Source organism: Eublepharis macularius, chromosome 9 (assembly GCF_028583425.1).
Source record: "Eublepharis macularius isolate TG4126 chromosome 9, MPM_Emac_v1.0, whole genome shotgun sequence".
NCBI lineage: Eukaryota > Metazoa > Chordata > Lepidosauria > Squamata > Eublepharidae > Eublepharis > Eublepharis macularius.
Genome location: NC_072798.1, coordinates 2988320 through 3120924, shown reverse-complemented (window position 1 = coordinate 3120924; position 132605 = coordinate 2988320). Strand labels below are relative to the sequence as shown.

The 132605-nt window shown below is 50.4% G+C and overlaps 2 protein-coding genes, 41 non-coding genes and 4 pseudogenes across 43 annotated transcripts; all 47 read left to right on the top strand.

Moving 5' to 3' along the window:
* Positions 1–53770: 53770 nt before the first annotated feature.
* On the top strand, positions 53771–53898 carry LOC129336382 (U2 spliceosomal RNA; annotated as a pseudogene).
* A 410-nt stretch (positions 53899–54308) lies between these two features.
* LOC129336376 (U2 spliceosomal RNA) lies at positions 54309–54499 on the top strand. Its single transcript, XR_008597704.1, has one exon. It is a non-coding gene; the product is annotated as a U2 spliceosomal RNA (small nuclear RNA).
* Positions 54500–54907: 408 nt separating this feature from the next.
* On the top strand, positions 54908–55098 carry LOC129336377 (U2 spliceosomal RNA). Its single transcript, XR_008597705.1, has one exon. It is a non-coding gene; the product is annotated as a U2 spliceosomal RNA (small nuclear RNA).
* Positions 55099–55501: 403 nt separating this feature from the next.
* LOC129336342 (U2 spliceosomal RNA) lies at positions 55502–55692 on the top strand. Its single transcript, XR_008597672.1, has one exon. It is a non-coding gene; the product is annotated as a U2 spliceosomal RNA (small nuclear RNA).
* A 409-nt stretch (positions 55693–56101) lies between these two features.
* On the top strand, positions 56102–56292 carry LOC129336341 (U2 spliceosomal RNA). Its single transcript, XR_008597671.1, has one exon. It is a non-coding gene; the product is annotated as a U2 spliceosomal RNA (small nuclear RNA).
* Positions 56293–56695: 403 nt separating this feature from the next.
* Positions 56696–56820, top strand: LOC129336379 (U2 spliceosomal RNA; annotated as a pseudogene).
* Positions 56821–56844: 24 nt separating this feature from the next.
* Positions 56845–56960, top strand: LOC129336380 (U2 spliceosomal RNA; annotated as a pseudogene).
* Positions 56961–61989: 5029 nt separating this feature from the next.
* LOC129336378 (U2 spliceosomal RNA) lies at positions 61990–62161 on the top strand (annotated as a pseudogene).
* A 409-nt stretch (positions 62162–62570) lies between these two features.
* Positions 62571–62761, top strand: LOC129336340 (U2 spliceosomal RNA). The gene has a single exon (XR_008597670.1). It is a non-coding gene; the product is annotated as a U2 spliceosomal RNA (small nuclear RNA).
* Positions 62762–63164: 403 nt separating this feature from the next.
* On the top strand, positions 63165–63355 carry LOC129336339 (U2 spliceosomal RNA). The gene has a single exon (XR_008597669.1). It is a non-coding gene; the product is annotated as a U2 spliceosomal RNA (small nuclear RNA).
* Positions 63356–63758: 403 nt separating this feature from the next.
* On the top strand, positions 63759–63949 carry LOC129336336 (U2 spliceosomal RNA). The gene has a single exon (XR_008597666.1). It is a non-coding gene; the product is annotated as a U2 spliceosomal RNA (small nuclear RNA).
* A 410-nt stretch (positions 63950–64359) lies between these two features.
* On the top strand, positions 64360–64550 carry LOC129336338 (U2 spliceosomal RNA). The gene has a single exon (XR_008597668.1). It is a non-coding gene; the product is annotated as a U2 spliceosomal RNA (small nuclear RNA).
* Positions 64551–64953: 403 nt separating this feature from the next.
* On the top strand, positions 64954–65144 carry LOC129336335 (U2 spliceosomal RNA). The gene has a single exon (XR_008597665.1). It is a non-coding gene; the product is annotated as a U2 spliceosomal RNA (small nuclear RNA).
* Positions 65145–65553: 409 nt separating this feature from the next.
* LOC129336337 (U2 spliceosomal RNA) lies at positions 65554–65744 on the top strand. The gene has a single exon (XR_008597667.1). It is a non-coding gene; the product is annotated as a U2 spliceosomal RNA (small nuclear RNA).
* A 403-nt stretch (positions 65745–66147) lies between these two features.
* LOC129336375 (U2 spliceosomal RNA) lies at positions 66148–66338 on the top strand. The gene has a single exon (XR_008597703.1). It is a non-coding gene; the product is annotated as a U2 spliceosomal RNA (small nuclear RNA).
* A 403-nt stretch (positions 66339–66741) lies between these two features.
* Positions 66742–66932, top strand: LOC129336374 (U2 spliceosomal RNA). Its single transcript, XR_008597702.1, has one exon. It is a non-coding gene; the product is annotated as a U2 spliceosomal RNA (small nuclear RNA).
* Positions 66933–67335: 403 nt separating this feature from the next.
* LOC129336373 (U2 spliceosomal RNA) lies at positions 67336–67526 on the top strand. Its single transcript, XR_008597701.1, has one exon. It is a non-coding gene; the product is annotated as a U2 spliceosomal RNA (small nuclear RNA).
* A 403-nt stretch (positions 67527–67929) lies between these two features.
* Positions 67930–68120, top strand: LOC129336372 (U2 spliceosomal RNA). The gene has a single exon (XR_008597700.1). It is a non-coding gene; the product is annotated as a U2 spliceosomal RNA (small nuclear RNA).
* A 403-nt stretch (positions 68121–68523) lies between these two features.
* On the top strand, positions 68524–68714 carry LOC129336371 (U2 spliceosomal RNA). Its single transcript, XR_008597699.1, has one exon. It is a non-coding gene; the product is annotated as a U2 spliceosomal RNA (small nuclear RNA).
* Positions 68715–69117: 403 nt separating this feature from the next.
* Positions 69118–69308, top strand: LOC129336370 (U2 spliceosomal RNA). Its single transcript, XR_008597698.1, has one exon. It is a non-coding gene; the product is annotated as a U2 spliceosomal RNA (small nuclear RNA).
* Positions 69309–69710: 402 nt separating this feature from the next.
* Positions 69711–69901, top strand: LOC129336369 (U2 spliceosomal RNA). The gene has a single exon (XR_008597697.1). It is a non-coding gene; the product is annotated as a U2 spliceosomal RNA (small nuclear RNA).
* A 403-nt stretch (positions 69902–70304) lies between these two features.
* Positions 70305–70495, top strand: LOC129336368 (U2 spliceosomal RNA). The gene has a single exon (XR_008597696.1). It is a non-coding gene; the product is annotated as a U2 spliceosomal RNA (small nuclear RNA).
* A 404-nt stretch (positions 70496–70899) lies between these two features.
* On the top strand, positions 70900–71090 carry LOC129336367 (U2 spliceosomal RNA). The gene has a single exon (XR_008597695.1). It is a non-coding gene; the product is annotated as a U2 spliceosomal RNA (small nuclear RNA).
* Positions 71091–71493: 403 nt separating this feature from the next.
* Positions 71494–71684, top strand: LOC129336366 (U2 spliceosomal RNA). Its single transcript, XR_008597694.1, has one exon. It is a non-coding gene; the product is annotated as a U2 spliceosomal RNA (small nuclear RNA).
* A 404-nt stretch (positions 71685–72088) lies between these two features.
* On the top strand, positions 72089–72279 carry LOC129336365 (U2 spliceosomal RNA). The gene has a single exon (XR_008597693.1). It is a non-coding gene; the product is annotated as a U2 spliceosomal RNA (small nuclear RNA).
* A 403-nt stretch (positions 72280–72682) lies between these two features.
* Positions 72683–72873, top strand: LOC129336364 (U2 spliceosomal RNA). Its single transcript, XR_008597692.1, has one exon. It is a non-coding gene; the product is annotated as a U2 spliceosomal RNA (small nuclear RNA).
* Positions 72874–73276: 403 nt separating this feature from the next.
* Positions 73277–73467, top strand: LOC129336363 (U2 spliceosomal RNA). The gene has a single exon (XR_008597691.1). It is a non-coding gene; the product is annotated as a U2 spliceosomal RNA (small nuclear RNA).
* Positions 73468–73870: 403 nt separating this feature from the next.
* LOC129336361 (U2 spliceosomal RNA) lies at positions 73871–74061 on the top strand. The gene has a single exon (XR_008597690.1). It is a non-coding gene; the product is annotated as a U2 spliceosomal RNA (small nuclear RNA).
* Positions 74062–74465: 404 nt separating this feature from the next.
* LOC129336360 (U2 spliceosomal RNA) lies at positions 74466–74656 on the top strand. The gene has a single exon (XR_008597689.1). It is a non-coding gene; the product is annotated as a U2 spliceosomal RNA (small nuclear RNA).
* A 403-nt stretch (positions 74657–75059) lies between these two features.
* On the top strand, positions 75060–75250 carry LOC129336359 (U2 spliceosomal RNA). The gene has a single exon (XR_008597688.1). It is a non-coding gene; the product is annotated as a U2 spliceosomal RNA (small nuclear RNA).
* A 403-nt stretch (positions 75251–75653) lies between these two features.
* LOC129336358 (U2 spliceosomal RNA) lies at positions 75654–75844 on the top strand. The gene has a single exon (XR_008597687.1). It is a non-coding gene; the product is annotated as a U2 spliceosomal RNA (small nuclear RNA).
* A 404-nt stretch (positions 75845–76248) lies between these two features.
* LOC129336357 (U2 spliceosomal RNA) lies at positions 76249–76439 on the top strand. The gene has a single exon (XR_008597686.1). It is a non-coding gene; the product is annotated as a U2 spliceosomal RNA (small nuclear RNA).
* A 404-nt stretch (positions 76440–76843) lies between these two features.
* On the top strand, positions 76844–77034 carry LOC129336356 (U2 spliceosomal RNA). Its single transcript, XR_008597685.1, has one exon. It is a non-coding gene; the product is annotated as a U2 spliceosomal RNA (small nuclear RNA).
* A 404-nt stretch (positions 77035–77438) lies between these two features.
* LOC129336355 (U2 spliceosomal RNA) lies at positions 77439–77629 on the top strand. The gene has a single exon (XR_008597684.1). It is a non-coding gene; the product is annotated as a U2 spliceosomal RNA (small nuclear RNA).
* Positions 77630–78033: 404 nt separating this feature from the next.
* LOC129336354 (U2 spliceosomal RNA) lies at positions 78034–78224 on the top strand. Its single transcript, XR_008597683.1, has one exon. It is a non-coding gene; the product is annotated as a U2 spliceosomal RNA (small nuclear RNA).
* Positions 78225–78628: 404 nt separating this feature from the next.
* LOC129336353 (U2 spliceosomal RNA) lies at positions 78629–78819 on the top strand. The gene has a single exon (XR_008597682.1). It is a non-coding gene; the product is annotated as a U2 spliceosomal RNA (small nuclear RNA).
* Positions 78820–79223: 404 nt separating this feature from the next.
* On the top strand, positions 79224–79414 carry LOC129336352 (U2 spliceosomal RNA). The gene has a single exon (XR_008597681.1). It is a non-coding gene; the product is annotated as a U2 spliceosomal RNA (small nuclear RNA).
* A 404-nt stretch (positions 79415–79818) lies between these two features.
* LOC129336351 (U2 spliceosomal RNA) lies at positions 79819–80009 on the top strand. Its single transcript, XR_008597680.1, has one exon. It is a non-coding gene; the product is annotated as a U2 spliceosomal RNA (small nuclear RNA).
* Positions 80010–80413: 404 nt separating this feature from the next.
* LOC129336350 (U2 spliceosomal RNA) lies at positions 80414–80604 on the top strand. Its single transcript, XR_008597679.1, has one exon. It is a non-coding gene; the product is annotated as a U2 spliceosomal RNA (small nuclear RNA).
* Positions 80605–81007: 403 nt separating this feature from the next.
* Positions 81008–81198, top strand: LOC129336349 (U2 spliceosomal RNA). Its single transcript, XR_008597678.1, has one exon. It is a non-coding gene; the product is annotated as a U2 spliceosomal RNA (small nuclear RNA).
* A 404-nt stretch (positions 81199–81602) lies between these two features.
* LOC129336348 (U2 spliceosomal RNA) lies at positions 81603–81793 on the top strand. Its single transcript, XR_008597677.1, has one exon. It is a non-coding gene; the product is annotated as a U2 spliceosomal RNA (small nuclear RNA).
* A 404-nt stretch (positions 81794–82197) lies between these two features.
* Positions 82198–82388, top strand: LOC129336347 (U2 spliceosomal RNA). The gene has a single exon (XR_008597676.1). It is a non-coding gene; the product is annotated as a U2 spliceosomal RNA (small nuclear RNA).
* A 403-nt stretch (positions 82389–82791) lies between these two features.
* On the top strand, positions 82792–82982 carry LOC129336345 (U2 spliceosomal RNA). Its single transcript, XR_008597675.1, has one exon. It is a non-coding gene; the product is annotated as a U2 spliceosomal RNA (small nuclear RNA).
* A 404-nt stretch (positions 82983–83386) lies between these two features.
* Positions 83387–83577, top strand: LOC129336344 (U2 spliceosomal RNA). Its single transcript, XR_008597674.1, has one exon. It is a non-coding gene; the product is annotated as a U2 spliceosomal RNA (small nuclear RNA).
* Positions 83578–83980: 403 nt separating this feature from the next.
* On the top strand, positions 83981–84171 carry LOC129336343 (U2 spliceosomal RNA). The gene has a single exon (XR_008597673.1). It is a non-coding gene; the product is annotated as a U2 spliceosomal RNA (small nuclear RNA).
* Positions 84172–85845: 1674 nt separating this feature from the next.
* On the top strand, positions 85846–90079 carry ATP6V1F (ATPase H+ transporting V1 subunit F). The gene is made up of 2 exons (XM_054988734.1): positions 85846–86053; positions 89423–90079. The coding sequence occupies exons 1-2, from the start codon at positions 85896–85898 to the stop codon at positions 89622–89624; spliced, it is 360 nt and encodes a 119-aa protein (XP_054844709.1). The 5' UTR covers positions 85846–85895; the 3' UTR covers positions 89625–90079.
* A 2836-nt stretch (positions 90080–92915) lies between these two features.
* ATP6V1FNB (ATP6V1F neighbor) lies at positions 92916–93621 on the top strand. Its single transcript, XM_054988040.1, has 2 exons — positions 92916–93369; positions 93512–93621. Exons 1-2 carry the CDS (start codon positions 92916–92918, stop codon positions 93619–93621), a joined length of 564 nt encoding a protein of 187 aa, XP_054844015.1.
* Positions 93622–132605: the final 38984 nt, after the last annotated feature.

The window sequence follows — 132605 nt, the reverse complement described above, 5'->3', positions numbered from 1 at the left end:
GAAACTGTCCTCATTGATCTACTCTCCCTAATGTACATTGGTTGAATTTAATTTTAGTCTCAAAAACTGTCCCAACGGAATGTTGTTAATAAGCTATCTTGGATGGCTCGATTCGTACCACAGGTATGAGTTTTGATCCGTAGGCTTTTTGAAAGGTCTAACCCCCAGTGTACCAGATACTTGTTTAAATACTGTAACATCAAGATAGTTGATTCTTTCAGTACTCATGTCCCAAGTGTATTGTATATTGGGATCTAAGGAGTTGAGCCAATTCCCCAATTCTTCTGCCACGTCCCTATTCTTCACTATCACAAAAAGGTCATCAATATACCTCTTATACATAATAATGCTGGCATAATGAGGGTTCGCTTGGTCATTAAGAATAGAAGCCTCCTCCATGTTTGCCATATATAAATTGGCTATGCTTGGGGCTGCGGAACAGCCCATTGCCACCCCACTGATCTGAAAGTAGAATTTCCTATATCTAAAATAGTTCTTCTCCATAATTAAGTCAAGTAAGGCCATCAAAAAATGGTTCGGTGGGCTTTGTGGGCTGCGGGAACTAAGCGTATTTTCAATCACCCTCCTGGCTTCATCCTGTGGTATAGAGTGAGGCTACATCTAAAGCCATCAGGACCGCCTCCTCTGAAATTGACAAGCCCTCTATAGTCCATATGAAGTGTGTTATATCTTTAAGGTAAGCGGGAGTGTTCTGTACTAAGGGCTGTATATTATCCAGGAATTGCGAAAGGGGTTCTAGCAGTGAATTGTTGCCCGATATTATAGGTCTTCCTTTCGGTGGCCGATCCGCCTTATGTATTTTGGGTAACACGTAAAAGGTAGGGACTTTATAGTCCTCCTTTAGAAACACCTTATGTAGTGTAGGCAAAATTTCCCCCATCAGAAAGGCTTCATCCACCACTGTTTTTATTAAATACGCTGTATGCGAGCTTGTGTCCTCCATGAGTTCTCGATAATTCCTCCTATCATTCAACTGCCTATATACCTCGGCTTCATAATCCTCAATATTCCATATGACCACCCCGCCACCCTTATCTGCAGGTTTAATCACTATACTGGAGTCATTGGCAAGGTCTCTTAAAGCTGTCCTCTCCTCTTTCGTAATGTTACACCATCCTTTCTTATACGTGGTTTCTAATGTCTCTATTTCTTGGATGACAATTCTCTCTAATGTTTCTATGCTAGCATTGGATAATGAAGGTACAAAGGTGGACTGTGTTTTGGGAAACAATTTCTGACTCTCTTGTACAGTGTTATCTCCAAAAAGACTCTTTAATTTCAATAATCTAGTTAGTTTGTAAATATCCATTCTAGTTTGTAGGGGGGAATACAGTGGTGTAGGTACGAAACTCAACTCCCTGTTCAACACACACTCTTCTGTCTGGCTCAATGTTGTATTAGACAAATTAAAGATCAAAATTTCCGTCTTCCCCTTCAATTGGATGGGGGACGTTGTTCCCGGGCAATATCTTAAAAAGGCTTCCTTGGCTGAGGTGCAAATCTGCTATGCAATTCCCTTCTCGTGGCTCCCTCCTCCCCAGAAGTCTCCAGTTCGGAGGGTTCCGATGTATCTGACTCTGCCTGAGGTGCAGGACGTCGACTGTGTGGGGCTTTTTTGCACTTTGGACCCTCCCACCATTGATAAACTCGCCCTGTGGCATAATCCCGAGAGTCCTGTTCATGTTTGTATACTTTCACTTCTGATTTTATTCTTGAATTCGATGAGACTTTTATCTAAATCCTGCATCATTCTGAGATTCATCCTCCGCAGTAACAGCTTTTAAGGACTTGGTTACTTTCTCAATTTCTACCGTAACGGGAGGCTAACTCAACCTTGGAAGCTTTCATGATAAGTAACATCAAATCCAAAGAACATTTATTCAAAATGGCCATCCACTGTTTCTTGAATTCCTCATCGTCCTTAAACGAGTTTTGTACTTGTTTCTGGGTATTAGTCTGGCCTTGTCAATTTGTTTCCTCACCTCATTTGGTGGGTACTGTAGCCCCAAAAATGCTTGTTGTAAAGCTCTTTGAGTGGGAGTCCCGATCAAGAGCATTGGAGCAGATATGATTGTAACGTAAGGCTTGGCTGTAGATAATCGACTGAGTGGTGTGTTTTGGGTGGTAGCTGGAAGCATGTAGATATGAGTATTGGTTGGTGGGTTTCTGGTATAAGGTTGTCTTTATCTGTCTATTATGTAGTTGTACAGTGGTGTCCAGGAAGTGTACCTGTTGTGTAGAGTGGTCCAGGCTCAGGTTGATGGTGGGGTGAAAGTTGTTGAAGTCCTAGTGAAATCTCTCGAGGGCTTCCTTCCCATGGGTCCAAATGATGAAGATGTTGTACAGGAATGGTTTTAGTGGATGGGAGCTGAGGAAGCATTGCTCCAAGTTTGCCATGAATATATTAGCATACTGTGGTGCCATGCGTGTGCCCATGCCTGTGCTGTTGACCTATAGATATAGGTTGTCACCAAATTTGAGATAATTGTGAATAAGCATGAATTGGCAAAGTTCAGTGGCAAGGTGTGCTGTGGTTTGTCTGGGATAATATTCTTGATGGCTTGCAGTCCATATGCATGTTGGATGTTGGTGGACAGAGCCTCAGCATCCATAGTTGCTAGGATGGTGTCATCCGGTAGATTGACTATGGACTATTTTCCTGAGAAAGTCAGTGGCGTCCCATAAATAGCTGGGTGTGCTGGTGGCATAGGGCCTGAGGATATAGTTCATATATCCTGAGACTCCAACTGTGATAGTGCCAATTCCTGAAACAATGGGGCATCCTGGGTTACCTGGTTTGTGGATTTTGGGTAGTAGGTATAATGTTCCTGGCCGTGGTTCCTGGGGTGCGTCCATATGGATATGTTTTTGTATGCCCACAATGTCTTTAATGTTTTATTGAGTTCTCTTTTGTATTCTTCTGTAGAATCAGAAGATATTAATTTATAGAGTTTTCTCTCTGCTTCCTGTATGTAGTTATGTTTGTCCATGATTACGGCTGCCCCTCCTTTGTCACCTTCCTAGATGATGATAAGAGAAATATTTTTGAGGCTGTTTATGGCATCTTTCTGCTGAGATTCTGCTTTAAGTGATGTTGATTGTCAGTTACATCAGCGGAAGCATTTAGTGTAAAAGTCTGCAACAAGGAGTGTTTGTTAGGCAGTAACCACTTTTTAGACCAGGCAAAATAGGCAAGCAAAAAATAATAAAGACTTGCTATTACTGATGACAAACTGGCTAAAATACTTCAAGCTGGCTATCTTGCATCTCTGAGTTGGCTGTTTGGTGGCAGTTCTTACCCAAAGGCTTCAAGAAAAGAGTCCATTTCCATGCCAGGCAATTCTCAACATCTTGGTGGTAAAGATGATGGAAGCAAAGCCCCTCTCTCACATGCTGATAGACAGATACTGACTCGAGAGGTTTCACAGTGCAGGCAGACAGCCATTTTGAGGCCTAGCTTTGTCAGGCCATCAGCCAAGAGCCAATCAGCCCTTGGATACTTAATTGGCAATGCTAGCATGAGAAAATATGGGAGTAGGGATTGAAGCTGCAACCCACCAGCCTTCCCAAGGCCACTTCTCTTGAGAAGGGCCGAGCCTTGCAGGTATATCTCATTAGCAAGTCAACACATTTTTTCCCCAAAGCAAGCCCAAAGGAGGCCTTGAGTCAATGCTTCCAAGCTCTCAAACCTACAGAGCATGCGGGGAAGAATTTTGTTGGCATATCTACAATACCCAAGGCAGTTGTTCCATGCCAGTGGATGGAAGCTGCCACCATCACCATTGGCTTCCCCCACTACACAGACAGGTGACCCCAGTGGTGGTGGGGGGCCTCAGACCCCTTCCATTGCAGCTTGCCCTGGACTCAGGCTGATCAGCATATGGAGGGTCTGCTCCATCCACACTGCATCCGATGTTGGGTCTCCACTGTCCATTGAAGATCAGTCGAGGCTACAAAGAGAGAAATACTGGACATTCTTCCTGAAAGGTTTCCTGCTAATTTGTGTCCTCAAAAGGACAGGCAAATAGGAAAAAGTATAGTTCAAATGTAGCTGAGCTGCCCTTAGCAGTGATCACTTCAAGAAGTGATTTCAGCAAGGCAGCGTCTCCAGGTGGATCACCAAACAAGGAAAGAGCATCAGAGATCTACTTAAATACAGACATGCCACCTTATTAAACTGATAAGAACAGATTGGCTTTTATTTAGAGAAAGTTTGATATACAAGTAAAGGAAGAATATAACAATACAGAGCAACCTTATCCTTATCCGGGTATCGCAGGAGCATGCAAGACTTCTTAGAGTGAATCAAACCGTGGTTTAAAGAGAAATACTGCAGCAATAGATAGGGAAAGACCAGCGGAGATCTACTCAGATGCAGCTTAATGGGGGACATGCTGAACTCACCCTTGAGGGAGCCGGTAAGGCTGATGCCCAGGCCAGGTCCTTGCTGGAAGGGTCTCTTCTGAGCCTCTTTCAGGCCATGGTGTGAAGTTCCTCCTTGCCGATGGTCTTCACGGTGGGGTCAGGGCAGGTCAAGGCAAAAGGCCTAGGGCCCCAACCAGGAGACCATGGATGGACACACTTCGTATCTTCTTCGTCTCAGAGTGTCTGCTAGGGGAGCATACTTTGGGTGCTTGCTCTCCTTGGCTTCATCCATGTCGGCATTCCCGTTTTCAAAAGGGATGGTGGTGTCGACCCTAGTGATCTTCGCCTCATCACAGATGACAATGTCTGGCCTTAGCTGGCTCCCTGTTTCTGGCACCATTTGGTTCAGAGAAATGGTACCCTTGGAGGCTGGGATGGCCTTGGCCAGTCGTTGCATCACAGCATTGTGGTGGAGCTACTGGCAGTGTCCCAAGTTGTGCTCCACGTAGATGTTTTGGGACCGCCGTATGGTGTCAGACACCATAAGCCTGTGCATCAGCTTGGCATAGTGGCTTCCGATGCCACAGGCTCAAAGTATTGGTTTGTTCTTCGGGTCCCAGCTACCTAGCGCCTTGACCAGGAGGGCATGGACAGACACCTCGTATCCTCTTTGTCTTAGGGCATCCACCAGGGGAGCGTACTTTTGGTGCTTGTGCTCCCTAGCTTCATCCGTGGCAGCCTTTTGGTTTTCGAAGGGGATGATGATCTTCTTCTTTGTCTCATCACGGATGATGATGTCTGGCTTTAGCTGGCTCCTTGTTTCTGGCACTACTCGGTTGAGGGAGTGGTGCCCTTGAAGGTCAGGAGGGCCTTGGTCAGTTGCTGCATAACGGTGTCATGGTGGAGCTTCCAGGCGGTGGAGTGAGGGCGGCAGCTGCAGAGCACATGGGGCAGCATTTCGTTGGGGTGCCCACAGCACCGGCAGCACTTATCCCTGTTTCCAAACTTGATGTCTCCATTGAGGGGGACGACATTGAGCCTGGCTTGATGGATGAAGCACCAATCAGCGAAGCGGTGTCATAGTACAGCCTGAGCTTGACGAGTCCTCAGAGGAGGAGGAGCTGGAACATCTGACACTTGCTGACAGCCTTGCTCCTCCTGAGGAGGAGCAGCCTGCCTCCCAGCAGCCGACCACAACTGAACGGTCAGATGCTGAATCCCAGCCAGAAGCTCCCCTTCCCCACCCAGAGCCACCAGCCCAGATACAGCCAGCTTCCTTATCCCCTCCAACATCTCCAGACTATCGAGAGCAACGTCGGCGTAGCAGGGACAGAAGAGACTTATAGACCCGACGTCAATCTGCACGCCTCTGGGCTCTGAACAGGCCAGCCTTCTCAGAGGAAGGAGAGGCTTCAGAGGAGGAGACTTGAAGCAGCTGTGCGAGCTGACCGAATGCTCTCAGAGTATAAAAGCCAGAGGGAGGGCTCCTTTCAGCGTGGCTTCAACAAGTTCTCTAAGCTGCTACTGTACTGCCTGTGTTTGCTCCTTGGAACTGTCTCTCTGACCTCCGACCCGGCCTGTCCTCGACTACTCCCTTGATTTACGGACTTTGCACATTCCTCGCCTTGCCAGCTGGACCTTGTTACCTGTCAGCAGCACTCTGCAGACTCGGCAGCCACTGGAGGCAGGACAAGCGGGTGAAGTCCCCCCCGGACCAGAAAGTGATTGCTGGCATCTCACTGGGAGGTGATCTCGAACACCTTACCCTGGTCTGGCTTCCATCGCAGGTCGTTGGCATATTTCTCCCTGATGGTGTCCCTCAGGTGGTGTTCCAGGGATTGTCTCTGCCTAGCAGAGATCAGGGCCAGTTCTGGAGAATTGCTGTGAAGAAGGGCCACCACTGAAGCGTAGTCCTGTTGGTTCCAGGCCTGCTGGCAACCGATTTGCTTGTTCAGGTGACGAATGGCGTTCCTGGCATGGGTCCATGGGGATGCAAAGTCTCCGCCATCTTAGCCAAACTCATCCGCCAGAGAACCACTGAGGTAGGTGGCCAGGTCCTCTCCAGAGGGATCCCTTCCCTGTTACCAGAACTGCTATTTTATGGGGAAATTAGCACGCAGTCTGGGTTAAATTAGTGCGGATCTTAACCAACTATACCAGAGTCCATCTTCCAGATTACTCATGCAATAAAGAGGCAATCGCTAGTAAGTATAAAACATGTTTACTAGAACTGTTGCGTATGCTTGCAATACCACATACAAGCAAAGTACATACAAGAGCTAAGAAACAAAGAGTAGGAAAATAGAACCGTTTGCATTAGCAGGGAATCCACTTGAGATCGAAGAAGCAGGGTGATACGTACCTGGTCACGGTGAGAAGCAGAGAAGCAGCAGCGAAGCGGGGCGATATCTAACGCCTGCACTAGACATGCAGAGTTGATGGTCGGGGTTCAAGAGAGCCTCATGGCAGGGAAAGCCTGCTTAAGTACCCAAAAATGTACCCTGAATCGAGGGCCTTCCATGTGGTTTTCAGCAGGGGAAACAAAGGCTCAGTGGGTCTACAAATATCACTAATGGGCCACTTTAGGGTCTGAATATATGATTGTGACACCTCGGGAAGAGGGGACAAAGGGGGGGAGGGGAGTGCCGGGCGGGTTGATTGAATCTGCCAGGAGGCTGGAGTTGTCTTGACGGCATCTGCCTTGGAATGCGGTAGTTGTATTGAGAGGCGTCCATTAGGTGTTCTGGGCAGCCGGCACGTAGCTTCCGTTCTGGGCCGGCTTCCAGCGATATGCATAGCAGGGCGAGGCTGGGCGCTGTGGACGTGACAGGAGCCAGGTCTTGCGATGGCAGCCTCAGAGTAAGCCGTCCATGTTGGTTCTTTGCTGCCTGGGAGCATGGCTTCTTCCTTGGTACGTCTCGTGGACTGGCTAGCAGGCTGCCTAGTGGCGAGGGCAGACCCAGTCACCGTCCTGCAAGGGGCTCTCCATGGGAACTGACCAGGGGGTGCCTGGCCAGGCTCGTGGAGGGTCCCTCCGGCTGGCACTGTACTGCTAGTGACATGGCTCTGGGCCCAGGTGAGGTAGGTGTCCAAGGAGGCAGGAAACAGGCATAGGTGACATAGTCCATAAAAGCAGAGAGAATATGAAACAGGCATGGGTAATGCTGCCTCTAGCAGAGTCTCTGGTGGAGCTTCAAACCAGCAAGGCAGGAAGTTGGCATAGTACAGAGTGGGCTTCATAACAAGGGGAGGGCGGGGGGGGGGTCCCTGGCAACATCCCAGCCATTTCTGGGCCATGGTCTGAAATTCTTCTTTGGTGACAGTTTATGGTAGGGTTGGGGCAGGTCAGGAGGCGGAAGGCGTGGGTCACCACCGCGATGTCACAAAGGTCCCCCATCTTTGGTGTTCCGGCCCCTCCCTGGCACTGGGGCTTGGAAAGGGTGTTGTTGATGGCCTGCTTGGGGAGGTCCAGCCACTTCTTCAGCGGGGTTGCCATGTAGCAATTGGCCCTGTTCAGGGGTACCTTTGCGACGGCTGAACTCCTAAGGACAAAGGAGATCCGTGGGAGCAAGACGTTGACCACTTCAACCTTTTGCCAGGGGGCGAGCAGCCAAGTGTCAATTTCCCCAGCATCCCTTACGATGGCCCGGAAGGTGTGGGTCACCACTGCAATGTCACAGAGGTGCCCCATTGGCTTACTGGCGCTGGGGCATGCAAAGGATGTCATTGGTGGTCACTGAGGGAGGTTCAGCCCCTTCTTCGGCAGGGCCACTATGGAGAAGTTGACTCCTATGCAGGGGCATCTTGTTGATAGCTGATCCCTTAAGGACGAAGGAGATTCATGAGAGTAGGAAGGTATTGACCGTGTCGATCTTTTGCCAGGGGATCAGCAGTGAGGCATCGATGGTCCAGCACCCTGCATGATGGCCTGGATAATGGCTTCGAGAGTCTGTTCCGCCTGGAACCCTGTGGGGTCCCCAGGGACTGGTAGCTGTCACTATTGGCTAGGTGTAGCATGGAGTGGCTCTGGATGGAGACGCTGGATGGCAGGACCCTGGACGTTGAGGGTCCTGGCCATGTGCAGGGAGGCACACTTCCTGATGCTGAAGCACAGGCCCATCCAATTGGCAATGGCGGAGGTGGTTTTTGGCAACCAGCACCAGCTCACCTGCGTAGGCTATGAGCCTGAATTCTCCCAGTCCAGTGGGGATCCCCGAGTGCCTGTCGCTCTCCCCGTCAGCCAGGTGGGGCATGGGCTGGCCCTGGATGGCGACAAAGGAGGGAAGGACTCGGTCTTTGAGGCTCCCATCCACGTGCAGGGAGGCGCACTTCCTGGGGTTGAAGCACAGGCCCATCCAGTCGGCGGCGTCGGAGGCGGTGTCGAGCATCCGCTGGAGCTCCCCCGGGCCCTCTGCTACCAGCACCAGGTCGTCTTGCGTAGGCGAGGGCGCTGATCTTCTGGCCGTGGAGCTTGAGGCCACCGGGACCGGCGGCGATGTGGCGGAGGAGGGGCTCCATGGCCAGGTTGAAGATGATGGGGCTCAGGGGGCAGCCCTGCTTCACTCCCCGGCGGATTGGGATCTCGGTTGTTTCGCCTTCGGTAGTCCTCACTGTGGTGGTGCAGCCATGGTAGAGTTCCCGCAGGAGGCCCAGGAAGTCCTCAGGCATGCCCATCTCGGCCAGCGTGTCGAAGATGTGGTGGTGCGGCAGGGACCCGAAGGCATTGGTGAGGTCCAGCCAGGCCAGCGCGCACCGTCGCCTCGAGTGACGGGCTGTGTCGAGCACAGTCTGGACCAGGAAGTTGTGCTCGTAGCAGCCCTCGCAGGACATGAAGCCCTTCTGTTGTGTGCTGATGAGGCTGCCCAACTGGGCCCAGTCGCTGATGCGGGTGGCGATGACACTGGCGTACATCTTGTAGACGGTGCTGCACAGAGAGATGGGTCGCCAGTTGCTGGGGTCGGCAGGGTCTCCTTTCTTCAGGGCCAGGACCGTCATCGCCTTCTTCAAGGGTGATGGGGTGCGGCAGAAGCGCTTGTAGCCATTGAAGATGGCAGTGAGCACGTGGCAGTGTGGATCACGGCGCTTCAGGAGGCTGTAGCGGATTCCATCCTTCCCAGGAGCGGTGTTCTTGGTGCGGCGGAGCCTGGCCTCGACCTCCTCGGTGGTAAAGTTGCGCATGAGGTCTACGTATGCATCGGCAACGGGTAGAGGCGGGAGGTTGTCAGGGCGGTCAGCCTCACGGGCATCCTCCTGGTCGAAGAGGCTGGCGAAGAAGCGGTGGAGCTCTTCACCAGGGATGGTGCAGAAGGGGGAGGGGCCCTCAAGAACCTCACGCACAGCCTTGGCTCTATTCGTCCGATAGAGCTTCTGGATGCGGGATGCGGCCATGGGGTCATAGCTGCGTGCTGGGTTCCGCCTCCTGCCTCCGCCTCTGCGGGCAGGACGGCAGGGTGCTGGGGCAGCGTTGGGAGCAGCCTAAGCGTGCCTGCCTCCTGGTGCCCGCGGCAATCCAGCTTCTTCCGAGAGCTGTGCGGTGAACTCTCGGATGGCCAGCTCGAGGTCCTCGAAGGTGACGCCCCCCCCATACGCTACATCCATCTGGCCTGTCACTCCGTCGGTGCCTTGCTGTCTTCCTGGCTCTCAGGGACTGGATGCTGAGGCTGGGCAGGAGACGATGGTGCCGTTGCCTGGGCTGGTGGAGCAGGAGGACGATGGGCCGGAGGTGTTGGCGCTGGCGGTGTGGGAGCTACTGGCGATTCTGTCCAGGCGGGAGTTGGGAGCGTGGGATGTTGAGGCGACGCTGGACGTGGAGAGGGTGCTGGCGGAGTTGGCTGTGCTGCAGAAGGCCTGGCGGCGGAGGTGGGAGGCGACTCTCCCCCAGCCTGGGAGTTGTGTGGTGGGGTCGCAGGGGTTGCTTTCGTCTTTCGCCGCCTCTTGGGGTGCTCTCTTGGTCTGGCCACCGAAGGGGAGCTGGTAGATGCTGCGGCTGCCACGGGCGGGTCCTGCTGGAGCGGTGCAGCCGTGTCGCTGGGAAGGGCTGGGGCGGTGGAGGGAGGCGTGGAGGGTGTGCTCAATTGCAAGATCTGGCGCAGCGCAAAGTGGTTGGCCTCTTCCAGGGCTTCGTCCACCGGCTGGGACACGGCGGAGGGCAGGGGGAGGGCCCCCGGCCTCATGTTGCAGGAGCGGTAGTGGCGGACGACATCACCGAGGACTCTGAAGGAGGCCTTGCAACTGTGGCAGAGGTAGAACACCTCTCGCGCATGTATCTGCTTGAAGTGCCTAGCAAGCCCCTGCGGGGACAGGTACTTGCGGTAGAGGTGACAAGGCTCGCAGCCATAGGGGCCTTCCTGTGGATACGTGACCCACATGGGGCTGGGAGCCGGCCTTGAGGCCAGGACCCTGGTCCTTGAGGCTCCTGGCCATGTGCAGGGAGGCATACTTCCTGACGCTGAAGCACAGGCCCATCCAATTGGCAGTGGTGGAGGTGGTTTTTGGCAACCAGCACCAGGTCAGCTGCGTAGGCTATGAGCCTGAATTCTCCCAGTCCAGTGGCGGTCCCCAAGTGCTTGTAGCTCTCCCCGTCGGCCAGGTTGGGCATGGGCTGGCCCTGGATGGCGACGAAGGAGGGAAGGACTCGGTCTTTGAGGCTCCCGTCCACGTGCAGGGAGGCGCACTTCCTGGGGTTGAAGCGGAGCCCCATCCAGTCGGCAGCGTCGGAGGCGGTGTCGAGCATCCACTGGAGCTCCCCCAGGCCCTCGGCTACCAGCACCAGGTCGTCTGCGTAGGCGAGGGCGCTGATCTTCTGGCCGTGGAGCTTGAGGCCACCGGGACCGGCGGCGATGTGGCGGAGGAGGGGCTCCATGGCCAGGTTGAAGATGATGGGGCTCAGGAGGCAGCCCTGCTTCACTCCATGGAGGATTGGGATCTCTGGGGTTTCGCCTTCTGTGGTTCTCACGGTGGTGGTGCAGCCATTGTAGAGTTCACGCAGGAGGCCCAGGAAGTCCTCTATCATTCCCATCTTGGCCAGTGTGCCAAAGATGTGGCTGTGTGGCACGGACCCAGAGGCATTGTTGAGATCCAGCCAGGCCAGCGCACGGTTGCCTTGAGCAGCAGGCTATGTCAAGCACGGACTGGACAGGGAAGTTATGCTCATAGCAGCTCTTGCAGGACATGAAACCTTTTTGATTGGTGCTGATGGCGCTGCCTAGCAGGCCCAGTCAGTGATGCAGCTGGCGTACAGCTTACAGGTCTATGTACGTATTGGCAAGGGGCAGGGGTGGGAGGTTGTCAGGGCAGCCAGCCTCACATGCATCCACCTGATTGAAGAGGCTGGAGAAGAAGCGATGGTGTTCTTCACCGGGTATGGAGCAGAGAGGGGCCCTCAAGGACCTCATGCAGAGACTTGGCTCTATTAGCGTGATAGCTTCTGGATGTGGGATGCAGTCGTGGGATCATAGCCATGTTCTGTGTTACAGAGGTTGATTTAAAATCTGCACGATCACCCCAGCTTGCATCACTATATGCAAATAGTGCTTCATTTGTGTTTGCACTCAGAACCAATTTATAATCAATAGTACCTTTCAAATATCTTAGTACTCTTTTTGCTGCTTTCCATTCTTTCCTATAAGGATTAGCATTTTTCTGGCAGAGCCAGTTCACTGCTACATTTATATCAGGACGTGTCCATCCTGCAATATACAATAATGATCCCACCAGAGATTGATATAACACCTTATGTGGAAACACCTCATCATCTGGCTCTTTGCAGTAACTGGTTGTCATAGGAGTTTCAACACTGTGTGCCTCAGACATGTTGTATTTCACCAACATCTGTTCAACTTTGTCTTTTTGACATAGTTCATACCATCTATTTTTATTTTTAAACACTTGTACACCTAGATACTGCTGAATAGGTCCTAGATGTTTTATTTTGAACAGATCCTGGAATAGTGTCAATGAACCAATTTAATTCAGATTCTGAATAATAAAAAAAACAGACTTCATCTACATAAACCAACAACTTACATATTTTCCCATGTATGTTGACTTCATAGAGACATGGATCAGCTACACATTGTTTAAATCCATGTTGTCTTAATGCATCTGTTGAGCGCACATTTCACGCATGAGCACTCTGCTTCAATCCATACAAGGCTTTCCTCAGTTTTAATACCTGTTGTGGCTTGCCACACAGAAACCCAGCTATTTGTACCATGTACAATTCCTCAGTAATGTTTGCATGTAAGTAGGCAGTGTGAAAATCAAAGTGGTCAATTTTCATACCCTTTTTGGCTGCCACAGTTAGCACTGCCTTGATAGTTTCTGTCCTAACAGTTGGTGCAAAAGACTCATGGTAATCTTGCCCTCCAATTTGTGCCAAACCTCTTGCCACAAGACGCGCCTTACATTGCTTTCCACCATCAGGTTTATTTTTTAAAGTGAACAGCCATCTGCAACCAAGTGCTTTTTTTCCTTCAGGCAGTTCAGTTACAGTAAATACCTCATTGTTCATTAGAGACTCATATTCCACCTCCATAGCTTTCAACGAGCTATGTTTTTCATCTGCATCTAGAGTTAACACTTCCTCATAACTCTCAGGTATTCTAACCATGTTAGCAGAAGGAGAATATCTTTGAGGCGGCACACCCTTGTTAATCCTTGTAGATACTCTGGGTGCAGGTACTGGACTTTGCCCACTATCAGAGGTTGATTGTACAGGTGTCTGAACCTCTTGTTTAATCTCTACCTTACATTCTGCATCAGCAGATAGTGGCACCATTACAGTTTGAGGTAGATCATTTGCATGTATCCTTTGCCAATTCATATCTTCACAAAACTGTGCAGAGCGACTGTAGCTCAATATGTTCTCACCATTGGCAAACCTGTATGCTTTCATCCCTGGTTGATACCCCAAGAATGTCAGTTTACGCGATCTGGCACCTCCTTTCCTCCTTTTCCCTAGAGGAATGTTTACCCAGGCCTTTGTTCCAAACACCCTTAGATGGTTCAGACTTGGATCTCTACCATACAACACTCTGTAAGGAACATCATCAATTGCCTGAGTCCATATTCTGTTTATTATGTAACACGCTGCTCTTGCAGCTTCTGCCCAGAATGTCATGGGTAACACAGCATCAGTTAACATTGAATGCATCATTATTTGTATCAGCCCCGCCCTCCTCTCTGCAATTCCATTTTCAGCGGGCGAGGAAACATTGGCAATCCTATGCTCTATGCCATTTTTGGTAAACCATTGTGCCAACTGTCTGGACGTATATTCACCACCCATATCTGTCTGGAACGCTTGTATCTGGCTCTGAAATTGTTTCTCTACCCTTTTAGCCCATATCTTAATTGTTTTACACACCTCAGATTTGTGTACCAAAGGATAGCACCACATAAATCTACTAGCGTCATCCACCAGAAGTAACAGGTACCTTCGTTTTGAATGGCTGTTGGGAAAAGGCCCAATTACATCAGAATGGATTAAACTCAGTGGTTTGTCAGTAACCCTTTGACTCTTTTTGGCAACAGGGACTGCTTGAGACTTACATTGCTTACAGATATCACAATCTAAAAATACCTTACAGTCAGATACTTTTTCATTAATCTTATATTCTAGATGTTTGGTGGATTGCTTATATGAGCCCTGAGGAAGTTTTCCTATGAAGTTGCAAAGTAGCCAGCCCCTTGTCAAGTCATCGGGGTCCTACCCTTGACACATTGGTTCCACCTAGCAAGAGAAAACATACAAGAGATCAATAATAGTGTGGTTTCACCTACCTGTGTTTTCCGGACTTTCTCTTTTTCTACCATGCACCTGCGAAGAAAAAAAGGAACAAGAAAAGATTTAAAAGGTAAAGAAAAGACAATTGACGATACCTTTATTTATGCTTGTACATCTTTTGCACATGTATCACATCATCTTCTAACAGACAGGGGGAGTGTGGCAGAAAAGTTTCCAGCGGTAGAAGGTTGCTGCCAGCATGTGGTAGCATGCATCAGAGCACTTCAGGAGGCTGTAATGGATGCCATCTTTCCCAGGGCAGTATTTTTTGTTTATTGATTTATATTTCTAGTCCACTGTCCCCCGAAGTGGGCTCAGAGCGGAGTACAACAAATATAAAACAGCATAACAATTTAGTTTAAGATCAATTAAAACCATCAATAAACGAGCGATTTCTAAAAGATAGTGGTGCAGTCTCACGATGAATCCTCAGTGGTGAAATCTCTCTCAAAGCCTGTATGCATGTCGACCGTCAGCAGGGAAAGGAAGTTGTCAGGGTGCCTGGCCTCATGCATGTTGTCCTGGTCAAAGATGCCAGGGAAGAAGACGTGGAGTTCCTCACTGGGCTCTCGAGGACCTCAGACACATCCTTAGCTCTAGTAGCATGATAGAACTTCTGGATGCATGACGCGGGTTGTAGCTGCGTCCTGCAGTTCTGTCTCCTGCCACTGCAGGCAGAGTATCAGGGCAACGCAGAGCGTAGCATGGGCATTCCTGCCTCCCCATACCCTTGACCATCCAGCTTCTTCTGAGAGCTCCACTGTGAACTCCTGGATGGCCAGTTCAAGATCTTCAAATGGTCCTCCCCTCCATACTCACCATCCACCTTGTCTGCCACAGAGTATTTATTTATTTATATAAAAAATTGTATACTCCCTCTCCCATGATTGAGGACTAAAGCAGTTTACACCATTAAAAACTTTAAAAAAATAAATATTATCTATTAAAATGAAGAACCTCACTATGATTAAGGGACCCCACAAATACAATCAATAGTAAGTGGCAAAGATTCTATGATTCCGTGATAAGGCACGGCTGGTTAAAACCCTACTGAAACAATTCCGCCTTGCATGCCCTGTGGAACCTAAGTAGGTCCTGCAGGGCACACATGTTGTCAGACATGAGCTTTATTGTTGGACATGAGTTCATCCCTTTCCTGGCTGTTGGGAATGGTCTCTGAGAGCTGGGCAGGTGGTGATGTTGGTGCTGGCAGGGCAGCTGATATTGGCTGGGCAGGTGGTATCAGCAGTGCAGGCTGTGCTGGTGGTAGTGATGGCTGATCTGGGAGTTGCTGTACAGGGGTAGACCTGGTGGAGGTGGGCTTGGGAGGTGATGGTCTTCCAAGCTGAGCCTGCCTTGGCCCTCTGTTGCCTCTTGGGGTTGCCTTTGGTCTTTGAGTTAATCAAAACATGGTTTAAGGAGAATTACTGCAGCATGCAGTCCAAGCCTGGCACAGGGTGAGAGAATTTAGGGTCCATAAGGTAATAGTCTAACTTGTTGGGCTTAGGGCAAAAGCCCTGGCCCTGCCATGTGGGTATCTGATGGTCCATGGCCAGTCTTCCTTGCTGCCAGACATGGGTCTGGGCATTGGGGAAATCTTAGCTGGGTGCAAGGGGTCCTCCCCGGGTGGTCATGGTGGGGTCACTGGCTATTTGGGCCAGGTCGCATCTGGGTTCAGGAGTCCAAGAGGGACAATGATGCAAAGTCGGGGTGAAAGAGCGGGCCGGGGCCTAGTCTCATCTTTTGTCTCTCTTGGCTTGTCCGCTCCAGTGATTGGGTCCCCCTCCTCAAGGGCAAGAGGGGGTAAAGCGTGGGCTTACCCCTCTTGGCGTAGCAGGGAGAGCCCATGGTATTGGTGGCTCCCGGCTGCTGGCATAGGAGGGTGAACTGGTTTGGAGGCCTCTTCCCTCTGGGTTTAGAGGAGCAGGCTGATGGTAACTCCCATTTGGTGGGGCAGGAGGGAGAGCCAGGAAGGAGACTTCTCCCCTCTGAGATTAGAGGAGCAGGCCGAAGGTAGCTTCACTCCACTGAAGTTAGTGGCACCTCCTCATACTGGCATAGTACTCCTAGGAGCCTAGGCCAAGGTTCAGTCATGGCAACGTTGCAGAGGGTAATTAGAGTCCAGTCCAAAAGTCACGGGTTCCAGAATGCGGATATGCCAAGTCTAATCAAGGGCCAAAGGTCCAAGTCCAGTCCAAGGTCAGGGGTTCCAGCAAAGGCAATAGTCAGGTCCAGCCCAGACGTCAAAGTTCCAGAAGACCGCTAACGGTGAGGTCAGTGGAGCAGTCCTCAAGCGTACTTGTTGCATCCACAAACTGCTGTTTCTCCAGGCTCAGCCTTGACGAGCTAAACAACTAGCCAAAATACAAAACTACATTTAACAATATGTTCTTATACAGGCAAATAACTGTCATGAAGGACAAGACCTCATCAGATGGGAAGCAGTGTATAGGAACAAAGTGTTATATTGTTAAAAAGGACTATAGGATGCAGAATTAATCACATTGTTGAACTTACCTGTTGTACTTAACTTATATTGTAGCATTGGTTGAACTATATATGTTATTGGGGGCTCTCACCGTAGTGAACTGAGTGGTGGAGTCAGTATTATTCAATAATTGTATCTATTACCATGCACTTATAATTATTGCACCTTATAAAACTATATCATTGACTGTTATTGGATATTTGTTTGAATCTCCTTGGAGCGGCGCTCCCCTGTAGTTTTGAGAGCTAAACAACCAGCCAATTACTTGGCAGTCCTCCTAAAAGTACTCATCTAGTTCAGTAGTTGACAGCTGACGCCGGCTCATGAGTCTAGCACTCCTCCTGCTCTCCTGCCACTCTATGCATCTCTGACAGCATCGGCAAGGGTGTGGGGGAGCTGGGTGGGTTGGGGGTGGCCTCTGACATTACCTGCTTTAGAGCTGAGCTGTTGGCGTTGACTCTGCCTCAGCTGGGGACTGTGAGTCCTGATCAGTTGGTAGCCTGATCTTTTGTTCTCTTCCTGGCTCTGGGTCAGCTGCAACCGGTTGTTTAATTACTGGCTGAGAGCTAGCTGCAGGTAGCTCTTCATCTGAAGACTCCTCGTCGTTGCTGGGCTCAGACTGACTCATGAATGATAGCCCCTCTGGAAATGAGGAGCAGGCCAGTATTCCAGTTCCCCCTCCCTTCTGGGTTAGGAGAGTGAGCCAGTTGTGGCTCCCCCTTCTAGAATTTAGTGTCCATAAGGTAATAGTCTAACTTGTTGGGCTTAGAGAAAAGCCCTGGTCCTGCCATGTGGCAGGACCAGGGGCAGGAGGGCAAGCAAGTTCCTCATACCGGCAGTGACCCCAAAAGTGTTCTGTGTAGATGTCTTGAGACTACCCAGTGATGTCACTTTAAGCCAGCACATTAGTTTGGCGTAGTGCTTCCTTATGCCATAAATTCACAGTAAAGACCCCTTCTTGGGGTTCCCACCCCCTGGAGCTCTGACAGGAAGGGCATGGAGCACACTTTGCATTCCCTTTATCTGTGCACATATGCCAGGGCGCATGTTTTTGATGTTTGTGTTCCCTGGCTGTTTCCATGGTGGCCTTCCAGTTCTCGAAGGGGTTGGTGATGGCCACCATGATGATTTTCTGCTTTGCCTCATTGCGGATGATGATGTCCAGCCTCAGCTGGCTTCCTGTCTCTGGCACCACTCGGTTTAGGGAGATGGTGCCTTGAGAGGCAGGGATGGCATTGTCCAGCCGCTGCATTTTTGCATTGTGTCAGAGATTCCAAGCTGTTCAGTGGGGAAGGCAACTGCAGTGCACATGGGGCAGGGTCTCATTGGAGGTGGTCCCAGCGCTGAAAGTGCTTGTCCCAGCTCCCAAACGTGGCTGCTCCACTATGTTAGCATACTGTGGTGCCATCCATGTGCCCGTGCCTGTGCCGTTGACCTGTAGATATAGGTTGTCACCAAATTTGGAGTAATTGTGAGTAAGCACGAAGTGGCAAAGTTCAGCGGCAAGGTGTGCTGCGGTTTTGTCCGGGATAATAATCCTGATGGCTTGCAGTCCCATCCGTATGTGGGATGTTGGTGTACAGAGCCTCAGCATCCGTAGTTGCTAGGATGGTGTTGTCTGGTAGATTGTCAATGGACTGTATTTTCCTGAGAAAGTCAGTGGTATCCCGTAAATAGCTGGGTGTGCTGGTGGCATAGAGCCTGAGGATAGAATCCGTATCTCCTGAGACTCCTACTGTGATAGTGTCAATTTCTGAAACAATGGGGCATCCTGGGTTACCTGGTTTCTGGATTTTGGGTAGGAGGTAGAATGTTCCTGGGGTATGTCCATATGGATACATTCTTCTATGTACATGGAGAGTGTCTTTAATGTTTGAGTTCTCTTTTATATTTCTTGGTAGGGTCAGAAGGTAGTGTTTTATAGAACGTTGTGTTGGAGAGTTGTCTCTCTGCTTCCTGTATGTAGTTATGTTTGTCCATGATGACGACTGCGCCTCCTTTGTCAGCTTCCTTGATTATGATGCCAGAGTTATTTTTGAACCACAAAAAAGAGAAGCACCTCCAATCCAAAACGCTTGATACCTCAGTGGACAAACCGCACTTGGAGGAAAAGCAGTAAACAACAACAATAACAAGAATCAGTACATACAATTATAAAGTGTATTCCAGTGCAAAGTGTCTAGTGCTTCTAATGAATAATTCAAAGTTCCTAATAAATGTTCATATAAATAATTCAAAGTATCCAATAGATATTCATATAAATACAATCAGTGCAGAATGGTATCAAAACTGAGTTGGCCGTATACAAAAGTAGAAGGCAGTCTCTTTAGCATTCAATAAACCTCTTCTAGCTATCCATGAATACTGCTGTCAGTAAATAGATGTTCAGATTATGATAACACTCCACGGGTAACACTTCCAATGACTCACTCGTGGTGCTTGTATATTCTTCAATCGATTAAACCAATCAAAGGAAAAGGGGACACAAGGACCAATTCTCCTGCTTGGATGAAGTAAGTTCTCGAGTGAGAGTTAATGAATTCTTTTTCTTTCAGATGAAGACCATATCAGTGGAGGAAGAATCCAGAGAAGACTGTAGTCACACTAAAGTAAATATTTTCTAGGAAACTTGCAGGAGTTCAAACATTCCAAATAACAACTTAATTTGATTATAAGTGGAAGTCACACAGATGGTGACGGTCCCAAAGGACCCTATGAGCCCAACAAGTGGCCGGTTAGATATTCAGACTTGTTTCATAAGAAATACATCGTCGGGGCTGATAATAAGGCATCCACCAATGAGGTGAAAATAAATACAAGTAACTCTTGTATAAGTACAATGAAGCCAACTGTAACCAATATAAATATATGTATACAGAGTAACAAAACTGCTTACCACAAGACGATTTAATGATAGCACTTAACACATTCACTTGGCATTACCTTATGGCCAACAGAACTCATCCTCCCCCACAGAGCAATTTAAATAACTCACTAAAGCATACCGAGGGAAAGTTAAAGGGATAGCAGGTAATTAAACCAAATGTGTTTTACAAAAAACAAGAGTAATTCACATCATTGTTTAAACCTCTGGGATATAAGGTATTTAGAGAATTGATCCAATAAACTTCCTTTTGAAGCAATTCTTGTTTTGTATTGTTTTGAGAACTCCTATTAGCCACATACGATACTGTATACTGAAATGCTAATTGTCTGGGGTGGAAATTCACGAAGTGCTCCACCAACGGGGCTTCAACCACTCTGTTTTTGATCCTAGAAAGGTGCTCAAGGATACGTGTTCTTACTGGTCGAAAGGTGCTCACCACATATAACTTCTTACAACTGCAAATGATTAAGTACACCACCCCTGCTGTCTGGCATGTAGAAAAATGCTGTAGTTTGATGGGTGTTGCTCTGTTGATGAGACATACTGAAGCTCCCGATATTACTAAGGGGCAAACCTTGCAATGGCCACAAGCAAAATAGCCGTTTGTTTTGTCTCTAACCACAGACGGGGTTTTCTGGTCTGAGTGTATAATGACGTCTCTTACGCTTCTTCTTGTTCTGAGACTGATGGTTGTTGGTCTCTCACAACTAAATGCTAATGTCTTTGAATTATACCTTTAATGTCCCATGATAGGGGGGTGTAATCTAGAGCCCACTTCACTCTGTGTTCATAATCTCGATCTTTTTGTAAAAACAAATCAGAGTGGGCTTTCAGGTTAGATATTCAGACTTGTTTCATAAGAAATACATCGTCGGGGCTGATAATAAGGCATCCACCAATGAGGTGAAAATAAATACAAGTAACTCTTGTATAAGTACAATGAAGCCAACTGTAACCAATATAAATATATGTATACAGAGTAACAAAACTGCTTACCACAAGACGATTTAATGATAGCACTTAACACATTCACTTGGCATTACCTTATGGCCAACAGAACTCATCCTCCCCCACAGAGCAATTTAAATAACTCACTAAAGCATACCGAGGGAAAGTTAAAGGGATAGCAGGTAATTAAACCAAATGTGTTTTACAAAAAACAAGAGTAATTCACATCATTGTTTAAACCTCTGGGATATAAGGTATTTAGAGAATTGATCCAATAAACTTCCTTTTGAAGCAATTCTTGTTTTGTATTGTTTTGAGAACTCCTATTAGCCACATACGATACTGTATACTGAAATGCTAATTGTCTGGGGTGGAAATTCACGAAGTGCTCCACCAACGGGGCTTCAACCACTCTGTTTTTGATCCTAGAAAGGTGCTCAAGGATACGTGTTCTTACTGGTCGAAAGGTGCTCACCACATATAACTTCTTACAACTGCAAATGATTAAGTACACCACCCCTGCTGTCTGGCATGTAGAAAAATGCTGTAGTTTGATGGGTGTTGCTCTGTTGATGAGACATACTGAAGCTCCCGATATTACTAAGGGGCAAACCTTGCAATGGCCACAAGCAAAATAGCCGTTTGTTTTGTCTCTAACCACAGACGGGGTTTTCTGGTCTGAGTGTATAATGACGTCTCTTACGCTTCTTCTTGTTCTGAGACTGATGGTTGTTGGTCTCTCACAACTAAATGCTAATGTCTTTGAATTATACCTTTAATGTCCCATGATAGGGGGGTGTAATCTAGAGCCCACTTCACTCTGTGTTCATAATCTCGATCTTTTTGTAAAAACAAATCAGAGTGGGCTTTCAGGTTGGCTCTTGCTCTAGATAATAAGTGTAAAGGGTAGCCTCTTTCCTGAAATGCCCTCTGTAACACTTTGCACTCTCATGTAATCCTCAACTGAAGTTGAATTCTGCTTTAATCTGAGTAGTTGCCTATAGGGGATATTATCTCTGAGGTGTCTCGGATGGTAAGACTGATACATTAAATAATCATTCTTATCTGTGGGCTTTTGAAAAGGTCTAACTGCAATCCTATTGGTATTGGTTTGATATATAACTATATCCAGAAAGCTGATTTGATTAAAATCTGAATGGATGGTAAACCTTACGTGTTCATCTAATTGGTTGATCCACTCCCCAAGGCTGTTCACGTACTCACTACCCTCTGTTAGGACAAACAATGAAATGATAATACATGCTAATCCTATTGTAAAAAGGATTATTGCTCTGATTGTAAATAAACATCCTTTCCAAATTGGCCATGTATAGGTTTGCTATGCTAGGGGCTGCAGTGCAGCCCATAGCAACTCCTTTCGTTTGATAATAAAATTGATTGAGAAATCTTAAGTAATTTTTCTCCAAAATTAATTCCAATAATTGAAGAAGGAATGGCGTGCTAGGGACCTGATTGTCTCAATCGTACAGGGCTTGCTCTACCATTGCCCTTGCTCCCTCATGAGGGATTGACGTGTATAAAGAAGACACGTCTAGTGTAATAAAAACATGGTTTAAATTTAGTGAAAATCCCTCTACTTTAGACATAAATGAACCAGTGTCTTTAATGTAAGCTGGTTTTTAAGTTACAGCCGATTGTAAAAAGAGATCCAGATAGACTGCCAGCGGCTCTAAGACAGACCCACACCCTGATACAATGGGTCTGTCAGATGGGGGGATATCCTCCCTTATGCACCTTTGGTAGAATATAAAAGACCGGTATGCGGGGAGTAGTATTCATTTTTTTTTAATAAAATTTTTATTGGATTAGAATCATTTAGTTTGACATTACAATCAATTCCCCCATTTCCCGATTTCTAACCCCCTCCCTTTCCCCCCTTTTTATAGACTTCCAACAGTTTTCCAACCCTTTGTCCCTTTTCCCTTACTCATTTTAAACTCTTCTATCTAACAAATATATATACTTTCCCTTTATTCTAAGCAATAATTCTTTAACTATTTTTAATACTCTATACCCTATCTTTAAGTCCCTTCTTCCATATTAGACAAACAATTTGTCCCATTTTTCATGATTTCAAATATTTCTATAAACCTTAGACCACATAAACCATACATTCATATAAGTCAACCAATTTAACTTATAGTCTATATATTACTTTTTCTGAATATCTTAACTTCATTCTACTTTGGTTATATTTAGTTATGTTATTATTTTTATTCTGCTTTGATCTATATAACTATCATCAAAAGTTACCAATCCATTTGACCCATATATATCTTCAGGTATACTTATTCAATTTAATACATTATACAATTTTTACCAAAAGTAATATTGGTTAGTCAGTCCTTATAATTAATTATTTTCTATCAATATTCTGTATATTGTTCTATATATCATAATCTAACAAAGTATCTGCTAGAAATTCTCATTTGCCTCTCCACCCCCCGGTAAAGTCACCCCCTTCTGCATTTTATCATGTTTCAATAGTTCTCAAACTGCCACAGTTCTCCTCCCACCTCCCATTTCTTCACCAAATATTGTTTCAGCTTCTCCCAGTCTGTGTTGAACTGTCCTGGGTCAAGGTTTCTCAATTTTCTTGTCATTTTGACCATTTCCGCCATGTACAGCAATTTGTAAATCCAATCCTCGATAGTTGGCACTTCTTGTACTTTCCATTTTTGCGCATACAAAAGTCTAGCCGCTGCTGTCATGTAAAATAACAATGTCCTGTGTTGAGCTGGAATGTCCTCCATTCCCAAGTTCAGTAGCAGGAGTTCTGGGTTCTTATTAATTTGAAATTGTAAAATCTCACTTATTACTCTTATTATTTCCCCCCAGTACTGCCTAGCTACTTCACACGTCCACCACATATGATACAGGGAACCCTCATGTTTTTTACATTTCCAGCATTTGTTAGAAGTGTTCAGATTCCCTAGCGCAATCTTCTTTGGTGTCATGTACCAACGATAAATCATTTTGTAAATGTTCTCTTTAATGTTAATACACGTCGTAATCTTCAATGTATTCTTCCACAAGTATTCCCATGCCTCCATTGTTATTTCTTTATTGAAATTTATGGCCCACTTCACCATTTGTACTTTAACTATTTCGTCTTCAGTATACCATTTCAACAGTACTTGATCTACCTTAGAAATTTCCTTCTTGTCCTCTTTTAAAAGTGTCTGCTCTAGTTCCGAATTCTCTGTTCTTATGCCTCCCTTTGCACAATCCGAATTATAGAGATCTCTGATCTGTCTGTACTGAAACCAATCATAGTTTGGTGATAACTCGTCCTGTGTCTTTATTTTAAGTTTAGAAGATTCTATTCGGGTTATCTCCTTATATGTTAAACACTGTTGCTCAGTATCGACAGCTCTCGGATCTATTACCTCATATGGAACCACCCATAGGGGGGTTCCTTCTTGTAAATAGTCTCTGTACTTCTTCCAAGTTGCATATAGGCTTCTCCGTATGTAATGATGCAAGAACATAGAGTTCGCTTTTACTTTATCATACCATAGATATGCATGCCATCCAAATATTTTTTTATATCCTTCTAGGGCCAATAATTTCTTATTCTTCAGCATTATCCAGTCTTTCAACCACACTAGGCAGATTGCATCATAGTAAAGTCTTAGATTGGGCAGTTGCATTCCGCCTCTTTCTTTTGCATCTTGTAAAACGGGGAGTAGTATTCATTAAAGCCTCATAGCTATTATCTGTAATGTCCCCCATAGCTAAAGCTTCAGTTAATACAATTTTTATGAAGCTGGCAATGTGCATAGTGGGATCCTGTGAGATGGGTTGGTAGCTAGTGGTATCTTGTAGTTGGCAATTAACTTCAGCCACGTATGTCTCAGTGTCTAGTAACAATTCCTCCACCCTTATCTGGAGGCTTAATTATAATATCAGGATCTTGATCAAGATTTTTAAGGGCTAGCCATTCCTCCTTAGAGAGATTGTGTCAGACTTTACATGGCTTTTTTTCAATTAAGCTGATGTCATGTAGGACTGCACGTTCGAAAGTCTCAGTCATGGGATCTGTTATGTTGGGGATGAAGGTGAATTTACATTTTAACAAACTGTTCTCTTGTTCACTCATATTCCAATCACCAAAAAAATTTCGAAGCTTTATCTGTCTTATGAGTTTAAACAGGTCTATGCGGGTTTGCAATGAATGATAAATAGGCGTAGGGACAAAGCCTAAACTTTTATTTGGGATGTCAATTTCTAAATCAGTCAAGGAGTGAAAGGAGAAGTTAAATACTAAATTCTCTGTTTTCCTCTTGTGAAGGGTCAACTGGGTCCCTTTCCTAAAAAAGATCTACGTGGTTCAGTGGTGATAGACCTATTATGTAGATTGCGGGTACTGGGACCCTTAACCCCAGATGTTTCATAGTCGGAACCATCAGTGGTCTCGAGGCCTGATAGGTGTTCTAAAGGTCTAGCCCACGAGACTCATTTTTGTGTGGCGGTGTCTGCTTGGTCCCACCAAGAGTACATTAGCATTCCATTTCCATTAGCATAGTCACAACTGTCTCTCTTAAATTTTTTAATCTTAACTTTGTTGGTTTTAGTCTCAAACTCCTTAACTATATGAAACCATAATTGTAAACCCTATTGAGTACTTACAATGATTAAAAATACAGTACAATTCAATTTGCAATACATGGGACAAATACTTAGGGGGGAATAAATATACCAATGAATGGATAAATACAATAGTAATAAATAGCGATTATATAAATAGCAATAAATAGTTACAAACTTTAAAATAGTTCATGCTATTTAAAGAGGTCTAATTTAATTTAGGATCTATGCATAATTTATTTAAAAACCTATACCCCATAAAAGCATTGTCCCCCCTGTAAGGGGTGTTGTACGGTGCTCAAAGTATATTTCACCCTAGGGTATGAATATGACCGATCCTACAAGGGCATTTAGTCTAATTTCATAAAAAAGAGGAATAATCCAATTCATTATTAAGACCACGAGGACACATAGTTTGAAGGCGGAAAATCCATCGTGCCTCTGCCTGTAGCAAAAAACGGTTTGCATAGCCCGGCTTATCTATTATTTCCAAGACCAAAAACTTTAATTCCTTCTCATTTTTGTGATAAACCCTAAAGTGCTGTGTAGATTACCAGTTCTAATTTTTGAAAGGTGCTCCTGAATTCTAAGTCGGAGTGGCCGCGACGTGCAGCCCACATATAGCAAATTGCATTTACACTGAACGAGATATACCACATTGGCAGTAGAGCAAGTCGAAAAACCTTTAGAGAACAGGGGAATGCCTCGGACAGGGTGGGTGATGGTTTTGAGATCTATGCTCAGTGGGCATACACTGCAATGGCCACATGGGAAATGACCCCGTGGAACATTGCTAACGACGCCCCGATCTTTTAGATCTGAATGTACCAGAACATCTTTCAGGCTCTTTGTTTTTCTGAACCCAATTTGTGGGGGAACTGCACATCCTGGGATGTCTAATAGAATGTGCCAATTTCTCCTAATGATCTCTGAAATTTTCCCGGAAAGGGGGGAGAAATCTAAAGCCCACAAAATCCCACCATCTGTACGGGTTTTACGTTCCTTATATGTTAATAGATCCCTGCGGGGAATCGACTCCACTCTATGTTGGGCTTGTTTAATTACCTGCTCGGGGTAGCCCCGTGATTTAAAAGCCCAGCTCACATTTTTGGCTTCCATGAGGTAATCCGTGTATTTTGTAGCTATACTATTGGTCGTCCGGGGGGTGGGTGGACATTTTTGTGAATTTTGGGGAGACAGTAAAAAACGGGGACTCGTGGATCATGATTTAGCAAGTCCCGATGTAAGTTCTGACTAATGTAACTGTTCCCTAAAGCCTCATCCACAACAATTTTAATGATCCTGCCAATCTCGGCTGTGGGATCATGGTCTATCGGGCAATAGTAATTTCTATCAGCTAATTGACGTAATGCCTCATTTCTATAGACCTCCCTATCCAACAAAACTATAACACCTCCTTTATCGGCTGGTTTTAAGATCACATTAGAGTCCTTCTTTAAATTGTCCAACGCACTTTTCTCTGACTTAGTCAAATTCTGCCAAGTTCTATAAGGCTTACTTTCTAATGCTGTTACCTCTCTAAGGACAAGTCTTTCGAATGTCTCAATCTGAATATCAGAGACCTTAGGTATAAAAGTGGATCTGTGCTTCAAACCAGTATTAATGACACCTCCAGTTGTATTGCCAAATAATTTTTTTAATTTCAATTGTCGAAATAACTTAAACAGGTCAATACGAGTATCAAACGGACTATATTTTGGAGACGGCACAAAACCCAGTCCTCTATTCAATACCTTATGTTCCATTGCCGTAAGTTCTTTGGAGGATAGATTAAACACTAAGTCTTGTGTCTCCCTCTCCTCGAGAGGCGGCCCCTCCCCAAAAAAGATCTCCTAGGTTGCATGGGGGGAACTGTACGATTACGGAGGGCACGCCCTCCCTCATCACCAGATAATTCCGTGTCCGAGGGGTCCGTGGTGTCAAATTCGACTCCCCCTGTAGTAGAAGGAGCCCAAATGACCTGCTTTTTAGGCATTTATTGTTTCCAATTATAAATGTTGCCTGTATCATAGTCATGCTTGTCTTGATTCAGTTTTTTTAATTTCAATTCCTTGAGCCTCAGTTCACAGTCTTTAATAACCCTATTCACCTCATTTAACCTGGTGGTAAAGTCCTCATCGATGTAAGTGGTCTTTAAATTCTCCTTAAGGGATTCAATCTCTGTCCCTACTTCATCTTTTTCTTGGGCAATTCGTTCTATCAATAACAACATCAAATCAAATGAGCATTTATTGAGGATTGATGCCCAACGTTTTTTAAAGATCTCATCGTCCTTGTACATTCCAGGGGGCTTATGCATCTGCAGCCCCCGTGGGATCATATTCTCTTTACTATATTCAATTAATGATGCGGCATGAAGTGTTAATTTAGTCTGTTTGGTTAATTGGTCGGTCAAAAGATCCCAATCCTGGGTTGGGGGGGGCCCTACTGTCTGATAGGGAGGGAACTATGGATAATATTCTTGCTCTTTCGTCGTTGGAAAGGTTTATTTTTAGACATAATTGGCCTGAAGAAAGAGAAACTCTCTGAAACGAGTGAAGAATCGAGGCTGGCACGGCTCATTGCCTAAATTATTGACTCGGGAGCCTAATTTATGAATTTGTTGATCTTGGAAACCGCTGACGATGCTGCTACTATTTTCCGTCAACACCTTGACGCTATGCAACCATCAAGCAGTGCAATCTTGTGTTGGAATTGTCTTTAAACTTATTTGTGCGAACTTATCTGATAACTTATGTTTATGATATACACATCACTTGCTTATTCACTAATAATATAATTCGCACGGTTCATAAATTTGGTGTCTATTGCTCTTTTGGCGCACTTCCTCGAGCCTCCTTCGGCTCTCTCTTGTTTTGTTACTTCCAATATGCAGCCGGATGGGTATATTGCCAGCGTCATTCTCAATTCCCGTTTCATATTGCCACGTGTTCACCGGCCATATTCTAAAATAAAGACCATAATAAGTATACAAAATTGTTTGCTTCCTCCTTTGTTGTTGACTATATACATATGTACTTACAAATCATGTAAAACATTGGTCACACCAAGTATAGTTGCTCGACACCAGAATCTACTCAGATGGAACAATGCCGTATGTATGCCTCTGCACACGTTGCTATTTAACCCTTACAATTGCTTAAAGGCACACGTTGCTATTTAACCCTTACAATTGCTTAAAGGCACAGCATTCCCAACCAGTAACAACTAAAACAGAATTAATTGCAAAAATACAGAATTAATTACAAAAAGCAAGAAAAATCCAGTTCATTATTTAAGCCATTTGGAGACAAGCTGTTCAGTCTAAAAAGACATTGGGACTCTAGTTGTAAAAGCCTCCGTGTCACATCTCCTTGTACATTAGGTTCTAACACTCCCAGTACTGATACTTTAAATTCTTTAATGGAATGTTGTCTCTCTACAAAATGCTCCACTAAGGGGGCTTCCATTATTTTGTTTTTAATCCGGGAGATGTGCTCTTGTACCCTAACTTTTAATGGACGTGTGGTACTGCCAACATAAATCAATGGGCAACAACATTGGATGATATATATCACATTTGTTGTTTTGCAAGTGGAAAAGCTCCAAGAAAATAACGGCTTCCCCGATACTGGGTTTCTTATTTCAGCGGGGCTCACCATCGGTTGGCATATATTACAGTTGCCACATTGAAAATGGCCCATAGGTAATGTTTTACGGGTGTCTGCATCCTTAAATTCAGAGGAAACCAAATGATCTTTTAAGTTTCTAGTCCTCCGATAACCAATAGCAGGGGCTGTTTCACAACCCTTAATTGTACTGACTAAATGCCAGTGCTATTATTTTGCTAATAGATGAGGCCAGAGGTGTAAAGTCTAAACCCCATTTAATCCTGCTATCCAATGCCCTATTTTTAGGGGTAAATAAGTCACGGCAACGTGTAATAGTCGCCCATTTTTTCGCTGCTGTTATTGCTGACCTAGGGTATCCTCTATGAGCAAAGGAAAAATCCAAAGCTCTACTACTCCATTGGAAATCCCCATCCTGAGTCAAATTATGTTTTAACCTAAGGTATTGCCCAATAGGGATGTTTCTTTTCTTTTTTTAAAATTTTTTTTATTGGATTAGATGTCATTAAATGTACATTACAATCAGTTTCCTTTAATTTTTCCAAATCTAACCCCCTCCCTTTCCCCCCCTTTTGTTGACTTCCAACAGTTTTCCAACCCCTTGTCCCTTTTCCCTAAAAAAACTTTCACTTTCTTCTAAGCTTATCTATATAACACAGTGCTCCTTCTGTCTTCCTACTTGCTTTAACAACTAAATAATACATAACTAAATAATACATTCTTGGCATATTTTCTTTTGATAATAATCATTTAGCTAATTTTGGTACTCTATACTCTATCTTATAATCTCATCTTCAATATGGGACAAACAATTTATCCCTCATTTAGCATAATTTTAAATACTTCTATAAACAGTACATTCAATATAAGTCAACCAATTTAACTTATACTCTATATATTACTTTTTCAACATATCTTATCTTCATACTGTTTTAATTATATAATTATATTATTCTTTCATTATGCAACTATCCACCAAAACTAGTCAACCAATTTGACCCATATATACCTCCAAACCAATTCAATCATTTTAATACATAATCTATACATTAGTATATATTTTCCCACCTTACTTAAATTCCTTCATTGCAATTATAAAATTATCTCCATTATACAATTATTGCCAGAAATGAAATTAATTAGTTTCTATCCTTATAATTAGTTAATTTCTATCATTATAATTCTTGTAATAACACCTATAATACTTAATGCTATATATAATAGTCTAATAAAATAGTTGCTTAGAAATTCTCATTTACCTCTCCACCCCCTGGTAAAGTCACCTCCCTCTACTTTTATTGTATTTCAGTAATTTTCAAACTGCCACAGTTCTCCTCCCACCTCCCATTTCTTCACTAAATATTGTTTCAGCTTCTCCCAATCCATGTTGAACTGTCCTGGATCAAGGTCTCTCAGTTTCCTTGACATTTTGTCCATTTCCGCCATGTACAGCAATTTGTAAATCCAGTCCTCGATAGTTGGCACTTCTTGCACTTTCCACTTTTGCGCGTACAAAAGTCTAGCCGCTGCTGTCATGTAAAATAGCAATGTCCTATATTGTGCTGGAATGTCCTCCATTCCCAAGTTCAGTAGCAGGAGTTCTGGGTTCTTATTAATTTGAAATTGTAAAATCTCGCTTATTACTCTTATTATTTCCCCCCAGTACTGCCTAGCTACCTCACAAGTCCACCACATATGATACAAAGATCCCTCATGCTTTTTACATTTCCAGCATTTATTAGACGTGTTCAAATTCCCTAGCGCAATTTTCTTTGGTGTCATATACCAACGATAAATCATTTTGTAGACATTCTCTTTAATATTGGTGCATGTCGTGATCTTCACTGTATTCTTCCACAAGTATTCCCACGCCTCCATTGTTATTTCTTTATTAAAGTTTATAGCCCACTTCACCATTTGCACTTTAACTGTTTCATCTTCAGTATACCATTTCAGCAGCACTTTATATACCTTAGAGATTTCCTTTTTATCCTCTTGTAAAAGTGCCTGTTCTAATTCCGAATTCTCCATTCTTATCCCTCCCTTCACACAGGGATGTTTCTTTTTAAATGACTTGGGTGGGAGGAGGAGAAATGTAAATAGGAACACTGGTCAATAACTTTCTTAAAGGGGCGAACACCCAGCATAGTGTCAGTTCGTTTAAAGATAGTAACATCAAGGAAATTGACACATTGTACGGAGCCCTGCCATGTGAACTTAATATTGATGTTTATATCATTCATCCAAGACATCATAGAAGCAGCTTGTTCCTCGTTCCTGGGAATCAATATGATGTCATCAATGTATCTCTTATCACTACATGACTGGAAAAAGGATTATCATCTGAGTTGAGAATGAACTCCTCCTCTAACTGGGACATGAACAGATTAGCGATGCTGGGGGCAGTGGCACATCCCGTCACTACCCCCTTGATTTGATAATAGTATTGGCTTCTAAACTTAAAGTAATTATGTTCTAAGATAATATCTAATAGACTCAAAAGAAAATGGGTAGATGGACATTGTATAGATCTCCTATAGAGTGCCGCCTCCACTTCCTCCCTAGCGCCATTGTGGGGGATTGATGTATAAAGGGAACTAACATCCAGGGTCATGAGAAATGCTGTCACAGGAACTGTAAGTGACTCAGTCATGTTAATGAGAGTCATTGTATCCTTAAGATAGGCCTGCATTTGTATGACTAGTGGTTGAAGATGGTAATTCAAAAATACTGCCAACGGTTCTGAAACAAAACTTGTGCCCGAAACTATCGGTCTCTGGGGGGCGGGCAACCCCCCTTGTGAATTTTTGGTAAGGTGTAAAATACCGGGGTGCGAGGAGACTTATTAATGAGAGCATTATGTGTTCGCTGGTCTATATCCTGAGCTATTAGGTTTTCATTTAGAACTACTTTGATAATATTCTGTATGTCTCAAGGGGTTCGTTGGAATAGGTCTATAATCTCCTTGATTCCCTAACCGCTGTTCTATTTCTTGTATGTAATGTGACACGTCCTGAATCACAATTCCTCCCCCTTTGTCTGCAGACTTAATCATAACAATACTGTGGTTATTTTTAAGGGCATTAATGGCTTCCCAGTCAGATTTGTTTAGATTGTGACAAATCCGTGTTGGTTTGGATTCCTGTATTTCTATGTCCCTAAGTATCACATGCTCAAACGACTCAATTAGTGGATCCACCACTTGAGGAGTGAATGTAGTTTTATACTTAATGCTCCTAGCTGCTGATGTCTCCTGCCAGTCACCAAAACTCTTTTTAAGTTTAATAAATCTGATTAACTTAAATAGGTCAATTCTAGTTCTAAAGGTATTGTACCCAGAAGTGGGCACAAAGCCGCGCCCCGGACTGCATGATGTCATCACATGATGACATCATCACACCGTAACGATGGGGCCATTGGCCAACGGGTGGCTGGGGCTGTGTGAGGAGGCCGCCCCAGCCGCCCCAGCCAAATGCTGTCCCCGGCCCGCAGCTGCTGCGCTCGCCCAGGGGCGTGTGGCAGCGGCACAGGGCTGGCCCGCGGTGGTGCGAGGCAGGCACGCCAGGTCCGTGGCACGCACCTCCACCTGGCACCCCTCCGGCACCCCCTCTGGCCCTGCGGCCCCCGCGGCCCCCATCTCACCACGTCAATGGTGGTGCCGGCCCTGGTTCCAGCTCAGCAAGAACGACTTCAGAAGGTGATTTCAGCAAGGCAGCAGCATGCCCTGAGGTACCCTGCCATGGAGCCTCTTCAGGTAGTGGCTGGGATGTGGCCTGGTGAGTGCGTGTTGCTGGCCCCCCATCATGCGATGGGTGGGGTGGCTGGTCACTCCACAAGTGACGGGCCCTGCAAAGTAGCTGCCTGGCATCCCCTGGGGGGGGGAGCCTTCCGTATTGGTGCCACACCTGGTGGGATCTTGGAGAGGGGCATCCCCTGGCCCAGATTCTCCCCCATGAGGACCTCCGGGGAGGTCCTGCAAAGTAGACACCTGGCACCCCCTCGGGAGGAGCCCTTCAGACTGGAGCACTCTTGGAGATGGGCATTCCCCCATGGAGAATTCTGTAGAGGCCTCTGCTGGGGCCTCTCGCCTGCTAGGGCAGGGCTTGATCCCAGTGGGAGGGTCCCTTTGGCTCCTCTGTGGCAGCCCGGCTTGGGATCAGGCTGATCAGCATATGGAGGGTCTCCTCCTTCTGTGCCGCTTCCAATGCTGGGTCTTTGTTCTCCACTGAAGATCAGGTCAATGATCTAGAGGGAAAAACCGGGAGCTCTTCCAGGGTTGGTCGCTCATCAGTGTCTTTAAAAGGACAGGCAAGTTATGAGAAAGTTTCAGCTCAGAGGAACCAGCTTGAGAGTGATTGCTTTCAAAAGTGGTTTCAGCTGCAGTGGATAGGAAAAGACCAGCGAAGATCTGTCCAAATATAGCCAATGGGGGTTACGCCACTCTAGTAAGCTGATAAGAATAGGTTGACTTTTATTGCGGTTGTTGGGAAATCTGGGTAGGGCCAGGGCTAGGGCAAGTGTTCTGTTGCCCACAGTAGGCATCATCTCTTAGTGCTTGGGACATCGGCAGTGAAGCCTTTACTAATAATATGACTCAATGTAACACCATGATTATAATTTCCTAAGGCTATTTAGATATATGTACAGTGCAAGGTGACTAAATACATGTTACAGTAATAAATATTCATAACATTCGTACAAAAGTTAGTTCATTCCATAAATGCATATCAATCGTGAAAGTACAATTCGTATGTAAATAGCATCGGCTGTCTGTAGAGACAATGAAAAGTTAATGTCCAATAAATCATTGATTAATAAATTTTATTATATTATATTACCTAGCAGTAAACACCGACTCTATTTAAAATCTCTCTGCTAATTTCCAAATACACTTCAAACAGAGACTCACTGAGCAAACAGCCATGTGTTACACCCTACTTGATCAGTGACTTAATAAAGACCCCACACTTAGAAATAGCATGTGGCTTAAAGGTACAGTACATTTAAACTATATCTACACAGGACCTTATGAGTAACATTTACAAAACTTATCTCTGCAATTGTTTGTACAAAAAACAAGACAAATTTAAATCATTGTTCAATCCAGCTGGTATAGGGCTACCTAGGTCTGACAGGTTGTAAAATTGGGTAAATATATGGGTGGCTGATTATTCCCCCTTGGAACTATGTTTCCTGACATTGATAGTGGGCAAGCCCAACAATGCCCACAGGGAAAATGTCCAACGGGTAACGTTGATGCCTTGTGACCTTTAAAATCTGAGTGTATGATCAGGTTCTTGAGGCTGTGAGTACGTTTAAACCTGATAGTAGGTGGAATCTCATATCACTGAATCTTCTTTATCAAATGCCAGTGTTTGTTCACAATATTTTTGATCTTCCGGGCAAGGGGCATATATTCTACAACAACTCACTCCGATCTACAGCTTCCACCCTATCCCAAGCTCTTGATAAAATACGGTCTGAGTAGCCCCTCTCTCTAAATGCCCGATACATGGCCTTGCTCTCCCAGAGGTAATCCCCTCTCTTAGAGGAGTTTCTCTTAAGTCTGAGGAACTGGCTGTATGGGATGTTATTCTGAAGGTGCCTCGGATGATAGGAATTATATTCCAGATAGGAGTTCCTATCTGTTGATTTCTTGTAGAGTCTCACATTTACCTTATTGCAGGTATTGCGATACACCTGCTTACTCTCTGCTTGCCAAGTGTATTTAATGTTTGGATCTCTTGTGTTCATCCAATCCCCAAAGCCCTGGATCGAATCTGGTCCCTTGCAGATGACAAACAAGTAATCAGTAAAGCTTTTGAATAAATAAATCTTATTAAAAATGGATTTATATCTCTGTTCAATACATGTAGTTCCTCTAGTCGCACCGTAAAAAGGTTTGCAGCATTCGGGGCTGTGGTGCAGCCCATGGTGACTCCCTTGACTTGATCGTAAAATTGATCTTTGAACCTAAAGTAGTTTTTTTCCAATATTAGGTCTAATAATTGTAGCAGGAATGGGGTTGCACCACCATCTATGTGTCGTCATGTGGGATGGAGGTGTATAGGGACAAGACATCCAGAGTCCGATGGGGGTCTAGGGGCATATCTTCCGCCATTGTAATAAAAGAACCTCTGTCCTTCTTGTATGTGGGAGTATTGGTGACTGCTGGCTGGAGGAAGGTGTCTAAATATACCACCAGGGGCTCAGGGATCAAGTTGCTCCCTGGCACTATTGGCCTACCTGGGGGAGGACCGATGTTCTTATGAACTTTAGGCAGAATACAGAACACTGATATTCTAGGTGTTTGATTGATTAAAGCCTGAAGGATGGCTTCTGGGATGTCCCCTCCAAGTAAAGCCGCATCTAGGACCATCTTTATTAGACCCTCAATGCTGGCAGTGGTTGGTAACTGTCTCTCTCCCCCAGCCGCTATTCCACATGGGAATCTATGATCACAATTCCATTTCCTTTGTCCACATGCTTAATGACAATAGAAGAGTCTCTATCCAAACTTTTTAAGTCTTCCTTTTCCCATATGGTCATATTATACCAAATCCTCCTATCCTGCTTTTCTAATTCTGTTATGTCCCTGATTACCACCTGGTCAAATGTATCTATGTGAGCATCAATCACTTGTGGCACAAAGGTGGACTTCCATCTAAACCTGATTATATCACTGGGAATCCTGGGCTGTGCACCCCAAAATTTCCGAAGTTTGATCTGCTTCATTAATTTAAATGTCAATCCGCGTCTGTAGGAACCTATAGGATGGAGTTGGGATGAAACTTAATCCTTTGTTGAGAAGGCCATACTCTACTGGTAAGGGAGCGGGAGGATAAATTAAATATATCTTTTGTCTTCCCTTGAGATCTTATTGGCCCGAACCTCTGCCTAAAAAAGAATTTCTAGAACAATGCATCTATTTCTCAAATTCCTGATGTTAGATCCCTCATCCCCTGAAGTGTCTATGTCTGAGGGTTCCACGGTCTCTAAATCTGAGACGCGTTCTATAGGTCTGGCTCAGGAAATTTTCTTGCAACTAGAGTTCTCTTGTTGGTCCCACCAGAAATAGACTTTTCTGCTAGAATAATTCCTGCTGAGTAGAGTACACCTTGCGGGCAGTTCCAGTTCTTTTAGATCACTGACTAATGCCTGTGTAAACAATGTCAGACTTTCACAATATCCCATGGGAGAGCCAGTGTGGTGTAGTGGTTAAGAGCACGGGACTCTAATCTGGAGAGCCGGGTTTGATTCCCCACTCCTCCACGAAGCCAGCTGGGTGACCTTGGGCGAGTTACAGTTCTCTCAGAGCTCTCTCAGCCCCACCCACCTCACAGGGTGATTGTTGTGGGGTAATAATAACACTTTGTAAACCACTCTGAGTGGGCATTAAGTTGTCCTGAAGGGCAGTATATAAATCGAATGTTATTATTATTGTTATTATGTCCAAGTGAAAGTCTGACCCTCTTAAGTAAAAGCAAACAGAAATTGACTTTCTGGATCTATTCCCACCGTGAAAAAGGTCGAAGCGATATCAATGACCGAGAACTGTTCTCAGGAATGCTGGATAAGGTAGTGGCGGGATTTGGCACAATATTGTATCTGGGCTGAACAATGTTATTGATGGCTCTTAGATCTTGTACAAATCAGTAAACAGGGCAGCCATATTAATCGAACTGCCCTTCTTTTCTCACCGGGAGGATGGTGTGTATTGCAAGCAGAGCCCTGGGAGAGGATTGGTCAAGACTCTCTGCTCTAATAGAGTCAATTACCGGGCGGATTCCTTCGATTTGGTTTTGGCTTAACCTATACTGTGGGACCCGTGGCAGACAGGTTCCCGGTTTTAAAGCAATAGAAACTGGCTCTGCCTCCCTCTCTGGCCCCACCTCGTGCTGGTGTTTAGTCCATAGTGTAGGTGGGATGTGTTCTAATCCCTCGAGTTCTGATTTTGGTGGGAGTGGTTTAACTGGTTCCGTGGCCATCAACATGATCAGGTTGGTACTGGGAGTCCTTGCACCCTGTGGGGTAGGTATAACTGAACTTTTCCAAATTGCACGCTAGCCCCAAATTTAGACAGCAAATCACGTCCTAATAAATTCACTGGGGTAGTTGGTGATAATAGCACTTTATGCATTGTGTTAGCTGTGCCTAGACAAATTTCAATCTCCCCCAAAACCCCACAGTTGGAATAGTTGGACCCTCCGGTATCAAGTCAGTTTCATCTAGTCTTATGGTGGTATAGGTCACTCCGGAATCCACAAGACACAAGTGGGTTTTTCCTGCGACAGTCAGTTCTACCATAGGCTCTCGTGAAACGAGGGACCCCTCATGACTCACAGGACACTCCAGAGCAGTTAATTGTCAGTAGGACCCATCCCATGGGTTCCCCATTTGCATTTGCGGCTGTGGCCCCCCCCAGACACCCTGTGGTGCTCCCTGAAAGATCCAGGGCTTTGGCTGTGGTGGTATGAATGGATTTGTCTGTGGCTGAGGTGGTACATGTGGGCGAGCCTGTGGATTTAGATGTTGCTGCTGCTGAAGAAATGGAGAACTAAGGCGCAGGCTAGGGGTGCAGGCTTGGGGGCAATATTCCCCCAAGAGACTGGGGGCACCTGTGATGGCACTTAATTATTCTGAGGATTTCGGTACATGTCCTGGCGTAGTGTCCCTGCAGCCCACAAATAAAACAGACTACTGGGTGTGGACCTGCTGGGTAAGATTGTGCTGGGTAGGATATCACCTGTGTATGGGGCCGAAACCTTGAAAATAGTCATGTCTTAAAGCAGATTCAACCAATGAGGGCGTAACACCAATTATCAGTTGCTACCCTGGGAAATTCATAAGAAATAAAACATGCTAGTACACCAGCATGTTGCCTTTCTCAAGCATGTGAGACCGATCTTACTCATGAGCCGGTTCTAAAACTAACCTGTCTCATAGCAACATGTTTCTCAGGCTCAGCTACCCCATCCTGACAAAAAGACTACATTTGAAGCACATAGTGTTCAAAAAACCATGTTCCTCCAAATTATAGTCTCAAAAAAAAATGCATAGCCCGCTGCTTGCATGGTTTGAAAAACAAAATAGAAGCACAGCATCATAAAACAAATTAAAAGGTAGTAGTGAACCCAAGGGGGTCAGAAAAATGATGGGCTAAAGGGGCTATCATGGAGTTGGCCCATATGTTGCTTAAAGAATTACATAAATGTATAAATGTATAATTAATGGTGTAATGGTGTAATGTTGATTGAATTTAAATGTTTTAAATTGTTTTTATGGAAATGTGATATTTCTTGTGGCTTTTAAATGACGTGATCTGCCCTGAGCCTGCTCGCAGGGAGGGCAGAATAAAAATCTAAAATAATAAATAAATAAAATGTATGTATGTTAGAAATGTAGTTTGTTGGTATATTAGAGGTGGCAATTGAATATTCTTCCTGTGAAAAAAATGTAAAATGGTTGAATAAAAAAGTTTTTCAGTTGCTGAGTCCTCCTGGTACAGTCTTGCTTAAGAGAGACGAGATACACAGCTGGTCTTTGTGGCTTGGACATCAGTTGTAATTCCTGGAGAATGTTGGGCCCAGTATAGAAGCTGGCAAGCCTAACAATGCAACCCTAAACAGAGTTACGCCAGTCTAAGCCCACTGAAATCAATGAGCTTAGACTGGTGTAACTCTGTTTAGGATTGCACTGTTAGTCGCAGCTGAACAACACCTTTGGGGTATGTGGATCCTTACCACCCAGGATTAGTGCCAAAGCTCACAGCCTTACAGACGTTCCTGCAAACAGGAAAAGAAAGTGTCCGCAAAGGGTAGGGGACCAAAGGCAAATAATGAAACCCCTGAGCCAGTTGAAGAAGCTCTCTTGGCTGTTTAACACACCAAGGAAAAGGAACAAATCCATCTGTCGAAGGCTTTCACGGCCGGAGAACGATGGTTGTTGTGGATTTTCCGGGCTGTATTGCCGCGGTCTTGGCATTGTAGTTCCTGACGTTTCGCCAGCAGCTGTGGCTGGCATCTTCAGAGGTGTAGCACCAAAAGACAGAGATCTTACAGGATGACTCAGCCCAAACCCACCTTCCTGAGTAGATATAAATTGCCTGCCAACATCTTCTCCACACCATGACACTGAGAGATCTCTGTCTTTCGGTGCTACACCTCTGAAGATGCCAGCCACAGCTGCTGGCGAAACGTCAGGAACTACAATGCCATGACCACAGCTATACAGCCTGGAAAATCCACAACAACCAAATCCATCTGGTCTCCAGAAAGCAGCCCTTACCTCATGGTGCTGAGATCACAAAGGGGGAAACCATAGACAATTAAAATCAAGGTAACTGGTGATTTTTAAATGCTTGCAACTCCAAATAATTTCCATCTCTAGGAAATGTGTAGATCAAGGGTTCAGCGGTTTGTATTTTATTGACATTTCCTTTTATCTTTGCTCAGTCTGTTGTGTTTCCCCAGGCTGTGTGTGCTGCATATTTTCATACTGAACTTCTTGAAGTGCTGCCAGTCTGGTCTCAGACCCATATTAAAGCCCCTGTTCAGTCCATGCTTATCCATAGCTGAAGGGGAGGGGTAGCTAGCGATTAATCCTGCTCCCCTACAGAGTCCAACTGAGAGCTAAGCTACAAGTGACTTTTTTCACGTTGAGAACACTTGATCGTTTTCGCAAGTTTTCCTGGGAACTGGAAGTCCCAGTGTCCTTCCCCTCTCTGTTAGAATCGCTGCCTGAAGAGCCAGAGAAAGCTGGCTGCAAATCATTCCTCCAGTCACAAGCCTGCTTTCAATGATCGTTTGGGGGCGGGCAGCTGCTACTTTCTCTCTGGGCCTCCTGCTCCCGGGGAGCTGCTCTGGAGAAAGCCACCGTGTCGGTGAAGCTCCAGCCACAGCGACAGCGGAAGAATCTGCTGCTGCTCTAACATGCCCTTCCCTTGCTCCTGAGCTCCTGGAGAAAAACTGGAATGAGGGCATACACAAAACAGAATGAACACACTTTATCACTCACAATATGGCCTAGTCTACAGTGTTTTCCATCCAAGAGAGACATTTGTGGACATTGTCAACTGCGGGTCTGTCAGTGCCTCTCATGATTCATTTCTGTTTCTGAGGTGGGACATATTTCATATCCCTGTTTTTCAGGCCTGTCAGACTCCCCTCATGGTATAGCCTGCCTGTTAAAGGTATTTCCTCCTGGTTTCACTTACCTTATAAAAAATTACAAGCACAGTTTAGGTTTATTTCCAGCACTGAATGACCTTCCCAGAATGATCAGTGTTCCAGGCCTTACTCAACAATATTGGTTGCTAAAATAATTTCTTAATAAACTGCCATTTTTCTGGTTATTCCTCAGGAACAGAAGAACTTAATTCAAGCGATTCCAAGACACTGGTATGGGGCTCGACTTCTAGATGAGTAAAGAATATGTTTTAATTTTTCATAAAAGCTTTGTGTGTTTTGTGCTCAGTATTCCACCCTCCGAATTATCTATGTTTGAAAGTTTACTATTGAAAACGGTACTTGGGCATCTAGAGGAATTGGCAACAAACTGTATCTTACTTGGGGCATCTTGTTTTTTAAAGACATGTATTTATGGTTTCGTGTCTACCATTCAGGCTATTCTGGTCTCATCTGTCAATGCATAAAAAAGAATGTATTGTCGAAGGCTTTCACGGCCGGAGAACGACTCACAGTGTGACACTGAGAGATCTCTGTCTTTTGGTGCTACACCTCTGAAGATGCCAGCCACAGCTGCTGGCGAAACGTCAGGAACTACAATGCCAAGACCACGGCAATACAGCCCGGAAAATCCACAACAACCATCATAAAGAAGAAACTTGGGCAAAACAAACACTTTACCACCTGAACGACCACTGATGTCATGCCCTTTGAAGGTAGGACTTGCCACCAGGAGTGGGTTGACAGGTTCAGTAGCCTCCACAAGGGTCTCCATGTTCTGACCAAGCATGCAGAAAAATATCATGAGTCAAGAGACACGAAATGGCCTCTTTCCTAAAACCACTTACTCTGGGCAGCTCGAGAACAGTTTCCTATCAGTCACTCAGAAGTGATTGGGTGTGTTGATGGAAGGGCCATCTAGCCATGCCTGAGCCATCCCAGAGAAGCTATTATGTTCCCAGGGTGGAGTAAGCTGCAACCCAGTGATGAACAGAAATTGCATTGGAGACCGGAACATTTAACAACGATAGAAAAGTGGTGTCAGGATGAATAGCCAGTGCTGTTGCAGGGGACCTGGGGAACACTATCTAGTGATAAGTGTGCCTAAGGTGGTTTCCACACACATTGGATAATGCACTTTCAATACACTTCAGCAATCCTTTGGAAGTGGATTTTTAGTTTCACACACAAAAACCCAGTTCCAAATGATCACTGAAGAGCATTAAAAGTGCATTATCCAACATGTAAGGAGCCCCGTGGCGCAGAGTGGTAAGCTGCAGTACTGCAGCCCAAGCTCTGTTCATGACCTGAGTTTGATCCTGGCGGAAACTGGGTTCAGGTAGCCAGGTTCAAGGTTGACTCAGCCTTCCATCCTTCCGAGGTTGGTAAAATGAGTACCTAGTTTCCTGGGGGTAAAGTGTAGATGACTGGGAAAGGCAATGGCAAGCCACTCCATAAAAAATCTGCCAAGAAAATGTCATGATGCGACATCCCCCCATGGGTCAGTAAAGACTCAATGCTTGCACAGGGGGACTACCTTTACCTTTACCTTTATCCAACGTGTATGGAAGCAGTCTAATACACAAATTAATAAACTAGGCAATTAAAAAGAACCATTTTTAAATAAAACAATGTTAAACGTTAAAAATCAGGACGGTAAATGGTAATAAATACATAATTCCCAGAAACGACAATTCCAGGTAAGAAAGAGAAGCACATAAAGCAAGCAAAGTTACAATGCAAATGCTACAGTAAGCATGTTGTTTCCAGTAAGGAGTCAGTTGTTCATAATGTTCATTAGTGTATAGTCCAAAGTGCAGAGAAGGGGGAAGACCTGGTCTGCTTCTAGGGGTGTCTGACTAGGGTCATTCCCCCAAGTGCAGCCCCCAGCTGGGGGTCCAGGCCATAGGGAGTTTTTCCTCTGGGTTCAGGAAGTCCTCATAGGATGGTCCCAGTGGAAGTCCCTGAGGCATCCAGCGTCTGCATTGGTCCAGGATCTTTTCGGCACGCAAGAAGTAGCATAAATCCTGAAAATGGCAGATATGTGTGAAAAACAGGGGATGTATCGGAAGAGGATAAAACAGGTAAGTCTAGTATGTACTTAATTTATCTAGTTTCAATCACAGATAGTCCAAAGGTGTTGCTGACCAAATATCCAGGGATGGAGTGCAGGCTGAGACTGCTTAGTTTGAAGGAATCAGGTACCACGATCTTCAGGCCATTGCTGAGTTATCTGTTCCAGAGGGTACCTTGGGACTTTCCAGAGGTGAGCCAGCATGCACCTGGAGCTCACTAGACTTGTTTTCTGCATTCTTGGGGGGGGGGGGAACACACAGAAATCCTGACTTAATTCATGTTGCTTCCCCCTCCCCCTGCCCCATAAATCTACAAGGGCCCAACCCATTATTTTGCATCGCATGGGCCAAATAGACTATGCTGGCCTGACATGCCATGTCCAAAATACCAAGAACCAGTTAGGTTGGATGGGGTTACTGTTAGGGTCGCCTCCTTGGAGGCTTTTTCCTGGCCACCCCCCCCCCTTCTTCTGCTGACTCCTAATCTTCTTCCCCATTTCTTGACTGTCTTTGGCACTGTGGAAAAATGCTCTTTACCCAAATAATTGGACCATTTGGACTGTACTCTTATCTATGAACTGGAACTCAGCTGCAGTCTCATAGCAGGCCAAGAAGAAAGGTGATGGGAGCTGAGTAATCAACCTTCCCCCGAGCACAGAGCACCCCAGTGCTTAGTTATGCAAATGGCTCGGTTCTGAGCAAGATAAAAGGTTTGCCATCTAACACAATCCTAGTTCATCACTTCTAAAGGAAAGGAGACTGGGATGATCAAAAGTCTTTAATTATATTTTCTTCCTTTTGGGATAGGTGGATCAAGAATGATCCCAGAGGCAATGGACTACCAAAGTGCGATTATAAATTCTCGTGACCCAAGGAAGACTCAGTTCTCCTTGTTCATCTTCCTTGGTTGAGTACAAGCCACAAAACTTTACCCAAGGACTCCGTCCCATTGTCCCTCAACGCATGGGCAAGATGAAGCTCAGACGCTGAGAACTAAGGTATTGCTCTTTTGAATTGCAAAAAAATATTAGTTCTTCTAATTTACCATCCTTTAGGATAAGTATAGAGGTTAGGGTTTAGAGAATTGTGTGCTTGCACCTTTTCTTTCTACCCGTGCTCAGTCTGATGCTTGTAAAGACCGTGTGTATCTTTTAATTTTTTGTTTACTGCGCTTAAGTTTTGAATGCTCAGAGTTTGATCTTTGTAAAAACATCGCACCAATTTGGTCTTGCTTTCCAAAGAGAGGTAGGTAAACAGGAGGGGGTCAGTGGATGAGCTCAGCATCCCTTGAGCGTGATAGCTTGAGTGAAGCAAGAGATGCAGATATTCTTTAAGGGATAGTAGGCTGTAGGGAACTGGGTATTCCCCACTCTGCCACACCTCCCTCTCTTGAACAAACAGCAGCACAAGTGAGCACGGGGGTACCCCAGACTCACCCCACAAAGGGGCCTGTGGGGCCTGGCGTTGCCACAGGATGCCTAGCAGAAGACAAAGCTGCAAGCTGCTCCCACGCGGCATCTACTGGAAACACCAGAGTAGGAGGGGTAGGGGTGAGTTCCTTAGGAGCCTACCTGGCCAACATGGAGGTCCTGTCGGGCAGATCCCAGACCCCCAAGTGGCTCCCAGCACAGCTCATTGCCTCCAAGCTGGCTGCAAGAAAAGTCTGGGAGATGTGAGCTGAGACAGGGCAGAAGTGGCTGGAGGCCAAGGGCCGGAACCAGCATTGTTACTGGCAGGACCCCAAGCCAATGAGGGCTTCAGGATGGCATGCTGGGGTGGGCCTGGCGTTGGAGGGCATTGCACAGTGAGGGGAAGGGGTAAAAGGGAGGCTCCTGCATGAGCCAGAAAGGAGCAGCAGGGTGTATGGGAGGGACTAAGGAGTAAATATTGTGGCATACAAATTTTTGTCTGGTGTTTAAACCTTTTAAGTCTGTGAGGGGATAGTATGTGGCTCAAATCTCTTCCCCTCTGGGGCATTTTTTCCATAGAGTGCAAAGAAAAGAACGATGGGTGTTGCAGAGAGAAGAAACAAGAAAACTCCCTGTAAGAAGCTGTGCCCTAAGAAGGAGAGTCAGTTGAGGCCGGAGAGGATCATCGGCAACGAGGGCAAGAAGATGATAACCACGAAGCACACTGTGATCCTAGGCTTATGGCGTCCGGCACGAAACACTGATCCCGAGACCACTACATTGAACACATCTCAGGACACGGTCAGTACAACCAAACAGCTGGTCGCACTAGGCTGGGTGCAGGGGAGCCACAGCCAGCCCACTCCCCTAATGTCATAAGGAAGGGGCCACCAAACTGGGACATGCTCCCATCCCAACAGACAGGACCCACCGCCCTTGGTTCCCCCTGCTATGTTAGAAGAAGGGGCTGCCGATGTCTCTTGCTCAGGCCTTTAGGACTGCCAGCAGAGAAGGAGGAAGGCAACAACCATAGAGTCAGTTAGATAGATAGGCTGCTATCAGTCTCCTTCCTGCCAGGGGAACTTCCTTCCTTCCCTTCTCTCCCTCTCCTCTCTCCCTCTCCTTCCCTGCATGCACCAGGAGAGGCAGCATGGCGTCTCCTCCTGAGAGAGAGGGCCTACTTTCAATCTAAAGCCATCCTTAGCTAGTTAGATCAGTTACTAGTTCGTTCTCTCCACTAAACTTATGTAAATAAATTTCTTTAGATAAATAAACAGTTATTGGTTCCCTAACTTGGATGAGACCTTTCTGCGTGCAGTTTGTTTAGTTAACGTGCCCTAACTAAATCCAATATGCTATGTCCGCAGGGGGCTAACCCAAGACCTCCCTTCTTCTGGAGCAGAGATCCCCAGCTACCTCTTTGGTCTCTGATTCTGGACACCCTGGAAGCGGCCAGCTGCTTTCGTCTCAGATAGATCCTGCACCTGGGCATCTCTGCCAGACTCCCGGGGGGAGGAGGCCAGCTCCCAGCCCCAGGCAGATCGCCTGTCCACAGGAGGGCCCTTTCGGTTGTGTGAGCCCTGCCCCCTTTACTACAAGTACGTGTCCTTTCTGGAACTTGCTGGGCCCTTCAGATGGATCCATGTGTAGGAGGTGCTCTACTTCTGCCACAGCTGTGAGACCACCTTTGCAGCCCTCAGTGGCCTCGTCCGCCACTACCAGTCCTGTGATATGAGGCTGGGGGCCCTCCCCCCACCCTTTGCTGTATACTGCCTGGTAGACGAAGCCCTGGAGGAGGCCAACCGCTTTACGCTGCACCAGATCTTGCCCCCTGGGCACCTCTGCCAGACTCTCCTCTGCCATCCCAGACCTGCCTGGTAACATGGCAGCTCTCATCCATCAAAGTCCACCTGAGGCAGCTGCACCGGCCCCCAGCTTGCAACTGGCAGCCAGGCCCAGAGACCACCCCAGGAGTCAATGAAGGGGCAAGGCAGCCTCAGCAACTCCGCCACGGAGCCCCCAACTCGGGAACGCATTGCTGCCCCCTGGTCTCTGCCTCCACTGGGCCCTCCCCTACACAGCAAGCACTGCTAGAACATGCTCCATGGCCAGTATCACCACCACCACCTGCCCTGCCAGCATCGTCAGGACCACCCCCCTGGCTGGAATCACCAGCAGCTCCTGCCCCACCAGCACCCATGCCACCAACTCATCAACCACCACCAGTACCTCCTGCCCAGCCAACAGCACCTTCGTCGCCTGCCCAGGCTTCACAGCCTGTCCCAGGCAGCCAGGAAGGGGGAAAAGTGCCAACCCAGTGGCAGGTCAGATGGATGGTGCATAGAGGGGGAGACGGCCACCATTGAGAACATCAGTCTGGCTGTCTGAGAGTGCATCTTGGAGTTCTCAGAGGAAGCTGGATGGCCGCAGGCACTGGGAGGCAAACACACCCAGGCTGCTCCCAGCACTGCCCCGGCACCCTGCCAGCCCCTCTGCAGAGATGGAGGAAGGAGGCGGAACCCTGGGGATCCCCACAGGGTTCCAGACGGAACAGACTCCTGAGGCCACGATCCAGGCCATCATAAGGGATGCCGGGAAGATTCACACCTTGCTGCTGGCTCCCTGGCAAAAGACTGACACGGTCAATACCTTTCTGCTCCCACGGATCACCTTCATTCACACCTCTCACCTCGACTTTACATTTTCATCCCTCGTGGCCTCCCTGAACTCAGATGTGACCTGGCCGCAAGAGCCACCATCCCCACCACGACCACCTGAGGAGGGGGACCCTCTGCGCCCGGAGAAGACATCCCCAACTCCCAGAACCCACACCCAACGGCTGCGAGTGGTGAGGAAGACTGGCCACAGACCACCAGCCACCCACACGCTACCAGTTGGGTGAGATGAATATCCTTTGGAAGTCAACCAGTGGAGCTTTAGTTAGGGCCAAGCTACACATGACGAATGACACTTGAACAGCAAGTGTATTTCTCCCTGTTCACTTGCTCTCCACTCAATCCACTTGCTGTTCAAGTGTCATTCGTCATGTGTAGCTTGGCCCTTAGTCAGCTTTCTAAGTTTTAGACTGTTAAAGTTTTAATCAGCATCAGCTAGGTTATTTGTTTTATGCCTGTTGCCTGATTTTTTGTTGTTGAATGTCTTGAAGGTTTGTTAACACTCCTTAGAAGTAAATAAAATATTCTTTAACGCTACTTAAAGGGTTGTCAAATAGAGGATGGCGCAGAGTTATTTTCCGTTGCCCCAGAAGGTCAGACGAGAACCAATGGGCTGAAACTAAATCAAAAAAGTTTTTGGAAGAATTTAGGAAGAATTTCCTGACAGAGTGGTCCCTCAGTGGAACAGGCCTCCTAGGGAGGTGGTGGGCTCTCCTTCCTTGGACGTTTTTAAGCAGAGGCTAGAGGGCCATCTGATAGCAGTGCTGATTCCGTAAACTGAGGTAGATCATGTGAGGGAGGGCAGGAAGGGTTGCATCAGTGCTTAGTTCTCGGGGGCCCTTCTTACATGCCCAGGGCAAGGCCAATCGCCACTTGGGGTCAGGAAGCAATTTCCCCCAGGCCAATTCAGCTAGGGATCCTGAGGGTGTTTTACCATCTTCTGGGCATGGAGCAGGGGTCACTGGGGAGGGGGTTGTGGGGGGGAGGTAGCTGTGAATTTTATACATTGCACAGAGGTCAGACTAGATGACCCCAGAGTTCCCTTTCCACCCTATGATTCTCTGATTCAAGCTGAGTCTTTATTTACTGACTGAGCGTGCATACACCCCAAAAGACAAACCCAAGGGGGGGCTGGAGACCCAGGACTTCCTGAAAGCAAAAGTTTTCGCTGGGTCAAGCCCTGCTCCTCTCTGCTCGCTAGAGCGGCTGTGTTCAGTGCCGGCAGCAGCGGGTGAGGATCCTTCTGATTCACACGGGAAGCTGTTCTTTCCTTCTGCCCTACTAAAACCACAGATTCTGTAGTTCTGTGGAGACCTGCAGGCTCCCCTCCGTCCCTGCTGTCCATATTTGAAAGTATTTTCAACATGCCTCAGGGCAGAACACAGACGAACGGACAGACAGCATCTTCACGGCTATTGGTTGTACTTGTGGGACCCCTTAACTGTAGTGATGTTTTCAGTTTTAATATATAATATTTATTGTTTTTAATGTTGTAAACCGCTTCGGGCCTTGTTGGAGGGAGAAGCGGTATAAAAATCTAAATAAATAAATACAACTTAATCTATTGCTTAACAGCTGCCATCTTTCCGACCTACTGCCATCCGCTAAACACTACAGGACGAAGGCGTCTACATGGACTTCCCCACTGCGGTCGCAGCGCCACACTAGATCTCTGCACGGAATTGCTTGTGCCGCCAAGCCCAAGCTGATACAATCCACAAACATCGCCGCTTACAAAACAATCTCAAGCACACCGACAGAACTGCAACAACCAACCTTTAAATCCAGATGTTATGACTAAAGAAGCTGACAAAGGAGGAGCCGTTGTCAGACTATATTCAGAAGGCTCCAGGCGAGCTGTAAGGCCCAGTTATCAGACTACATGGCTCAGGCAGGGGACAATATTAGCTGCCTGGACGTTGAGGAGTGGCACTTCCAGGTCACGCCAGTGGTGGAGGCGGAGCAGCAGGTGCCAGCGAGTGGGGTGGGACCCGTGGCCCAGGCCGCTGGGAACTCTCTAGTGGCAGCTCCTGTGTGAGAAGAAGCTCTTGCTCCCGTACGATCAGGACTGGGCGTGATGGACGATGTTCTCGCCTTACCTGCGCTAGCAGGTGTCTCCTGTGGCAACTTCCACTGTGATGCGTAGCTCAGACGAGGAGGACAAGGGAGGTGAAGGAGGCTGGTGCTGTCGCTTGATGGGCGAGGAGGGGGAGGTGACAAGGACAACATACAATGCAGGCCTAGGAGCTCATGTAGGGGCCTGGGGTGCAAGGAGAGCACAGGGGAAGGCCTGGGTGAGGCGGAGGCAGAACTGGAGATGCCCCAACTGGAGCAGGTGGGGGACGTGGAGCAGGAGCCCCCAAGCAGAACAGGTTGGCACCTGCATTGCATGCTCGACACTGCACAGGCGAAGCTTGACGGAGTCTCTGGGCCGGACGTGGCAGCCAGCAGGAAGTGCAGGGGGACCAGCAGGAGGGTGCCCGACATCAGCAGTCACACGTCGGAGCCGGGCAAGGGCAGGAAGGGCCGGCTGGCATGTCATCGGCGTTTCTGGGGGTGGGGTGCCATCACGCAATTGGATGACGACCAGGACAATTCCCATAGTGAGGAGGAGGAGCACATGCAGGGGACAGCAACGAAGGAGGCGGAAGGAGAAAGTGTCTCCCTCAGCAGTTCGGGGTGGGGGGTGGGGGGCTGCACGTGTATCGCACTAACAGACTCTGCCTCAAGAGATGGGCTGGAGGGCAGGACAAGTCAAGAGCTCAGGGGCAGTGTTGAGGACAGCTGCAGCGGGGGTGGAGGGGTGGACTACTCTTTACAAGCCATTTATTTATTTATTTATTTATTTATGTATTTATTTATTTATTTATGTATTTATTTATTTATTTAATAATGTCTATACTTGGTGGGATCACACAGACCCCGCAGGTTGAAAGAAAATCTCATGGGCTAAGCCTCTGGAGAGAGAGTCTGCCCTAGACATCTCTGACCCATCAGATTTGGATAGATCTGGCGAGGAGGGTCCTAGCCCTAAGAACCTGAGGAATCACACAATATACATAGGATGTAGGAACTCCCTTTTTTTAGAGAAACATCCATACTTCGTTCTGAGGCAAGAGGAGAACTTAATCTTTAACCTATCTTTGAGTCAGTCTGAGTCCCGTCTACTGAATAAAGGATTAAGTTTCATACCTATTCCCACCTACAAATCATTACAAACTCATATAGATCTTTTCAAGCTGATCAAACAGATTAAGGTGAACAAATGTTTTGGTGATACGACCAAAACGGTAAGGGGAAATACTATCTTAAAAAGCCACTCCATGTTTATTCCACCTGTTATTGATGCAAATATTGATACCTTTGAGCATATGGTCCTCTGTCAGCTAGAAAAGATCAAAAAGCATTGCTTGGCATAACCTTTCTAAGGAAGAATGGGAGACTCTCACATCTTTAGATCAAGACCCTGCCATCATTATAAAACCAGCTGATAAGGGAGGGGGGATCGTTATACCGGACACTGCGGTGTATCTAGCAGAGGTAGAGCGACAGATATCTGATGAGTTCGGCTACTTGCCTGTCGCCCAGGACCCCCCAGCTCATATAGTGTATCTCATCAAAGTGGTCCTGGACGAGGTGCTTGTATCGGGTGACATCAAGGACAATTTATATAGGGCTCTAACCAACTCGTCACCTAGAAGACCCATTTTTAATATTTTACCTAAGGTCCATAAGAACCTTTCCCCCCCTGCCCTCCGGGTCGGCCCATGATATCAGGTAGTAATTCTGTCCTGGAGCCGTTGGCAGTCTACTTAGATTTTTTCCTACAGCCTGTTGTAACAGCTACCCCAGCATATATCAAGGATACAGGCAACTTTATACAGCTAGCGGAAGGATTACCCATTGGACATGATAATCTATTAGTTACTATGGATGTTTTGTTTTTATATAATCCATTTTGTATAAAGGGATAAGAGTGGTTGTAGAGTTGGCTCTATAGTCTTGCCAAACACAGGTACCTCTGGCTGATTTTCTTCTACAACTTTTTGATTTGGTTGTTGAAAAGAATTATTTTTGTTTCTCCAATCAATTTTACTATCAGACTAAAGGGGTTGCAGTGGGTTGTGCCAGTGTACCCAGTGTGGCGAACTTTTACATAGCACACCTGGAGGACCAATTCATATACAATCGGGAATCTAATCCCTTCCCTGATATGATTTGTCTGTATCGTAGATTTATTGATGATTTATTTATCATCCTTACAAGATTTAATAGACTGGAGGAGTTTGGTACTTGGAAGAATAGCATTGATGAAAACATCAGTTTCACTTGGCAGGCAGATAAGAATTGTATTAATTTCCTGGACTTTGTGGTTTATCGCCGGAATAACGACACCCTAGGAGTCAGACCATATAAAAAAGTCATGGATAGGAATTCATATCTAACTTTTAGCTCTCACCATCCAAGACACCTGAAGAATAACATTCAATATGGGCAGCTACTCCCTTTGACGCGCAGTGCTCAGAAGAGCAGGATTACTGGAGGGAATCAAGAACTATGATCCAGGCATTTTGTAACCGGGGCTACCCTGATGATGATCTATCAGGGACTCAGCAACGAGCAGCCAATATAGATAGATGTGATCTCTTTACTATGAGACCAAAATTACAGGAGGATCGGATCAGGTGCGCTCTAGACTTCACTCCCCAGTCTAACTACATTCAGAGGATTGTTCATAAATACTGGCCACTCCTTAGGAACATTAAAGGCTGTGAACAGCCTCCTTCTATTGGCTTCAGACAAACTAAGAATCTGAAAGATATTGTGGTGCACTCAGACTTTTGTTCTGGAACCACAGATCTCACCAGCCCTCTTGGTCATTTTAAATGTGGACATTGTCAACTCTGTCCACTTAGACTGGCGGTCATATTACCCTCCCTGGCACCATGTTTACCATACATATAAAGCACTTTATGATGTGCCAGTTTTCTGGAGTGGTGTATTTGATTATATGCAAATGTAAAATGCTTTATGTTGGCAGCACCATCTGTCCGCTTAAGACCTGGCTGCTGGAATACGTCATGAATTAGGAATAAGGTCTTGGAAGCCCCAATGGTGGAGCGTTTTATTAGCTGTCAGCATAGAGAGGATGGCTTTAAATATGGTCTTGTGTACAGGAAGCAAGGTACTACAACGGGCATTGCAGAAAATATTGTTACAAAAGGAGGCTTTTTGGATACATGCTTTGGATACCTTAAAGCCAAAGGGTCTCAACAATGAACTTATTCTATCCTGCTTTTTGTAATCTGAATGATTTATTTATACAGAGTGCATTTTTCTATACAGGTTTTAATCATGAACACAGTCTATTTTGCAATCTAAATGATTTAGTTGTATATTCTCTTAGGTACTTTCTGTGATTCTTAAATATGCTCTTATGTCACTTTAAATTGCTTGGTAGCACGTGTAACTGCTAGAGCTTTAAAAGATCAATTAACTGAGGTGGTATTGCGCGCAGCTGTCATTGATGATACTTTGCTTCTGGGTGCTGTAAGAAATTGTATTGTGAAATTGGTAAGCTTTACCCATTTGTACGTATTTGATATTACCTTTTCTAGAGACCTTTTTAATAACAGATTATTTATTTATTATAAACATCTAATATTTATTATGTTCGCATTCTTGGTGGATCCTTTAACTGCCCCCGAGGAAGTCATCTGACGAAACATCAGGTTTCCTTCGCCGGCCCTGCATGTTGGATGAGCAGGCAGGCAATGTCTCTGACTCCCGACTTGAAAGATACCACCTACAAAGATAAACAAAAGAGAACAACATTATTCAACTCACCTTTAACTGTGGGAACTTACCTTTTGGATGTTTTCCCTACTCTTGAGTCTTCTCCTGAACCTGTTGGATTATGAAGATTACATGGCTGATTTATTAGCAATTGATGCTGTACAGAATATTGGCCGCTTGTATGGTTGTTGCATATGCACTCTACCTTCATGTTTTCATTTAGTGGAATGTCTTTTATACACATTTCTGTTGTATTTGTTTGTTTTAGGATTTTGTTTAGAGCACTTTGTTACTTTATTATATTTATAGACAATATATTGCACACTATTACTTTCATTGCATAAATCTTCTCAGAGCAGATTAGTTATTATAAATACACTAGAAACAAAGCCCGTTGTGCATAAATACAATAGGCTCTAGAAAGCCGGGCCTGGGGAGGGCTGACGGAGGGGGGATCTGGGGAGGGCTGGGAGGTGGAGGGGCAAGGGGGGTCTGGGGAGGGCTGCCAGGTGGAGGGGCAAGTGGGATCGGGGAGGGTTGGCAGGTGGAAGGGCAAGGGGGTCTGGGGAGGGCTCAGAGGCAGGAGGGGTCTGGGGAGGGCTGGCAGGTGGAAGGGCAAGGGGGGGTCTACGGAGGGCTGAGACCCAGGGGGTGACACACCTGTAGCCCTGTGAACCCCGCTGGAGCCAGGACGCACCACACCCCGGCTCCACCGAAGGTGGTGTGGCATGGTTCCGGTGGGGCTCAGAGAGCAGTGGGTGCTTCATCTCTGCCCTGTTGCCCCGTCCCTGACGAGAGTGGCATGGCGCAGCTCCAGCAGGGCTCAGAGGGCAACTGGTGCTTCGCCTCCACCCCGTTGCCCTGGCCCCACCAAGAGCTGCATGCTGTGGATATGGCGGGGCTTCCAGGGTGGCGGGCACATTGCTCGCACCCCATTGCCCTGGCTCTGCTGAGAGTGGTGCGCCTTGGCTCCGGTGGGTCTCCCAGGGTGGTGGGCACTTCGCCTCCTCCGGCGAGGCTCAGAGGGTGGCAGCGCTTTCTGGCCCGTCGCCCCATCCCAACCGATAGCACTGCGGCATGGCTCCGGTGCGGCTCAGAGGGTGAAGGAAGATTCACCTCCGCCCCATCCCCGCAGAGAGCAGTGCGGCCCTGCGCTGGCGGGCCTCAGAGGGCCGCGGGCGCTTCGCCTCCATCTCATCGCCCTGGCTCTGGTGGGGCTACCAGGGTGGCGGGCACCTTGGTCGCATCCTGTTGCTCCACCTGCAGGCATGTTGCTCTTCCTGCACTGGCCTCCCCCTCCAGCTGAGCTTCGTCATCCGGTGGCAGAGGGCCGGGCAGCCTCGCCTGGCTGTCCACCGCCAGTGGCACCCTCTGGAGGCAGGTTCCGACCCCTCATTTTTTATCCTGGTGCTTGCATAGGCGTACCAGGATAAATGTGAGTTGTCAGAAAGATGCTAAGAGAATTATGTTATAGGATTTTAAAAAAATGATAAAACAACATCATAAAGAATAAAAACCACAGTTTCCAGAAAGCAACTAGAACACTCCACCCTTGCAACTGTGCATGGGGGGGAGGAGGGAGGAAAGGGAGAGAGTAGTCATTTCTCTCCACGCTACAGCTTGGGTGGGGGCCAAGATGACTTTGCAGCCCCCCTGACAGAGACCGGTAGGAAGGCTGACTGAGATGTGTACAAGAACAATCTCAACCATACTACTTTCAGCTACTAACCAGCTATTATCCTCAGACCTCCCCTCCCCCACCCACATAGGAGTACCAAAAAGAACTAAACAGGATTATAAAGGAAATATCCACACAGATACAGGAACAAATCTATATGATATGGAACCATCATCTCCTGCCCAGCCTCAGCAGCCAGTCACTGAGGTATGCTGATATGCTCTCTATTTGAGAGCTACATATTAAACGGATTTTTGGGAATGGGAGGTGCTCTAGGGGCTTGCTCCTTGCCCTCCATGCATCGGTCCGGTATTGCAGTGCCTCCGGAAGCGGTGCCCTGCCCCTTGGGGGCATTCTTTTCTCTGTAGTGCCAAAGAAAGAAAGAAAAAGGAAAGAAGGCATGGGCGGAAAAGGGCTGTGGCCTGTTCGTGCTGTGCTTGGAGAAAACCACCTGAGCAGTAAGTGCAAAGCGCTGCCTGGCAGCTTGCCTCCAGGGTCTCGCCTGGCCTGGCCCCGCCTCCCAGGGAGGAGTATGCAAATGAGCCACAGGCCTCCAGGCAGCCCCAAGCTCCTCCTCACCTGGGAGGAGGAGACTGAAGCCCAGCCTGTGCTGCCAATGCCGCGGCCCCCCCCCCCCTGGCTCCTTTTTTTTTAAAGGGATGGGCGCCTGCCCCAGGGGCATGGTGGCGCGCTCACCATGTCCTAAGGGGAGATGCTGTCGGTACGAGTGCCCGGGTCCCAGCCAGGTCTGGTATCGCTTCTCGGCCTTTTGGCTAAGATCAAGTGTAGTATCTGTTCTTATCAGTTTAATATCTGATATGCTCTCTATTTGAGAGCTACATATTAAATGGATTTTTGGGAATGGGAGGTGCTCTAGGGGCTTGCTCCTTGCCCTCCATGCATCGGTCCAGTATTGCAGTGCCTCCGGAAGCGGTGCCCTGCCCCTTGGGGGCATTCTTTTCTCTGTAGTGCCAAAGAAAGAAAGAAAAAGGAAAGAAGGCATGGGCGGAAAAGGGCTGTGGCCTGTTCGTGCTGTGCTTGGAGAAAACCACCTGAGCAGTAAGTGCAAAGCGCTGCCTGGCAGCTTTCCTCCAGGGTCTCGCCTGGCCTGGCCCCGCCTCCCAGGGAGGAGTATGCAAATGAGCCACAGGCCTCCAGGCAGCCCCAAGCTCCTCCTCACCTGGGAGGAGGAGACTGAAGCCCAGCCTGTGCTGCCAATGCCGCCCCCCCCCCTGGGCTCCTTTTTTTTTTTAAAGGGATGGGCGCCTGCCCCAGGGGCATGGTGGCGCGCTCACCATGTCCTAAGGGGAGATGCTGTCGGTACGAGTGCCCGGGTCCCAGCCAGGTCTGGTATCGCTTCTCGGCCTTTTGGCTAAGATCAAGTGTAGTATCTGTTCTAATCAGTTTAATATCTGATATGCTCTCTATTTGAGAGCTACATATTAAACGGATTTTTGGGAATGGGAGGTGCTCTAGGGGCTTGCTCCTTGCCCTCCATGCATCGGTCCGGTATTGCAGTGCCTCCGGAAGCGGTGCCCTGCCCCTTGGGGGCATTCTTTTCTCTGTAGTGCCAAAGAAAGAAAGAAAAAGGAAAGAAGGCATGGGCGGAAAAGGGCTGTGGCCTGTTCGTGCTGTGCTTGGAGAAAACCACCTGAGCAGTAAGTGCAAAGCGCTGCCTGGCAGCTTGCCTCCAGGGTCTCGCCTGGCCCCGCCTCCCAGGGAGGAGTATGCAAATGAGCCACAGGCCTCCAGGCAGCCCCAAGCTCCTCCTCACCTGGGAGGAGGAGACTGAAGCCCAGCCTGTGCTGCCAATGCCGCCCCCCCCCCTGGGCTCCTTTTTTTTTTTAAAGGGATGGGCGCCTGCCCCAGGGGCATGGTGGCGCGCTCACCATGTCCTAAGGGGAGATGCTGTCGGTACGAGTGCCCGGGTCCCAGCCAGGTCTGGTATCGCTTCTCGGCCTTTTGGCTAAGATCAAGTGTAGTATCTGTTCTTATCAGTTTAATATCTGATATGCTCTCTATTTGAGAGCTACATATTAAACGGATTTTTGGGAATGGGAGGTGCTCTAGGGGCTTGCTCCTTGCCCTCCATGCATCGGTCCGGTATTGCAGTGCCTCCGGAAGCGGTGCCCTGCCCCTTGGGGGCATTCTTTTCTCTGTAGTGCCAAAGAAAGAAAGAAAAAGGAAAGAAGGCATGGGCGGAAAAGGGCTGTGGCCTGTTCGTGCTGTGCTTGGAGAAAACCACCTGAGCAGTAAGTGCAAAGCGCTGCCTGGCAGCTTGCCTCCAGGGTCTCGCCTGGCCTGGCCCCGCCTCCCAGGGAGGAGTATGCAAATGAGCCACAGGCCTCCAGGCAGCCCCAAGCTCCTCCTCACCTGGGAGGAGGAGACTGAAGCCCAGCCTGTGCTGCCAATGCCGCCCCCCCCCCCTGGGCTCCTTTTTTTTTTTAAAGGGATGGGCGCCTGCCCCAGGGGCATGGTGGCGCGCTCACCATGTCCTAAGGGGAGATGCTGTCGGTACGAGTGCCCGGGTCCCAGCCAGGTCTGGTATCGCTTCTCGGCCTTTTGGCTAAGATCAAGTGTAGTATCTGTTCTTATCAGTTTAATATCTGATATGCTCTCTATTTGAGAGCTACATATTAAACGGATTTTTGGGAATGGGAGGTGCTCTAGGGGCTTGCTCCTTGCCCTCCATGCATCGGTCCGGTATTGCAGTGCCTCCGGAAGCGGTGCCCTGCCCCTTGGGGGCATTCTTTTCTCTGTAGTGCCAAAGAAAGAAAGAAAAAGGAAAGAAGGCATGGGCGGAAAAGGGCTGTGGCCTGTTCGTGCTGTGCTTGGAGAAAACCACCTGAGCAGTAAGTGCAAAGCGCTGCCTGGCAGCTTGCCTCCAGGGTCTCGCCTGGCCCCGCCTCCCAGGGAGGAGTATGCAAATGAGCCACAGGCCTCCAGGCAGCCCCAAGCTCCTCCTCACCTGGGAGGAGGAGACTGAAGCCCAGCCTGTGCTGCCAATGCCGCCCCCCCCCCTGGGCTCCTTTTTTTTTTTAAAGGGATGGGCGCCTGCCCCAGGGGCATGGTGGCGCGCTCACCATGTCCTAAGGGGAGATGCTGTCGGTACGAGTGCCCGGGTCCCAGCCAGGTCTGGTATCGCTTCTCGGCCTTTTGGCTAAGATCAAGTGTAGTATCTGTTCTTATCAGTTTAATAGGGTGGCATGTCCCCCATTGGCTGCATGGGAATAGATCTTTGCTGATCTCATCTTATCTACTCCTTCTGCCTGAAACCACTTTGGAAGCGATCACTTCTCGGCCTTTTGGCTAAGATCATGTGTAGTATCTGTTCTTGTCAGTTTAGTAGGGTGGCATGTCCCCCACTGGCTGCATGGGAATAGAGCTTCGCTGATCTCATCCTATCCACTCCTTCTGCCTGAAATCACTCTGGAAGCAATCACCTCGAAGACGTTCCTGCACTGCTGGAACCATTCTTCTCATATTTTGCCTGTCCTTTTAAGGACACCGATGAGCGGCAAACCCTGAAGAGCTCCTGTGTTCTCCTCTGGATTGACCACTCGATCCCAGATGGGGAACGAAGATGCATCGGAGGCGGCGCAGATGGAAGAGACCCTCCGCATGCTCATCGGCTTGAGCCCACGACGGGCTGCGCAGGAGGGGCCAAGGGGCTCCCCCACTGGGACTCATCCCTGCCCCGGCAGGCGAGAGGCCCCAGAGGAGGCCTCCTCGGAGGCCTCCACGGGGGGGAATCTGGGCCAGGGGATGCCCCTCTCCGAGGGCCCACCAGGAGAGGCGCCGGTCCGGAAGGCTCCCCCCATGGGATGCCAGGTGGCCACTCTGCAGGGCGCCGTCCTGCAGAGCGACCAGCCAATCCTCCCATCGCCCGATGGGGGGCCAGCAACGCGCACTCGCCGGGCCACGTCCCAGCCACCGTCCGACGGGGCCCCTGCTTCACGGCGGGACACGTCAGGGCGTGCTGGACGGAGGAGAGGGGGGACCCAGCCGACCTGCTCCCCCAATCCCAGGGGGGAGGGGCCGGCTCCCAGCCCCATGTGGATCACGTATCCACAGGAAGGCCCCTACGGCTGCGAGCCTTGCCACCTCTACCGCAAGTACCTGTCCCTGCAGGGGCTTGCCGGGCACTTCAAGCGGATACATGCGCGAGAGGTGTTCTACCTCTGCCACAGTTGCAAGGCCTCCTTCAGAGTCCTGGGTGACGTCGTCCGCCACTACCGCTCCTGTGACATGAGGCCAGGGGCCCTCCCCCTGCCCTCCGCCGTGTCCCAGCCGGTGGACGAAGCCCTGGAAGAGGCTAACCGCTTTGCGCTGCGCCAGATATTGCAATTGAGCGCACCCTCCACGCCTCCCTCCGCCGCCCCAGCCCTTCCCAGCGACACGGCTGCACCGCCCCAGCAGGACCCGCCCGCGGCAGCCGCAGCATCTACCAGCTCCCCTTCGGCGGCCAGACCAAGAGAGCACCCCAAGAGGCGGCGAAAGACGAAAGCAACCCCTGCGACCCCACCACACAACCCCCAGGCTGGGGAAGAGTCGCCTTCCACCTCCGCCGCCAGGCCTTCTTCAGCACAGCCAACTCCGCCAGCACCCTCTCCACGTCCAGCGTCGCCTCGACATCCCACGCTCCCAACTCCCGCCCGGACAGAATCGCCAGTAGCTCCCGCACCGCCAGCGCCAACACCTCCGGCCCATCGTCCTCCTGCTCCACCAGCCCAGGCAACGGCACCATCGTCTCCTGCCCAGCCTCAGCATCCAGTCCCCGAGAGCCAGGAAGACAGCAAGGCACCGACGGAGTGGCAGGCCAGATGGATGGAGCGTATGGGGGGGGCCGTCACCTTCGAGGACCTCGAGCTGGCCATCCGAGAGTTCACCGCAGAGCTCTCGGAAGAAGCTGGATTGCCGCGGGCACCGGGAGGCAGGCACGCTCAGGCTGCTCCCAACGCTGCCCCGGCACCCTGCCGTCCTGCCCGCAGAGGCGGGGGCAGGAGGCGGAACCCAGCACGCGGCTATGACCCCATGGCCGCGTCCCGCATCCAGAAGCTCTATCGGGCGAATAGAGCCAAGGCTGTGCGTGAGGTTCTCGAGGGCCCCTCCCCCTTCTGCACCATCCCTGGTGAAGAGCTCCACCGCTTCTTCGCCAGCCTCTTCGACCAGGAGGATGCCCGTGAGGCTGACCGCCCTGACAACCTCCCGCCTCTACCCGTTGCCGACGCGTACGTAGACCTCATGCGTGACTTTACCACCGAGGAGGTCGAGGCCAGGCTCCGCCGCACCAAGAACACCGCTCCTGGGAAGGATGGAATCCGCTACAGCCTCCTGAAGCGCCGTGATCCACACTGCCACGTGCTCACTGCCATCTTCAACGGCTGCAAGCGCTTCCGCCGCACCCCATCACCCTGGAAGAAGGCAATGACGGTCCTGGCCCCGAAGAAAGGAGACCCTGCCGACCCCAGCAACTGGCGACCCATCTCTCTGTGCAGCACCGTCTACAAGATGTACGCCAGCGTCATCGCCGCCCGCATCACCGACTGGGCCCAGTTGGGCAGCCTCATCAGCACACAACAGAAGGGCTTCATGTCCTGCGAGGGCTGCTACGAGCACAACTTCCTGGTCCAGACTGTGCTCGACACAGCCCGTCGCTCGAGGCGGCGGTGCGCGCTGGCCTGGCTGGACCTCACCAACGCCTTCGGGTCCCTGCCGCACCGCCACATCTTCGACACGCTGGCCGAGATGGGCATGCCTGAGGACTTCCTGGGCCTCCTGCGGGAACTCTACCATGGCTGCACCACCACAGTGAGGACCACGGAGGGCGAAACAAGCGAGATCCCAATCCGCCGGGGAGTGAAGCAGGGCTGCCCCCTGAGCCCCATCATCTTCAACCTGGCCATGGAGCCCCTCCTCCGCCACATCGCCGCCGGTCCCGGTGGCCTCAAGCTCCATGGCCAGAAGATCAGCGCCCTCGCCTACGCAGACGACCTGGTGCTGGTAGCAGAGGGCCCGGGGGAGCTCCAGCGGATGCTCGACACCGCCTCCGAAGCCGCCGACTGGATGGGGCTCCACTTCAACCCCAGGAAGTGCGCCTCCCTGCACGTGGACGGGAGCCTAAAAGACCGGGTCCTTCCCTCCTCCGTCGCCATCCAGGGCCAGCCCATGCCCCACCTGGCCGACGGGGAGAGCTACAAGCACTTGGGGACCCCCACCGGATTCAGGACCGAACAGACTCCCGAAGCCACCATCCAGGCCATAGTGAGGGACGCTGGGAAGATCGACGCCTCGCTGCTGGCCCCTTGGCAAAAGATTGACGCGGTAAACACGTTCCTGCTCCCGCGGATCTCTTTTGTCCTTCGGGGGTCGGCCGTCGCCAAGGTACCCCTCAACAAGGCCGACCGCTCCATCGCTTCCCTGCTGAAGAAGTGGCTCAACCTGCCCAAGCGGGCCACCAACGACATCCTCCGCGTGCCCCAGCGCCAGGGAGGTGCGGGGACTCCGAAGATGGGAGACCTCTGCGACATCGCGGTGGTGACCCACGCCTTCCGCCTCCTGACCTGCCCTGACCCCACCGTAAAGACCGTGGCCAAAGAAGAACTGCGCACCGTGGCCCGGAAACGCCTGGCGAGGGACCCCTCCGGGGAGGACATGGCCACCTACCTCAGCGGCTCCCTGGAGGGTGAGTTTGGCCGGGACGGCGGAGACTTTGCTTCCCTATGGACCCGTGCCAGGAACGCCACCCGCCGTCTGAACAAACGAATCGGCTGCCAATGGGCCTGGAACGAGGAGGACTACGCCCCAGCGGTGGCCCTTCGTCGCGGCAACCCCCCGGAACTGACCCTGATCCCTGCGCAACAAAGACAATCCCTGGAGCACCGCTTGAAAGACGCCATCCGTGAGAAGTATGGGAGCGACCTGCGAAGGAAGCCGGACCAGGGAAAGGTGTTTGAAGTGACTTCGCAGTGGGACGCCAGCAACCACTTCATGGCCCGGGGGGACTTCACCCGATTTGCAGACTGGCGCTTCGTCCACCGTGCCAGGTTGAACGTCGTCCCCCTCAACGGAGCTGCAAAGTTTGGAAACGGGGACAAGCGCTGCCGGCGCTGCGGGTACCCCAACGAGACCCTGCCACACGTGCTCTGCGGCTGCCGCCCCCACTCCACCGCCTGGAAACTTCGCCACGACGCCGTCATGCAGCGGCTGGCCAAGGCCATCCCCCCCTCCAAGGGCACCGTCTCCCTGAACCGAGCGGTGCCAGAAACGGGGAGCCAGCTGAGGCCAGATATCGTGATCCGCGACGAGGCGAAGCGGAAGATCACCATGGTCGACGTCACCATCCCCTTCGAAAATCGGAAGGCGGCCATGGACGAGGCGAGGGAGCGCAAACACCCGAAATACGCTCCCCTGGCAGACGCCCTGCGGCGGAGGGGCTACGAAGTCTCTATCCACGCCCTCCTGGTCGGGGCCCTCGGCGGCTGGGACCCCAAGAACGAGCCCGTGCTGAGAGCCTGTGGCGTGGGAAGCCGCTACGCCAAGCTAATGCGCAGGCTTATGGTGTCCGACACCATACGGTGGTCCCGGGACATCTACGTGGAACACATCTCGGGACACCGCCAGTACGAGGAACCGGCTTGCCCCCCAGCGCCCAGAGGGGGGGAGCCACTCCCGGCCCGCTCTCCTAACCCCAGAGGAGAGGGGCCCACACACGCTGCGTAACCAGGCTCGCCCTCCGACCCCAGCGGAGGGGAGCCCCCATCGGCCAGCTCCCCTAACGCCAGAGGGGAGTGGCCTCCATCCCGGCTTGCCCTCCTACCCCAGTGGAGGGGAGCCACCACGACACGGGTTCACCCCGCTATGCCCACAGGGGGGTGAGCCCAAGCTGTGCCCCCTCCTGCGCTTGAGGAGGGGGCCCCAGCCACCCGATCTCCCTCCTCTCGAGGAGGGGGGCCTAAGGTGGCTTCCGATTGCGGACAAGCCGAGAGAGACGAAAGGCGAGACCGGGCTCCGGCCCGCTCTCCTTCCTTGACGCCGCGTCATCATCGCTCTCGGCCTCCCTGAACCCAGCTGCAATCTGGCCGAAAGAGCCAACGACCTCACCGCGACCACCCGAGGAGGATCCCCTGAGACCGGAGAGGAGTTCCCCGGCAACAGGACCCACGCCCGACGGCTGCCAGTAGTGAGGAAGTCTGGCCACCCACCGCCGGCCACCCAAACGGAAGGCCAGGGCTTCGCCCTGAGCCCGCCCCGTTGGACTATCTCCTTAGAGACTCTAAACAGACTCACCCCGAGTGGACTTGGACCGCATGTTGCAATATTTCATTCTGATCAGCGTTTTGATTGATTTAAAGGACTCTTACATGCGCCTGCCATTGCTGCGACGGGGTTTTGTATGTACTTGCCGTTTCCTTGCGTTGATTGTAACTGAAACATTATTTCAATAAAGTCAATCTGTTCTTATCAGTTTAATATCTGATATGCTCTCTATTTGAGAGCTACATATTAAACAGATTTTTGGGAATGGGAGGTGCTCTAGGGGCTTGCTCCTTGCCCTCCATGCATCGGTCCGGTATTGCAGTGCCTCCGGAAGCGGTGCCCTGCCCCTTGGGGGCATTCTTTTCTCTGTAGTGCCAAAGAAAGAAAGAAAAAGGAAAGAAGGCATGGGCGGAAAAGGGCTGTGGCCTGTTCGTGCTGTGCTTGGAGAAAACCACCTGAGCAGTAAGTGCAAAGCGCTGCCTGGCAGCTTGCCTCCAGGGTCTCGCCTGGCCTGGCCCCGCCTCCCAGGGAGGAGTATGCAAATGAGCCACAGGCCTCCAGGCAGCCCCAAGCTCCTCCTCACCTGGGAGGAGGAGACTGAAGCCCAGCCTGTGCTGCCAATGCCGCCCCCCCCCCCTGGGCTCCTTTTTTTTTTTAAAGGGATGGGCGCCTGCCCCAGGGGCATGGTGGCGCGCTCACCATGTCCTAAGGGGAGATGCTGTCGGTACGAGTGCCCGGGTCCCAGCCAGGTCTGGTATCGCTTCTCGGCCTTTTGGCTAAGATCAAGTGTAGTATCTGTTCTTATCAGTTTAATATCTGATATGCTCTCTATTTGAGAGCTACATATTAAACGGATTTTTGGGAATGGGAGGTGCTCTAGGGGCTTGCTCCTTGCCCTCCATGCATCGGTCCGGTATTGCAGTGCCTCCGGAAGCGGTGCCCTGCCCCTTGGGGGCATTCTTTTCTCTGTAGTGCCAAAGAAAGAAAGAAAAAGGAAAGAAGGCATGGGCGGAAAAGGGCTGTGGCCTGTTCGTGCTGTGCTTGGAGAAAACCACCTGAGCAGTAAGTGCAAAGCGCTGCCTGGCAGCTTGCCTCCAGGGTCTCGCCTGGCCCCGCCTCCCAGGGAGGAGTATGCAAATGAGCCACAGGCCTCCAGGCAGCCCCAAGCTCCTCCTCACCTGGGAGGAGGAGACTGAAGCCCAGCCTGTGCTGCCAATGCCGCCCCCCCCCCTGGGCTCCTTTTTTTTTTTAAAGGGATGGGCGCCTGCCCCAGGGGCATGGTGGCGCGCTCACCATGTCCTAAGGGGAGATGCTGTCGGTACGAGTGCCCGGGTCCCAGCCAGGTCTGGTATCGCTTCTCGGCCTTTTGGCTAAGATCAAGTGTAGTATCTGTTCTTATCAGTTTAATATCTGATATGCTCTCTATTTGAGAGCTACATATTAAACGGATTTTTGGGAATGGGAGGTGCTCTAGGGGCTTGCTCCTTGCCCTCCATGCATCGGTCCGGTATTGCAGTGCCTCCGGAAGCGGTGCCCTGCCCCTTGGGGGCATTCTTTTCTCTGTAGTGCCAAAGAAAGAAAGAAAAAGGAAAGAAGGCATGGGCGGAAAAGGGCTGTGGCCTGTTCGTGCTGTGCTTGGAGAAAACCACCTGAGCAGTAAGTGCAAAGCGCTGCCTGGCAGCTTGCCTCCAGGGTCTCGCCTGGCCCCGCCTCCCAGGGAGGAGTATGCAAATGAGCCACAGGCCTCCAGGCAGCCCCAAGCTCCTCCTCACCTGGGAGGAGGAGACTGAAGCCCAGCCTGTGCTGCCAATGCCGCCCCCCCCCCTGGGCTCCTTTTTTTTTTTAAAGGGATGGGCGCCTGCCCCAGGGGCATGGTGGCGCGCTCACCATGTCCTAAGGGGAGATGCTGTCGGTACGAGTGCCCGGGTCCCAGCCAGGTCTGGTATCGCTTCTCGGCCTTTTGGCTAAGATCAAGTGTAGTATCTGTTCTTATCAGTTTAATATCTGATATGCTCTCTATTTGAGAGCTACATATTAAACAGATTTTTGGGAATGGGAGGTGCTCTAGGGGCTTGCTCCTTGCCCTCCATGCATCGGTCCGGTATTGCAGTGCCTCCGGAAGCGGTGCCCTGCCCCTTGGGGGCATTCTTTTCTCTGTAGTGCCAAAGAAAGAAAGAAAAAGGAAAGAAGGCATGGGCGGAAAAGGGCTGTGGCCTGTTCGTGCTGTGCTTGGAGAAAACCACCTGAGCAGTAAGTGCAAAGCGCTGCCTGGCAGCTTGCCTCCAGGGTCTCGCCTGGCCTGGCCCCGCCTCCCAGGGAGGAGTATGCAAATGAGCCACAGGCCTCCAGGCAGCCCCAAGCTCCTCCTCACCTGGGAGGAGGAGACTGAAGCCCAGCCTGTGCTGCCAATGCCGCCCCCCCCCCCCTGGGCTCCTTTTTTTTTTTAAAGGGATGGGCGCCTGCCCCAGGGGCATGGTGGCGCGCTCACCATGTCCTAAGGGGAGATGCTGTCGGTACGAGTGCCCGGGTCCCAGCCAGGTCTGGTATCGCTTCTCGGCCTTTTGGCTAAGATCAAGTGTAGTATCTGTTCTTATCAGTTTAATATCTGATATGCTCTCTATTTGAGAGCTACATATTAAACGGATTTTTGGGAATGGGAGGTGCTCTAGGGGCTTGCTCCTTGCCCTCCATGCATCGGTCCGGTATTGCAGTGCCTCCGGAAGCGGTGCCCTGCCCCTTGGGGGCATTCTTTTCTCTGTAGTGCCAAAGAAAGAAAGAAAAAGGAAAGAAGGCATGGGCGGAAAAGGGCTGTGGCCTGTTCGTGCTGTGCTTGGAGAAAACCACCTGAGCAGTAAGTGCAAAGCGCTGCCTGGCAGCTTGCCTCCAGGGTCTCGCCTGGCCCCGCCTCCCAGGGAGGAGTATGCAAATGAGCCACAGGCCTCCAGGCAGCCCCAAGCTCCTCCTCACCTGGGAGGAGGAGACTGAAGCCCAGCCTGTGCTGCCAATGCCGCCCCCCCCCCTGGGCTCCTTTTTTTTTTTAAAGGGATGGGCGCCTGCCCCAGGGGCATGGTGGCGCGCTCACCATGTCCTAAGGGGAGATGCTGTCGGTACGAGTGCCCGGGTCCCAGCCAGGTCTGGTATCGCTTCTCGGCCTTTTGGCTAAGATCAAGTGTAGTATCTGTTCTTATCAGTTTAATATCTGATATGCTCTCTATTTGAGAGCTACATATTAAACAGATTTTTGGGAATGGGAGGTGCTCTAGGGGCTTGCTCCTTGCCCTCCATGCATCGGTCCGGTATTGCAGTGCCTCCGGAAGCGGTGCCCTGCCCCTTGGGGGCATTCTTTTCTCTGTAGTGCCAAAGAAAGAAAGAAAAAGGAAAGAAGGCATGGGCGGAAAAGGGCTGTGGCCTGTTCGTGCTGTGCTTGGAGAAAACCACCTGAGCAGTAAGTGCAAAGCGCTGCCTGGCAGCTTGCCTCCAGGGTCTCGCCTGGCCTGGCCCCGCCTCCCAGGGAGGAGTATGCAAATGAGCCACAGGCCTCCAGGCAGCCCCAAGCTCCTCCTCACCTGGGAGGAGGAGACTGAAGCCCAGCCTGTGCTGCCAATGCCGCCCCCCCCCCCTGGGCTCCTTTTTTTTTTTAAAGGGATGGGCGCCTGCCCCAGGGGCATGGTGGCGCGCTCACCATGTCCTAAGGGGAGATGCTGTCGGTACGAGTGCCCGGGTCCCAGCCAGGTCTGGTATCGCTTCTCGGCCTTTTGGCTAAGATCAAGTGTAGTATCTGTTCTTATCAGTTTAATATCTGATATGCTCTCTATTTGAGAGCTACATATTAAACGGATTTTTGGGAATGGGAGGTGCTCTAGGGGCTTGCTCCTTGCCCTCCATGCATCGGTCCGGTATTGCAGTGCCTCCGGAAGCGGTGCCCTGCCCCTTGGGGGCATTCTTTTCTCTGTAGTGCCAAAGAAAGAAAGAAAAAGGAAAGAAGGCATGGGCGGAAAAGGGCTGTGGCCTGTTCGTGCTGTGCTTGGAGAAAACCACCTGAGCAGTAAGTGCAAAGCGCTGCCTGGCAGCTTGCCTCCAGGGTCTCGCCTGGCCCCGCCTCCCAGGGAGGAGTATGCAAATGAGCCACAGGCCTCCAGGCAGCCCCAAGCTCCTCCTCACCTGGGAGGAGGAGACTGAAGCCCAGCCTGTGCTGCCAATGCCGCCCCCCCCCCTGGGCTCCTTTTTTTTTTTAAAGGGATGGGCGCCTGCCCCAGGGGCATGGTGGCGCGCTCACCATGTCCTAAGGGGAGATGCTGTCGGTACGAGTGCCCGGGTCCCAGCCAGGTCTGGTATCGCTTCTCGGCCTTTTGGCTAAGATCAAGTGTAGTATCTGTTCTTATCAGTTTAATATCTGATATGCTCTCTATTTGAGAGCTACGTATTAAACGGATTTTTGGGAATGGGAGGTGCTCTAGGGGCTTGCTCCTTGCCCTCCATGCATCGGTCCGGTATTGCAGTGCCTCCGGAAGCGGTGCCCTGCCCCTTGGGGGCATTCTTTTCTCTGTAGTGCCAAAGAAAGAAAGAAAAAGGAAAGAAGGCATGGGCGGAAAAGGGCTGTGGCCTGTTCGTGCTGTGCTTGGAGAAAACCACCTGAGCAGTAAGTGCAAAGCGCTGCCTGGCAGCTTGCCTCCAGGGTCTCGCCTGGCCCCGCCTCCCAGGGAGGAGTATGCAAATGAGCCACAGGCCTCCAGGCAGCCCCAAGCTCCTCCTCACCTGGGAGGAGGAGACTGAAGCCCAGCCTGTGCTGCCAATGCCGCCCCCCCCCCTGGGCTCCTTTTTTTTTTTAAAGGGATGGGCGCCTGCCCCAGGGGCATGGTGGCGCGCTCACCATGTCCTAAGGGGAGATGCTGTCGGTACGAGTGCCCGGGTCCCAGCCAGGTCTGGTATCGCTTCTCGGCCTTTTGGCTAAGATCAAGTGTAGTATCTGTTCTTATCAGTTTAATATCTGATATGCTCTCTATTTGAGAGCTACGTATTAAACGGATTTTTGGGAATGGGAGGTGCTCTAGGGGCTTGCTCCTTGCCCTCCATGCATCGGTCCGGTATTGCAGTGCCTCCGGAAGCGGTGCCCTGCCCCTTGGGGGCATTCTTTTCTCTGTAGTGCCAAAGAAAGAAAGAAAAAGGAAAGAAGGCATGGGCGGAAAAGGGCTGTGGCCTGTTCGTGCTGTGCTTGGAGAAAACCACCTGAGCAGTAAGTGCAAAGCGCTGCCTGGCAGCTTGCCTCCAGGGTCTCGCCTGGCCCCGCCTCCCAGGGAGGAGTATGCAAATGAGCCACAGGCCTCCAGGCAGCCCCAAGCTCCTCCTCACCTGGGAGGAGGAGACTGAAGCCCAGCCTGTGCTGCCAATGCCGCCCCCCCCCCCTGGGCTCCTTTTTTTTTTAAAGGGATGGGCGCCTGCCCCAGGGGCATGGTGGCGCGCTCACCATGTCCTAAGGGGAGATGCTGTCGGTACGAGTGCCCGGGTCCCAGCCAGGTCTGGTATCGCTTCTCGGCCTTTTGGCTAAGATCAAGTGTAGTATCTGTTCTTATCAGTTTAATATCTGATATGCTCTCTATTTGAGAGCTACGTATTAAACGGATTTTTGGGAATGGGAGGTGCTCTAGGGGCTTGCTCCTTGCCCTCCATGCATCGGTCCGGTATTGCAGTGCCTCCGGAAGCGGTGCCCTGCCCCTTGGGGGCATTCTTTTCTCTGTAGTGCCAAAGAAAGAAAGAAAAAGGAAAGAAGGCATGGGCGGAAAAGGGCTGTGGCCTGTTCGTGCTGTGCTTGGAGAAAACCACCTGAGCAGTAAGTGCAAAGCGCTGCCTGGCAGCTTGCCTCCAGGGTCTCGCCTGGCCCCGCCTCCCAGGGAGGAGTATGCAAATGAGCCACAGGCCTCCAGGCAGCCCCAAGCTCCTCCTCACCTGGGAGGAGGAGACTGAAGCCCAGCCTGTGCTGCCAATGCCGCCCCCCCCCCTGGGCTCCTTTTTTTTTTTAAAGGGATGGGCGCCTGCCCCAGGGGCATGGTGGCGCGCTCACCATGTCCTAAGGGGAGATGCTGTCGGTACGAGTGCCCGGGTCCCAGCCAGGTCTGGTATCGCTTCTCGGCCTTTTGGCTAAGATCAAGTGTAGTATCTGTTCTTATCAGTTTAATATCTGATATGCTCTCTATTTGAGAGCTACGTATTAAACGGATTTTTGGGAATGGGAGGTGCTCTAGGGGCTTGCTCCTTGCCCTCCATGCATCGGTCCGGTATTGCAGTGCCTCCGGAAGCGGTGCCCTGCCCCTTGGGGGCATTCTTTTCTCTGTAGTGCCAAAGAAAGAAAGAAAAAGGAAAGAAGGCATGGGCGGAAAAGGGCTGTGGCCTGTTCGTGCTGTGCTTGGAGAAAACCACCTGAGCAGTAAGTGCAAAGCGCTGCCTGGCAGCTTGCCTCCAGGGTCTCGCCTGGCCCCGCCTCCCAGGGAGGAGTATGCAAATGAGCCACAGGCCTCCAGGCAGCCCCAAGCTCCTCCTCACCTGGGAGGAGGAGACTGAAGCCCAGCCTGTGCTGCCAATGCCGCCCCCCCCCCTGGGCTCCTTTTTTTTTTTAAAGGGATGGGCGCCTGCCCCAGGGGCATGGTGGCGCGCTCACCATGTCCTAAGGGGAGATGCTGTCGGTACGAGTGCCCGGGTCCCAGCCAGGTCTGGTATCGCTTCTCGGCCTTTTGGCTAAGATCAAGTGTAGTATCTGTTCTTATCAGTTTAATATCTGATATGCTCTCTATTTGAGAGCTACGTATTAAACGGATTTTTGGGAATGGGAGGTGCTCTAGGGGCTTGCTCCTTGCCCTCCATGCATCGGTCCGGTATTGCAGTGCCTCCGGAAGCGGTGCCCTGCCCCTTGGGGGCATTCTTTTCTCTGTAGTGCCAAAGAAAGAAAGAAAAAGGAAAGAAGGCATGGGCGGAAAAGGGCTGTGGCCTGTTCGTGCTGTGCTTGGAGAAAACCACCTGAGCAGTAAGTGCAAAGCGCTGCCTGGCAGCTTGCCTCCAGGGTCTCGCCTGGCCCCGCCTCCCAGGGAGGAGTATGCAAATGAGCCACAGGCCTCCAGGCAGCCCCAAGCTCCTCCTCACCTGGGAGGAGGAGACTGAAGCCCAGCCTGTGCTGCCAATGCCGCCCCCCCCCCTGGGCTCCTTTTTTTTTTTAAAGGGATGGGCGCCTGCCCCAGGGGCATGGTGGCGCGCTCACCATGTCCTAAGGGGAGATGCTGTCGGTACGAGTGCCCGGGTCCCAGCCAGGTCTGGTATCGCTTCTCGGCCTTTTGGCTAAGATCAAGTGTAGTATCTGTTCTTATCAGTTTAATATCTGATATGCTCTCTATTTGAGAGCTACGTATTAAACGGATTTTTGGGAATGGGAGGTGCTCTAGGGGCTTGCTCCTTGCCCTCCATGCATCGGTCCGGTATTGCAGTGCCTCCGGAAGCGGTGCCCTGCCCCTTGGGGGCATTCTTTTCTCTGTAGTGCCAAAGAAAGAAAGAAAAAGGAAAGAAGGCATGGGCGGAAAAGGGCTGTGGCCTGTTCGTGCTGTGCTTGGAGAAAACCACCTGAGCAGTAAGTGCAAAGCGCTGCCTGGCAGCTTGCCTCCAGGGTCTCGCCTGGCCCCGCCTCCCAGGGAGGAGTATGCAAATGAGCCACAGGCCTCCAGGCAGCCCCAAGCTCCTCCTCACCTGGGAGGAGGAGACTGAAGCCCAGCCTGTGCTGCCAATGCCGCCCCCCCCCCTGGGCTCCTTTTTTTTTTAAAGGGATGGGCGCCTGCCCCAGGGGCATGGTGGCGCGCTCACCATGTCCTAAGGGGAGATGCTGTCGGTACGAGTGCCCGGGTCCCAGCCAGGTCTGGTATCGCTTCTCGGCCTTTTGGCTAAGATCAAGTGTAGTATCTGTTCTTATCAGTTTAATATCTGATATGCTCTCTATTTGAGAGCTACGTATTAAACGGATTTTTGGGAATGGGAGGTGCTCTAGGGGCTTGCTCCTTGCCCTCCATGCATCGGTCCGGTATTGCAGTGCCTCCGGAAGCGGTGCCCTGCCCCTTGGGGGCATTCTTTTCTCTGTAGTGCCAAAGAAAGAAAGAAAAAGGAAAGAAGGCATGGGCGGAAAAGGGCTGTGGCCTGTTCGTGCTGTGCTTGGAGAAAACCACCTGAGCAGTAAGTGCAAAGCGCTGCCTGGCAGCTTGCCTCCAGGGTCTCGCCTGGCCCCGCCTCCCAGGGAGGAGTATGCAAATGAGCCACAGGCCTCCAGGCAGCCCCAAGCTCCTCCTCACCTGGGAGGAGGAGACTGAAGCCCAGCCTGTGCTGCCAATGCCGCCCCCCCCCCCTGGGCTCCTTTTTTTTTTAAAGGGATGGGCGCTTGCCCCAGGGGCATGGTGGCGCGCTCACCATGTCCTAAGGGGAGATGCTGTCGGTACGAGTGCCCGGGTCCCAGCCAGGTCTGGTATCGCTTCTCGGCCTTTTGGCTAAGATCAAGTGTAGTATCTGTTCTTATCAGTTTAATATCTGATATGCTCTCTATTTGAGAGCTACGTATTAAACGGATTTTTGGGAATGGGAGGTGCTCTAGGGGCTTGCTCCTTGCCCTCCATGCATCGGTCCGGTATTGCAGTGCCTCCGGAAGCGGTGCCCTGCCCCTTGGGGGCATTCTTTTCTCTGTAGTGCCAAAGAAAGAAAGAAAAAGGAAAGAAGGCATGGGCGGAAAAGGGCTGTGGCCTGTTCGTGCTGTGCTTGGAGAAAACCACCTGAGCAGTAAGTGCAAAGCGCTGCCTGGCAGCTTGCCTCCAGGGTCTCGCCTGGCCCCGCCTCCCAGGGAGGAGTATGCAAATGAGCCACAGGCCTCCAGGCAGCCCCAAGCTCCTCCTCACCTGGGAGGAGGAGACTGAAGCCCAGCCTGTGCTGCCAATGCCGCCCCCCCCCCCCTGGGCTCCTTTTTTTTTTAAAGGGATGGGCGCCTGCCCCAGGGGCATGGTGGCGCGCTCACCATGTCCTAAGGGGAGATGCTGTCGGTACGAGTGCCCGGGTCCCAGCCAGGTCTGGTATCGCTTCTCGGCCTTTTGGCTAAGATCAAGTGTAGTATCTGTTCTTATCAGTTTAATATCTGATATGCTCTCTATTTGAGAGCTACGTATTAAACGGATTTTTGGGAATGGGAGGTGCTCTAGGGGCTTGCTCCTTGCCCTCCATGCATCGGTCCGGTATTGCAGTGCCTCCGGAAGCGGTGCCCTGCCCCTTGGGGGCATTCTTTTCTCTGTAGTGCCAAAGAAAGAAAGAAAAAGGAAAGAAGGCATGGGCGGAAAAGGGCTGTGGCCTGTTCGTGCTGTGCTTGGAGAAAACCACCTGAGCAGTAAGTGCAAAGCGCTGCCTGGCAGCTTGCCTCCAGGGTCTCGCCTGGCCCCGCCTCCCAGGGAGGAGTATGCAAATGAGCCACAGGCCTCCAGGCAGCCCCAAGCTCCTCCTCACCTGGGAGGAGGAGACTGAAGCCCAGCCTGTGCTGCCAATGCCGCCCCCCCCCCCTGGGCTCCTTTTTTTTTTAAAGGGATGGGCGCCTGCCCCAGGGGCATGGTGGCGCGCTCACCATGTCCTAAGGGGAGATGCTGTCGGTACGAGTGCCCGGGTCCCAGCCAGGTCTGGTATCGCTTCTCGGCCTTTTGGCTAAGATCAAGTGTAGTATCTGTTCTTATCAGTTTAATATCTGATATGCTCTCTATTTGAGAGCTACGTATTAAACGGATTTTTGGGAATGGGAGGTGCTCTAGGGGCTTGCTCCTTGCCCTCCATGCATCGGTCCGGTATTGCAGTGCCTCCGGAAGCGGTGCCCTGCCCCTTGGGGGCATTCTTTTCTCTGTAGTGCCAAAGAAAGAAAGAAAAAGGAAAGAAGGCATGGGCGGAAAAGGGCTGTGGCCTGTTCGTGCTGTGCTTGGAGAAAACCACCTGAGCAGTAAGTGCAAAGCGCTGCCTGGCAGCTTGCCTCCAGGGTCTCGCCTGGCCCCGCCTCCCAGGGAGGAGTATGCAAATGAGCCACAGGCCTCCAGGCAGCCCCAAGCTCCTCCTCACCTGGGAGGAGGAGACTGAAGCCCAGCCTGTGCTGCCAATGCCGCCCCCCCCCCCCTGGGCTCCTTTTTTTTTTAAAGGGATGGGCGCCTGCCCCAGGGGCATGGTGGCGCGCTCACCATGTCCTAAGGGGAGATGCTGTCGGTACGAGTGCCCGGGTCCCAGCCAGGTCTGGTATCGCTTCTCGGCCTTTTGGCTAAGATCAAGTGTAGTATCTGTTCTTATCAGTTTAATATCTGATATGCTCTCTATTTGAGAGCTACGTATTAAACGGATTTTTGGGAATGGGAGGTGCTCTAGGGGCTTGCTCCTTGCCCTCCATGCATCGGTCCGGTATTGCAGTGCCTCCGGAAGCGGTGCCCTGCCCCTTGGGGGCATTCTTTTCTCTGTAGTGCCAAAGAAAGAAAGAAAAAGGAAAGAAGGCATGGGCGGAAAAGGGCTGTGGCCTGTTCGTGCTGTGCTTGGAGAAAACCACCTGAGCAGTAAGTGCAAAGCGCTGCCTGGCAGCTTGCCTCCAGGGTCTCGCCTGGCCCCGCCTCCCAGGGAGGAGTATGCAAATGAGCCACAGGCCTCCAGGCAGCCCCAAGCTCCTCCTCACCTGGGAGGAGGAGACTGAAGCCCAGCCTGTGCTGCCAATGCCGCCCCCCCCCCCTGGGCTCCTTTTTTTTTTAAAGGGATGGGCGCCTGCCCCAGGGGCATGGTGGCGCGCTCACCATGTCCTAAGGGGAGATGCTGTCGGTACGAGTGCCCGGGTCCCAGCCAGGTCTGGTATCGCTTCTCGGCCTTTTGGCTAAGATCAAGTGTAGTATCTGTTCTTATCAGTTTAATATCTGATATGCTCTCTATTTGAGAGCTACGTATTAAACGGATTTTTGGGAATGGGAGGTGCTCTAGGGGCTTGCTCCTTGCCCTCCATGCATCGGTCCGGTATTGCAGTGCCTCCGGAAGCGGTGCCCTGCCCCTTGGGGGCATTCTTTTCTCTGTAGTGCCAAAGAAAGAAAGAAAAAGGAAAGAAGGCATGGGCGGAAAAGGGCTGTGGCCTGTTCGTGCTGTGCTTGGAGAAAACCACCTGAGCAGTAAGTGCAAAGCGCTGCCTGGCAGCTTGCCTCCAGGGTCTCGCCTGGCCCCGCCTCCCAGGGAGGAGTATGCAAATGAGCCACAGGCCTCCAGGCAGCCCCAAGCTCCTCCTCACCTGGGAGGAGGAGACTGAAGCCCAGCCTGTGCTGCCAATGCCGCCCCCCCCCCCTGGGCTCCTTTTTTTTTTAAAGGGATGGGCGCCTGCCCCAGGGGCATGGTGGCGCGCTCACCATGTCCTAAGGGGAGATGCTGTCGGTACGAGTGCCCGGGTCCCAGCCAGGTCTGGTATCGCTTCTCGGCCTTTTGGCTAAGATCAAGTGTAGTATCTGTTCTTATCAGTTTAATATCTGATATGCTCTCTATTTGAGAGCTACGTATTAAACGGATTTTTGGGAATGGGAGGTGCTCTAGGGGCTTGCTCCTTGCCCTCCATGCATCGGTCCGGTATTGCAGTGCCTCCGGAAGCGGTGCCCTGCCCCTTGGGGGCATTCTTTTCTCTGTAGTGCCAAAGAAAGAAAGAAAAAGGAAAGAAGGCATGGGCGGAAAAGGGCTGTGGCCTGTTCGTGCTGTGCTTGGAGAAAACCACCTGAGCAGTAAGTGCAAAGCGCTGCCTGGCAGCTTGCCTCCAGGGTCTCGCCTGGCCCCGCCTCCCAGGGAGGAGTATGCAAATGAGCCACAGGCCTCCAGGCAGCCCCAAGCTCCTCCTCACCTGGGAGGAGGAGACTGAAGCCCAGCCTGTGCTGCCAATGCCGCCCCCCCCCCCTGGGCTCCTTTTTTTTTTAAAGGGATGGGCGCCTGCCCCAGGGGCATGGTGGCGCGCTCACCATGTCCTAAGGGGAGATGCTGTCGGTACGAGTGCCCGGGTCCCAGCCAGGTCTGGTATCGCTTCTCGGCCTTTTGGCTAAGATCAAGTGTAGTATCTGTTCTTATCAGTTTAATATCTGATATGCTCTCTATTTGAGAGCTACGTATTAAACGGATTTTTGGGAATGGGAGGTGCTCTAGGGGCTTGCTCCTTGCCCTCCATGCATCGGTCCGGTATTGCAGTGCCTCCGGAAGCGGTGCCCTGCCCCTTGGGGGCATTCTTTTCTCTGTAGTGCCAAAGAAAGAAAGAAAAAGGAAAGAAGGCATGGGCGGAAAAGGGCTGTGGCCTGTTCGTGCTGTGCTTGGAGAAAACCACCTGAGCAGTAAGTGCAAAGCGCTGCCTGGCAGCTTGCCTCCAGGGTCTCGCCTGGCCCCGCCTCCCAGGGAGGAGTATGCAAATGAGCCACAGGCCTCCAGGCAGCCCCAAGCTCCTCCTCACCTGGGAGGAGGAGACTGAAGCCCAGCCTGTGCTGCCAATGCCGCCCCCCCCCCCCTGGGCTCCTTTTTTTTTTAAAGGGATGGGCGCCTGCCCCAGGGGCATGGTGGCGCGCTCACCATGTCCTAAGGGGAGATGCTGTCGGTACGAGTGCCCGGGTCCCAGCCAGGTCTGGTATCGCTTCTCGGCCTTTTGGCTAAGATCAAGTGTAGTATCTGTTCTTATCAGTTTAATATCTGATATGCTCTCTATTTGAGAGCTACGTATTAAACGGATTTTTGGGAATGGGAGGTGCTCTAGGGGCTTGCTCCTTGCCCTCCATGCATCGGTCCGGTATTGCAGTGCCTCCGGAAGCGGTGCCCTGCCCCTTGGGGGCATTCTTTTCTCTGTAGTGCCAAAGAAAGAAAGAAAAAGGAAAGAAGGCATGGGCGGAAAAGGGCTGTGGCCTGTTCGTGCTGTGCTTGGAGAAAACCACCTGAGCAGTAAGTGCAAAGCGCTGCCTGGCAGCTTGCCTCCAGGGTCTCGCCTGGCCCCGCCTCCCAGGGAGGAGTATGCAAATGAGCCACAGGCCTCCAGGCAGCCCCAAGCTCCTCCTCACCTGGGAGGAGGAGACTGAAGCCCAGCCTGTGCTGCCAATGCCGCCCCCCCCCCCTGGGCTCCTTTTTTTTTTAAAGGGATGGGCGCCTGCCCCAGGGGCATGGTGGCGCGCTCACCATGTCCTAAGGGGAGATGCTGTCGGTACGAGTGCCCGGGTCCCAGCCAGGTCTGGTATCGCTTCTCGGCCTTTTGGCTAAGATCAAGTGTAGTATCTGTTCTTATCAGTTTAATATCTGATATGCTCTCTATTTGAGAGCTACGTATTAAACGGATTTTTGGGAATGGGAGGTGCTCTAGGGGCTTGCTCCTTGCCCTCCATGCATCGGTCCGGTATTGCAGTGCCTCCGGAAGCGGTGCCCTGCCCCTTGGGGGCATTCTTTTCTCTGTAGTGCCAAAGAAAGAAAGAAAAAGGAAAGAAGGCATGGGCGGAAAAGGGCTGTGGCCTGTTCGTGCTGTGCTTGGAGAAAACCACCTGAGCAGTAAGTGCAAAGCGCTGCCTGGCAGCTTGCCTCCAGGGTCTCGCCTGGCCCCGCCTCCCAGGGAGGAGTATGCAAATGAGCCACAGGCCTCCAGGCAGCCCCAAGCTCCTCCTCACCTGGGAGGAGGAGACTGAAGCCCAGCCTGTGCTGCCAATGCCGCCCCCCCCCCCTGGGCTCCTTTTTTTTTTAAAGGGATGGGCGCCTGCCCCAGGGGCATGGTGGCGCGCTCACCATGTCCTAAGGGGAGATGCTGTCGGTACGAGTGCCCGGGTCCCAGCCAGGTCTGGTATCGCTTCTCGGCCTTTTGGCTAAGATCAAGTGTAGTATCTGTTCTTATCAGTTTAATATCTGATATGCTCTCTATTTGAGAGCTACGTATTAAACGGATTTTTGGGAATGGGAGGTGCTCTAGGGGCTTGCTCCTTGCCCTCCATGCATCGGTCCGGTATTGCAGTGCCTCCGGAAGCGGTGCCCTGCCCCTTGGGGGCATTCTTTTCTCTGTAGTGCCAAAGAAAGAAAGAAAAAGGAAAGAAGGCATGGGCGGAAAAGGGCTGTGGCCTGTTCGTGCTGTGCTTGGAGAAAACCACCTGAGCAGTAAGTGCAAAGCGCTGCCTGGCAGCTTGCCTCCAGGGTCTCGCCTGGCCCCGCCTCCCAGGGAGGAGTATGCAAATGAGCCACAGGCCTCCAGGCAGCCCCAAGCTCCTCCTCACCTGGGAGGAGGAGACTGAAGCCCAGCCTGTGCTGCCAATGCCGCCCCCCCCCCCCTGGGCTCCTTTTTTTTTTAAAGGGATGGGCGCCTGCCCCAGGGGCATGGTGGCGCGCTCACCATGTCCTAAGGGGAGATGCTGTCGGTACGAGTGCCCGGGTCCCAGCCAGGTCTGGTATCGCTTCTCGGCCTTTTGGCTAAGATCAAGTGTAGTATCTGTTCTTATCAGTTTAATATCTGATATGCTCTCTATTTGAGAGCTACGTATTAAACGGATTTTTGGGAATGGGAGGTGCTCTAGGGGCTTGCTCCTTGCCCTCCATGCATCGGTCCGGTATTGCAGTGCCTCCGGAAGCGGTGCCCTGCCCCTTGGGGGCATTCTTTTCTCTGTAGTGCCAAAGAAAGAAAGAAAAAGGAAAGAAGGCATGGGCGGAAAAGGGCTGTGGCCTGTTCGTGCTGTGCTTGGAGAAAACCACCTGAGCAGTAAGTGCAAAGCGCTGCCTGGCAGCTTGCCTCCAGGGTCTCGCCTGGCCCCGCCTCCCAGGGAGGAGTATGCAAATGAGCCACAGGCCTCCAGGCAGCCCCAAGCTCCTCCTCACCTGGGAGGAGGAGACTGAAGCCCAGCCTGTGCTGCCAATGCCGCCCCCCCCCCCCTGGGCTCCTTTTTTTTTTAAAGGGATGGGCGCCTGCCCCAGGGGCATGGTGGCGCGCTCACCATGTCCTAAGGGGAGATGCTGTCGGTACGAGTGCCCGGGTCCCAGCCAGGTCTGGTATCGCTTCTCGGCCTTTTGGCTAAGATCAAGTGTAGTATCTGTTCTTATCAGTTTAATATCTGATATGCTCTCTATTTGAGAGCTACGTATTAAACGGATTTTTGGGAATGGGAGGTGCTCTAGGGGCTTGCTCCTTGCCCTCCATGCATCGGTCCGGTATTGCAGTGCCTCCGGAAGCGGTGCCCTGCCCCTTGGGGGCATTCTTTTCTCTGTAGTGCCAAAGAAAGAAAGAAAAAGGAAAGAAGGCATGGGCGGAAAAGGGCTGTGGCCTGTTCGTGCTGTGCTTGGAGAAAACCACCTGAGCAGTAAGTGCAAAGCGCTGCCTGGCAGCTTGCCTCCAGGGTCTCGCCTGGCCCCGCCTCCCAGGGAGGAGTATGCAAATGAGCCACAGGCCTCCAGGCAGCCCCAAGCTCCTCCTCACCTGGGAGGAGGAGACTGAAGCCCAGCCTGTGCTGCCAATGCCGCCCCCCCCCCCCTGGGCTCCTTTTTTTTTTAAAGGGATGGGCGCCTGCCCCAGGGGCATGGTGGCGCGCTCACCATGTCCTAAGGGGAGATGCTGTCGGTACGAGTGCCCGGGTCCCAGCCAGGTCTGGTATCGCTTCTCGGCCTTTTGGCTAAGATCAAGTGTAGTATCTGTTCTTATCAGTTTAATATCTGATATGCTCTCTATTTGAGAGCTACGTATTAAACGGATTTTTGGGAATGGGAGGTGCTCTAGGGGCTTGCTCCTTGCCCTCCATGCATCGGTCCGGTATTGCAGTGCCTCCGGAAGCGGTGCCCTGCCCCTTGGGGGCATTCTTTTCTCTGTAGTGCCAAAGAAAGAAAGAAAAAGGAAAGAAGGCATGGGCGGAAAAGGGCTGTGGCCTGTTCGTGCTGTGCTTGGAGAAAACCACCTGAGCAGTAAGTGCAAAGCGCTGCCTGGCAGCTTGCCTCCAGGGTCTCGCCTGGCCCCGCCTCCCAGGGAGGAGTATGCAAATGAGCCACAGGCCTCCAGGCAGCCCCAAGCTCCTCCTCACCTGGGAGGAGGAGACTGAAGCCCAGCCTGTGCTGCCAATGCCGCCCCCCCCCCCCTGGGCTCCTTTTTTTTTTAAAGGGATGGGCGCCTGCCCCAGGGGCATGGTGGCGCGCTCACCATGTCCTAAGGGGAGATGCTGTCGGTACGAGTGCCCGGGTCCCAGCCAGGTCTGGTATCGCTTCTCGGCCTTTTGGCTAAGATCAAGTGTAGTATCTGTTCTTATCAGTTTAATATCTGATATGCTCTCTATTTGAGAGCTACGTATTAAACGGATTTTTGGGAATGGGAGGTGCTCTAGGGGCTTGCTCCTTGCCCTCCATGCATCGGTCCGGTATTGCAGTGCCTCCGGAAGCGGTGCCCTGCCCCTTGGGGGCATTCTTTTCTCTGTAGTGCCAAAGAAAGAAAGAAAAAGGAAAGAAGGCATGGGCGGAAAAGGGCTGTGGCCTGTTCGTGCTGTGCTTGGAGAAAACCACCTGAGCAGTAAGTGCAAAGCGCTGCCTGGCAGCTTGCCTCCAGGGTCTCGCCTGGCCCCGCCTCCCAGGGAGGAGTATGCAAATGAGCCACAGGCCTCCAGGCAGCCCCAAGCTCCTCCTCACCTGGGAGGAGGAGACTGAAGCCCAGCCTGTGCTGCCAATGCCGCCCCCCCCCCCCTGGGCTCCTTTTTTTTTTAAAGGGATGGGCGCCTGCCCCAGGGGCATGGTGGCGCGCTCACCATGTCCTAAGGGGAGATGCTGTCGGTACGAGTGCCCGGGTCCCAGCCAGGTCTGGTATCGCTTCTCGGCCTTTTGGCTAAGATCAAGTGTAGTATCTGTTCTTATCAGTTTAATATCTGATATGCTCTCTATTTGAGAGCTACGTATTAAACGGATTTTTGGGAATGGGAGGTGCTCTAGGGGCTTGCTCCTTGCCCTCCATGCATCGGTCCGGTATTGCAGTGCCTCCGGAAGCGGTGCCCTGCCCCTTGGGGGCATTCTTTTCTCTGTAGTGCCAAAGAAAGAAAGAAAAAGGAAAGAAGGCATGGGCGGAAAAGGGCTGTGGCCTGTTCGTGCTGTGCTTGGAGAAAACCACCTGAGCAGTAAGTGCAAAGCGCTGCCTGGCAGCTTGCCTCCAGGGTCTCGCCTGGCCCCGCCTCCCAGGGAGGAGTATGCAAATGAGCCACAGGCCTCCAGGCAGCCCCAAGCTCCTCCTCACCTGGGAGGAGGAGACTGAAGCCCAGCCTGTGCTGCCAATGCCGCCCCCCCCCCCCTGGGCTCCTTTTTTTTTTAAAGGGATGGGCGCCTGCCCCAGGGGCATGGTGGCGCGCTCACCATGTCCTAAGGGGAGATGCTGTCGGTACGAGTGCCCGGGTCCCAGCCAGGTCTGGTATCGCTTCTCGGCCTTTTGGCTAAGATCAAGTGTAGTATCTGTTCTTATCAGTTTAATATCTGATATGCTCTCTATTTGAGAGCTACGTATTAAACGGATTTTTGGGAATGGGAGGTGCTCTAGGGGCTTGCTCCTTGCCCTCCATGCATCGGTCCGGTATTGCAGTGCCTCCGGAAGCGGTGCCCTGCCCCTTGGGGGCATTCTTTTCTCTGTAGTGCCAAAGAAAGAAAGAAAAAGGAAAGAAGGCATGGGCGGAAAAGGGCTGTGGCCTGTTCGTGCTGTGCTTGGAGAAAACCACCTGAGCAGTAAGTGCAAAGCGCTGCCTGGCAGCTTGCCTCCAGGGTCTCGCCTGGCCCCGCCTCCCAGGGAGGAGTATGCAAATGAGCCACAGGCCTCCAGGCAGCCCCAAGCTCCTCCTCACCTGGGAGGAGGAGACTGAAGCCCAGCCTGTGCTGCCAATGCCGCCCCCCCCCCCCTGGGCTCCTTTTTTTTTTAAAGGGATGGGCGCCTGCCCCAGGGGCATGGTGGCGCGCTCACCATGTCCTAAGGGGAGATGCTGTCGGTACGAGTGCCCGGGTCCCAGCCAGGTCTGGTATCGCTTCTCGGCCTTTTGGCTAAGATCAAGTGTAGTATCTGTTCTTATCAGTTTAATATCTGATATGCTCTCTATTTGAGAGCTACGTATTAAACGGATTTTTGGGAATGGGAGGTGCTCTAGGGGCTTGCTCCTTGCCCTCCATGCATCGGTCCGGTATTGCAGTGCCTCCGGAAGCGGTGCCCTGCCCCTTGGGGGCATTCTTTTCTCTGTAGTGCCAAAGAAAGAAAGAAAAAGGAAAGAAGGCATGGGCGGAAAAGGGCTGTGGCCTGTTCGTGCTGTGCTTGGAGAAAACCACCTGAGCAGTAAGTGCAAAGCGCTGCCTGGCAGCTTGCCTCCAGGGTCTCGCCTGGCCCCGCCTCCCAGGGAGGAGTATGCAAATGAGCCACAGGCCTCCAGGCAGCCCCAAGCTCCTCCTCACCTGGGAGGAGGAGACTGAAGCCCAGCCTGTGCTGCCAATGCCGCCCCCCCCCCCCTGGGCTCCTTTTTTTTTTAAAGGGATGGGCGCCTGCCCCAGGGGCATGGTGGCGCGCTCACCATGTCCTAAGGGGAGATGCTGTCGGTACGAGTGCCCGGGTCCCAGCCAGGTCTGGTATCGCTTCTCGGCCTTTTGGCTAAGATCAAGTGTAGTATCTGTTCTTATCAGTTTAATATCTGATATGCTCTCTATTTGAGAGCTACGTATTAAACGGATTTTTGGGAATGGGAGGTGCTCTAGGGGCTTGCTCCTTGCCCTCCATGCATCGGTCCGGTATTGCAGTGCCTCCGGAAGCGGTGCCCTGCCCCTTGGGGGCATTCTTTTCTCTGTAGTGCCAAAGAAAGAAAGAAAAAGGAAAGAAGGCATGGGCGGAAAAGGGCTGTGGCCTGTTCGTGCTGTGCTTGGAGAAAACCACCTGAGCAGTAAGTGCAAAGCGCTGCCTGGCAGCTTGCCTCCAGGGTCTCGCCTGGCCCCGCCTCCCAGGGAGGAGTATGCAAATGAGCCACAGGCCTCCAGGCAGCCCCAAGCTCCTCCTCACCTGGGAGGAGGAGACTGAAGCCCAGCCTGTGCTGCCAATGCCGCCCCCCCCCCCTGGGCTCCTTTTTTTTTTAAAGGGATGGGCGCCTGCCCCAGGGGCATGGTGGCGCGCTCACCATGTCCTAAGGGGAGATGCTGTCGGTACGAGTGCCCGGGTCCCAGCCAGGTCTGGTATCGCTTCTCGGCCTTTTGGCTAAGATCAAGTGTAGTATCTGTTCTTATCAGTTTAATATCTGATATGCTCTCTATTTGAGAGCTACGTATTAAACGGATTTTTGGGAATGGGAGGTGCTCTAGGGGCTTGCTCCTTGCCCTCCATGCATCGGTCCGGTATTGCAGTGCCTCCGGAAGCGGTGCCCTGCCCCTTGGGGGCATTCTTTTCTCTGTAGTGCCAAAGAAAGAAAGAAAAAGGAAAGAAGGCATGGGCGGAAAAGGGCTGTGGCCTGTTCGTGCTGTGCTTGGAGAAAACCACCTGAGCAGTAAGTGCAAAGCGCTGCCTGGCAGCTTGCCTCCAGGGTCTCGCCTGGCCCCGCCTCCCAGGGAGGAGTATGCAAATGAGCCACAGGCCTCCAGGCAGCCCCAAGCTCCTCCTCACCTGGGAGGAGGAGACTGAAGCCCAGCCTGTGCTGCCAATGCCGCCCCCCCCCCCCTGGGCTCCTTTTTTTTTTAAAGGGATGGGCGCCTGCCCCAGGGGCATGGTGGCGCGCTCACCATGTCCTAAGGGGAGATGCTGTCGGTACGAGTGCCCGGGTCCCAGCCAGGTCTGGTATCGCTTCTCGGCCTTTTGGCTAAGATCAAGTGTAGTATCTGTTCTTATCAGTTTAATATCTGATATGCTCTCTATTTGAGAGCTACGTATTAAACGGATTTTTGGGAATGGGAGGTGCTCTAGGGGCTTGCTCCTTGCCCTCCATGCATCGGTCCGGTATTGCAGTGCCTCCGGAAGCGGTGCCCTGCCCCTTGGGGGCATTCTTTTCTCTGTAGTGCCAAAGAAAGAAAGAAAAAGGAAAGAAGGCATGGGCGGAAAAGGGCTGTGGCCTGTTCGTGCTGTGCTTGGAGAAAACCACCTGAGCAGTAAGTGCAAAGCGCTGCCTGGCAGCTTGCCTCCAGGGTCTCGCCTGGCCCCGCCTCCCAGGGAGGAGTATGCAAATGAGCCACAGGCCTCCAGGCAGCCCCAAGCTCCTCCTCACCTGGGAGGAGGAGACTGAAGCCCAGCCTGTGCTGCCAATGCCGCCCCCCCCCCCCTGGGCTCCTTTTTTTTTTAAAGGGATGGGCGCCTGCCCCAGGGGCATGGTGGCGCGCTCACCATGTCCTAAGGGGAGATGCTGTCGGTACGAGTGCCCGGGTCCCAGCCAGGTCTGGTATCGCTTCTCGGCCTTTTGGCTAAGATCAAGTGTAGTATCTGTTCTTATCAGTTTAATATCTGATATGCTCTCTATTTGAGAGCTACGTATTAAACGGATTTTTGGGAATGGGAGGTGCTCTAGGGGCTTGCTCCTTGCCCTCCATGCATCGGTCCGGTATTGCAGTGCCTCCGGAAGCGGTGCCCTGCCCCTTGGGGGCATTCTTTTCTCTGTAGTGCCAAAGAAAGAAAGAAAAAGGAAAGAAGGCATGGGCGGAAAAGGGCTGTGGCCTGTTCGTGCTGTGCTTGGAGAAAACCACCTGAGCAGTAAGTGCAAAGCGCTGCCTGGCAGCTTGCCTCCAGGGTCTCGCCTGGCCCCGCCTCCCAGGGAGGAGTATGCAAATGAGCCACAGGCCTCCAGGCAGCCCCAAGCTCCTCCTCACCTGGGAGGAGGAGACTGAAGCCCAGCCTGTGCTGCCAATGCCGCCCCCCCCCCCTGGGCTCCTTTTTTTTTTAAAGGGATGGGCGCCTGCCCCAGGGGCATGGTGGCGCGCTCACCATGTCCTAAGGGGAGATGCTGTCGGTACGAGTGCCCGGGTCCCAGCCAGGTCTGGTATCGCTTCTCGGCCTTTTGGCTAAGATCAAGTGTAGTATCTGTTCTTATCAGTTTAATATCTGATATGCTCTCTATTTGAGAGCTACGTATTAAACGGATTTTTGGGAATGGGAGGTGCTCTAGGGGCTTGCTCCTTGCCCTCCATGCATCGGTCCGGTATTGCAGTGCCTCCGGAAGCGGTGCCCTGCCCCTTGGGGGCATTCTTTTCTCTGTAGTGCCAAAGAAAGAAAGAAAAAGGAAAGAAGGCATGGGCGGAAAAGGGCTGTGGCCTGTTCGTGCTGTGCTTGGAGAAAACCACCTGAGCAGTAAGTGCAAAGCGCTGCCTGGCAGCTTGCCTCCAGGGTCTCGCCTGGCCCCGCCTCCCAGGGAGGAGTATGCAAATGAGCCACAGGCCTCCAGGCAGCCCCAAGCTCCTCCTCACCTGGGAGGAGGAGACTGAAGCCCAGCCTGTGCTGCCAATGCCGCCCCCCCCCCCCTGGGCTCCTTTTTTTTTTAAAGGGATGGGCGCCTGCCCCAGGGGCATGGTGGCGCGCTCACCATGTCCTAAGGGGAGATGCTGTCGGTACGAGTGCCCGGGTCCCAGCCAGGTCTGGTATCGCTTCTCGGCCTTTTGGCTAAGATCAAGTGTAGTATCTGTTCTTATCAGTTTAATATCTGATATGCTCTCTATTTGAGAGCTACGTATTAAACGGATTTTTGGGAATGGGAGGTGCTCTAGGGGCTTGCTCCTTGCCCTCCATGCATCGGTCCGGTATTGCAGTGCCTCCGGAAGCGGTGCCCTGCCCCTTGGGGGCATTCTTTTCTCTGTAGTGCCAAAGAAAGAAAGAAAAAGGAAAGAAGGCATGGGCGGAAAAGGGCTGTGGCCTGTTCGTGCTGTGCTTGGAGAAAACCACCTGAGCAGTAAGTGCAAAGCGCTGCCTGGCAGCTTGCCTCCAGGGTCTCGCCTGGCCCCGCCTCCCAGGGAGGAGTATGCAAATGAGCCACAGGCCTCCAGGCAGCCCCAAGCTCCTCCTCACCTGGGAGGAGGAGACTGAAGCCCAGCCTGTGCTGCCAATGCCGCCCCCCCCCCCTGGGCTCCTTTTTTTTTTAAAGGGATGGGCGCCTGCCCCAGGGGCATGGTGGCGCGCTCACCATGTCCTAAGGGGAGATGCTGTCGGTACGAGTGCCCGGGTCCCAGCCAGGTCTGGTATCGCTTCTCGGCCTTTTGGCTAAGATCAAGTGTAGTATCTGTTCTTATCAGTTTAATATCTGATATGCTCTCTATTTGAGAGCTACGTATTAAACGGATTTTTGGGAATGGGAGGTGCTCTAGGGGCTTGCTCCTTGCCCTCCATGCATCGGTCCGGTATTGCAGTGCCTCCGGAAGCGGTGCCCTGCCCCTTGGGGGCATTCTTTTCTCTGTAGTGCCAAAGAAAGAAAGAAAAAGGAAAGAAGGCATGGGCGGAAAAGGGCTGTGGCCTGTTCGTGCTGTGCTTGGAGAAAACCACCTGAGCAGTAAGTGCAAAGCGCTGCCTGGCAGCTTGCCTCCAGGGTCTCGCCTGGCCCCGCCTCCCAGGGAGGAGTATGCAAATGAGCCACAGGCCTCCAGGCAGCCCCAAGCTCCTCCTCACCTGGGAGGAGGAGACTGAAGCCCAGCCTGTGCTGCCAATGCCGCCCCCCCCCCCCCTGGGCTCCTTTTTTTTAAAACTAAGTTTTTTTGTCCCTGTTTTCTCTTCTTATTTCAGTTATGGTTTTTGGGGTATTTTTTGGATTTCACAATTTCCTTTTTTTATTTTTTATTTTCTTTATATTTCTTTCCTTTTTTCTTTTTCTTTTCTTTTTATACGCTATTTTTTTTTAATTCTTTGTTTCATTTCTTTGTAATTTTTTCTATTTTGCATATCCCCGCCTCCCTTCTTGTCAATTTTAAAATGGCTGCTGGTTTCCTTATGGTGGAAATTTTTAGCTTTTTATTTCTCATGTGGATGTCTGTCCAATGAAGAATAGCAGAATAATGTAAGCTGCCTTAATGACCCGTTTGAGAGAAATACCATTTATAAATTAAGTCAAATAAATAATAATAAACATGATCCTTTCTAAACTCCCTCTCCATTTATTTATGATTTAACAGAGCAATCCTAAATATGTATTCCCATCTAAAGCATTTGAAATCAATGGCCTGAGACTAGAGTAACTTCTTTGGGGAACGTAAATATTTCCTGTTCCATGGGCTTCTTTCCACTTTTGCTTGTTTGAGTATGAAACTAATGATTATTTCCGATGATGTGAGATGGAGTTAAGAAAACATTCCACCGATTCTGGCAATCTTGTCTAGTCCACATTGCCGTCTTCCCTTTGTGCAGATGCAGAGTGTTTCTCTGCTCAGTAAATTTTTCTTGCATCCCATCTTCTTTGAGGTCAGTTGGTATAGGCATTGCCTTGCTATAAATGCCTCTAGATTTTCTGTCCCAGAGAAAAGCAGGTGTTGTAGTGTGCATCGTTGATTACACTATTTTCCATGCATTGTTTGCTTGGGTGACCTTCATAGGCTTGGTAACTGCAGCTTGGGGAAATTCTGCTAATTTGAGTGTTAAATCTGGGAAGGGTTTTGATTTGGGAGGGGAGGGACCCGAGTAGGTGGGGCATAATGCTGTGGGTGGAGGGGTTGTAATGCTGTGGAGCCCACCGTCTTAAGGAGCCACATCCTGCCGGGCACGCTGTGTCTCTTTCTATAATTACCTGGACTCAGTTATACCTGGAAGTTAGTGTCTGCAGTTTTCCATAATCGTACTTTTGTTACACAAAAAAGTGTCCTGGATTATCATTGTGGTGTATATTTGTGTTAATGACAAGATTCACCTTCCCTTTTTGAGCCCATAAAGCTCCTTTCATTACGCATTTTTTAATTAACGGGGGGGGGGCGGTTTAAAGGAGATGAAATGGTTGGATTGCGCGTGCTCAAATCCGTTCCCCTCTCAAACATGTCCGCTCCGGCGCCGCTTTTGTCAACTACACATGCTCCGCGTATGAGGGGCGGCCCTATGCCTTTTTAAAGTGCGCTTGCGCAGCAACATTCCCGGTCTCGTTCGCTGACGGTGGCCGCTTAGGATCTTTCTCCGCCGTGATGGCCGGTCGGGGGAAGCTAATTGCCGTGCTGGGCGACGAAGACACCGTGACGGGGTTCTTGCTGGGCGGGGTCGGGGAGCTGGACAAGCACCGGCGGCCCAACTTCTTGGTGGTGGAGAAGGAGACGAGCCTGGCGGAGATCGAGGAGGCTTTCCGGTGAGGGAGGGAGGGAGGGAAGCGGGGCGCAGGGGCCGCTCGTTGCCGTGGAAACGCAGGAAGACCATTTCCGAGGGAGGGAGGGAGGGGGACACTCGCTCTGGGGTCAACCATTTCGGGCGGGGGGAGGAAAGAACGCGGTCACTGGAAGGGGGGAAATGCCGGTTGGAGGGAGATACCAACTGGCCCTTTCTGCGGGGGAGGCTGGGAATGTTCCTTTTTGTCGAAAGAAAAGCGTCGTGCGCAGGAAGGACGAGCCAGAGGCTTAAACCATTACGGAGACCGGGGGGGGGGGTGACTAGAGTTCCATTGGGGTTTGGGGGGGCGAGGGAGAAGCTGTTGAGTGGGCGCGCCCATTCTCGTTCTGTTGGCGGGGGGGGGAAGGTTAGTTCTAAAAGCGAACCCTTCGAAATAGGGTGGCTTGCCAACCTCCAGGTGGGGCCTGGAAATCCGGAGTGACATTTGATGTCCAGGCAGCCCATAGAGATTTCGAGAAAATGGCTGCTGTGGAGGGTGGGCCAAAGACCAAAGCATTCAAAATAGGGGGGGGGGGGCTCTGTTGTGTCAGTAAGGATGGGGAGAACGACCTTGAAGGACGGGACAGCTCGACCTTGAGTGGAGATCAGAAAGTTGTGAGCCTTGAGTGGTGGAAGGGAATGGGTCTGAGGGCCTTTCTGTTTCTAGGCTTTGTGAGCCCTTTTTAAATCTGTTCATTTTCCTCATTGATACTTCTAACAGGCATATCCCTTAGGTGGCTTAGATGGCTTTCCTCCATTCATCCCCACAACAGCCCTGCGAGGAAGGTTAGGGCGAGAGAGAGTGACTGCCCAAGGCCTCCCCCCAAGCTTCCGTAGCAGAGGTGGGATTTGAACCTGGCTCTCTGGAATCCTGGCCTAAACCACTGCAAGAGAGTTTTTAGTGTGGGCGAGGGGTGGTGGAGCAGCGTTTGTAGGGCTAGGAGGAAGGGGGCTAAGTAATTCCAATGTGTTCAGTGACAACGGTGGCTGGATCGATATCTGCACATGCTCAGAGGCACTCTTCAGCTTTGGTGCTACAAGAAGTGGCTGTTGGCTGGGTGGGTGGAGGGTAATACATGCAGTGGCTCACCTGAAAATTGTGGTATGGTCAGTGCTGCCTTCTTCCCAGTTGTTTGAACCTGGGCTGGGGGTGGGGGGAGTACGACACACTGATGTCTGTTGTGTGTGTGGGGGGCGTGTTTTTGGGCTGGGTGGGTTCTTGGTTTCAGAGGGAAGGGGAGCCTGCAGTGTCAGTTGGCAAGTAAGGAAGGTGAGTTGCGCACTCTTACATAAACTTGCTAAGCTTTTTTTATTTGGAGTGGAGCAGGAAGGGATAGCTGCAGTTTTTCCCCTGCACCAAAAGATCAGTTGCTGCTGGCATGTCATTGTTTACACCTCCACCCCAAGCAGGAAGAGTGGGATACTGCACCAAAGCCTTCAATCGCAAATGTATTAACCTTAGCCTCTGCAAGTTACCCCACTATGCCTGGGCTCTTTCTAGGTTCAATCCAGAAACAGTGAAGCAAGCGTGCCTAACTTCTGCTGACATGTGCTAGTGGACTGGAAGTGCCTTGGCTGCACTGATCTTCTGCCTCCAGTTATCTGGATAGCACTGCTTTTTGCAAGTCTCCAAGCCATGGGATTCTGAGTCTCAGGATCTCTGTTAGAATTGGCAGCATTCTCTGGAACCTCATGTTTCTTTTCCTGATAATACTAGCTGTTGCCAGAACAGCCTTGGTTCCACCGGGGTTTAGTTTACACCAAAACAGCCTGGCTTGCACAAACCCTTCCAAACCAGGCTCAGCTGCCTTCCACCAGGTCCCTTGTTCCTGGGAGACTTGTGAAGGACACATTTGTTGTCACTGTGACTGGGATGTGTGTGTGTGTGTCACATTAGGCTGATTTGTTCAGTTACAGAGGCCATGACTTGTTGGTCGAGGATGGGATAGGATCTGGAGGTGTAGTTTTCAGCATCTCCAAGAGAACGTGGCTCTGCACAGAAATAAGTTATAGAAGTGCAGCTGGTATGGCTGCAAGGTATTGGCTGGATGTGCCCCACTTGAGTGCGGTCCCACTTTACTCTCTCGTCCCTCACTGCATTAAGTCAATAGCAGGGCCAGATTTTTCATGCATCTTTGCCTTTACCTCTCTGTTTTGTAAGTTAGATGTCAAAGGAACTAAGTTAAATACAAGCGACGAGATGAAGTTCTAGGATTCAGGGACAAATTCAAAAAAGTAACTGGTCACCAGGGTCAGATGGCACACACCCAAGGGCTCGTAAGGAACGCAGATGTGAAATTGTTGATCTGGTAACAGAACTATGAAATGTGTGGCTAAAATTGGCCTTCCGGTCAGAAGATTAGAAGGTAGCAAAGTCAACATCCATTTTATAAAAGTATTCTAATGGAAATCTAGAAAGTCACAGGCTAGTTAAACTGCTAGTAAAGATAGGGTTAGTAAGAGGAATGAGTCCTGCCAAGGAAGAAACAGCAAGCTGTTAAGGGAAGTTCTGCCTCTCCAACCAACCTTTGAAATAGTTAACAAACATGTGAGCATGAGTGATCTGGTAGACGTCATATAGAGACTTAGACTTTCCAAAAGCTTTCAATACAGGTGCCATGTAATCTTTGCCGTTGTGTGATTGCCCTAAGGGCACCTAACCAAGGCTGAGGAGATTCGAACCCACATCTCTGTGGTCCTAATCCAAAACACTAACCCCCAGACACACCATGCTGTGCTCCTCCTCAAAAGGGCCCTATTCCCACTAGGCATCACTTGCATTCTTCCCATGCTTGGAAATGAAGATGGGGGTGTCCAAGGCCGCCTTCTGGGAGTCACTAACTCAAGCCAACTGTAAAATAAGCACAGGAGCAGAATTGGGTCCCATGTTTCTCTTGCAATGAGCTCTAAGCTTTGTTGGTGGCCTGATAGTGGTAGCCCGTTTGTGTAGACTCCTGAAGGCCCTTGGATGCTGGTCATGACCCCTTGGTCACACTTGCAGTCTCCATGTCCAGCTGCTCGGTCTCTGTTTTTCGACTGCAAAGCCAGCCCCGTGATAGAGCATGCTGTTTTAGATGGTGGGGAGGGCTTCATTGTTGTCATTTTGGGAGCGGAGTAAAGCTGTCCTCTTCAGCAGAGTTTTTACACTGCAGCTTTTTCAAGGTTACCACTATCGGATGATGTGCTTCTGGGCTGAAATGGTCTCGCTGTTGGGTTGTGTCAGATTAAGGGATGTTAACCTGGATTTTTTTTGTTGACTTTTTTGTTATTGTGGGTGCCGCTGGTACTCCTCTTGTGAGCCACCTGGATTTAAACACAAGCAAATCCCCTTTTCTTTCGTGTCTGCCCTCAGGGGTTTCTTGAGCCGTGAGGACATCGGCATCATCCTCATCAACCAGTTCATTGCGGAGATGATCCGACACGCCATCGATGCGCACAACAAGTCCATCCCCGCCGTGCTCGAGATCCCCTCCAAGGAGCACCCCTACGACGCCTCCAAGGACTCCATCCTCCGCCGGGCCAAGGGCATGTTCACTGCCGAGGACTTGCGATAGACGGCGGGGAGGCGGCGCGGCTTCCTCCACCCTGTCCTGTCAAGACTTCCTGTCTCCCCTCCCCGTCACACGCTGCTTTGATGGCTGGCTCTCATTGTTACTCTTCTGACTGTGTTCCGTGAACAGGGGGCTCGGCCACCCTGGACTTCTGCCACCCCTAGAATTCATTTGTTGTTCTTATACATTCCTGCCGTTTGGCATCCTTAGTTCTGCCTCTGTTGCGTTTTCCAGGGGCTTTTTCCCGTTGCTGAGGTTGGGAAGAGCTGGCTGTTCCCTGTGGTCTGCCACGACCTTGAGCCCCTCTCGTAGCAGATGTTTAGGTTTCTAAGGAAGTGACCCCTTACGGCCGATCAACTCTGTATCCCTTCGTGCTGAAGTCCTGCTCCCTTGTGCTTGGTACGGTACTGTGTGGCAAAGGTTTTCATGATAAATCAGACCGACTGACGCAGCTTGGACTTCTGTTCTTGTGGTTATTCTTGTGCGTGTGTGTGCGTGTGCGTGTGCGTGTGCGAGAGATCTGCAGCAAATGTGAAAGTTTAGATTTGGAATGAAGATGCCATACAGGATATTGTCACACTGTTTGATTGTGTGCATTTAAAAAACACAACAAAGTGACCTCTTTGGCGATATTGTGTGTGTGTGTGTGTGTGTGTGTGTGAGAGAGAGAGAGCGAGAGAGAGAGCGTGTGCGTGCCCTGGGGTTGCCCCTGTGAATATTCTCCTTCCTTGGGCTGCTTTGCACCTTTCTTGCCAAAGGAACTGCGGGAAGAGCCACTACAGGAAGGTCAGCGGAGGCGAAGGTGAGAGCAAGGGTTCTGGCCCTTCTGCAGGGATGTCTGAAGGGTTCCAGCCCCCTCCCCCAATTCTAGGGGGTCATGCAGAGCTGTGTGAAGAGCTGTGAACTGGCCTTGTCTGCGTCAGCCACTGGAAAAAGAAAGCCTGTTCTGGCTGGAACCAACCGCTATTTTCTGCCTGGATTTTGTTGGTCATTCTCCCTCCCCCGGTCTTGTTTCCCCCAGAGCTGCTAAGCTTGGTGTCTTAGAAAGAGTAGCAGAAGGTCCCTAGCAGCACCAGCCAAGACTGGCTTGAACTTCTTGGCCTGAGTCATGCTGCTTTGTGCGTCCAGATGGAAACTCTGAAGCTCTCAGGGCCCAAGGCCAGGATTCCTTTGTAGAACCAATAGCCATGACTTCACCTGACTGGGGAAGAGGACGAGCAACTTACAGCAAGCAGTAACTAGAGGGCGGTCGCCTGGAGGGGAAGCTGCCTTAGAAGCCTGTGCCATGGGGAGGCTGAACGAGCGGGGAAGCATTTCTCTGCCTTTCCTTCATGTATCTGAGAAAAGAGGAGACACTTCCCGTTTCGAATGGGTACAAATGGGAGGAGAGCCCCTTTTGTTCTTCCAAAAGGCTGTGCTAGGGTTTTCTAGGATCCACAGGGACAAAAATCCACACAATATGGCTTCAGTGTGGAGGGGAGAACACCTTATGTCAGAGCAGAAGTAGGTAGAATTCCAATTCTGTATATAAGTTATAACGATGGACAGTTGTGTGAACCTGTCTGGATCCTTGGTGGTGTCTCCTACCTTCTTTTGTGCCTTTTTAACCTTGAGCTAGACAGCGAATCCTGGATCTTACAGTCCCCCCTCCCTTACATGCTGCCATCTGAGACAACATTTGGAGACTAAAAAATCCTTTGTGGAGCCTGTTGTCCACTGGTGTGACATCCCTCCGAGTCTGGTGTAGGAAGCCACTGGTTCACAGGGCAAGCAGCAAGCAATCAGATCTGGAAGTCCTTACAAATGGCACTATTTTGTTGTGGAGCAAGGATCCATGCGCCAGAGTCCACTTGGTCTGGGACATGGAGGGCCAGTATTGATGGGCGGGAACATTGGTGCCTTTGGGCACTGGGCAAAGGGAGGCGTGATGCCAAGGGAGAACATAATCAAGCACTTTGCAGAGAAGTGGAGAAGAAGAGCCAGACAGGATATTCTCTGGGGTGAACTGGCAAAACAAAATAAAAAAATTATGTCTGTAGAGCTGTACAATTTCCATAGCGTCAACCTTAGAAGAAGCGCGGTGGGGTGGGTGGGAGGGCATGGGCAGAAGGACTGTTCTGCAAAGTCTGGGTCATTAGGTCAGGAAAACCAGGTTGTGCCTTAAAGACTAGCCCATTCACCAAAGCACAAGCTCTTCTGGACTTGAGGCCAGTGGCTCAAACTGACAGCCTTAAGCATTTTGTGTATATGCAAGCCATGAAATAGATAAGAGAAATTCCCTTGTTAAAAAGCACTGTTTTATTTGGCTTTCTTTTCTCTCCCACCTGATTGCATCATGACACACAAAGGCTGACAAGTGATACAGAGCCACCAAGCGCTACCTTTGTATTGCTGAAAAGGAAATTCCCTCCCATCCCACAGAAATTCTGTAGTAGTCAGCAGTGCTTCCAGGAAGCCTCTCCAGGTGTGTGCTCTGTGTCTCCGAAACATGCTGGGAGGAAGGGGAGGACGCCACCATGTGCTGCTCTCTGGCCCTCTGCAAGCCATCGGCAACTATGATCAAGACTGGGCCATTGGTTTGTGGCGTGCTTTCAAATCTCCACAATGTGGCCTGTTCCAGAACGACTCTGCATTAGAACAAAAATAATTTCATTGAGCTTGGGAAACTGAGAGGAGTCTATGAGAGGAGCACTGGGTCTATGGAAGAGGTGGTCTAGCTCGGGTTGTGTGAATGTGCTCTGAGAGAAAATCAAAAGCTGCGATGCCGTGTCAACTCCCAAAGAGAAAGTTAACAGCCTGAAAGAACGTTTATTCTGCCTTCATATTTTAAATGGTAAAGAGCTTTGGATGTCATGACAGAAAGACATTATGTAAATGCATTAAATAAAAGGATCGTGCCCTTGATCGTGAAAACCTGCTTGGTACATGGATGGTATTCATGATGGTGTCTGGTGGGGTGCCCCTGCCCCCCCCCCCAACTCAAGGTGATGGGTCAGGCCGCCCAGTCTGCACATTTCCCCCAAGCAGCATCTTGTGAGCTCACAAGAGGCCAGTTGCCAGCCTCTTATCTCAGCAAGCTTAAAGCCCACATCTTAGGCAGGTGAAGGCGGTGCAAAGGGGTTCCTGGGGGTTGTCGGTCTGCTCATGTCAGAAGCGGCAGCTTGGTGTATGCCTCACCTGGCGACGGGCTGGCAGGAGCAGGGTGCCTGGGCTACGGGAAAGGGGTGTGGACAGTGGTCGTCGGAGCTGTAACATTGTGTGTTGGGTGGCGCGCGGTCCTCTCCCCATCCAGCCATGGCGCGGTCATTGAACATGGACACCTTGCAGCAGAATTTCTGGAAAGAGGAGTACCTGAAAGAGATCATGCTGCGCTTTGGCTGGCACCAGAAGTACGGGGCCCTTGTCAAGGCCAAGCAGGAGCGCCACCGTGAGCGACACAAGAAGGCCATGGAGACCACCCTCAAGCTCCCCTCCCTCAAGGCCCCGCCCCCCGGGAAGCCGGGAAGCCCGCCCCTTCCTCCTCCTCCAGCGGTGCCACCAAAGGAACGCGATCTGATGGGGGTCGATGCGATGGTGCTGCAGGCCGAGATGAAACCGCCACTGCGGGAGGTGCGTGCCCTCTTGTACCAAGGCATCTCTCACGAGGACGAGGGGCGCTATCGCTACCTGCAGACTCGCATGCTCCTCCGGCCGGAGGACAAGTACACCTTTCCCATCACCACCAACTTCAACTACGGCTGGCAGATGGGTAAGTGGGCTCAGGAGCTGGCTGAGGGTCACTCCTGTGGGTCATTGCTGCTGCTAGTGGTGGCTGGAAAGGGACATTAGCCATTGCTGCGAAGCGACACTGCTCCATCCCTGACTGCTTCCCCCGTCTTGTCTCTCTCCAGGGAATATGGCTACCAGCTACGTGGCTCCCACACCCAAGTGCCGCATTGACAGCTTCTTCCGCAAGAACGGGGCCTTCTCCTTGCTGCACCCCCGGGACGTGGCCCTTTGAGCAAAGAGTTCCTCTTGCGGCTGTGTCTGCAAACAAGATCTTACGATTGTACCACTTGGGGCTCATTCCTGCTCTTCAGAGGGTTGCCAGCTTGTGATGAGGGACATATCTGGGAATGGGAGGAGCTGGGGCTGGCTGGGAGCGTGAAGTTGGGTGCTACCAAAAACATGTATACCCCCTTCCACTTAACAAACGACCAGAGGGAGAACCCAAGGCAGCTGTACAAAGTAGGCAGCTATTCTAACAGCTGGAGAGGGGTGGTGAGAAGGGAGGCTGAGAGATCACAAGGTGTTGCAGTCATCGCACACCCTCCAGACCAGCGGAGGGCCAGCAGTCCACAGGCTCCTGTTACGCATGTAGTCTTTGAAAGTGTGGGGTGGGAACCGGAAGAGCTGAGCCTCGCGCGCTCTGAGGGCAGACACTTGGTTGAGGAAAGTTTGGAACTGCACAGGAGCCGGTGAGTGTAACTTGCATGCACAGCGCATGCCGCTTCACACCTGCTGTGTGTTTTCTCCTTGTGAGCGCATTGCTACCCTTCTCATGACATCAGTGACTCGCCAGAACTCGTCAGAAACAGGGTTGCCGTGTTCAAGAACGAATTCCTTCATTTGAAATGGAGAGAAACCTTTGGTGGGAGTGGGGACGGGATGGGTTTATGTAGTCAGGGTCCTGGGCCGACTGAGTATTTCAGAAAAAGGCTGCTGGCCCACTCACCTGGAGGGCCTGTTGTTGCAGAGCTCCCCCATTCCTCTTCTGGGGGGTGCTTTGGAGGTGAGCAGCCCTTACTCACTGGGGGCTGCCTTGGCCTTGCTTTAATAATAACATCATTCAATTTGTATACCGCCCTTCAGGACAACTTAACACCCACTCAGAACGGTTTGCAAAGTATCATTATTATCCCCACGACAATCACCCTGTGAGGTGGGTGGGGCTGAGAGTGCTCTGAGAGAGCTGTGACTGACCCAAGGTCACCCAGCTGGCTTCAAGCGGAGGAGTGGGGAGTCAAACCCGGCTCTCCAAAATAGAGTCTTAAGTGCTCTTAACCACTACACCAAACTCACTCTTTACCACCCCGTCCCCCCCCCCCATGGTTCATATAAGCACGTTTTCCCATCTGTGGATATCTTGCAGGGTTCAGTATGGGCTACTTCAGCCCACCACTGCTGCCTGCCCTGGCGAAAGGAGGCTGCAGACGGCCCCCCAGTTTCCAGTGGGCTGGACGATGGCAAGCGTGCGGCTGGTGAGGAGTTGGGGCTGAGAGGATGAGCCAAAAAGAAAGGACAGCAAATGACTATTGAAGGTTTTCTGGTACCTTCCTGTACGAATCCACTTATTCACTGGGGAAGCATTGAAAGAAAAAGGGCTTGATAGTTTTTAAGGTGACTTTCAGGGACTGTTTCCAAATGCCCCAATTTCAGAAAATTCAAGTTGGCTCACACACACTCGCAATGCAAATTCAACCCATGGGCTTCCCCATTTGCTGAACTCCCTCTCCCTGCGTAAACGTCTGGTCATGAACGGAAAGCAGAAGTTGCTTCAGGAAGCAGCCACGGCCCCATGCCTTTGAGCAGCCAGCTACTTATAGGTCCATGGAACATTTCTCCTCTTGGTGCAGTTGGTGCAGTCTTCCTTGCTAGATTGCCACAATTATCCTTGGCTTGATGAGAAGGAAAAAACCCACCCAACCAACATTTAAAGTACTGTTTCTTTAATGTGTAAGTAGGCTCCAAAGAAGAGCATATAACACCCCATTGTAATACAGGCGGGCAAAACTGCCACCTGCAACCCCTTGCCAGGACCTTCTAAAGCCAGTCCAAAGAGCAGTTTAACAACATATTTTGAAGGTGCTGGAGGCCCACATGCTGGAGAATTGCCAGGGAAAGGGAGGGAGGGGCAGCTATCCTCTGGGCATTTTGAGCTCGGTGGGAGAGTTAAAAATGGTTGAAAAGCTTTCCTTGATAGGTGTTTTGGGGCCCTCTGCAGGCCACATCTCCCGCACCGGAGGTGTGCACCACAGCCTTTCCTAAGATCTGAGGGACTTGGCATTTTACCTCCATGCAATAACAAGACCATTTGAGGGGCTGGTCTGCAAGGAATATATTGGCCTTCCTTATTCATTACTTTCATTTATAGTCCACCTTTCACACTGGGACTCAAGGTAGATTACAAGTATGATTTTTTTTTAAAAAAAAAAAAACCTTTTCAATCAATCACTCCTGCTAGAATTTTATTTCTTTAAACACGGACTTTGCATCCTCTTGCCAGGTTGCCTGATTAATTCTGCTTATCAGTTTCTTTTCACAGATGTTAACATCTGGATCCTTTATGATTTGCTGTCCTTTTATTTCAGCGAGCGGCATCATTCTGTAGTCATTGATGCATTTTTAAAAAAAACCTGCCATTTCAGTGCAATGAAACATCCATAACAGAAAAACACTAGTTTGGAGACAACGTGAACCTTGGAGTCCATGTGAGAAGACCATTGGTTTGGTTCCAACCAAAGCCTTGGCCTCAAGCCGTGGGGTGGGGGGAGTGACGGGATAATGTCCAAGACCGCTTAGCCCCGATCTGGTAAGTGGCACACTGCCATCTTTGGGGGTTGCTGAGGGTCCCATACAGCCTGTAAGGGCCATTCCCTTCTCCCTTGCTGTGTGAAAACTCTGTTTTGCTTGGTGCCAAATGTGCAGGTCTTTTTTAATAGAAAGTGCAGAATGTGCATGTTTGATGTGCACGGGTTCTAGGTGAGAGGCAGCACCCATCTCCTGGCAGTCAGGTCCAAGAAGAGCTCCAGCTGGGTTGACTGGCAGGCAGCGTGGAGTAGGTGGAGGTCGGAGGGTCTCCTCCTCGGGTCACTCATCCCCTGGCTGTCCTGGCTCAGGACTCTCCTCCCCGGGGGCCACCAAGGGATCCAGCAGCTCCTTGAAGCGCAGCGTATTCCTGTGTGTGTGCGGGAGAGACTGGTGAGGATTAAGAGAGTGGAGGGTTGAGGCTGGCACTGCTGTGATGACCACTAGCAGAGGTGACTTTAAAAACAAGCTAGAGAGGTCCCTCCAAGACTATTAGCTGACAGCTAAATGAAACCTCCACCTTCGCAGGCAGTATACCTTTAATACCAGTTGCTGGCCTACCCCAACAAGTGGAGGGTTTGTCTTCCATGCTCCTTCAGGGACAGCTTGTTGACCACTGTGGCGATAAGATGTGGCAAACAGGACGTTAATAGATTAGTCTGAAGCACCTCATGGTGATCCTTGAGCTGCTGTGCCCAGGGCCAGCCCAAGGGTTTTTGGTGAATCAAGACTTTGGCTCACATGCACCTCCACTAACCACCCCCATTCAATTCAATAGAGAGAAAAATGAAAAGTTATTCCAGTGGACCGCTATTAGAGGGACGGGACATTTTTGGGCCACCCCGAGTTAGACCAATCGTCTGACTGGGTGCCAGGAAGCAGTTCTTTCACTCAGCACAGGCCTTTTGGTGCACCCGCCCTAACTGGCGCCCTAGGCAAGTGCCGAGGTTTGCCCAGAGGCTGGGCCAGCCCTGACTGCTCCTTATGTGCCGGTCTACACAACTGCCCATTAGCCATTCCTCAGGCAACCTTGGCACCGTTAATAGTCCCACGCATGCCTCAAGGGCCTGGGGAGCTTCTCTCCCCACTTCTCGCTCACCTCTCCCTCTTGGACTGCATGACGTAAGTCCGCTCGCGCTTCACCTTCTCCAAGTGGCGCTTCACCGCCGTCTTCTGTCCAGCTTGGTCCTGCTGAAGCCAGGAAGGACCACATTAGAAACAAGGCACCGAGGCACCAATGCTTCTGTGAGCTCCCAAGGTGACAGCAAAGAGCTTGCTTTGCCTGATGCAGTTGGCACCATAATAATAAATAATAACATTTGATTTATATACCGCCCTTCAGGACAACCTAAGGCCCACTCAGAGCAGTTTACAAAGTATGTTATTATCCCCACAACAATAATCACCCTGTAAGGTGGGTGGGGCTGAGAGAGCTCTGAGAGAGCTGTGACTGACCCAAGGTCACCCAGCTGGCTTCAAGTGGAGGAGTGGGGAATCCAACCCGGTTCTCCAGATTAGAGTCCCGCACTCTTAACCACTACACCAAACTGGCTGTCCTGGGAGAAGCCTTTGGCTGCTCCAATTGGTGGCATGTGAACTTCTGTGCCCAACACCCTATGAAGTGAAGTCCATGCCAGGCACTGATTTGGAACCTCCCTCCCCCACCCTTGCACCAATCTGGTTTTACAGCCAAGAACTGAATTTGGTTGAATATCGAAACTGAATTTTGTAGAGGACAATGTTATCACCTCCTGCAGATCCCTACGGTTAACTTTGGGCCTTCCCTTCCAGCTGCCATCAGTGCGGGGACAAAAAGCAACCAGGCACTCCTTCGTTATACCAGAACTGCGTCAGCTACTAAGAGGAGAAGGATGTATTGCTGAAGCCCTTTCAGTAGAGGCTGGAGAAATGGTTTCCAAACTGTGTTCCTTGGAAAATAGCTGGGGGTGACGAGGGGTGGTGGACAAATTTCACATTAAATTACCATTAGGAATGGTACCATATGCCAGCTGAGAATTGATGAAATTAGAGTCCCGCGGCTTTGAAGAACTGGACTATTCTCCAGGCACAAAAAACCCATGGACATTAGCTATGCAGTAAATGAAAAATGTGATGTGTGCTAGTCGTAGATTATTGTTCTCTGTCTCCCATTAATGTCTGAGAAGAACTGCCGTCCCTCTGCATCAGGAGAGATTGAATGATCCAATCACGCAACATAAAGAGTGGCTCCCGGCAGAAGGTGGCTGGGAGAGGCAAGGCAAGAATCTCTTCGCGGGACAGAGAATCTTCCAACAAGTTTTAAAAAGTATATTTCTTGTGGCAGCCCAGTGCCTAGGAATTGTATTTGTAAGGTGCCACAGCCAACTTATGGCAACCTCAAGAGTTTTCAAGGCCTCTGCGTAGTAGCGACCCTGGGCTTCCCTGGTGGTCTCCCTTCCAAGTACTAACCAAGGCTGACCTTGTTTAGCTTCCGAGATCTGATGAGATCAGACTGGCCTGAACCACCCAAGTGTTGTTCAAAATGATCCGAGGAAAGAGTACCTTCTCTGTATTCCCCCTGCCCTGCTGCAGATGCAAGCAGACATTACCTGGCCCTGGTGTTCTGTGGGGGGTAGCTCTGCCGGGCTGCTTCCCAAAAGGTCATCCTCGGACTTCCGGTGCTTGGCAATGGACAGTCTCTCCTGGAACTAGAGAGAGAAGATTGGATGCACGCTTTCCTTGAAGATATTTTCAGGTGGAATGTGAATCGTATATATAAGAATTAAATAATTTTTAACATTTGCAAAGTGAAAAAAGTGAATAATATGCAACACATTATATTACAAATAAAATACAATTCATATATATTCAATGTTAGATGTCCCAGGTAATAAATAAGTTAGCAATAAACATACAGTATCACATGAATAAATATACTCTGTACAATAACTCTGGGACCAAAAAGTTCATAAAAGTGCTGGTCTTCTAGCACTCTTAAAGATATACAGATGTCTGTGTGGACAGTTTCATGTATCTCTAGTACTGTTCCTGTGGTCAAAAGTTAGTCCGGTAGTATCCTGTTCCATGATTAGTAAATCAATACCAAATAAAAGTTCATGAGTTCCTTTCTCTTAACCTCTCATGTCTTGGTTGGTGACAGGTACAATATATACGATTCACATTCTACTGGTTGGTAATCCACGGAGGATTTGGGTCCTTTTTGTGTTGGTGGTGATTCTGTGGAGGCCTCTTATTGTGACAGGATATTTTCCGCTGTATTAGCTAGTGGTGGAAAGTGCTGTCAAGTCACAGATGACCCATGGCAACCCCAGGGGACTTTCAAGGCGAGAGAAAAACAGTGGCAGTTTGCCGTCACCTGCTTCTGCCTCCCAACCCTGGATTTCTATGGAGGTCTTCTGTCCAAGCACTAACCAGGGCCAGCCCTGCTTAGATTCTGAGATCTGACCAGATGAGGCAGCCATGGGCCATCTAGGCAGGGCTTTTTTTCGGCGGGAACGCGGTGGAACGGATTTCCGGAACCTCTTAAAAATGGTCACATGGCTGGTGGCCCCGCCCCCTGATCTCCAGACAGAGGGGAGTTGAGATTGCCCTCTGTACCACGCAGAGGGCAATCTCAGCTCCCCGCTGTCTGGAGATCAGGGGGCGGGGCCACCAGCCATGTGACCATTTTCTTCGAGGGCAACCCACTGAGTTCCACCACCTCTTTTCCCAGAAAAAAAGCCCTGCATAATCTATAGTAACGGTATAAAATTCGAGCCCTGTAGCACCTTAAAGACCAATGAAATTCTCTATGGCTCTTCATTTTCATTTGCATCTGACGAAGTCCAAGCTCACTTCGTCTGATGCAAATGAAAATGAAGAGCCACAGAGAATTTCATTGGTCTTTAAGGTGCTACAGGACTCATTCCTTGACTGAGACATCTCTGACTGGAAGGGCTGCGTAGCATGGCTGGATACGGCATGTGGAATGGATTTGCAAGTAAAAGGCTTCCTGTGGGGACACAACAAATAAATTCCCCCACCCCCATTGTCTTGAGATCTGTGGAACACACAAACACACACAAAGGTGAGACGAGAGGGGACCTGTGAGGATTTTCAGGGGAAGGAAAAACTCATTTCTCCTTTCAATCCACTTAAAGGGTTGTCCCGGCAACCCCAAACAGCTGACCTCTTGGGATGCTGTCTTGCGACATCTTGGCACTTCTAAACTTTATGCTTTTACTTAATCCCTTTCCCCCTTCTCGCTTTTGAGCAGCAATGAAGGTGATTAGATGGCCTCGCCCTATAATAACAACAACAACATTTGATTTATATACTGCCCTTCAGGACAACTTAACACCCACTCAGAGCGGTTTACAAAGTGTGTTATTATTATCCCCATAACAATCACCCTGGGAGGTGGGTAGAGCTGAGAGAGCTGTGACTGACGCAAGGTCACCCAGCTGGCTTCAGGTGGAGGAGTGGGGAATCAAACCTGGGCCGTTTCCAGATGGCTTACCTGAAGCTGCTCCATGCCGCAATGTTGTGGATCATGCCGGGGAAAATGCAAAATATTGTTTATTCTCGCGTGAGTTTTGCGCGACGTCGCGCAAAACTTGCGCGAGAAAACGCGATATTTCACAACATTTCGCAACATTGCGGCATGGAGTGGCTTCAGGTAAGCCATCTGGAAACGGCCCTGGTTCTCCAGATTAGAGTCCCGTTGCTCTTAACCACGACACCAAACTGGCTCTCTAGTTGCTACAAGTGGCACAGCCAGTGGAGCGCAGAGGATCAACATTCTGCAACTGCCTACAAGTTCTAGGAGCACCTACAAGTTCTAGCAGCACCTTAAAGACCAACAAAAAGGAGCTTTGACTCTCAAAAGCCCAGGAAATCTTGTTGGTCTTTAAGGTGCCGCTGGACTCGAATCTTGAATCTCTACCAAGAGGGGTTGGGCAGTGGCATCCTCAACATCCACAGATGGTCCGAGGCGGCTGCCCTTTCCGGACCAACTGGCAGGACTCACCCGCAGGATCTGCCGCTCCTTGTCACGGCGCTGCCGGAGCTCTCCCTCGGCCCGAAGTTCCGCCAGCTGCCGCAGGGCTTCCTCCTGCTCCTGCCGGGAAAGCCAGATAAAGGCTTTCTCCCGCCGTGGAGGCCGAGGAGATGGAAGCTACAGGCAAGAAAGGCACAGGTGAGACAGAGAGCCCTTTGGCTGATCAAGGAAAAGGACCCAAACTGTAACAAAGGGAAGAAGGCTGTCCACCATACTGTTTTAAATGTGTATTAAAAGAAATACACTGCTGTTTTAATGATGTTTTAATGTAGATAAATTTTTATTGTATTTTAATATGTTGTTATCCGCCCTGAGCCCGCCCGCAGGGAGGGTGAAATAGAAATTTTAAATAAATAAATAAACCTGTCCAGCCCAATTCCTCATGCTTGCGCCTAGTTTCCATAGGGGATTGTAGGATTCCTAGAAAAGGTGGGGTTGGAGCTGGGCAGGGCGTTTTTTCTGGGAAAAGAGGTGGTGGAACTCAGGATCACACGATGTCACTTTGGGTCAGCTGGAACAAGGGGGGAGTTTTTTGAAGTTTAATTTGCCTTCGGCAAAAATGGTCACATGGCCGGTGGCCCCACCCCCGGACCACCGGCCGTGTGACCATTTTCAAGAGGTGCTGGAACTACATTCCACTACGTTCCAGCTGGAAAAAAAGCCTGGAGCTGGGACAGGAAAAAAGCAAGAGCTGGCAAAGGGGAGAATTTCCAGGAGGCAGGACCGGCAGCCAAAGGGAAAGGAAGCAGATGATAACAACGTGTGTTAGGCTGAGGAAATGAGCTTTCCCTGGCAACTAGGGCTGCCAACTCTGGCATGGTAAATTCCTGGAGATCTGGGGGTGAAGCCAGGTGAGGGCTGAGTTTCAGGTGGGACCTCAGTAGGGTACAATGCCCTAGAGTCCACCCTCCAAAGCAGCCACTTCTCCAGGGCATCCGATCTTGTAGTGCTGCAATCAGTTGTAATTCTCCCAGAATTACAATTCCAGAGCCTACTTAGGACACTCAGTGGCCCTCACAACTAAGAAGGGATTTGACCACAAGCCAATCTTGCTGAAGCCCAACATTAAATTATGCCCCTCACCCCCCTATGCTTTTATTTTGCCAGGTCACCATTTCTCCAACATCATTGATCCAGAGGAGTTAGCCGGGTTCGTCTGCAGTAGCAAAATAAAGCATAAGCTTTCGAGAATCACAGTTCTCTTTGTCAGATTTCTCCAATAGGAGGTGAAAGGGCTTCTGCCTGCCCAGAATTTGTAGCCTCAGACTTCAATGCTCTCAGAAGGCTGTTTTGGAGTTGCAGGTCAGGAAATGGCACTTTTCTCATGCTCAGAGGAGCTCTTGTCCTTGAGCCTGCTGTATTGTGCCCTCCTCTCCCTTGCTTAAGAAGCCATTCTGCGTGACCGGCTCTTTGGGCATTTGAGCATCTGGCCATGCCCTTTCTGCCCCAGATCTTCCCCCTTGGCTTGGCAAAGCTATTGCTTACTGTTCTATAGTTCAGTACCCTCTGCTAGTCAAAATTGGGACCCCACAAATCTGGGACCCCTGCCCTGAGTTTCCAAAGGTCCTCCTTACCTTCCAGGCCCTGGCTGCATGACTGTCTGCTGAGGTGAGGTCTGTGGCTCCTTCCCCTTCTGCAGGCATGTCCTCCTCCGGGGAGTGCTGGGGGCAGAACAGCAAATGTACCTGGGAATGAGGCTGGGGGTCTAACGTGAGTTGTTGTCCTCTCCCATGCCAGCACAGAGGCAACAACCCTTAAGAAGCATTGCCCCCCCCCCATGACAATTAGCTGAATATAGACCATTATTACTCTGGGGACGGTTGCCAACAGCCTGGAAACAAAAATCCTTCTCCTTTAATAGAGGCTGGAGGTATGGAAATGAGCAGGGCTTTTTTTCTGGGAAAAGAGGTGGTGGAACTCAGGGGTGGAACTTAAGACCGTACAATGACATCACTTTGGGTCAGCTGGAACAAGGGCGGAGGTTTTTTTCTTTTTAAATTTTTTTTTAAACTTTATTTTATAATCAACCCGTAATACAATAATAAGAGAAAAATAATGCAGGGAAAAACAGAACAGCGAAATGATCTAAATATACAATTTACTTTATAACATTTTTAATACAGAAATATTATTTTTACCTATAGTTTGACCATGTGAGCTCTTGTTTTGAGTTTAAGGGGGGAGTTTTTTAAGGTTTAAATCGCCCTCGGAGAAAATGGTCACATGGCCGGTGGCCCCGCCCCCTGATCTCCAGACAGAGGGGAGTTTAGATTGCCCTCCGCGCCGCTCCAGCCATGTGACCATTTTTAAGAGGTGCTGGAACTCCGTTCCACTGCGTTCCCGCTGAAAAAAAGCCCTGGAAATGAGTATCTTTTCATGGCATAAGAATCACCTGGTAAACAGCACCTCATCAACCCCTGATAAATGGACAGGACGTTTTCCCTCCAGGGAAATTGTTGGCAACCGTCTCTCTCAGGAGGGCACTTGCTGCAGCTCCACGAGGGTTGCCAGCCCTGGGTGGGGGAAATACCTGGAGCCTGGGGAGGGTAGAGGTGGGGGAAAGGATGGACCCCCGCAGGGTACCATGCCACAGAGTCCACCTTGCAAAGCAGCCCTTTTCTCCAGGGCAACAGTTCTCTTTAGTCTGAAGATTCTCTTTAATTCTGGGGGGGGTTCCAGGCCATACCTGGGGAATGGCAACTTTAAGTTTCACAGAAACATAAACTTCAGCCTGCTGAGAACCTCGATTTTTATTTTATTATTTTTTAAAAAAGCAAATGCCTAGCCCAGATGGCAGGTGAAATTTCAGAGAAGCTCAGTAGAATTTCCAGGAATTAGGGGTACGTCTAGAGTGTTCTCAGTAGCTGCTCCCTCCTACGGCAACAAGAACCAGAATAAATCAGGCAGAATAAGTAAACAGAGGCAAACATGCCTGAGATGCATATAAGTTGAAGAATGCATGGGGGGTTTTTTTGGAAAGAGGTGGAGTCAGCTTGGTGCTCTTCCGAGGTTCATGCCTTTTCTTCCCAATAGGGACCCAAAGCAGCTTCAGTCATTCTCTCCTCCATTTTATCCCCACAGCAGCCCTGTGAGGTAGGTTAGGTGGAGAGAGTGCAACTGGCCCAATGTTACCCAGTAAGCTTCCGTGGCAGAGTGAGGATTTGAACTGGGGTCTCCCAGGGCCTAGCCCAACACTCTAACCACTACACCACACTGCTTTACCACAGTTGGGTCAGCCATCCCTTTCATTCTCTGACTAGGCCCTCGTTGTCCTTCCCCCCTTTCTGTGCCCTTGACTCAGCCGCTACTCACGCCTCCTTACCTGCAACAGCTCAGGTCGTCTCCCAGGTTGGGCCGCACAGGTGGAGCTTTCTCTGGAGATGCCCACGCTGAGAGCTGCTGGCTCCCACGTCAGCTCCTCTTCATACCTTCCAGGGCTGGGTGGAGAAAACGCCGTCGCCGCAAGGGGCTGCCTGACTTCAGCTGTCTCCTGGTCCAGCCCCCTAACCTCCCTGTGCTGAACAAGCAGGCCCTCTGCGCCCCTGAACACCTGGAGGTCCCACGTCCTCGACAACTCCTGGGGGTCGAGAGATTTTGACTTCCACCGCAGGGTTCCCTGCACCTCCAAGGCGTGCTGCTCATGGAGTGCTGAGGGGCCGAAATCTGTCTGTACCCCCTTCCCTTTCGCTTCAAGGGGTTCCCACCCGACTTCTGGGGATTCCTGAGGACAATAGATAGCCGGGTCCCTGAACTCTTGAGAATGAAGGGCATGGGATACCCTCGCTACGGGCCTCAGAGATGTCTCTGGCAAGCATTCTTGCAGCTGGGATATCTGTGGCGGCTTCAGCTTTGGCGAGGCCCTGCTGCCTGACTCCTCCTTTAATATCCCTGGGGACTGACAAGGTCCTTGGTTCCCCTCTTGCTGAGTCTCAGAGGCTTCAGATGTCTTCTGTTCTACCAGGGGAGGCTGGTAGGACCTTGTTCTTTGCCACTCTGGGTGCTGTGGGAACTGAGGATCCAGAGCAACCTGGGGTTCAACTGCCCCTTGCCCTTCTGATTCAAAGAGCTCTCGAGCTCCTTGGGGGTCAACAGCCTCCTGATCTTTCTGTTCTTGGGGTCCAAGAGTTCCTAGTTCATTGTACTGCCTCCCCAACCCTTGATGGAGCGGAAGCCCAAACTGTGGTTCTTCATGAAGAGGAACGTCCTGTGGCCACTCTGGCGCTGTGGGTTGGGCACTACCCTGTCCTGGAGGGATGTCACAGTTCACAGGAAGAGGTTCTTGAGCTTTGGTTGTCCCTGTTTCCACCGTGCTAGCTTCTCTACGGAACTCAGTCTTCTCTGCTATTGGGGGTTCCAGAGGCCCTTCAACATCATTTGGCATTTCCTGGTGCTCCATGCTCAGCTCCCGGATGTTATGCGACTCTGGTCCCCGAAGCTGAGTCTTCGGAGTACCTTGTCTTGGAGGACTTTCTGTTTTTCTGACGTCCTGGGCCTCGAAAACATCTCTCCTCGTCAATGTCTCTGGTCCAAGAGTCTTGGATTTTTGTAGCAGACCTTTCAGGAGTGCAGGGCTTTCTGTGTCTCGCTTTCCTTGGGGAGTGTGAGGCTGTGGCTCCATCAGTCCTTGAGGTTCAACAGCACCACCTGGCTGTCTTTCTTCAGACCTGGGGGCTTGAAGAGGTTCTTCTCCAGCTTCTGTTGCCCCACATATTTTAGGGCAGAAAATCTGCACCTCCTCCACTTCTTGGGAAGAAAGGACGTCCCCTTGACTTCTCAGTGGCTCCTGGGCCTGGAGAGGATCCAGCCCCACCATTTGTGGCCTCTGGATCTCACAGGCTTTTCTTTCCTGTGACTGGGGAGCCTCTTGGTTTTTTAGGAGAAGTTCGTGGAGCTGGAGGAACTTAGAATGAAGGGCCGTTGGATCGTCCTGTGGTTTTCTCTGTGGCGGCCATATCTTGGTTCTGCTTGTATCCTGCAACCTTGAGAACGCAAACTCTCCCAGTGACTCTAGCTGGAGGGCCCGAAGCTCCTTCAGGTCAAGAGATTTGGACTTTCCCAGTGTTCTCCAGAATTCCCAGAGCTCGCTATATCCTGGAGACAGCCAGGTTGAGGGCGTTCCATGCTCCATCACCTCAAGAGTCTCTGCCTGGTGAGGAGGGGCTTCCTCAAGCTGAAGGTCATGTATGTGCCTTGGATCTGTGGGTCCAAAGCTCAGAGGTGTGTGCTCCATCTGTGGGGCTCCTGGTGGATGGAGGACTTCTGTTTCTTTCTTCTCCTGGGGCTGATAGACTTCGATTTGGGTATATCCCTGGGAATCTGGGGCACCTGGTTCTTTTTCTTCTGTTTTCTCCTGAGGCTGTGAGATCTCCTTGTTACTTGATTCCCTTTTTACAGGAGATTCAGGTTGGGTCGTCAACACCTTTGTATCCTGCAAAGGGTTTGCCACCATCACCTGAGGGGCAAATGTTTCTAGTCCTTTCAGTGCTTGGTCTTCAGGGGCCTGTGGACATCCCGGTGCTTGGGTCTGTTTTTCCTGGATCTGAAAGGAGCCTGGCTTTGACAGTTCCTGAGGACCAAAAGATGTTGAGTTCCCGAGCAGAGCCGCCTGAAGCTGCGTGGTTTCTTCCACGAAACGGTTCTGAGGATTCTTCGGCAGAATGCTTTTTATCTCCGAGGGCTTCTCTTCCGTCTGGAACTCACTTCCTGCTTCATAGTGTTGTTGGAGACAAAGTGGCTTGGGATCCGTGTGCCTGTGGAATTTCAGGGCTTCGGGATCCATTTGTAGTGTTCCCTGAAGGTGAAGCACAACCAGTTCCTGAGTCGGCAAGACATGCGGTCTCATCAGCTCAGCTGCCGGAAGATGCAAGGTGCTTCGGAGAGGAGGAGGAATTTCTGCACCTCCTCCCTGGGACTGAAGAGTTTGAGTGCTTTGGGTCTGGAAGCCCCCCAGATCACCCCTTTTCTGGGCTTTAAGGGCCTGGAGATCCTTTGGAGGTTGTCCCTTTCTTAACTTCATCTGGGAATCTTCCTGAACCGGAAGGGCTTTTGGCCTTCCCTGTGGCTCCCCCTGGCCTCCAAGGGACTCCAACTCCCGCAGTTCTGGTGGCTTTGGGGGCCGAAGCTCCCTTGGGTCAAGAGACTTTGATTTCCCTGGGGACAGCAGACTATCAGTCTTGTTGTCTCCCAGAGTCTCCTGGGCTGGACAATTGGCGATCTTGTCCTTTTCTCCCTCCAACAGGTCTAAGCAACCAAAGCCTTCTGGGTTGCTTTGCGGCACCCCCTGGGCCTTTGTAGGGTGTGGATTTTCTGGTCTCCCCTCCTCCTGGGGTTGAGGGACTTGGGAGAGGCAAGCTTTGTAGGAATCGCAACTTCCCGTCACTTTCTCCTGTGGCCTGGAAGCCTTCTCTGGAGGTGTATGCTGGGGATCCATTTGCCTCTGTCCAGATTCCTGAAGCAGAGCTGACTCCACTTCCTTCAAGTTCCTGTGCGGCATCCCCTGCCGGCCCATCTCTAGGACCCACCACATGAGAGGGGGAGTTTCCGGACTGCTGCGCTCCAAGTGCATTTCCATCTGTGGAGCCCCCAATCCCTGAGGTAAAATTTTGCCACTCTGAGTGATTGTTGAGTTTCTCTGTGGACCTTTACCAACTTCTGGATCCCTCACTTCCAGTGGATAACAGATCTTTGGACCTCCATGTTTATGGGACTCCGGTCCCACGTGTGGATTTTCCTGTTGCTTGATCATTTCTAACCTCTTCCTCTCTTGAGGGGCCAGAAAAATTGGATCCAGGTTCCTCCGTTGTCTCTGAATGGCACGTAGGCCCGGCTTCCTCAGCTCGAAAGATTTTGCCTTCATCTCCAGGACCCTCCACAGCAGAGGCGGCGTTTCTGAATATCTGCTCTCCTGGGGATGCTGATCCTTTCCAGACATTCTCTGAGTCGGTAAAGTCTCTGACTGAAGGGCCTGTGCATCCCGCCTTTCTTGCACGTCGGCTCTTGCATCCTTTAGCGGTGGTATTTCCTCAAGAGCTTGAGTCTTTATCTGTGGGGTTCCTTGGGCCTGAGGTCTTTCCCCCTTCCTCGTTCTTTGAGTCAGAAGGGCTGCTTCCCTCAGGTTTGTTGGCTCCTGGGGCTTATGAGCTTCTGGTCCTCCCTGGACCTGGACTATCAGTGACCCCCTCAGTTCCCGGGTTTCAAAGGCACACGACTTCCTCAACTCGAAAGACTTCGACTTCTGCCACAGGATCCTCCATAGAAGAGGGGGAGATTCTGGCCGTTGGTCTTCTTGTGGTTTATGAATCTGCAGCCCCATCTGTGGCTGGGCCATGGCCGATCCCTTCATCTTTGGAGGCATTCCTTGGGCCAAAGCTGCTTCCAGTTTTTTCAGTTTTTGGATCGGAAAGACATATGGTTTCCCCACATCGAACGATTTGGCCTTCTGCCACAGAACTCTCCACAGAAGAGGTGGGCTTTCTGGCCTTCCGTATTCCTGGATCTGAAGAACCCCTTTCTGCCTTTGTGGAACATTTTCCCAATCTTCTGTGGTTTCCATGTCCTTCCTTTTAGGGGACTCTCTCAGCTCCAGGGGCTTTGGCTTTTTCATCTGAGCTTCCTGGGACTGGGGCAGTTCAGTACATGTTTTCTCCTCAGGTGGAAATTCCCGCCTTGCCTTCGTTGTTTGAGGACCCATGATCTCTTGTCCCTGCTGTGCCTCTCCTTCCTCTTGAAGTTCTTCAAGCCGATGGCTCTGTGGTTTCTCCTTCTGCTTCTGGGACTGAACATCTTCTAGTTGTCCCTGGCCCTGAGGCTCCAGAGCCCCTGAACGGATTTGGGTGCTTCCTTGTTTGCAAGGGACTTTCAGTTCCTGGGACTGAAACGCTGGTGGCCTCCTCAGGTCCCTCCTCAGGGACTTTGCTTTTCTCTCCCGTATTTCATGGTGGGGATGGTTTTGAGGGAGCCCCGGTTCTCTCTGTTCCTGAATGGTCCCTAGACTCTTCTTTTCTGGAGGCTGGCAGCCTTGTTTAGTGACTTGGCAATGCTCAAGTTTCCCCTGAAGAAAACCCTGAGGTCTCCCTTCAGGCATTCCTTGAGTGTGAATGTTTTCCATAGGGATCATACCCTGAGACCTTGACATCTCTTTGGACTTCAGAGATCTTGTCTTCCTTGGCATCTGGATTTCTGGCTCTTTCTTAGCCTTCTTACATTGCTTAGTGGCGTGAGGCCTGCTCAAATTCCTTTGTTTCTTGTCCTGAGCATGGAAGAGCTCTGGGTCCGTCTGACAGGCCTTTGTCTTCATTTGTTCCTGAGGGCAGGACACTGGTATCTTCTCCTGTCGGTCTTGCCTTTTTGCCATTGTAGATGTTTCTGGCTCTTTTTGCAGCAGCTCTGGGGTCTGTTCACTCCCTGGACATTTATGATGCTGAGAAGTCTCTTGGGCTTTTGTCTCTTTACATTTCTCTGGCTGACAGTCTTGGGGAAACTTACAGTCTTGGAGACCAGATATCGCCTCCTCTCTCGGAAGTGGCCCGCAGTGTTCATTGGACCATGGTCTTGACAGCTCCTGGGGATCGAGAGATTTTGACTTCATCAGCAGAGCTTCCTGAAGCTGGGAAAATTCCAGATCCTTCTGTTCCTGGTACGAGGCTTGGCAAGAGCTCGATTCTGTAGCCTGTTTCATGTGAGACTCGGCGCCTCCTGGGCCTACCTGTTCCTGCCCTTTGGGAGAAATGTGGGGTTGAATGTCTGTCGCTTTTCTGCCTGCATCAGATCGAATGTCCCTGTTGGATATACACTTAGAGTAATTCAAGGACTGCGGATCTAAGGCCTGCTCCTTACACTGTCCCCCTAGGTCATGCGATGCCTGTGGCTCTCCCTGAGGGATTTCTGGCTGCCTTAACTCTTTAGGCAACAACACTTGGGGTCTCACAAACTCTGGAGGCCCCCAAGACTTTGACTTTGCCTGTAGCAGGAAAGTATCTAGACTTTTCTGAATCTCTTGGTCTTCGGCGAGGTTCTGGCCCACCTGAGGAGCCGCCAAGTTCTGGCAGACCTCTGAGTCTCCATCCTGATGTTCAGAAGTCTTCAGTTTCTTCAGCAAGGGGCCCTGGGATTCCATCTTGTTCTGTTCCTGGGAAGCATTTGGGCCGTCTTCTCTCTGAAGCATCTTTGTAGCTGTGGAGCCCTCCATTTCCCCCGGTGACAGCTCCTGCGCAGAAGTCCCTGGGCCCAGCTTCAATGACTCCTAGAAATCAAAACATAGTTCAAGGCCTCAGAAACCCCCAGCAACCACCAAATGGATCTCTTCCATTTGTATACCAATGCTACTTATAATCCCCTTACTGGATTTATTAGATCAGGGATACCTTTCTGCCCTATTTCTCCGTTTCTTCTCCTGTCATGCTAACCATGGGCTTCTATAATAACATAATAATAATAACATTCACTTTATATACTGCCCTTCAGGACAACTTAACGTCACAGCGGTTTACAAAGTGTGTTATTATTATCTCCACAACATTCACACTGTGAGGTGGGTGAGGCTGAGAGAGCTCTGAGAGAGCTGTGACTGAGCCAAGGTCACCCAGCTGGCTTCAAGAGGAGGAGTGGGGGATCAAACCTGGCTCTCCAGATTAGAGTCCTGCTCTTCTACTATGTGATGATATTAGGGCTGCCAACACCCCGTTGGGAAATTCCTGGAGATTTGGGGAGTGGAGTCTGAGGAGAATGGGGTTTGGTGAGGGACCTCCAAGGGATGTGATCTCAATCGTCTGGAGAGCTGTTGTAATTCCAGGAATTTTCCACACACACACAATTCCATGCGCATGTGCATGCACACACATGAGCCCATGCGCGCGCACACTTTTGCATGAATTCTTGACCCAAGCCAGAGGTTCCTGAGGTATGTCCCCTAAGTGGCTCATAATTTTCACAGGTGAGTCATGAGTAGAGTTGTCAACTATGAGTAGGGAAATTTAGGGGCAGAGTTTGGGGAGGCGGGGAGCTCAGCAGAGATGTGATGCCATCGACTCTACCCTCTGCCATCACCATTTTCTCCAGGGGACCTGATCTCTGTTATCTGAAGATCAGTCTTAATTCTGGGGAAACTCCAGGCTGTACCTGGAGGTTGGTAACCCTAAGTCTCAGGGATACACCACACGCTCCGTTTTTCAAAGAATTAAGTCCAAGTTCCTGGATCCAACTCGGGTCCCCCACAGCCACAAAGAAGCTGCAGGAATGGCTTTCAAAAAATAAAGGGGCGCCCAAACGGGCTTGGAATGCCTGCATGGAGGCAGCACCAGGGGGAGTTCTTTCCCCATTTTTGCTGTTCTTTGCGCACTGAATATTCCACAGCAGCTGCAGCGCGACTGCGGAGGCGGGGAACCCAGACCCAACTCTTTACAAAACTCCGAAGTGTAGTTTGGACCTCAAATTCCTCAAGGGGGAGAGAAGGCCAAAGGCAGGAAAAGAAGAGCCGCCCCGTCCTTTCCTCTTTTCTTCCTTCGTCCTCCGTTAATCTTGATTCCTGGGGGGGTCTCGCTAACTGGAGAGGCAGTGGGGATCCATGAGCAGAGTTTGTCTCCTGGAGGCTGCTGGAGGCTGGGGGCAACCTTTTCCTGCCATCTCTTAAATCCATGCCAACAGCACCAACTTTATTTTTTTATGTTATTTTTATTTTTTCAATTTATATACCGCCCATCCCCAGGGGCTCTGGGCGGTGAACAGTTAAAATCGATAAAAACAAAAACTAAAATCAATATACAAATAATAAAACAAATTAACAAGGTGCAGTGGTGGGGAGAACCTTCCCCACCCCAAAGGTGGGAGGCCGACATGGCACCGCCCCCTTCAATCACCAAATGCCTGGCGTTTGCGGCTGTGGCCGTGGGTCTCAAATGGTACAGCAAGCTTCGGAAGAGGTTGCACTTTAAAAAGGTCGAGAACCTCCAGCTTAATGCCTCGTCCTCCTCCCCAGCTAAAATACTGCTGGTTTCCACCTCACATTCGTTGTTTGTCACTGCTGTCTCTTTTTGTCCCGTTTCTGGGGGGGGGGGAGTGATCCCAAACTCTGTGGGGCCTTTCCTGAGACCGGGGCCATTGGTTGTTGGCAGAGCTCATACTTTGCATAAGAAAGTCTAACGTATCCAAATCTGGGTTGGGAAGTTCCTGGAAATTTGGGGGCAGAGACTGGAGAGGGTGAAGTTTGGGGAGGGAGCTCAGCAGGGCATAATGCCACAGAGTCCACCCACCAAAGCTGCCAGTTCTGCAGGGTAACCGTCGCCTGGAGACCAGTGATAATTCTGGGAGATCTCCAGGCGCCACCTGAAGGTTGGTAACCTTAAGAAGGTCCCATATTCAGTCTCTTCAAAGCTTCAGAAACTGGGAAAGACTTCCTTCTTCCTATAGCCCCCAGTAGCCAGAAAATCCTGGGCTAAATGGACCTGTGGGCTGAGTCAGTATCAGGCAGCTGCCCCACTTGAGGAGGGGTTTAGGCACATAACAACAATAATAACATTCGATTTATATACTGCCCTTCAGGATGACTTAACACCCACTCAGAGCAGTTTACGAAGTACCTGTCTGTGCTTCTCCTGTGGAGAAACAGGCTGCAGGTGTCGGATCAGAGACATCAGTAGCGGCTCCTGGAGTCGAGCAAGGAGTTTCTCATACAGGGTGGGGCCGGATTCTCCCTCCTGTAGTTGGGGAGAAAACGAGAGAGTCTGCTCAGCTACCGAACAGGCACACATCTCAGAGCAGAGTTTGGATCAGGGCTATGCTGACTCCCTCGAGAGAAGAACCATCCTATCCAATACAGAACAAAATCAGAGTCCCGTAGCGCCTTGAAGACCAAAGCATTTTCCCCCAAGATAAAAGCTTCCGTAAGTCAAAGCCCACTTCATCAGATAATGCCTTCGTCAGAACCTTTATCACTTTGATTTCAATGCATCGTTGTGTGCCCACTTTTGTACTGAATCACAGCCTAAGAGTTTTATGCGCTGTTTTTCGGACGAGGTGAGAAGCTAAGCAGGGCTTTGTGAGTGGTGGCGCGACACCCCTGCAGTGCTGTGCCCCAGGAGACCCACCTAGTGTCTTCATTATTGGCATTTAGATGCCAGGTAAGGATTCTGATGCATTGTTCTGGCTCCCAGCAGGGCGCCTGCGATGTACTCGCTTGCTGGGGTCGCCTTGTTGCTCTGACTTTTCAGCTGTGATTTTTAATGGCATTCTTTAAACATTTCGCTCTGTTCATTTAACTCAGCTGAATTGTTTCATTCCAACTAGTTATTTATGCTGTATCCTTTTAATGTTGACATGAGCCATTTTGAACAACCAAATTGGGAAAGTTTTTCTTGTTTGCAAAATGAAATGAATACACCCAACCTTTAGGGGAAGGGAAAGAGCTCAGAGGCGGGCCATCTGCCTTGCACGCAGGAAGCTGGGCATCTGGTTCCCAGAGGTCTCCAGTAAGGTGCAGTGGTTAGAGCATCTGATCAGGATGTGAGACTTGGCTTCAGATCTGCACTCAGCATGAGTGGGCCAGTTACTCTTTCCCAGCTTGATCTACCTTGCAGGGTTATTGAGGGGATGAAATGGAGGGGAGGGGAGCACTATTCTAAGCTCCTTGGAGGAAAGGCAAGGGAAAAGACAGCCAGGCCAACTAGCAGTGCTGAGAAAGGCCCTTGCCTTATTCCCTGGTGAAGAGCCACCAGCATGGCTGAACAGCATGGAGCTGAAGGGACCTGCGGTGTGACTCGTTGGAAGGCAGCTGCCCGCCCAGCCACCCTCTCCTCCCCAGCTCACCCGGCCACTGACGATGCCCACGAGGTCTTCAATGGTCTGCTGCAGCTCCTCCTCCTGCGCCTGCTGCAGATCCACCAGCACAGCCACGGCACAGTCCTGCCACGTCACCTCCACCCTCCGGGCCACTTCCAGCCGCTTCTGGGCCAGCTTCAGCATCTGAGCGATGGCATCCTGCAAAGCAGGGGACGTGTCCTCCCGGCATCCTGTGGGGTGCAGAAAGGGGGCAGGGCTGGCATTGGCAACTGACCCGCATGCGCACAGGTTGGGTCACCTGTGATGTCTCCCCCACATTGCCCAGGACCCCTGGAGAGCTTCCAAAACTGCTTATCAAGAGTGAAGCCGAACAGCTGACGCCCCTCCCTCCCTGGCTTTGCAGATGGGAGCTGCTTCCAGGCAAGGCATCCTGCAGGAGGGAAGAAACTCACAGGGCTTCCTTTCTCTCCTCCACCCCACCCCAGGAGGCTCTGGCTGCAGAGGCTGCCTCTGCTTCCCACTCCCTCTAAGCAGAGCATTGCTCTCCCAGCCATACTCAAAACACAGAATTCCCAAGTGGAAGCGTTTGAGGGCAGCCTCCAAGGAACCCTCGGCTGCCTCTTCACCGGGAATATCGCACTCATCCTGCGGCAGCCTTCTGTAACAATGAGGGTAACAGTAGAAGAGCAAGATCCGGGGCCAGGAGCACCTTAAAGGCCAACTAGATTTTCAGGGTGGGAGCTTTCAAGAGTCAGAGCTCCCTTTGTCAGATCTCCCCCTGACTCTCGAAAGCTCCTACCTTGAAAATCTAGTTGGTCTTTAAAGTTCTACTGGACCAGAATCTTGCTATTCCTAAGTCTTGTTCTCCAAACCCACTCCCTAGGCCATCTTCATGGTTTCACATAGACAGGACAGCAGCAGGTCGGAATCATAACGTGGCGGATATTACTGGATGGGAGATCTTGTTTTGAACCGTAGTTCAGCCTCGCTGGCATTCGTTCTTTCCATCAGGCAGAGGACTGGGGAGGGGAGAGAGGGCAAGAGATCGGAGCTCCGCTGTCCTGCTGTACCTGCTCCAGGGAGGATGAGCTGCTTCCCTCCATGGGCTTCTTGATGCGGGGTCTCTGTCCCTGCAAGGGTTAACAGAATCTGGACCAGACAGGTCCTGTCCCTCTCATGCTGCAACAGGAGCCGGTCCAGCAGAACTTGCTGTGGAGAGAAGAGCAGGGAAGCCTCATCAGTCGGCACATCCATAGGTCTTGTTTATTGGGTGTTTCCCGCACCATGCCTGATTGTGCGGGATTTCAGCAGAGGAAGTGAGTAAGGACTTCAGCAAGGAGGAGAAGACTCAGCGAGCCCCAGAGCCTTAAATTTGGATACGCTTGGCGTGACGCGGCAAAGCACCAAAGTGCCATTTCAGAGCTTCTCTCATACAGTAAAGAGTCCAGTAGCACCTTTAAGACTAACCAACTTTATTGTAGCATAAGCTTTCGAGAACCACGGCTCTCTTCGTCAGATGCAACTTTATGGTAGCATAAGCTTTCGAGAGCTGTGGCTCTCAAAAGCGTATGCCACCATAAAGTTGGTTAGTCTTAAATGTGCTACTGGGCTCTTTACTATTTTGCAACTGCAGACTAACACAGCTAACTCCTCTGGATCTCTTATACAGATTGGCTTTTTTAACCCTTTAGTATGCATGCCAACGTTGCAATTCTACTTATTCAGAGAAGAGCAAGAGTCAAGTAGTACCTATACGACTAACAAAATTTGTGTTAGGGTATGGGCTTTCATGAGTCACAGCTCACTTCAATGACTCATGAAAGCTCATACCCTAACACAAATTGTTAGTCGTATAGGTACTACTTGACTCTTGCTCTTCTCTACTGCTACAGATTAACACCGCTTCCCATCTTGATTTACTTCTGAAAAAGGGGTTCTTTGAAGAATGGGGTGAATTGTGAATTGCCCCCTGTTGATTCACTCCACTCTTCAAAGAACCCTTTTTTCAGAAATCAATGGATTTACAACTTTGGCCAACACATTGAGTATCCATTTAATTGCTTTTAACAGCTATCCCCAAATGGTTTGCCATAGTGTGCCATGGGGAGACCGTTAGTTAAAGCGTGCAATGACCCTATGATGCCAAAGGGTTCGCCCAAACAAAAGGCAGCCTGCTACATCTCTGTGTGATTGACTGGCTCCCTCACAACCAGCCTGGGTGGGGAGGGGTGTGCAGTGTAGTGAAATGCTGTATACCTGCCCTTGTCCTTGCTACTGATTGTACTAATCTCACACTATGTAATCTGCCTTGAGTCTCAGTGAGAAAGGTGGAATATAAAGGACATAAATAAATAATAAATAAATTTGCACACCCCAAAATGTGTATCAAAGTTCTGTACAAGCTCAGAGATTGCAAAATGTCTTTCTTTCACTGTCTGGCAGGAGGGAAGGAGAAGAAATGGGGGGGGGATGATTCACCCCTTTGGCATAGAGCTGTCTAGTGTCATAGAAGTACACACAGCCGTAGCCGGGAGAAGGACAATAGCTAGGTCACAACTTAGCGAGAGAGCCTGGGAGGCCAAAAGGCAAGAACAGGGTTTCCTTGGGGACAGAAAAAGAAAACGGTCTGTGAAAAGAGGGGGTAAGGAGGAGCGAATAAAAACCCTGGACGTCAGAAAGAAGCTCTCTTAGGTCTCTTGGTTCTTCGGACCTTTTCACCAGAACGGAGCAAGCCTTTGGAACATATCTGGACTCCCTCTTCAACACATGCTGCTGAGACCCATAATGGAAGATCCTAAACCACGGATCTAAGGGCCCACTTGGTTCTTACCGTCATGGACCTCCCCGGCATAGTCTTGGCCTCCCTCCATGCTGGCTCCAATCCGTGCCCTGCTGCAAGCCGCAACTGAGCCAGTTCTTGGTGGCACGCTTCAGGCACGACGGGCTCTGCATCCCAGAACCTGCCACAGATTCATTAATCTTGTATTGCGCTCTCCCCGCTTATGCGGGCTCGGAAAGGATAAACAACAACGAATACAATCACATTTAAAACCATAATTAAAAACATGCAGTTTAGTAAACATCTCTTGTTGGCAGACCTACATTGCCCAACCACAGCTGGACGTCTCATGGAAGTGGGGGAAGTGGGGGATCGAGAAATGAAGATGGGAAAGCTGGGGCAGGAGGGGCACAATATCTCCCCCCCCCCAATAGGAGATTGGCAGGAAGAACTAACCCGTGCCCCAACCTCAACCATTTGCCTGGTGGAACATCAAGAATAACAACAACAACAACATTCGGTTTATATACCGCCCTTAACAACTTTAAATACCCACTCAGAGTGGTTTACAAAGTATGTCATTATTATCCCCACAACAACCCCCCTGTGAGGTGGGTGGTGCTGAGAGAGCTCCGAGAAGCTGTGACTCGCCCAAGGTCACCCAGCTGGCTTCAAGTGGAGGAGGGGGGAATCAAACCCGGCTCTCCAGATTAGAGTCCCACGCTTTTAACCACTACACCAAACTGGGTCTTACAGGCCCAGTGGAGAGATAGTAAACCCTGCTGGACCCTGAATTCAATGGCCAGAGAGTTCCCCCAGGCTGGGGCCAGGATCGAAAAGGCCCTGGCTGTGGTCGAGGCTAGGCGGGCCTCCCTGGAGCTAGGAACCGCCAGCAACTCTTTATTGGCAGATCCATGTACCCTTTGGGGCACATATGGTGAGAGGCGGTCCCGCAGATATACTGGTCCCAATCCACAAAGGGCTTTAGAGGTTAAAAGCGTAGAATACAAATGTAGAAACTGAATTCTCAACTGTTTGGCAGGAGACTGCCCTCCAGTGTTAACCTGCCCCACCCCCCACACACACCGCTGCTATCTCGCCAGAAAACCAGAAAGCTCCACTGCATACTGGGTGGAGGGTCAGCTGTCCATCTGGCCCTGCTGTCCCAAGGCCACCCCAGCCCCAACTGAGGACTCACCTTTCCCCCTGGAAGAGCTCTGTTATGAGCAGGGCCGCCTGGAAAGATGCCTCCTGCTGGACAAGCGCCGTTAGTGCATGCAGGTGTAACAGTCGGCGGGAGGCTTCTGGGCTACTGTAGGCAAAGAAAGATGGGAGCGACTGGCCTCACCGGCAGGGGCAGCCCACCGAGAGCCCCTGATGCCTTGCAACAGATCCGGAGAGCCTGGAAGCTGTTCTCTGGGCAGCATCCCATGGATTCTACACTGTTGGAATGCCAGCAGGTGACTAGTCCCTGTTGAAGCCACCTAGGAAAACTTGCCCTAGAGATGAAGCTCCTGAGCAGGGTTGCCATCTCCAGGTTGGGAAATTCCTGGAGATTTTGAGGATGGAGCCTGGGGATGGCAGAATTTGGGGAGGGAACTTAGCAGTTCCTAATGCCATATAGCTCACCTTCCCAAACAGCCCTTTTCTCCCGGGGAACTGATTTCTATGGACTGGAGATCAGTTACGATTCTGGGAGTGCTCCAGCCACCACCTGGAGGTTGGCAACTCCACTCTTGAGGCTGGCTATCATTGAGTATGAGACAAAATCTTCGCTCTCCTTATAACAAAGGAGTTTCTCTGTTCCCATAGAGGGCTCATAGCTCAGGGTTAGAAGGTCCCAAGTTCTACCCCCCGCATCTCCGCTTAAAAGACTTGACTCGCTGTAAGGCAACTTTTTGCTATTCCGAGATCAGAGATGCAACTTGGAAGCCCTGGGGAAAACCCGGGCGTTACCCATTTTTTGCAGGAAAATAAATGAAATCTGGGGCAACCCCGAAGCATATTCAGACGCTAAGCTTTCTTAGCAAACCTAACCTGCATTCGGTAGAGTGGATTCATCGCTGATAAAACTTTGTTGCCACTTAAAATTGTACTGTTTGGCATGTTTGTAAATTTTAAACAGATAAACGCACTGATTTCATTCAAGAGAAACTGCAAGCGCGTTCAGTGCTAGAGAAAAAGACAATCTGCTGAACTCAATGGTCCTACAAAAGTACTGTTATAATTTTTAATTTTTATATTTTTTAAAGTGCATGTGCTAATATAGTGCAAAACTCAACAATGGTCAGTAGTAACATAATGTATATTGGATGTTGAGTTTTGCACTATATTAGCACGTGCACTTTAAAAAAGTATAAAAATTAAAAATTATAATAATACTTTCGTAGGACGGATCTGATTGTACATTTTACACTCAAAAATAACATGTTCTGAGGATTCTATTTTCCCATCAGCAACGGTCCTTTTGTAGGACCATTGAGTTCCTTTACACCGGAGTTTCCGTTGTAATTTGGCTGTCCTTCCCGGTGGAGCCCCTTGAGCTTTACAGTGCAATCCTAAGCAGAGTTACTCCAGTCTAAGCCTATTTACTTCAATGGACTTAGACTGGTGTAACTTTTCTTAGGATTGCACTATTAGACTCTTTGCTACCTAAGCAAATGCGTCTTTGTTTTGGCCATCTTAGAAGCAGTGGGAAACAAGACTTGAAAATAGAAACCACCAACTTGTAGGAAACAAAAGAAGGCTTATTATTTGGGCTTAGCGATAGCATTGTAGTATTAAGAACTATCCACAGATTTGGATATTGAATTCAATTTAGCGCCGCTGAAAAGTTTGGTCTCTTCAATAGTCTATCAGCATTTTACTCATGGAATGTTGCATGAATTGAAGACAAAGTTAGTCATGTTGTTGTATATGGGTTGGATCCTACCACTTTGTGCTACTGGTGCCAGCAGAAGTTACCTTGTGCCAATGGAACAGAATGGCACAAGGTACCGAATGGCACAGAATTCAATTTCAAGTTTACAGTACAGACAGGAATGATCATTATCCAGTGTTGTAGACGGTCTTCATATTAGCCAGTTCTTAGGAAGCAGTTTTTGCAGGAGTAAAACCTTTTCCTTAGAGAAAACTTTTCATAGGAAGTTTCGGGTGGGTAGCCATGTTGGTTTCTAGTAGAACAGCAAGATTTGGGTCCAGTAGCCTCTTAAAGACGAACCAGATTTCTAGGGTTTGAGCTTCTGAGCGGGGAGCTTTCACTCTCGAACGGTCATACCGTGGAAGTCTAGTTGACCTTTAAGGTGCTACGGGACCCAAACCTTGCATTTCATAGGAAGTTCCCCCTTCCCCAATATACCCCAAATCTCCAGAAACACAACCCAGATGATCAAGTGCTTGCCCAAGATTGTTTTTTTGTTTCGAACAGAGGTGACAGAGAAAAGACATGCTAGACATGTACCAAAAATTACATCCGGGATAGAGGAAGTGGATGGATAGAAATGGCTTTCCTTCTCCTCTAATATTAGAACTTGACGTCACCCTCTGAACCACATGTCAGGAGTTTCCAGACAGACAGACAGACAGACAGACAGACAGACAGACAGACAGACAGCATCACATAATGGGCAACTGACTTGTGAAGCTGCCACAAGATGGGGTGATGGGCACAAGCTTCGATGGATTTTAAAAAGGGCGAGGAAGACTGACGGGTGCCGGGACTATCCTAAACTATGAGGTGAGGCTGCCGGGTTCGGAGGCAGGATGTCTCTGCTGGCCACACGCTGGGGAGCAGCAAGCAGGGCCACCGTCGGACACTGAATGCTGAACTAGATGAGCTATTGGTGCTTGGGCTAATTCAGCCTGGCTACTCATATATTCTTATTGGTTCCTTTTTTCTCTCTTTTGGAAGTTATTTTTAGGAGGGGGTGAGTTCTGTGTCTTTGTACCCTGGAGGGGGGGGGAATGCCCCTTTGCAAAGCCTCACCTGCCAACCAGGAGGTGCTGCTGAGACAACAAAGCAGCCGTCTCCACCTGCCTCCTGCGCCGGAGCTCCTCCAAGGCTTGAGTGGCGGTTCCCTCCACAGCTGAGGGGCTGAGACGTTGCACGCTCCTGTCGCTCTCAAGCTTCTGCACCCTGGATCTGGAGGGGGAGGGAAGATCCAGGGCTTGTCCCACTTCATTTCACAGTCCAGAAACACGTCTTCTCTTCCCTAGCCTTCACTCTGCTCCTTCCTCTGGGGTGGGATCCTAAGCCCACCGGAAATCTCTCTCCTCTTCCCTCCTGCCTGGATTTCATTCAAACTGTTCCACAGATGTGAAGGCTCAAAGCTTGCTTTTAAAAAAGAAACAGAAATGCCACATTCTCCGTGCTGAGATGGGTCAAAATGTGCCTGGACTGTACCACTTCCGATAGCAAGCAGAGTACCTCTTAACGCTTCCTCCATACATCCTTGCACATAGAAAACCAATCTGTCAATGAGAAGGGTTCTGGCTTCTCCTTGACATCCTAGTTTTCTATAAGCAAGAATGTTTTTGCAGGGAGAAGTAGCCCCTGCTTGCCCCTCGATGTGGCACAAAAACACAGCCCAAGCGCAAACATCTGTGTCCCATATGATCACAGAAGTTAAAACACATGCAGTCATGAACCTGGCGAAAAGAGTCAGCTGCTCTTGCAATACTCAACCCCGTGGCTGACATAAATTAGTTAAAATGAAGCACTTAAACTGAAAATTAGAAGCTGCAGGTTCTCTTTCTCTCTCTCTCACACACACACACATACACATCTGACGAAGAGAGCTGTGGTTCTCAAAAGCTTATGCTACAGTAAAGTTGGTTAGTCTTAAAGGCGCCACTGGACTCTTTTCTATTTTGCTATTACAGACTAACATGGCTGACTCCTCTGGATCCACATACACACATAAACAAACACATACTGAGATCTAGGCAGGGGAATTAGGGTTGCCAACTTCAGGTTGGGAAATCCCTGGAGACTTTGGGGGTGGAGCCTGGAAAAGGCAGTGTTTGGGGAGGGGAGGGGCCTCTGCAGGATATGATGTGATAGAATCCACCCTCCAAAGCAGCCATTGTCTCCAGGGGGAATTGATCTCTGTAGCCTGGAAGTTAGTTGAAATTCCAAGAGATCTCCAGACACTTCCGGGAGGTTGGCAACCTCACTCACGGGTGCACCGCCTCCTGTCCATGAAGTCCGGTGGGCCAGCCCGAACCCTGCACCCTGACAGGCCCTTTGCTATCTCTCATGCTCGCACCTGATGCTGAGCAGTGCGCCCGGGAGGCAGGCGAGGGACAGAACGCTCCCCTTGCGCAGGCCACAGTCGACCAGCAGCTCCAGTTCCGACAGCTTGTCCTCTTTCACGTTCTGTGGCAGAGAGGCCCACGCTGGCTGCCCTGCAGCAGAGAGAGCGAGTGCGAGAGAGAAGACCAAGGCCCGGAGAGTGGATGGGCGTTATCCCACCACCCCCTCTGTCTTTTACCACCCTTGTGAGGAAGTAAATGCCAAATGAGGCAACATCAGAGCAAACTGTAGCATTTCCTTGGCATTTATTTTTCTTTAGCATCATCATGAGTCGTATGCAAACTTTCAGACCGCAAGTGCTGTTCATCAGACAACAGCACCCGGATGTTCAGATCCTCAGCGTACCTCCAGCAAAGAAATTCCGTGCAAAATCCTCCTCTCTTGGCTTGACCCCCAAGTTCCTAGCAGCCTTTCCGCGCCCTGGGCCCTTCCCTGAGCCGCCCTGCCAGGCGCACCAAGGCCCTGTTCCTGCAACCCGCTGGCCAGGATCTTACCATAATGCACCTGCAACATCTCAGCACAGAGTTTCCGCTGAAGCACCCGATACTTCCGCTCCAGAGCTGCCAGGACCCCTGAAGGCTCCTCCCCCAGCAGGGTGGCCACGCCCCCTGAGTCCCACCTGTGGCACAGAAGGCACCCCAGTCACCAGGTTGCAGCATCTTAAGGCCAACTCTAAATTAACACAAACGAGTGCCCCCAAACCATCTCTGCATTGGGACCAGAGCTGCCAGCTCTGGGTTGGGAAATTCCTGGAGATTTGGGGGCGGGGGGGGCATCTGGGGAGGGGGCTTGTGGAAGAAAGGAAGTGGTGATGCCATAGAGTCTGCCCTCCAAAGCAGCCATTTCCTCCAGGGGACCTGGTCTCTATGGCCTGGAAATAAGCTATACTTCTGGGTGAGGTTGGCAACCCTAAGTGGGAAGGGAGAAAGACAGACGTACCGTTCCAGGGGCTGTTCTGTTCGGCTCCTCACCCCCCACTGATACAAGGAGGTGCTGCTCCCAGCGCTTGTGCCCTTCAAGAGATGAAAAAAAACCAGCTGGTTTGACCCAGCAAAAGGGTTGCTAGCTCGCAGAGCTGAATTCGAATCCTACCTCTCCCCTGGAGTCACTGTGTGGCCTTGGGGCAAGTTGCTTTCTCTCTCATGTGAACAACGGGCGTAGGAACCACCTGCCTTGCACAATTGTTCTCCGGCAAACACAATAAAAGCCTTGAAGTGGTGTGTGTGTGTGTGTGTGTGTTTAAATCATGAAGGGCCTTTACATCACAGTCCCCATTTTCCAAGACTGCTTTCCTTGGGCCACCTCAGCTTAACGCGGCCAAAGACGGTCACCTGAATTCACCTAAGGAGCTTTGCAGCTTGTAACCAGGTTTTGGCATGCGTATCAGTGACTGGATTGGGACCCTTAAGCGCAAACTGGATGCACATCCAGGCCACCTCCGAATGAGTGTGCAGCCCCTCCAATACCATTAGTCTCATCTTCTTCCTCTTACTGCAGCAAGCAGGACCTCAGGGTCACTCCAGCAGGGAGGGGGAGAGAAGATGAGTGGGGGGCAGGAGGTGCCAGGGCTGGAAGACTTAAAGGCACCAGCACAGTCTTTGGCTCAATGCCACTTTCCTGATCTTTTGCTGACCCTTGGCTCTCTTCCTCCAGGACTTCGCTTTTGCCGACAATCCCTCACCTCTGCCCAGCTCCCTCCTTGGATGGGACAGGGGTGCAGCTTGGGGCACTCTCAGAAGATCCTTGCTACCTGTGAAGGCACTAGGGTTGCCAGCTCCTGGTTGGGAAATTCCTGGAGATTTGGGGGAGGGGTGAAGCCTGAAGAGGGCAGGATTTGGGAGGGAGAAGGACTTCAGCTGGCTATAATGACATAGAGTCCACCTTCCAAGACAGCCATTTTCTCCAGGGGGACTGATCCCTGTCACCTGGAGTCCAGTTGTAATTCTGGGAGATCTCCAGCCACCACCTGGAGGCTGGCAACCCTAGAAGGCACCGATCTCCTGTGAAGTACATACGGCACTTCTAACAAGGGTCAGCTTCTTCATCAGCTGCAACTGACTCTTCCTTGCTGAGAGGTAGCTGTACTCTGATCACACTGAGGTTAGAGTACTACAGTGTGCTCTGTCCAAGACCACCCTTGGAGACTGTTCAGATGCTTCCGCTTGTGCAAATGCTAAGGAACTGGCCAGTGAATGTAATTTATTATTTACTTACATATTTATTTACATATTTTATCCCACTGCAACAGTGGGAAAGAAGGCAATAAGGCAGTGTATGGGTGTGTCATTGTGATTTGGGTGTTGGACTAGGATCTGGGAGACTTGGGTTCGAATCTCCTTTTCCATGAATCTTGCTGGATCCTTTCTCTCAGCCTTACTTGCCTGAAAGGATGGTTATAGGGATAGAAGCACAGAGCTGGAAGGGACCCCCAAGCATCATCTAGTCCAGCCCCCTGCACAACGCAGGAAATTCACAGCTATCCCCCCTCACCAGTGACTCCTGCTGTATGCCCAGAAGAGCATAGATAAAATGAAGAATGTATGCTTCTCTAGTCTCCCTAGAGGAAGGGTGGAATAAACGTGGACTGGAGTACTATGTGTATTGCAGGCCGGGGGAGGGGGAGGGGGTATAACCAGCAAGGAGACCATCTTAAGGCTTTCTCGTCCCATTTCCCACCCCCAGAGCCCATGCCTGGTCCAGAGTTGGTTTCTTTGGGGCGAGTTCCTAGCCCAGAGAGCTGCAAAAGCAAAGTGGTGGAGGGGAGTCCCCCCCCATAAAAGCCCCCCTCAGGACTCAAAGCTCCTTACCAGTTCGTTGTGGAGGCCCCGTCTGCGCCCAGTGCGAGGTTCATCCACAGGCAACTGGATGGATCTGAAAAGCCAGTCCTGGGGGAAGAGGCACCACGGAGAGTTGAGTGGTGGGACTGCAACGCTCAGAAATCCACTGGCCAAATCTTAATCCCACTCCCCACCCCCCTGCCACAAGACTTCATGCTGCTGCCCCTCTGTTCTAGACTGGGGATCAAAGAGCCGGGTGCCTGCACTGTGGCCCCCATCCATCCGAATTCAGCCGTAAGTTCAGTTGCGCCACTTAAATTTTCATTTGCAATGGAATTGGTCCCTTGTGGCTTCAATGGGATTTAGGCATGACTAACTGCAGATCTCAAGAAGGGAGTTTCGACTCTGACAAGCTCTTACCCTGGAAATCGAGCTGGTCTTTAAAGTGCTATTGGACAACCTGAATCTTGCAGATGGATTCACGATCCAACTGAACATAGAGCAGAACCACAAGTGACAAAAGGCACAGGTTGGACACTTGTCTGCTTCCCTCAAGTTTTGATGGGGAATGTAGGCAGCTTGGCAGAATGTTGGACAAGTGACAGTTGAGGAGACCGTTGGACAGCAGCTGGAGAGCCAAGCTGCAAGACCAGGACGCCTACATTTCCCATCAAAACTTGAGGGAAGCTGACAAGTGTCCAGTCTGTGCCTTTTCTCACTTGTGGTTCTGCTCTTAGTTGTACAGATTTTGAAACCAAGGGAGCAGCCAGCTTCTCAGCCAGCACGTCTCAGAGCACCAAGAACGGTCAACTTCCAGCTCGCCCTCCCATGCTAGACTCGTCTTCTTTCATAAGCATAAGAACATAAGCAAAGCCATGTTGGATCAGGCCAGTGGCCCATCCAGTCCAACATTCTGTCACACACAGTGGCTAGAAATCCAGTGCCATCTAAAGGACTGTCAGTGAGGCCAGGACACCAGAAGCCCTCCCACTGCCTTCCTTCCAGCACCAAGACAACAGAGCACCACCTCCCCACAAAGAGAATACCATCTATCTCCTGTGGCTAATAGCCACTGATGGACCTCTGCTCCATATATTTGTCCAGTCCCCTCTTGAAGCTGGCAATGCTTGTAGCTGCCACCACCTCCTGTGGCAACGAATTCCATGTGTTTATCACCCTTTGTGTAAAGTAGTATTTTCTTCTATCTGTTCTAACCCGACTGCTCAATAATTTCATAGAGTGCCCACGAGTTCTTGTATTGTGAGAAAGGGAGAAAAACACATCTTTCTCTACCTTCTCTAACCCGTGCATTATCTTGTAAACCTCTATCATGTCTCCCCTCAGTCGTCTTTTCTCCAGGCTGAAGAGCCCCAAGCGCCTCAATCTTTCCTCATAGGGAAAGTGTTCCAACCCTTTAATCATTTTAGTTGCCCTTCTCTGTACTTTTTCCAGTGCTATGATATCTTTTTTAAGGTGTGGCGACCAGAACTGTACACAGTACTCCAAATGAGGCCTCACCATCGATTTATACAGAGGCATTATGATACCGGCTGATTTGTTTTCAATCCCTTTCCTAATAATAGTTCCGTACCTGTTTGATACCAGAGGCGTTTGGCCCCCTTGCCCCCAGCCTCCTCTGTTTAAAATTACCAAAAACTAGGCTAAATTGTATTTGTACCCCTGCATGTGTTCAGATCGGATTCCTAAACCTTCACAAGCACAAACCATTTAGGAAAATTCATGCTGTCCTAATCCAAGTCGGAGGAGAAGTTGCCCAGATTTCTCCACCATCTTACCCGGGGCTTTTTTTCTGGGAAAAGAGGAGGTGGAACTCAGTGGGTTGCCAGTACAGGGGGCAACTCTTGGAGGGAGGTGGTGCCCCTGGTACCACCTGTGCAGGCGCAAAGTGCACGCATGCTCCCAGGGCCAATGACGTCACTTTGGGTCAGCTGGAACAAGGGGGGAGTTTTTAAAAGTTTAAATCACCCTCGGTGAAAATGGTCAAGAGGTTCAAGAGGTTCCGGAATGCCGTTCCGCTGCGTTCCAGCTGAAGAAAAGCCCTGATCTTACCCATTCAGAACATAAATGAGCAGCACGTGGGTCTGGCTTAGCTGATGGGAAAGGGAGCAAAGGTCTAACTAAATCAAAAGTTCACAGAGGGGCAGAGGTGTTGCAAGGTGTTGTCCAGTGCATTGAATTTCTCAAACTTTAATGGACTCACAGAAGAGGTGACAGATGTCTCTTTTCGTGTGTTGAGATTTCTGGTTTTGCACACAGCCCGTTTAGGACACACTTCCCTCTCTCACAAGGCACACAGACTCCAGGATTTATCTGATGCCCATCCAAAGTGGCCCATTTTACTGCCCCCACCAACTGGCTGCACAGTAGGGTAGCCATTGCCAACCTCCAGGTGGAGCCTGGAGATCTCCTGGAATTACAACTCATCTCCAGACTACAGAGGTGAGCTTGGAGGAAATGGCAGGTTTGGAGGGTGGATTCTATGGCATTATACCCCACTGAGGTCCCTCCCCTTCCCCAGTCCCACCTTTTGCAGTCAACTCACAAACCCTCCAGGAATTTCCCAACCAGGAGTTGGCAACCCTACTGCACAACAAGATCTAAGGACCACACCCCAGATTCTTTCCAGTGTTGTAGAGAATGTTGGGACACCTCTCCTAGATTGCATGTTGCTCCCCTAAAATGTCAATGCTCAATGATGGCTCTAGTGCGCTTATGTAGTGTGGCTGCACCTGCTTTCCTCCCAGGTTTCTTGGACAGCATGCTTGGTTATCTCCCATGCCCACCATCCCCTTTGCTATTCACCTGATCCACATAGGCCATTACCTCGATGTCTCTCCAGGCCACGCCCGGCCCTCGAGTCCTGAGGAAGTCCTGCCAGGCCTCCCCCGTGGCATGCGCATGGGGCACTTGAGCCAGGAGCAGTTCAGCATCCCGGACGGACAGATACCCGTCGTGGTCTGAATCCAGCAGTTGGAAATCCCAGTAAAGCTGGGGAGGGAGAGACCAAAGACAGCCCGTTCTCAACCTGCCCTGGCATAAACTTCACTCCAGCTGCCTTTCAGTTAAGGGCAGCAGCAGCAGTAGGCTATTATCTCGTAACAGTTCAGCTTCTCTCTCTTGGCAGAAGGAAGGAGAGCAGGGAATCAGAAATGAGTTTGGGTAACCAGCCAAGTTTGTCTACCTTTGCATAAATGAACAGGAGACTTGTGGCCCTTACAGACACGTGATTTTATTCCAGAAGAAGCTTTTGTGCACTAGAGTCCACTTTGTCAGATGCATAAAATCCCACTGCATGCCTCGGATGAAGAGAGCTGCAGTTCATTAAACCTTCTGCAGGAATAAAATCTTGTTTTGTCTTTAAGGCGCCTTCCAGTTCCTGGTCATATTTGCAGGTATTTCTGGGGTGCTCAGATGTTCAGTGTTGCCATTCAAAAACATCCGAAGGAAGAATGTGAGTTTCAAAGATCATTTTTTCTCAGAACTGGAATGATTTGGACTTGCTGGCATTCCTGGATCATTTTGATTTGGGGGCTGGAGACCAAATATGAAGTCTCTGGGCAAATCCATACGCTTCAGAGCATCCCGGTGTTGCGCTAAATGTTCGCTAAACACCCGGAAGTATAGCGTCTTTCCAGTGCGACTTCTGAAATTTGCCCTCTGTGCTTTCCACTGTCCAAAACTATATTGCTATTGCATTTCACCTATTAAATACTGCCAGATACTAAACACTTTTGCATGTCAACGAGCAAATACAGTACTTGCATGCAATTGTTTGGCTGCAAGACCCTTGGAAGGGTTTCCCTTTTCCTTCGTCTGTTACTTTTGTTAAATGTATCTTATTATCCTGTCATTAGGATATGACTTTCTCCAATATCTCATTTTCTTTTGAATGTTTTTTATCAAAACGTTTTTTTTTTAAAAAAGGAATGAATTAATATATTACAATATTTAATACAAAAAAATTGAAATACAGTAAAATATATACTGGAAAATGTTGATTGTCAAATGCTGTTAAATATTAGATGCAGAGGAGTTAGCCATGTTAGTCTGAAGTAGCAAAATCAAAAAGAGTCCAGTAGCACCTTTAAGACTAACCAACTTTATTGTAGCATAAGCTTTCGAGAATCACAGTTCTCTTCATCAGATTTTTTGATTTTGTTAAATATTAAACACTCAAAGGATACCCAGTGAATATCAGCCGTCAATATTCTCAGGTTAGTGTTCTGGACCACTAAACAGCTAATGCCTCATTAAAGTGTAAAGAGTCCAGTAGCACCTTTAAGACTAACCAACTTTATTGTAGCCTAAGCTTTCGAGAACCACAGCTCTCTTCGTCAGATGCATCAATGCAGCTGATGAAGAGAGCTGTGGTTCTCGGAAGCTTAGGCTACAATAAAGTTGGTTAAAGGTGCTACTGGACTGCTATTTTGCAACTACAAACTAACATGGCTAACTCCTCTGGATCTATGACTTTAAAGTGTGGCTGTGTGTGTGTGTGTGTGTGAGAGAGAGAGAGAAAATTGCAGCTGGGAGTTCTTCATCCCCCTCCCTCCTCTTGTCATCAGCTCACCTGCTGCTTCAGGTAGCTCCGTTGTCCAGCTTCCAGTAAAGTCTCCAACAGCTTGTCAGAACAGCAGCCTCTCCATGGCTGGCCTCCAAAGACCTGTGGGATGGGGTGTGTGTGTGTTTACAAGGCAGTCCCGAAGATTGCCTTTCTGGGACCCAGATGGAAGGGGGGGGTGCATCTTGAGTTTGGCTCTTTTAGGCGGAAATGTTCCCACTCTTCTGATGTTTGATTGTTGGCATCAAAATGAGGTTATTTATTTAGAATATGTTTATGCCACCTTTCCGGAAACCTTGACCTTGCAGATGACAAATCACCTACCTCGGAGGGTTGTTGTGAGGATAAAATGGAGGCGGGAGAATGTTATAGCCACATTGGGGAGAAAAGTGTGAATAAAGTAAATAAATAAAATAACGTACAGTTTGGGCCTTAGAGTAAAGAAGCTACCTTGACGTTTGCAGAAGGACAGAATGCACGCTCATTAAATATCTCCAGGGAGACAACCGGAGCGGTGCTGTGATTAGAGTGCTAGATGAGGATCTGGAAGACCCAGATTCAAATCCTCCGTGCACATTACCTTGGGCTCGCCTTCCTTATTTTAGAAGGGGCTAGATAGCCCCCAGACAGCAACGGCGATTGTATAGCAGTAGGAAAAGAGGAAGGTCCACAACGAGATGGCTGGACTCAATAAAGGAAGCCACAGCCTCCAGATTGCAGGATCTGAGCAAGTTTGTCAATGATTGGACATTTTGGGGAGCTTTCATTCATAAGGTTGGCATAAGTGGGAAGTGACTTGACGCAACATAGCACACACAGGGGAACACAAGACCCTTTGCTATTCTGAGAACTGGAATTCTTTGAACAGGTCTCGCTTGGCTGTCCTCACTCACCTGGTACACAGCGGCACGCAGCTGAGCCCGATCTGTCGAGGTCTGGAAAAGCCCATGGTGGAGGCAGTGGAGATCCCGCAAGCCCCGGCTTTGGAGACTGGATCCTCTCGTATCCATAAGGAGCCCTGCAGGTGGCTGGAAGGCTTCTGTCAAGGGAAGGCACACAATCCCAACTGGGGGCATTTCACAGACACCTCTTTCCACTTGGGGGAGATCGTTCAGTCTGGGATCCCAGAAGAATGCATGGAAATCATTCAAAAGCCAGACATGCCACCAGAATTATGGGAATTCAATCGCACAGGCGCCCAGACTCGCAAGAGGTGTTTATTTCTCATGCCCTCCAGCTCTGGTCTTGGGTGAGGGACAGACTAACGTACTTTTCGCTAGTGCTTAAGGGACCATGCCAGAGAACTCTGGTTGCCAACCTCCAGGTGGGGCCAGACGATCTCCCAGAATTACAATTGATCTGCAACATCAGCTCCCTTTTAGAAAATGGCTGCTTTGGAGGACGGACTCCATGGCATTGTACCCCATGGTGGTCCCTCTCCTCCGTAAACTCTGCTGTCCCCTGGCTCTACCCCCAAACGTCCAGGGATTTCCCAAGTTAGAGTTGGCAGCCTCTACTGAGAACGCTCAGCCCAGCCCACAATTGACAGGAATTCTGAAACTTTGTTTTTTAATTAATCTTTTGTGTTTAGTGGATGAAAAGGGTACTTTTTAGCTAGCGTCCATGTAACACTTTAACAAGCAGAAGGCGTGTGTCTGAGGGAGAGAGACCAATGGATGGATATCCTTTATTATGAGCCAAGATTCCCCCCCCCCCCATAAAGGTGCCTCCGTGCCAAAAGGTGCCCAGCTGGTTGGTTTTACTGGGGTTAGCGGCTTAGGAATTTGATCTTAACAGACACCCCCTTCCCCATTATCTTCCTCACCAATGCTGCTGCTTTGGGGAACGGACCACCAGATACAGCCCATGTGCAAATTCTCAAGCACTGAGCCTTGACCTTTGCCACGCACAGCCCCCACACTCCATTTCTCTAGGCCTGGTATCAACTTATTAACACCCATTCTATAAATACAAAATCATGGAAGAAATAAACATTTTTGAAATCATAGATTTTATTGAGTTTGTAGGGTTCCCTGCTCTGGGTTGGGAAATGCCTGGAGATTTGGGGGTGGATGCCTGAGAAAGGAGATCAGCCGGGAAGTGATGCCCTCTGAAATGACCATTCCCTCCAGGGAGACTCACCTCTATCGTAGGGTTGCCAGCTTCAGCATGGGAAATGCCTGGAGATTTGGGGGGTGGAGCCTGGGGAGGGCACCATTTGGGGAAAGGAGAGCGCTCAGTAGGGAAGTGATTCCGTAGAGTCTATCCTCAAAAGTTGCCATTTCCTCCAGGGGAACTAATCTCTGCAGTCTGGAGATAGCTGACATTCTGGGAGAATTCCAGGCCCTGCCTGGAGGATGGCAACCCTGCTCTGTAGTTGGGAAAGCACTTGTAATTCCGGGAGAACTCCAGGCCCCACATAACGGTTGGTCACCTTAGATGTCCCAGGGAGGGGTAAGAGAAGTGCAAAAACCACGAGATGCCACCTGCTTCCCAGGCAATGGCCCCCCTGACCCCAGTGGAAAAGGGTGAGACACCCGCCCCCCATTTGGGTGGCCAGATCTTTTAACTCAGGAACTGTGCTGTTGCATGGAAGTGTCCCCGGCCCGCACTTCCATCCGGTCCCTTTTGTGCCATCCTCCCCGGTCTGCTAGCGCACAGCGTTTCTGCCTGTTGCTTCAGTGTAGACCCAAAGCGCTGATGGAGGGAGCCAAAGGGACGCAGAGCAGCGGCAGCCACTCTCGGCACCCTGGACCATTTCTCTCCCCATTCCTCATCTTTAGTGGAGATGAAGATTCTCAGCAACCTAACACAACACATAACTGGGGGGTGGGGGGCTGTGGCTCTGCCTCCCCGTCTCGGGCACCAGGTACAAGAGGCTGGGGGGAGGCAGAGAACAGCCCTAACCAGAACTCGGATACCTACCTTGTTATGTGCAGCTGCTCCAGGCCGCTGGCAAAGAGCCCCCCCTCCTGGGGCAAACTGCGCTCCCTTTTGCACGGCACGGCAAGAGGCAGGCGAGCGAATCCTCCCCCCTGTGTCCTTGCAAGCAGGCAGGACTCAATAATTCATGGCCTCCCACTTACCTTTGTCTCTGGATATCTGAGAGCCTTGGAAAGGCAGGAGGCAGAGGCCGGTAGCAGCCAGCCAGGGCAG

Bases quoted from the DNA above. Each gene is read 5' to 3' on its own strand.
- ATP6V1F (XM_054988734.1), top strand. From the start codon at position 85,896: ATGGCCGGTCGGGGGAAGCTAATTGCCGTGCTGGGCGACGAAGACACC. The intron at 86,054-89,422 runs GTGAGGGAGGGA...GTCTGCCCTCAG, and splicing joins GAGATCGAGGAGGCTTTCCG to GGGTTTCTTGAGCCGTGAGG.
- ATP6V1FNB (XM_054988040.1), top strand. From the start codon at position 92,916: ATGGCGCGGTCATTGAACATGGACACCTTGCAGCAGAATTTCTGGAAA. The intron at 93,370-93,511 runs GTAAGTGGGCTC...GTCTCTCTCCAG, and splicing joins CAACTACGGCTGGCAGATGG to GGAATATGGCTACCAGCTAC.